The sequence below is a fragment of the Oncorhynchus mykiss genome, chromosome 4, assembly GCF_057628025.1.
Source record: "Oncorhynchus mykiss isolate SJ-2025 chromosome 4, ASM5762802v1, whole genome shotgun sequence".
In the NCBI taxonomy this organism is placed as follows: Eukaryota; Metazoa; Chordata; class Actinopteri; order Salmoniformes; family Salmonidae; genus Oncorhynchus; species Oncorhynchus mykiss.
The window spans coordinates 32,737,583-32,881,761 of record NC_143025.1 but is presented as its reverse complement, the minus strand read 5'-3'; the positions used below and the strand labels follow the sequence as shown (position 1 = coordinate 32,881,761).

At 42.4% G+C, this 144,179-nt stretch overlaps 2 protein-coding genes and 1 long non-coding RNA gene across 7 annotated transcripts; 1 reads left to right on the top strand and 2 right to left on the bottom strand.

Moving 5' to 3' along the window:
• Nucleotides 1–81,925: 81,925 nt before the first annotated feature.
• Nucleotides 81,926–98,315, bottom strand: LOC110521708 (volume-regulated anion channel subunit LRRC8D-like). The gene is made up of 2 exons (XM_021599500.3): nucleotides 98,089–98,315; nucleotides 81,926–91,752 (listed from the first exon to the last, which is right to left on the bottom strand). Exon 2 carries the CDS (start codon nucleotides 91,748–91,750, stop codon nucleotides 89,219–89,221), a length of 2,532 nt encoding a protein of 843 aa, XP_021455175.1. The 5' UTR covers nucleotides 91,751–91,752; nucleotides 98,089–98,315; the 3' UTR covers nucleotides 81,926–89,218.
• Nucleotides 98,316–107,085: 8,770 nt separating this feature from the next.
• On the bottom strand, nucleotides 107,086–142,952 carry LOC110521707 (volume-regulated anion channel subunit LRRC8C). 5 transcript variants are annotated; one of them, XM_021599497.3, is made up of 8 exons: nucleotides 142,554–142,791; nucleotides 133,167–133,245; nucleotides 128,005–128,150; nucleotides 113,041–113,430; nucleotides 112,297–112,901; nucleotides 111,822–112,143; nucleotides 111,056–111,418; nucleotides 107,086–110,839 (listed from the first exon to the last, which is right to left on the bottom strand). In XM_021599497.3, the coding sequence occupies exons 3-8, from the start codon at nucleotides 128,140–128,142 to the stop codon at nucleotides 110,273–110,275; spliced, it is 2,385 nt and encodes a 794-aa protein (XP_021455172.1). In that variant the 5' UTR covers nucleotides 128,143–128,150; nucleotides 133,167–133,245; nucleotides 142,554–142,791; the 3' UTR covers nucleotides 107,086–110,272. The 5 variants fall into 5 exon arrangements, with proteins under 5 accessions (XP_021455172.1, XP_021455169.1, XP_021455170.1 ...); XM_021599494.3 differs by having other exon boundaries at nucleotides 133,167–133,300; nucleotides 142,554–142,783; XM_021599495.3 differs by lacking the exon at nucleotides 133,167–133,245 and having other exon boundaries at nucleotides 128,005–128,147; nucleotides 142,554–142,952.
• LOC149983989 (uncharacterized) lies at nucleotides 114,259–114,828 on the top strand. The gene is made up of 2 exons (XR_016495212.1): nucleotides 114,259–114,397; nucleotides 114,766–114,828. It is a non-coding gene; the product is annotated as an uncharacterized LOC149983989 (long non-coding RNA).
• Nucleotides 142,953–144,179: the final 1,227 nt, after the last annotated feature.

The window sequence follows — 144,179 nt, the reverse complement described above, 5'->3', positions numbered from 1 at the left end:
TGTAATACATTTTTCACTAGCCACTTTAAACTATGCCACTGTATGTTTACATACCCTACATTACCCATCTCATATGTATATACTGTCCTCGATACCATCTACTGCATCTTGCCTATGCCATTCTGTACCATCACTCATTCATATATCTTTATTTACATATTCTTTATCCCTTTACACTTGTTTTGTAAGGTAGTAGTTGTGGAATTGTTAGGTTAGATTACTCGTTGGTTATTACTGCATTGTCGGAACTAGAAGCACAAGCATTTCGCTACACTCGCATTAACATCTGCTAACCATGTGTATGTGACAAATAAAATTTGATTTGATTTGCGCACATCCACAAGCGAGCCACTCGGGTCGAGAATGATGTGCGGAAGAGGGCGAGGAACGAGATGGGAGTAACAACAATTTGTTGCAAGTTGAGGAGGGGGGCTGATCGCTGAACAATAGACTATTCGACCTTTACTGAAGAATAGTCTAATAACCAAGCTAGGTGTGAACCCCCCCCCCCCTCCCCCTATCACAGACCAGATTTGCCCTAACGACCAAGGGGGAGTTAGAGTATTGATTATGCTTTTTGGTCCCAATGCACTACTGTGTCTCTAACTGCACTACTGTGTCTCTAACTGACAATGAAAGGGAAATATAAACCAAATAATGAACTGATAATTGTTCACGACTTTAAATGAAACAAGCAGGGAGCAGGTTTCAAACCCTTAACCTTCTTGCCCGAACATGCTCAAGCTGCAGAGTCAATAGAGAGCATCCTAGCGGTAGCTTGCTACTCAATGTAATAAAGTAATGACTTTTAAAATAAGTTACCTTACACGTTATGTTGGCTGACAATTTGCTAGCTAGACTGTCCACATAGCATATCATTACAGCAGTATGTACCGGTATGTTAGCTATCTACCTAACGTTAGTAGTTGTACATCAAACTTGACAATATATTAACTATAGGCTATCTAACTACCCAACGTTTATTGACTTGATTATTCCCGTCATTCTTAGCTTAGCTAAATGGTATAGTCATTGTGCGTTCTCAATGGACATTCGGGTGCTTTAGTAAATTTGCTCTGGCTATCAACTCCGATTTCAGAGCACTCTTGTCTGAGTGTACGAGAGCGCAGAACATTGAATTTACGAGTGCTCAACCCCCGTTGAATATAGCCGGTGTCAGGTAACCTCAGCAAAAAAAGCGTAATTAAATTGTTTCCAGCAGCACAGTTACTGTCAACAACGCTCTGGATAACACGAAAACAGCCTAACCAGCTCTGCTAGGGCGAGTAAAATGGTCAGAGTGGTCTCATTTGTGTCTGGGAGTAGGTAGCAAGCTAAACAATGTTAGCTTGGGTGCTTGACTGCCGTTATAAGGCCAGAACGCTTAAATCAACCTTACTCTTTGGACCGTACGTGCAGTGTGCGCTCCTGTTTGAATGTACAAACTGACAATGCTCTGAATTTATGAGCGGAGACACTCCAGATTTAATTTAACTAGGCAAGTCAGTTAAGAACAAATTCTTATTTACAAGGACAGCCTATTCCTTCCTCCCCGTCGGGGAATTGAACCCCGGTCTCCCGCGTGCCCTGCCCGCACGACACAGGGACTCTTTAGCTAAATAGCCCAGTACTGTACTGCCGACCGTCACGTTGTACAGCACCATATTTTCTGTTCCATCCTAACAGAAACCCAGAGCTTTTTTCATTTTTCATGGAAAGAAACACCATAATATCAATCAAATGAATTAAGCAATTACTAGTCAAAAGTTTGGACACACCTACACATTCCAGGATTTTTCTTTATTTTTACTATTTTCTACATTGTAGAATAATATTGAAGACATCACAACTATGAAATAACATACTGTATATGAAATCAGTTTAGAACAAATTCTTATTTATAAGGACAGCCTACTCCTTCCTCCACGTCGGGAAATTAAACGCCGGTCTCCCGCGTGCCTGCATTTAGTAGTACAGACATGGCCTGCTCTCCCTTACTTACAGAATTAGGCACTTTCACATGTTTACTTCAGACTGCACAGTATCCTAATAAACAAATGCAGGTGGCTTATATCTTCAAAATGCTTTAAATGCTTTATTATCCAAATGTAAAAGCATATACTGTACAGTGCTGTATTTCTTCATCAGCATCTTTATGCTTTCATTAATAAAATAATGATAAAAATACTCTTTCAAAATGCAGATGTTGATTTCGTTATGGATCCATAATGAATTACTCTGGGAAGAAATATCACTGATTTACCAAAATATTGGAACAAAGTGTCACGATCGTCGTAAGAAGCGGACCAAAATGCAGCGTGGTATATGTTCATGATGATATTTTAATTAAAGAAAGCACTGAACACTGAATACAAAACAAAAAACGAAAACCGACCGTGAAGCTATAAGAACTGTGCTGACACAAGCAACTAACATAGACATAGACAATCACCCACAACCAACAATGACAAAACAGGCTACCTAAATATGGTTCCCAATCAGAGACAACGACTAACACCTGCCTCTGATTGAGAACCATATCAGGCCAAACACAGAAACAGACAAACTAGACATCCAACATAGAATGCCCACTCAGATCACACCCTGACCAAACAAAACATATAAACGTACAAAGCAAACTATGGTCAGGGCGTGACAGTAAGGGTAGCTCAGGACTGGCTGACGGCTCTGGCAGCTCCTGGCTGGCTGGCGGCTCTGGCAGCTCCTGGCTGACTGACGGCTCTGGCTGTTTCTGGCTGACTGACAGCTCAGGACAGACTGGCGGCTCTAGCAGCTCAGGACAGACTGGCGGCTCTAGCAGCTCTGCACGGGCGGGAGACTCTAGCAGCTCTGGACGGGCGGGAGACTCTAGCAGCTCTGGACAGGCGGGAGACTCTAGCAGCTCTGGACGGGCGGGAGACTCTAGCAGCTCTGGACGGATGGGAGACTCTAGCAGCTCTGGATGGACGGGAGACTCTAGCAGCTCTGGACGGACGGGAGACTCTAGCAGCTCTGGACGGACGGGAGACTCTAGCAGCTCTGGACGGATGGGAGACTCTAGCAGCTCTGGACGGACGGGAGACTCTAGCAGCTCTGGACGAACGGGAGTCTCTGGCAGCGCTGGACAGGCGGGAGACCCTGTAGGCAGATGACGGAGAGACAGCCTGGTGCGGGGAGCTGCCACCGGTGGGCTGGTGCGTGGAGGTGGCACTGGATAGACCGGACCATGCAGGCGCACTGGAGCTCTTGAACACCGAGCCTGCCCAACCTTACCTGGTTGAATGCTCCCCGTAGCCTGACCAGTGCGGCGAGGTGGAATAGGCTGCACTGGGCTGTGCTGGCAAACCGGGAACACCATGCGTAAGGCTGGTGCCATGTACGCCGGCCCAAGGAGACGCACTGGAGACCAGATGCGTAGAGCCGGCTTCATGGCACTTGGCTCGATGCCCACTCTAGCCCGGCCGATATGAGGAGCTGGAATGTACCGCACCGGGCTATGCACACACACCGGGGACACTGTGCGCTCCACAGCATAACACAGTGCCTGCCCGGTCTCTTTCACTCTCCGGTAAGCACAGGAAGTTGTCGCAGGTCTCCTACCTGGCTTCACCACACTCCCTGCCTCTCGGGCTTCCTACCGCGCCGCCGTGCTGACTCCATTCGCCGGTATCCCTCCTCACACTGCTCCAGAGAATCCCAGGCGGGCTTCGGCACTCTCCCTTTGTCGACTGCCCACCTGTCTATCTCCTCCCAAGTAGTGACATAGTCCAGATCTCGCTCCCATGTCCAGAATTCCTGACATCGCTGCTGCTGCTGCTGCCCATTACCACGCCGCTTGGTCCTTTTGTTGTGGGTGATTTTGTCACGATCGTCGTAAGAAGCGAACCAAAATGCAGCGTGGTATGTGTTCATGATGATATTTTAATTAAAGAAAGCACTGAACACTGAATACAATGTAAAACATCATGCTGGAAACATCATGCTTTGGGGCTGTTTTTCTGCAAAGGGACCTGGACGACTGATCCGTGTAAAGGAAAGAATGAATGGGGCCATGTATCGTGAGATTTTGAGTGAAAACCTCCTTCCATCAGCAAAGGCATTGAAGATGAAACGTGGCTGGGTCTTTCAGCATGACAATGATCCCAAACACACCGCCCGGGCAACAAAGGAGTGGCTTCGTAAGAAGCATTTCAAGGTCCTGGAATGGCCTAGCCAGTCTCCAGATCTCAACCCCATAGAAAATCTTTGGAGGGAGTTGAAAGCCCGTGTTGCCCAGCAACAGCCCCTAAAATATCACTGCTCTAGAGGAGATCTGCATGGAGGAATGGGCCAAAATACCAGCAACAGTGTGTGAAAACCCTTGTGAAGACTTACAGAAAACGTTTGACCTCTGTCATTGCCAACAAAGGGTATAAAACAAAGTATTGAGATAAACTTTTGTTATTAACCAAATACTTATTTTCCACCATCATTTGCTAATAAATTCTATAATACATTTTTCTCATTTTGTCTGTCATAGTTGAAGTGTAAATGATGAAAATTACAGGCCTCTCTCACCTTTTTAAGTGGGAGAACTTGCACAATTGGTGGCTGACTAAATACTTTTTTGCCCCACTGTAGGTATGTAGGACCAAATCAGGACCAAATCAGGACCAAATCAGAAACATAGCTAGGATGCTTTGTAGTGCTTTTTAGGTTAGCAGTAAAACCTTGAATTCAGCCCTAGCCTTAACAGGAAGCCTGTGTAGAGAGGCTAGCACTGGAGTAATATGATCACATTTTTTGTTTCTAGTTGAGATTCTTGCAGCGTGTTTAGCACTAACTGAAGTTTCTTTAGTGCTTTATCCAGGTAGCTGGAAAGTAGTGCATTAGTCTAACCTAGAAGTGACAAAAACATGGATTCATTTTTCTGCATCATTTTTGGACATAAGGTTTCTGATTTTTACTATGTTACTAGATGGAAGAAGAAAGAGATTTCAGAGTCCAGAGTAACTCCGAGGTCCTTTACAGTTTTATTTGAGACGACTGTACAACCATCAAGATTAATTGTCAGATCCCAAAGAAGATGTCTTTTGCTTCTTGGGACCTGGAACTAGCAAGTCTGTTTTGTCAGAGTTTAAAAGTAAAACATTTGCCACCATCCACTTCCTTATGTCTGAAACACAGGCTTCCAGGGAGAGCAATTTCATGGAATTGTACAGCTGTGTATCGTCCGCATAGCAGTGAAAGATAACATTATTTTTCCTAATGACATCACCAAGAGGTCAAATATATAGTGAAAACAATAGAGGTCTTAAAACGGAACCTTGAGGAACACCGAAATTGACAGTTGATTTGTCAGAGGACAAATTATTCACAGGGACAAACTGATATCTTTCAGACAGATAAGATCTAAACCAGGCCAGAACTTGACCGTGTAGACCAATTTGGGTTTCCAATCTCTCCAAAAGAATGTGGTGATTGATGGTATCAAAAACAGCTCTAAGGTCTAGGAGCATGAGGACAGATCTTTGGTCTGGCGCCTTGGTCTGACGGCATTAAAAGGTCATTTACCACCTTCACGAGCAGTCTCAGTGCTATGATGAGGTCTAAAACCAGACTGAAGTGTTTCGTTTACATTGTTAGTATTCAGGAAGTCAGTGAGTTGCTGCGCAACAGCTTTTTCCAACATTTTTGAGAGGAACGGGAGATTTGATATAGGCTGATTGTTTTTTATATTTTCTGGGTCAAGGTTTGGCATTTTCAAGAAAGGCTTTATTACTGCCACTTTTAGTGAGTTTGGTACACATCCGGTGGGTATTTATTATATTCAACATAGGAGGGCCAAGCACAGGAAGCATCTCTTTCAGTAGCTTAGATGGAATAGGGTATGCAGCTTGAAGGTTTAGAGGCAATGACTAGCTTCATCAATATGTCAAGTATTAAAAAACAGTGTCTCCCTTGATCCTAGGTCCTGCCAGTTTTATGCAGACTCAGGACAACTGAGCTTTGGAGAAATACGCAGATTTAAAGATGAGTCCATCATTTGCTTTCTTATGATCATGATCTTTTTGTTAAAGAAGTTCATGAATTTATCACTGCTGAAGGGAAAGCCATCCTCTCTTGGGGAATGCTGCTTTTTAGTTAGGTTTGCGACCATATCAAAAATAAACATTTTCTTTTTTCTTTTTCTCCATAATTAAGTTGGAAAAATAGGACGATCGTGCAGCAGTGTGGGCTCATCGATACTGCAAGGTACTGTCTTTCCAAGCTAATTGGAAGACTTCCAGTTTGGTGTCGCGCCATTTCCATTCCAGTTTTCTGGAAGCTTGCTCGGGGCTCGGATATTTTCTGTATACCAGGGAGCTAGTTTCTTATGACAAATCTTTTTTTGTTTTTAGGGGTGCAACTGCATCTATGGTATTACGCAAGGTTAAATTACGTTCCTCAGTTAGGTGGTTAACTGATTGTTGTACTATGACATTCTTGGGTAGGTGGAGGGAGTCTGGAAGGGCATCGAAGAATCTTTGGGTTGTCCGAGAATTTATAGCACGGCCTTTGATGATCCTTGGTAGGGGTCTGAGCAGATTATTTGTTGCAATTGCAAACATAATAAAATGAGCGTTTACCTATTTGCTTATGGTGATATACTGCTCATTGAGGGCGGTCTTAGTGCCAGCATCAGTCTGCGGTGGTATGTAGACAGCTATGAAAAATACAGATGAGGTAGATAGGGTGGTCTACAGCTTATCATGAGATACTCTATCTCAGGCGAGCAAAACCTCGAGACTTCCTTAGATATCATGCACCAGCTGTTGTTTACAAAAATACTTTACATAGATCACCACCCCTTGTCTTACCAGAGGCTGCAGTTCTATCCTGCCGATAAAGTGTAAATCCTGCCAGCTGAATGTTGTTCATGACGTCGTTCAGCCAAGACTCAGTGAAACATAAGATATTACAGGTTTTAATGTCCTGTTGGTAGTTTAATCTTGCTTGTAGGTCATCGATTTTAGTTTCCAATGATTGCATGTTGGCCAATAGAACAGATGGCAGTCAGGGTTTACTAGCACACCTACTAATTCTCAGAAGGCAGCCCGACCTCCACCCCCTTTTTCTCCAGCTTCTCTTCACGCAAATGACAGGGATTTGGGCCTGTTCCTGGGAAAGCAGTATATCCTTCACGTCGGACTCGTTAAGAGGTTAAAGGAAAAAGCTTCTACCAGTTTGTTGTGAGTAATCACTGTCCAGAAGTTATTTTCGGTCATATGAGACGGTAGCAGCAACATTATGTACAAAATACGTTGCAAAATAAATGATAAACAATGTAAAAAAAACTAACAAAATTACACAGTTGGTTAGGAGCATGTAAAATGTCAGCCTTCCTCTCTGGCACCATTCTACATTCTGTATATCAGGCGCCAGACCAAAGATCTGGCACCAATCTACATTCAAATGTGAACTTTCGTGTGCTTTAATTACAAACTTGTATACCATCTGTAAATACAAATAAAATTGTTAAATTATTAGCCTAGTTGGTTTAGCAATGGAAAAAGTCAGCAACCTTACCACTAGCCATGATTGGCTGAGATAATGAGTGGGCTGGGCATGCCGAGAGATGAGCTCATATTGGTCTGCCATGTAGCACGCTTCTGTCTATAACACGAACTGGTCAGTATGTGTAGGCAATCCTTTCTAACACTGCTTTTTTTAAAAGATATCACGTTGTATAACTGCAAAGTGTTGCTCTCCACTTTCTGGAGGACCGAGTTTTGAAATCAGTTGAATTAGAGTATGTCTTATGGTTGACGAGGTTCAACCACTTCTAACCAGACCCGAGGGTAGCACGTACCTGATTTGAGGAGTTAGCAAGGTAACTTTAGTCAACTCTTGAGTTCAACTTGGGATAACTGGTCATACAAAGTGGTTCACTTTTTAGCCAGGTAAATGTGTATGGCAACAAATCCTTCAGAATGAACCTACTCAGGGGCAGGCTAATTTATGGCTAACTCTACTTACCCTGAATGAAATGACAGAGCCGTGAGATTGCGTCACCATCCCCTTCATTTGAGGAAGACAAACGATTAAAACACTCTCCTCCAGTCTCCATGCTTTCTTCCTGTTTTTGTTAATTTAATGCCATTTTCCATGCCAGCGAGGGAGAGACACACAAGGTGGTCTCCATATCTGTTTACATGACTATGACAAAATCTCACTGTTTACATCAGTATAGATGTAGAGCTAATGGTTGTTTTATTTTAACTTTGACTCTTATTGAACCGGTCAGGTGCAAAACTGCTCCTCTCTTGGATGGACCTCTACTTATAGTGAACATATAGAATATCTGCTATTATTTTATTCATTTGAAATGATGACTAATTATCTTAGTGCTTAAGACTGAGCATTGCATACCAGTTGGCGGACTGACGTGGTATGATGTAAACATATTTCACACCGCTTCAAGCTTTAAAGGGCAATTGCACTTCCTGATTTGGCCTCATTTTAGATTTGTTTCATTAAGAAATGTTACTGGTCATGACTGAATTCAAATGTGAGTTGGTTTCATGGTGTGGATTGTTCTGGGTGTCTCATATGTGTTCGCAGTTGGAAAGAGTTAGACAAATTATTTCGCCAATTAGCTTCAGCCGGCTGGTGTGCAACATTGGCAAAGTTGGTTTGACTTCAGTTAGCCTGTCTCTGGGGCTAGTTAGTGACCTTCAATACATTACACAATGTAAATGAGACAACATTTTCATGTTGCACACCTTTTAGTTTTCTCATTAAATGTGTTCAATATTTGAATATTAATTTATACAATTTACTGTTCTGCCCTCCCAAGCAAAAAGGCAGTTACTGCTCATATAGTGGAACTGAGACAAATGGCTTAAAAGTGTTTTAATTGTCCAGCCAAATGAATTATGGGTAGATCATTGGAGATGTAATGATCTGTTGCCTTACTATGAGTACATTTTTTATTCATGTTGACCCTGACCTCTGACTTGACCTTTGACCCTTACAGCAGTTACTGCCTTCTTCCTTGGCGTGATATGTTAGAAATTGCAGGGTAATACCAAAGCAAAGAACAGTATCTAACATTTTAATTTGTTAGTTTACTATACTTCTAATTTATGCTATTACAACAAGAGCAGTGTAATTAATGACAGTGCAAAAGAGTTGAAACTGCATCCTTTGTGTGTCTTCCACAAAGATACCAGTTGCATTTACATAGAGATGTAGGTTCTGTGTCAGTCACATTACATACTATGTTTGACAAGTAGCCCATGTCTTGTTATAAGAATAAAATATGAAAAGCAGGACTGCAATTGTTTGAATTACATGAAATGATTACCTGTCTTGTAATATGTAATGATGGAACATGATAGAAGTATGACGTAGGGTAATACAAATTATAAGAAAATGACCATGAGATTGCTAATAAATTATTTGTATTTTTTCAAATGACACTTTTGAATGAATGAATAAATAAATAACAGCTTTAAGAATACATTTTAAACATATTTATATGTTCATATTCATAAGAAGACCCAAATGACATTTAGCTACAATTGATAAAATGCTGAATAGTTACATTTAATTTTTAAGTAACATTTAATTTTTAAGTAAAACTTCTTCAGTGCTCTTCCATATCACTCCTCATCCTCAGCAAAGCTGTTCACAGCCAAGTCATTCCAGAACTGCCTTCGACTTGCAGGCATCAGAGGACACATCTTGGTGATTATGTCCATCTTCTTGGACTCTTCTATCCCTCTATCCTGGGTACGTAGTTTCGAGGGTGTTTCTAGAGTGACTTTCTTCATGATGAAGTCAAGCTCTGTGAAGTCCTTTTCTTCATGGGAAACATTGTAGAAGAGGCTCCTGGATCCACTCCTCAACTGGATCTCAGCCATCTCTTCCAGCTCTGGTGCTGCTGCCTTCTTCAGCTTCCTTTTTCATTTCGACCACCTCCACCTTGCCTGCATTGGAATTGGCGACCACACGGAGTAAGTTCCCGAAGTTGTACACCACACCTCCAGGTCGAGCTTTCATTTCCTGTGTGTCCTGGCTTGAAGAACTTGAGGGTGATGTCCTCCATCAAAGTTGAGTCAGCAATGACAACACTCACTGGTTAGGTTAGGGGGCACCAGTTTTTGTTTTGAGAAGTGCAGTTATCCAACCAATACACTGCATGCTTGACATCTCTCTCCCTCTCCAGTGCTGTTACGTAAGATGAAGTAATCTCCTCTGCCTTCTGACCAGCTGTTCCTTCATGCCATATCACTGAGATTGTTTTCTTCTTCTTTTGAGACTTCTTTCCAATGGTGGCGAATGTCTCGTGATAGGCAACGATTCTTCTTGTAAAACAATGCTGTTTTCACACCTGGCATGCGAGGGAGCATGATGACTTTTTGCATATCAACGCTCCTGACAGACCAGTCCTCAGGCCAATCTTTCTGCGCATCAGCCTGGTAATGGCTTCTGCTCTGCCCTGCAGACTTATTATGTTCCTCATATTTCCTACATTGCATGCGGTCGGGGTTGGTGATGTTGAATTCAGGTGCTGCATGGCTGTTGTCTTGGCAGACTTAGGTTTCCATGGCCTCATTCTCCCTGTGTTCCATCTTCAGATGATGACCCTGCACCAAACAGAGCTCGCACTCCTCCTCTCCGAGCTTCACAAAGCTGATGTTCCTTCCCTTTACCGCCTTGCGATAGGTTTTCGTAACCGCAGCTGGCATCTTTGTTCTTCTCCCTGTAGTCATTATGCATGAACCGAATATTGACGTCACTAGGGAGGTAGAGGCGATGTGGGGAATGCTCTCATCTGTAGTGGCTGATTTGGGGATGGAAGGACTCAATGTGTTGCAGGATTGGATTCATGTTCAATTTGCTCGCTGAAACTTTCTTTCCCCTCTGATCCTTTGGTGGAATCAGTTTGGTGGTGATTGACTTGCCCATCATCGTGACAATCAACCTGTCATTTTTGGGGTGGTAGCTCAATCTTGTCAGAAAAAAACACTTTGCACACCTGTTGTGCAGAAACGCTCTGGTTTGGAAGATGCTACAGAAATGACTGTCAGCGCCAACAGTGATCTTTTTCTTAGATTGCTGTGCCACACAATGTGGAAAATCCATGTCTTCCTCTCATACTTCATCTCCCAATACTTTTCCCATATTTCCTTTTGCCTACCCTCTGAAATATTCTGAGTACATTGCCCCTTGCATTTGGGACCTCATGGCTTACCCATTGGGGGATCTTGGATTTCTTGTTTGCTAGGTTGTCTGGAGTTGTTTCCACGGGCTCAGCTGCCACTTGTGCTGGAACATCTAACTCTGAAGGTGGATGATAATCTTCATCATCATCATCATCATTGGCAATTGATTTCTCATCTGATAGACTGATGTCTAAGTAGTTAGACACCACCCACTAGTTCTCTATTTCTTCAAATAGTATTGACACTGTGACTTCAGTTAAAGGGGGTAGATCAGGAATCTTTGTTGGAATGTGGCCCTCAAACTCAACTGAAATAAATAGAGCAACTAATCAGGGACATGTATCCTAATGATTCTATTCTGTCATGGATGACCACCTTTTGTGGTGTGCAAACAAATGACCATAATCCTTTTCAGTGTCATAACTCAGTTCATCTATTAATTTCAAACCTGCTCCCAAAAAGGCTCTTACATTTGTACCTTTATTTACAAATGCAACAACAATTGCATGGATGGACATTGACAGGAATTAAACCTAGTATTGACGTGGGTGTACAGTCCTAATACAGCCTCACATGGCAACTTTGATCCGCATAGATACTGATCATCTAGACCACAGGGATTGGTGGAAGTCATGCAAAACTGTTTTTCCCGCATTCATGTAATGATGGCACTGAAGCAGACACATTGAGCACACATTTGGCATGTCAAAGCGTGTTGTACTAATTACACATGCCACCAACAAAGGTGATGGATACAATTTGGGTTTTTAACTTTCCTGACCGGGACAGTCACGCAATACTGGAATATAAAAGAAAACCAGAAACCCTGAACATGTGAGTAGATATATTATGCTGTGTGTGTGCTCATCTGGAAAACGAGTGTGCGTGGCTTTTGACAATTCAGTATGGGGTGCACGTCCAACTGACCGTCAGCTGGCTAGAGATCGTGTGTGTGGTGTAATGTTACTGATTCAAATAACCCATGGAATGTCAGAATACAACTATTGGGATTATATTCATTCTAGGTATAATAGATTGACGCTAGTATAAACTGCTGATCGTCTCTTATGGGAGCATGTAGCACAAATCTATTGTTTCATGCTAATGCTAGCTAGGTAGGTTTTGACGTTTTGGTAGGGGCACGTCAGTTTTAGCTAGGTGGCTGTCACTGGCTAGAAATCGTGTGTATGGTGTACTGATTCAAAGAAACCATCAGATGAAATTTCAGAATATAATTCATTGTATGGCTAATAGATTGAAGTTAGAATCAATTGCAGATCTCCTCTTATGAGAGCAGGTAGCATTGTTAGTCTATGAAAAATGACATTAACTCATTTTCGACCAAATGAGCAGTTACTGCCTTTTTGCTTGGGAGGACAGTGTTGATTTGAGGGTTTTAAGTCATTGAAATTTGGAACAGTTGGAAATGTGTTGTCATTTACCAATGGTCCCTAAATAGCCCCATAGGGATATCCAAAGTCAACCCAAAGTGACCACGGTTATCACTATATTACTATATGCAGCTGCACTCCGAATTGATGATTACTTGTGTGTTGCCAACTGTGGATATGTGGGCAGGATTGAAACAAACCCAACCTTCATTTACATAGTGGTGCAGTCCACAAGTTTCCAAAACTCCGTTTTGGGTGAGACTGACTTTATTACAAAAATTATCCTATTTACACTTTGTAATCAATTTTGACAGCAGAATAAATGTCTCTGACTCATATCGATGCCACATGTTTTCTAAATGAGAGGTTGGTTTTTGGGTTGCTCTGTAACATGTTAAATGTTTGATAGTGAACAGTATGAATTCTATAAACTCAGATGTGGAGTTTTTGATTTGATATCCATGCTGGATTCAGAATAATGGAACCATACTGTATGTGAAGTGATAGATAGTGATTTACATAGAGGTATACAGGTGATATTGGCGCAAGGAAAATTGTTATTAAACACACACAGAAACACATGCATGCACGCATATGCGCACACACACACACCGTCCCATCTCCCTCCCCAAAAGAGCGCAGAGGGGTGTCCTACGAAGCAGGTTTGAAGAGTTGGCAAGGTAACTTTAGTCAACTCCAAGTTCAACAAGGGATAACCAGTCATACAAATGTAGATCACCTTTTAGTCAGGTACATTTCTAGGGCAACGAATCCTTCAGAACTAACCTGTTCTCGGTCAGGCTAACTCAGGAATAACTCCATTTAACCAGAATGAAGTTTCTGAACCGCAAGTTGAGGACCAATTAAATCAGATTCCCTCCCTCTCACAAAGATAATTTGAGAAGGAAGAATTATGAAATATTTTATTAATCTAATGTGTGGTAGTTGCCTGGCACCTATTGCCACACCCCGTTCAAAGGCACTTAAATATTTTGACTTGCCCATTCACTCTCTGAATGACACACATCTGTGTCTCAATTGTCTCAAGGCTCAAAGTCTCCTCCCTTCATCTACATTGATTGGAGTGGATTTATTAACAGGTGACATCAATAAGGGATCATAGCTTTCACCTGGAATTACCTGGTCAGTCTATGTCATGGAAGAGCAGGTGTTCTTAATGTTTTGTATACTCAGTGTATATTTTGGAAGAGGAATATGACTGTACAAGTCTCTGTGTGTGTTGACACTGTAGAGGAATATGGCAGTACAATAATCTGTGTTTTGGCTGACTTACAAATAGATCATCATGTATTATACATGTGTAGTCTGTCAGCTATGCATAAAAGCCAGATGCTCGCTTTATCAGTGGGGTCCTGTGTGGTAAACATGCTGGAACGAGATGCTGGGGAAAAAACTAACAACAACAAATGCTTTTTGTTGTTTTGTTATCAATATGAGCCATTTTGGAACAAACAACAAAATAATTGATTGAGTTTCTTAACAACATGAGCCCCAAAACTGGTGCTTCCTAGTTGTACTGTATTACTTGGCTCCAAAACAAACACACAAAAGACTGCTGTTGTGAGGTCTGTCTCTCTGTCTCGGTCTATCTCTCTGTCTGTCTGTCTGTCTGTCTGTCTGTCTGTCTGTCTGTCTGTCTGTCTGTCTGTCTGTCTGTCTGTCTGTCTGTCTGTCTGTCTGTCTGTCTGTGTGTGTGTGTCTCTCTCTCTCTCTCTCTCTCTCTCTGTCTCTGTCTCTGTCTCTCTCTCTCTTACTCTCTTACTAACTCCCTCACCCCCATTCTTATTCTCTCTCTCTCACTATTTTTGTGTTTATGTGAATGTGCTTTCCAGGTGTCTTTAGTAACAGAGATCTTTCAAACAAAGAGCTATGACTTATGGATTGGAGGTACCACCATGTCTCAGCCCATCTCACCATGTGTCACCCGGTCTCATCCCTACATAGTGGTGAGAGAGAGAAAATGTGCAGCCATGTAGACCAACCCCTGGCTTCCAGCACACACGACTCTGCTGTGCTCGGCTGCCACTCGAGAGTTAGAGAGAAACCTGATAAATAAATCAACTTAGAGGCCGGCCGGGCATAGAGTGAGAGAAGAATCCTTCACGCCTCTAAGCCCCAGTTAACATCAAGGACCAAAGACACCACAAAATTAAATATATTCACTTATCTGAGAGAGCTCAAGATCCTCATCATTTTCTTTAGCTGTCCAAGATAAGAGTCCCAGGACTTTCCCCCCATTGGCCTTCAATCTGCACCTATTTGAACCCTCATACTCAATGATTGGAAGGTCTTTTTTTGAACTGGCCCTTTTTATGTGGAGATGGACATCTGAAAACATCAGGGAGCTTAAAATTAGCCCATCTTTACAGACAGCCAGGCACAGTTATGAGGGCTTAATTGAACATGACTGACTTTCCTCCAACAGTCTTTTTAATCCACTCTGAAAAGTTATTTACATATTTTCTCAAATTTGGTCTGTTTTTCTTTTTCCATATAGCAACTTTCAAATGGAGGCTTTTGACAACAGGAAATTTAGCAACAAGCAAAGTACTGTACAGTGAAGTGCTGTTGTGTGTTGGGATTTAGAGACAGAGGTGAGGGGATGTAGCTGTGTGTTTACTTTAGAAAAACATTTCATCCCATTTTCCTATCACTTCTTCCTCATACCGTTTGTTGATCTCAGCATCTGGCTGTTAAGTTTGCAGCAGTTTGGCAAGACCGTGTTCCAGGTGGTGTCCATAATGGCACCCTTTACCCTGCATAATGCACTACTTTTGACAATAGTAGTGTACTGCATAGGGAATAGGGTGACAATTTGGGTCTCAAACCAGTCTAGTACATAACCTGGGTGGGAGTTGATGTGTCTTTAGGCACATTTTCCCTCCCTGACAGGGGCTGGTATACGGAGGTGACAGACTCTGCTGGGAACTCTTTCTTCCTTTGTGGTTTAGATAAGTAAGTGTTGAGAAACACCCTTGTGATTAGAATTTCCTTCAGATATTTCTATCAAGATTTCATAACAGAGCAGCAGGCAGACAGACAAGACAGGCAAATTCATCTTACCTGACTGAGAGATGAGATCCCTACTGTCCAAAGGAATAGAGAAGCAGGTTATTTAAAATATTTCAACCAAGCTGTTTGGCATTGTTTGTCATAGTGGTGTATTGTTTGGTGATTACATTTGCTGGCATAGTTTGCATCATTATACATTTGCAGGAGAAGGATTCTGCCAAACACTCAGCTACACATGTGTTTCTGTGTGTGTGTGTGTCTCTGTGTGTGTGTGTGTGTGTGTGTGTGTGTGGGTGTGTGTGTGTGTGTGTGTGTGTGTGTGTGTGTGTGTGTGTGTGTGTGTGTGTGTGTGTGTGTGTGTGTGTGTGTGTTTGTGTGTGTGTGTGTGTATATAGGCGACACTTCTGGTGTGAAACCACGGATGTCACTCTGAGGGAACGGAAGGAAGTGACACAGAAGGAACACCCCTGCTACGCTGTCATCGCCATCCATACCAGTGTATAATTTCACTGTGTCTGCATTACACTTCACAGGTAGATGACACACACAACTACAACAATAACCTGCATCGGCCTGTCATCTCCTAAGCATCTGTTAATGTTGTTTCTACCAAACAATTATCTATTCTGAAGATGGAAAGAAGAGCACGATTCTCCTTCCCCCCAATCCTCTAACTATTTCATATTTTCACCCATCTGCAACAAAATAATAATTTACATTTCCTTGGGCGGGGGGGGGGGGCTCTCTCCCTCCTTCCCCCTCCCTCTCTCTCTCCCTCCACCCCCCTCTCTCTCTACCAGAAGCTTATTTAACCAGAGGTTAGCTGACACCAGTGTGGTGGTTGGCTGGCCCTGTTCCAAAGCCCCATAATCACAGAGGTCAGCCACCTAATCTTGAGAAGCTACTCTTCTCTGCTCTTCATTAATGCTTTATTAACAAGCTACAGTATACTGCAGGGAGATGGCTCTACACTTAGGATAATTGGGATTAATAAAAAGGACCGGAGAGCTCTGTAGGAGGAGGTGAGGAGAGAAGGGGCAGGGGTTGAGAGGTAGGGGGGCAGGGGGCACCCCTCATCAACCCCGACATGGTGAACTAGTCTCCTCTTTAACAATTAGCTTATTTGCATATATGGAATGTTAAATGGTATAATTGAGGGACATGCTCAAGACCCCAGACTAGACTTTAATTGATCTGGATCTTTCTTAGATTATTGGAGTTAAAGAGAGTTACTGAATTTTAAAGATAATGTGAAAGTAATTTTATAACATATCATACTTTTTCTGTACTTAATAGTAAGGACAATACAGAATATTGTCTGAAAGTCCAGAAAATACATTATATTAGTATTATTCGTTCAACGATTCGGTCAAGCAGGAAGCAAATTCTCATGGACCTTTACTTTTGGTAATCATCTCTTCCAATTTACATTTTCATTCTCAGTAATTCCCATACAAGGTTGTTCCTATTTCCTCACACGACCTCTACTTAAGTATAGTGTCTGTTATATCCTCCCTCACGTACATGTGCTCTCTCTCACGCACTCTCTCTCTCTCTTTTTCTCACTCTCGTTCACGTTTACTCTTTCTCACTCTCATGTTTACTCTCTTTCCCTCACACTCTCTCTATCTTCCTCTCCCCCCCACTCTCTCTCTACTCTTTACACTCCTTCTCTTCTCTCTAATTGACTTCATGCCTGATCATGTTGAGGAACTGCCTGCCTGCCCCTCTCTCTCTCTCTCTCTCTCTCTCTCTCTCTCTCTCTCTCTCTAACACTGTATTCTCCTGTGTCCTCACTCTATTAACACAGAGTATATCCACATTCTGCTGTCTGTTACGAGACCAGCTCGGGGATGATGCTAGCCTGTTCCACCTCCAGGCAGGAAGAGATGATTCCACCCTCCTCTTTCCCGACCCAACGTTACAATTAAGAACAACATTACGAAAATCTTAGATCAACATCAAAGTTAGGTATAGGCTGTAACCTCTTTAACTACTTACAAAGTCAGCAAGCAAAACAAAGAAAGACTCAATAAAGACTATATTAATATGTGAATATTCCAAAAAGCCCAATTGCATCGTTCCACTTTGTGTTACTTCTGTAGGCCTACATACAACATTGACGGGTGGGTCCCATGTTGTACAGAGTGTTGTGTTGGAACGTTGGAGTGTTATGGTGGAACAGAAAATATTGGCAGCAGAAAAACCACTCCTTCCTGCTCCACATGAACCCTCCAATGGTGTAAGTACAGAGGATTTAAATCGTTACTTATTAACAAAGAAATTCTCAATTCTTTGATTCCATCTTTTCAAGTAGGTATCCCAATTATGCGGAATAATTCAGAGCCCTTTAAGCAATTAGTTCAGCTGACCTAGATAACTGTGGCTGGAATTCAGCTTTTTTCAAACAACTGCTTTCTTTCTTTTTTTTATCCACTTCAGAAAATGGAACAACCCCAACTTCCAGACATTTTTACCTGGCTTCAGGATAATCCACCGTATTATGCTATTCCCTAATGTGCTCTTCATTATACATTCAATGTTTTGTTGTGGGGGAGCATTTCATACAAAAAAAAGTTGTATATAGTTTGTCCATTTCTCTGCTCATGATAATAACCGTCACTGAAGTGCAGTGGTGTCACATTGAGGGTAAAAACAACAGGATGTTTACACTCAGAAAGAACATGACTGGACTTTGATTTCACCACAACCCAACGTTGTGTGTGTCCTAAATGGCAACTGATTATTATACAGTGCACTGCTTTTGACCAGGGCCCATAGGGATCTGGTCAAAACAATTGCACTATATGGAATAGGGTGCCATTTGGGATGCACTTTGGAGTGTAGCCTATGTGATGTAGACTAGCCTCAGTAGATAGCAGCCGTGGCAAAATCTACTCCAAGATCTTTCAAGGTATCACTCTGTTCCCTTTAAACCAGAGTTAAACATGTCATTTACCGAGCCCTCCTTGTGGAGCTTGTCTGTAGCTGTTGCTGTGAGCTTCCCTGAAGCAGATACACAGATCCTTAGCACAGGCACTTTAGCACTGTGGTTAATGGTGCACCCGTACCAGGATCACTCTCCTGCCCAAGCTCCCTGTGTAAGTGTACAGCTATTGAATAGTGTTACAGGACCATTTGTGTGCCTAAGTGCTCTGGCTGCAGTTACCCACAGCTTTGGTGTGTTACCCTCAGACATAACGATGATCTTAATGATGCCACTGTCAATTAATAATTAACCATGATGTAGCCACTGAAGTAACTTTTATCCAGAGCTATCTGAGGTTACAGAGGGCTGCAGAGTTTACCACTGAGCAAGCTGGAATGTGTTCTCATTGTAAACGATGTTGCCCATTTACTTGATTATCAGCACTACCAGTAATATTCCAATGCACCAATTCTATATGGAGCATCACACACACAAAAACACACACACACACACACACACGCACGCAAACACACACACACACACGCACGCAAACACACACACACACACACACACACACACGTTTAATTTGTATTGATGGTCTCAGATGTTTCTTGGTTTGCTCATTTTCACCTCATTCTCACCTCATTCACACCTAGTGATGTATCTGCCTGCGATTAACACTAGGTCATAACCGTGCTCCATGGTTGACAACCGCAAGCAACTAGAAACACAGTACTGTACTGTATATCGAGCGGACAAACAGCCATACGACCTTACTGTCACCTTTAACAATGGATTTAGTCACTGTTCATTGTTTGGCTGGTGATTTCTGTATTCCTTTTCAAGGCATAGCAATTAGATCATGATAATCATCATCAAGCATTCATGCATGCTTACAGAATAATCATTTTTACATGACTGTCCTCAGAACATACATTGTTTTTGTAATTACAAATAGACTTCTTCAATTACATATTTTTTTGTCGGGAACCTTTGGGTAACACATGATACTTACTACACACGGGTGTATTCGGCAGGATGAGCTTTTCTTCTCTTTGACATTCAATCCCCCACATTACTCAAAAATCAATCAGTCTGATTTTTTTGGCCCTAATCTGTGACCTAAACATGTTACCTTCCATGTTTTCTCACGTGTCACCATGTTGTGCCCACATATCTTGCCAATGACAGGCCTGCTTTAGAATTCACCAGGAAGTGATGTATTGTATCCCTCTGTTTACAATGACACTCTTTAAATAAAGCACACATTTAACATTGGGCTCAGCTCAGTGCTTGTAATACTCAGAACGTCAGTTTGGCAGCAGCGACTGCCTGAATTCGTTGAAAGCTTTTAGTTGACTGGGTTAAGCAGCTGAGAGCAGCTCTTTCTCTTCCACCCATATTCTACAGCATTCCCCACAGGCCAAACTAACGTCCCCTGGTACTGTTAGCCCTCTTTATCCTGAGACTCCTCTGACAGAACAGACTTCAGCCTACTCAGCTACAGTGCTACTTCTCTATTGGCTGCATCCCAAATGGCACCTTATTCCTAAATAGTTCACTACTTTTGACCGGAGCCCATGGGGTTCTGGTAGTGCACTGGGTCGGCATTTGGGGCACACAATATGGCATCACCATTGAGTCAGCGGCGACATGAACACACAGGAAAGATGAGGGAGATCTGCACGTTCATCCATTATTTATGAATGTGTTTAGCAGCAAGGATATAAATGCTTCTTCCTTACTTGGCCTTTTGTACCCCGTCCTCAGACTGTGGGATCTGTTCAGAGATAGAGATGGAGATGATTCTGGGTATTTCTACTTGTGGTTATTCTTTATGTATCCAGTATGATATGGTGTTTGTATGGGCCTGGGGAACTGGTCCAATATGTAGTCTAAGATTGCAGTTATTTATGATTCAAATGATAATTTACATAATATGTATACAACTATGATTGTATATGCATGCCATGTGTTAAGAAAACATGCACAGCACAACCATTGACTTATAAGGTTAACTGTCTGAGGAACTGGTTCAACAGGGGTTAAGACCATACCACCAATGTATACAGTGCCTTGCGAAAGTGTTCGGCCCCCTTGAACTTTGCGACCTTTTGCCACATTTCAGGCTTCAAACATAAAGATATAAAACTGTATTTTTTTGTGAAGAATCAACAACAAGTAGGACACAATCATGAAGTGGAACGACATTTATTGGATATTTCAAACTTTTTTAACAAATCAAAAACTGAAAAATTGGGCGTGCAAAATTATTCAGCCCCTTTACTTTCAGTGCAGCAAACTCTCTCCAGAAGTTCAGTGAGGATCTCTGAATGATCCAATGTTGACCTAAATGACTAATGATGATAAATACAATCCACCTGTGTGTAATCAAGTCTCCGTATAAATGCACCTGCACTGTGATAGTCTCAGAGGTCCGTTAAAAGCGCCGAGAGCATCATGAAGAACAAGGAACACACCAGGCAGGTCCGAGATACTGTTGTGAAGAAGTTTAAAGACGGATTTGGATACAAAAAGATTTCCCAAGCTTTAAACATCCCAAGGAGCACTGTGCAAGCGATAATATTGAAATGGAAGGAGTATCAGACCACTGCAAATCTACCGAGACGTGGCCGTCCCTCTAAACTTTCAGCTCATACAAGGAGAAGACTGATCAGAGATGCAGCCAAGAGGCCCATGATCACTCTGGATGAACTGCAGAGATTCTACAGCTGAGGTGGGAGACTCTGTCCATAGGACAACAATCAGTTGTATATTGCACAAATCTGGCCTTTATGGAAGAGTGGCAAGAAGAAAGCCATTTCTTAAAGATATCCATAAAAAGTGTCGTTTAAAGTTTGCCACAAGCCACCTGGGAGACACACCAAACATGTGGAAGAAGGTGCTCTGGTCAGATGAAACCAAAATGGAACTTTTTGGCAACAATGCAAAATGTTATGTTTGGCGTAAAAGCAACACAGCTGAACACACCATCCCCACTGTCAAACATGGTGGTGGCAGCATCATGGTTTGGGCCTGCTTTTCTTCAGCAGGGACAGGGAAGATGGTTAAAATTGATGGGAAGATTGATGGAGCCAAATACAGGATCATTCTGGAAGAAAACCTGATGGAGTCTGCAAAAGACCTGAGACTGGGACGGAGATTTGTCTTCCAACAAGACAATGATCCAAAACATAAAGCAAAATCTACAATGGAATGGTTCAAAAATAAACATATCCAGGTGTTAGAATGGCCAAGTCAAAGTCCAGACCTGAATCCAATCGAGAATCTGTGGAAAGAACTGAAAACTGCTGTTCACAAATGCTCTCCATCCAACCTTACTGAGCTCGAGCTGTTTTGCAAGGAGGAATGGGAAAAAAATTCAGTCTCTCGATGTGCAAAACTTATAGAGACATACCCCAAGCGACTTACAGCTGTAATCGCAGCAAAAGGTGGCGCTACAAAGTATTAACTTAAGGGGGCTGAATAATTTTGCACGGCCAATTTTTCAGTTTTTGATTTGTTAAAAAAGTTTGAAATATCCAATAAATGTCGTTCCACTTCATGATTGTGTCCCACTTGTTGTTGATTCTTCACAAAAAAATACAGTTTTATATCTTTATGTTTGAAGCCTGAAATGTGGCAAAAGGTTGCAAAGTTCAAGGGGGCCGAATACTTTCGCAAGGCACTGTACATGCAGTCTTTGCAGACCATACAGTAACAACAAATTGCCTTACTTAACATGTAGCTCATGATCATGCCAGAGCCAGATGTGTTTCCAGTGACCACGGTTAAGAACAACCTGAACAGCAGAAAAAGAAGTGCAGTCCTCCAGCCTCTTGGGAAGAACCAAATCCATCTCCACACAAACTCCCCCTTAATAAGTTGGCCTGTGTGTTGTAATCAGAGAACCGCAGGTTTGGGTGTGAGTGGAGTTTGTGTGTATTTGTGTGTGTGTGTGTGAGTGCATGTGTGTGTGTGTGTTTGGAAGTTTGAGTGACAAGGTCTCGCTCTTGCCTTTTGTTTGAATTAAGAGAGGATAGACCGCAGAAGGTTTGGTATATTGAAACCACCATTTGCATATTTGCCGGCGTTATTAAAGGGATCAGTTTTAGCCATGCAAGCCACAACAAACAGAGTGGGAGTACAGAGGAGCAGCATGGTTTAATATTACAGATGACACCCAGGGAACGACCTCACCCACCCCCTGCCCCAGCTCAGAGACTGATTAGAAGCTACTTAATTAGGAAAGCTTCCCATCTCTCACACTTCCCAACTTTCACACATCCCTCCCGCCCTCCTCTCTCTCTCTCTCTCTCTCTCTCCATCCCAGCATCTCTCCACTAACTTCTCCCCTCTTCTCTCTATGTACGCCTGGAGTTTAGTCATAGATTCAATATTTACCCAGCGCTCATCCTGTAGTTTTACCAGGGGTTTCTACACAGAGGATCTGGTGTGTGTGTGTGTGTGTGTGTGGGGGGGGGGGGGGTATTAATCATAAAATCTGCTTGTGGCTTGAATGCAGGTGCAAACCAATAACCAACTGGCATTTAGAGGACTTTCATTAATATTTTGTCACAGATAAAATTGGATGTCTGTTGTGTTTAAACACCTGGACCATGATGAGGGTTTTACATCTCCCTCTGTTGACAGCTCATAATCTTTGTGTTCAGTGAAACAGAGGTACTATTGTATACTTTCCAAAAACTAAATGCCTGTTATAGTTTTCCATTGCAAAACATTTGAATAGTTTCACTACTATGTGCCCTAATGTACCTGATCCGCTAGGGTAAGACTTGACTTGAGGGCCTTTTTGTACCTGCTGTTAGTGTTAAAGGTCAGGGGTCAACTGTCAGGGTCTATCCTCTAGAGCAGTGGTTCCCAAACTTTTTATTGTCCCGTACCCCTTCAAACATTCAACCTACAGCTGCATACCCCCTCTAGCACCAGGGTCAGCTCACTCTCTAATGTTGTTTTTTGCCATCATTGTAAGCCTGGCACACACACACTATACAATAGATTTATTAAACATGAGAATTAGTGTGAGTTCTTGTCACAACCCGGCTCATGGGAAATGACAAAGAGCTCTTATAGGACCAGGGCACAAATAATAATCAATAATTTTGCTCTGTATTTAACGATCTTCTATATAAAACCTCATTTTATTTTATATTTATAAGTTGGAGACTTTTATCTCCCTCACCAACTTCAAACATCAGCTATCTGAGCAGCTAACCGATCGCTGCAGCTGTACATAGTCTATTGGTAAATAGCCCACCCATTTTCACCTACCTCATCCCCATACTGTTTTTATTTATTTACTTTTCTGCTCTTTTGCACACCAATATCTCTACCTGTATATGACCATCTGATCATTTATCACTCCAGTGTTAATCTGCAAAATTGTAATTATTCGCCTACCTCCTCATGCCTTTTGCACACATTGTATATAGACTCCCCCTTTGTTTTCTACTGTGTTATTGACTTGTTAATTGTTTACTCCATGTGTAACTCTGTGTTGTCTGCTCACACTGCTATGCTTTATCTTGGCCAGGTCGCAGTTGCAAATGAGAACTTGTTCTCAACTAGCCTACCTGGTTAAATAAAGGTGAAATAAATTATTTTTTAAATTTGTTAATCGAAAATGTTTGAATAATTCACCACAGCTTAATGAGAAGGGTGTGCTTGAAAGGATGCTCATAACTCTGCAATGTTGGGTTGTGTTGGAGAGAGTCTCAGTCTTAAATCAATTTCCACAAACAGTCTGTGCCTGTATTTAGTTTTCATGCTAGTGAGGTCCGAGAATCCATTCTCACATAGGTACGTGGTTGCAAAAGGCATCAGTGTCTTAACAGCGTGATTTGCCAAGGCAGGATACTCTGAGCACAGCCCAATCCAGTAATCTGGCATTGGATTCTGATTAAATTACATATTCACAGAACCGCTTGTTGCAATTTTGATGAGGCTCTCTTGTTCAGATATCAGTAAGTGGACTGGAGGCAGTGCATGAAAGGGATAACGAATCCATTGAATATAGTTGCGGAGAGTCCCTGTAATCCTAGATTCAGATCGTTCAGGCGAGACATCACCCAGATAGGCCAGTCTTGTGAGAAACTTGTCATCATGCAAGTGGTCAGACAAGTGAAAATGATGGTCAGTAAAGAAAACTTTAAGCTCGTCTCTCATTTTTTTTTAAACGTGTCAATACTTTGCCCCTTGATAACCAGTGCATTTCTGTGTGTTGTAAAAGCGTTACATGGTTGCTGCCCATATCATTGCATAGTGCAGAAAATACACAAGAGTTCAGGGGCCTTGCTTTAACAAAGTTAACCATTTTCACTGTAGTGTCCAAAACATCTTTCAAGTTATCACTCATTCACTTGGCAGCAAGAGCCTCTCGGTGGATGCTGCAGTGTACCCAAGTGGCTTCGAGAGCAACTACTTGCATGTCATCACTCCATGTCTCCCTGTCATGGCTTTTGTACCATCAGTACAGATACCAACACATCTTGACCACCAAAGTCCATTTGATGTCACAAAGCTGTCCAGTACTTTAAAAAGATCCTATCCTGTTGTTCTTGTTTCCAGTGGTTTGCAGAAGAGGATGTCTTTCTTAATTGACCCCCCATAATTGTAACAAACATATACCAGGAGCTGTGCCTGGCCCGCCACGTCTGTTAACTCCTGCTGTAACGCATGGAATTCACTGGCTTGAATGCAAAGCAGTAACTGTTTCAAAAAACCTCCTGCCATGTCACTAATGCGTTGTGAAACAGTGCTGTTTGATGGAGACGACGTCTGTATAGTTTTTTTGGCCTTTTCCCCCAGCATTGTCTCAGCCATGCCTGCGGCAGCAGGAAGAATTAAGTCCTCCACAATAGTATGGGGCTTGCCTGTCCTAGCCACTAGGTAACTCACCACATAAGACACTTCTAGCCCCTTCTTATTAATGGTCTCTGATGCTTTTATATATGTCTTACTACTCAAAATTCTTCTTAATTCTCGCTTAAAAGCTCCCGTGGCTTATTTTTCAAATTGGCATGTCTGTTGGTGTTTCCCGGGTAAGGGGGCAGTAGCACTTCGGCGGCATCAGATTCACAACTGTCATTGTCCATGCTAGCTGGGCTAACAACAAATGTAGAATTACTGATGCTAGTATTGGATGTGCTCGTGGAAGCAGAACAACTTGTGTCGTTGACAGGTGCAGGTGTAGTACTGCTGGTAGTAGCAGTACTACCAGTAGAGCTGATATGTGTCTCTATGGACATGGGCCTTACTAAATGGACTGTTTGAAAATGTGAATAATTTTTTTCATTTATTAAAAAAAAAAATAAAATATATATATATATATATATATATATATATATATATATATATATATATAAAGTTATATTTATATATATATATATATATATATATATATATATATATATATATATATATATATATATATATATAACTTTATATATATATTCTTCATGTGAATCACATTTATATTTGGTGTACCCCCGGGGGTACACGTACCCAAGTTTGGGAATACATGATCTAGAGTGATGATTCTAGAGACCGCTCTCCTCAGACACCAAGGCCAGGGTTTAGCAGGGTTTTACTGGGTTTCATAGGTCAGACCCCCCAGCTACCCCAGGGCTAGAACGCAATTACCTGTTTATAGGACACTGTTGTACCTACTGTAGCCGCATATGCTAATGCATTCCCCCTCAAGACTCCTTGTGGTCCTCTCAGTGCAGATGTTTATCAAGGAAGCTGGATAGTCTTAAAGTATATGTTTCACCCCTAAGACTTAAAACCTATGTTACCTTCCAGAATTAATGCTTATACTAAAAGGGGAAGTTTACCTAAAATCCCAAATTTCCCAAGCGATTCCATACATTGAAACTAGTTACCTGTAGGTGGAGTTTGCCTTCTCCCCCTCTCTCTCCCTGCAGTCTAGACCTGGAAAGCTGCAAAAATAGGTCACGTGACTCAGGACATTTGTTTGTGCACTACTAGCTCTGCTCCATTGTCAGTCAAAGAGAGATTGAGAAATCCGCGAATTCTGGACACTTTCTCTGTTTTATTGAAAGCTTATGGCCAAATGAACCATTTTTTATCAAAAGTATTATCGGTTTTGAGTCAGGAAATGTGTACTTTTCCAATTAAAACAATTGCGATTATTTTAAAACATTATTTTATGTGTGCGCTCTCACGGGGCAAACTCTGTGACATATTTGGAGCATGAAGTCACAGATGTGAGTTTTATGGGGGGGAAGAAGGAGCTGGTGTAAAAGGTGAAAGACATCACAGGTAGCCTAAAGTTAGTTCTGAAAAGTGGAAATCTGAAGCGATGGCGGCAGGTGCAAGCTGGTGTTCGGTCCTAAGCTGCACTTTGTATAAGAAATCTAGGGAAGAAGGTATAACATTTGACTGTATTCCGTTGAAGGATACAGACAGATGCAGAAGCTAGTAATGATAAAAAAAAAGGAAATACAATGTAAACACTCCTGCATCCAATCTTGCAAATCCACCCGTGTGTCGTAAGCCCTTCATCGATGATGACTACGAAAAAGTAATAATAGGAACAAAACACAGAAGAAAACTCAGACACGGCTGTTTTTTCTGTATTCCCATCGACTGGACATGGTGCCATGCCAAAATACAGAGGCCTTTTTTCAGAAGTGTCAAAGTGAGCGTACGGAGGTACTATGTAGTCTAATCATTGCAGTTAGTCAATGTTATTGTGTTGTAAGCATTGCACCATGTCAAGAACAGTAGACATAGCCTATTCAAAGTTCAGGAATAACAATGTCACATAATAAGTTGAATGGACTCACTCTGTGTGTAACAATAGTGTTTAACATATTTTTTTAATTACTACCTCATCTCTGTACCCCACACATAGAAAGATCTGCCAGGTCCGTAAATTGAGCATTGAATTTCAAACACAGGTTCAACCAAAAAGACCAGCGAGGTTTTCCAATGCTTTTTAAAGCAGACATTGAATATCCCGTTGAGCATGGGGAAGTACTTAATTACACTTTGGATGATATATAAATACACCCAGTCACTACAAAGATACAGGCATCCTTCCTAACTCAGTTGCCGGAGAGGAAGGAAACCACTCAAGGATTTCACCATGAGGCCAATGGTGACTTTATAACAGTAACAGAGTGGCTTTGATTGGAGAAAACTGAGGATGGATCGACAATATTGCAGTTATTTCATAATACTAACATAAATGACATAGCGAAAAGAAGGAAGCCTGTACAGAATAAAAATATTCAAAAACATGCATCCTGTTTGCAATATGGCGCTAAAGTAAAACTGCAAAAAAAATGTGTCAAAGAAATGTACTTTTTGTCCTGCATACAAAGTGTTATGTTTGGGGCAAATCCAACACAACACATTACTGAGTACCACTCTTCACATTTTCAAGTATGGTGGTGGTGTCACGATCAACGTGGTAGTCATATTCGGACCAAGGCGCAGCGTGCGTAGAGTTCCACATGTTTAATTAATAAAACTCACCAAAACAATACAGAACAAACTAAACGTAAAGTCAATGCAGTGCTCACAGGCACTACACAAAAACAAGATCCCACAACAAACAGGTGGAAAAAGTCTGCCTAAATATGATCCCCAATCAGAGACAATAATAGACAGCTGCCTCTGATTGGGAACCATACCAGGCCAACATAGAAATAACAAACCTAGAATGCCCACCCTAGTCACACCCTGACCTAACTCAAAATAGAGAATAAAGGATCTCTAAGGGTGTGACAGTACCCCCCCCCCCCACAAAAGGTGCGGACTCCGGGCGCAAAACCTGACTCTATAGGGGAGGGTCTGGGTGGGCATCTAGCCTCGGTGGCGGCTCCGGTGCGAGACGTAGACCCCGCTCCACTCGCGGATCCACCCGCTTGGGTGGCGACTCTGGTGCAGGGATTGTCACCTGAAGCTCCGGGCCATGGATCATCGCCAGGGGGATCCAGGCCGTGAATCATCGCCGGGGACTCCGGACCGTGGATCGCCGCCGGAGGAGCCGGGCCATGGATTGTCGCCGGAAGCTCCGCCAGTAGATCGGCACCGGAGGAACCGGGCCATGGATCATCGCTGGAAGGTCCGGCATGGGTACCCTAGCAGGAGGCTCCGGACTAGGAACCCTTGCAGGAGGCTCTGGACTAGGAACCCTCGCAGGAGGCTCTGGACCATGGATCATCACTGGAGGCTCTGGACTGGGAACCCTCACAGGAGGCTCTGGACTGGGAACCCTCGCAGGTGGCTCTGGACTGGGATACCTCGCTGGAGGCTCCGGACTAGGAACCCTCGCAGGAGGCTCTGGACCATGGATCATCACTGGAGGCTCTGGACTGGGAACCCTCACAGGAGGCTCTAGACTGGGAACCCTCGCAGGAGACTCTGGACTGGGAACCCTCGCAGAAGGCTCTGGACTAGGAACCCTCGCAGGAGGCTCTGGACCATGGCTCATCACTGGAGGCTCCGGGCCATGGATTATCACTGGAGGCTGTGGGCCATGGATCATCACTGGAGGCTCTGAGCCCTGGATCATCACTGGAGGCTCCAGACTGGGAACCGTCGCTGGAGGCTTCGGACTGCAGACCGTCGCAGGAGGCTCCGGACTGCAGACCGTCGCTGGAGGCTCTGGACTGCAGACCGTCGCTGGAGGCTCTGGACTGCAGACAGTCGCTGGAGGCCTGGTGCGTGGTGCTGGCACAGAGCGTACCAGGCTGGGGAGATGCACAGGAGGCCTGGAGCGTGGAGCTGGCGCAGGGTGTACAGGGCTGGGGAGACGCACTGGAGGCCGTGTGTGTGGAGCCGGCACAGGACGAACCGGGCTGGGGAGACGCACAGGAGGCCTGGGGCGTGGAGCCGGCACAGGACGTACCGGGCTGGGGAGACGCACTGGAAACACGGTGCGTAGAACCGGCACACATTGTACCGGAACGATAACACGCTCCTCAAAGCGAGTGCAGAGAGCTGGCACAGGACGCACTGGGCTGTGGAGGTGCACTGGAGACCTGGTGCGTGGAGCGGACAGATGACACGCTCCTCAGGGCGAATACGGGGAGCTGACACAGGTGGCATCGGACGGCTAACACGCTCCTCAGTGTGACTGTCTTGCCTCTCCAGCCAAACCAACAGCTCTTCCGCTTCACTCTCTTCTCATTTCGCCAGCCACTCATCGAAGGTCTCTATCTCACCCCTCCATTCCATCTCTCTCAATCTCTCCATCGTTTCCTCCATGGTCTCTGACTCACCCCTCAGCGTCGCCGACCACCCCATGTGCCCCCTCCCCAAAAAATTTTGAGGCTGCTTCTTGGGCCTACGTCGTGGCCGCGAACCCCGTTGTCGTCTCTGTCCCTCCTTCGCTGCTTCCACCTGCTTCCATGGCAGGCTTTTGTCTCCTGCCATTATTTCGTCCCAAGTCCAGGATGTCCTCCACTCCTGGCTTTCCTCCCAGGCCCAGGATCTCTGCTCCTCCTGGGCACACTGCTTGGTCCGTGGGTTGTGGGATCTTCTGTCACGATCGACGTGGTAGTCATACTCGGACCAAGGTACAGCGTGCGTAGAGTTCCACATGTTTAATTAATGAAACTCACCAAAACAATACAGAACAAACGAAACGTGAAGTCAGTGCAGTGCTCACAGGCATTACACAAAAACAAGATCCGACAACAAACAAGTGGGAAAAGGCTGCCTAAATATGATCCCCAATCAGAGACAATGACAGACAGCTGCCTCTGATCGGGAACCATACCAGGCCAACATAGAAATAACAAAACTAGAATGCCCTCCCTAGTCACACTAGTTCCTGAGTGGTCTAGTTACCGTTTTAACTTAAATTGGCTTGAAAATCTATGGCAACACCTGAAAATGGCTGTCCAGCAATGATCAACAACCAACTTGACATGTTTTCACCTTGTCATTATGGGATATTGTTTGTAGATGGGTGAGAATAAAAATATATTTAATCAATTTTGAATTGAGTCTGTAACACAGCAAATTGTGTAATACGTCCGGGGTATGAATATTTTCAGAATGTATTGTTCCTGTTACTTTGACTATTCACAAGTTCTCGCAGTATTCCACTTCCTGAAAATCAGTGTAAACCCCACAAGGCAATGGATATTTTGCACGGATGGCATTTACCACGTAGCATGGGAGAGGAATCCGGATTCCTGGGCCCAGTGTCTCATCACGGAAGTCCACCTCCAAAACGATGCGGTATTAGACCAGTCTGAACGTTCTGTAATGATAAACATAGATCAAAATGAAAAGTGGATTTGAGAATCTGTAGCAGCAGTCATCTACTTTTGAAAACAGTTTCTTATTTTCTGTTCTTAGATTTTGCGGTTCAATGTGTAGGCCTATATTTCCTATATCCTACTCAAATAAAAGATGCCAAAAACATTGTTATAGTGTGAAAACATATCTGGACAGTGTTTAGGCTCATATGAAAACATCAACCCACTAACTATCCAGCTCATAGAGGTTTATGAGTTTTGCTACTAACTCGTTGGATAACGGTCCATTTGGCCCAGCTGGAATGGGGTTCTGTCTCCAATTTCTTTTTGGGATACAGATTTTTTTTCCAGGACACCAGAGTTGATGTGGACAGCAAAATCCCTGTGGTCATGAAAGCAAACTAACTGCTCCTCATCATCGATAAGTTTCTCCATATGTAATCAAATTGTCTGCAGCATAAGCGGTCTTCATGAGTCGGCATTGGAGCACAGTTACCATAACTGAACCACTAATCTGCGTTGATCCTGGGGTTGGGCCGGGGCTGTGGCCCTGCTATTGCTGCAGCCTCGGTGGCTAGAGTGGTGATGGTCATCTGAAGCTCAATTTACCTCAATTATTCATCAGAATAGTCAGGCTCAAATAAATACGGTTTGACGACACCATCCAGTAGTTTTCTTCATCACTCATGAGAATTTTGTCATCAGACATGTTTATACTGTAGGTTGTTGTTGCATCTGGTTGTGAATAAGGGCCTGATGTAGTTTTACGTAAAGGGATTCCCACAAGAGAGCGCATAAAATCATTGCAATCGATTTAGGTGGAGAAGTACACATTTCCTGACGCAATGCCGATAATACTTTTGATTTTTTTTAAATGCTAATTCGGCTGTACGCTTTCAATAAAATAAAGAATTTGTCCACAATTAGTAGATTTCTCAATTGCTCTTTGACTGACAATGGAGAAGAGCTAGCAGTGCACAAAGACAGGTCACGAGCCACGTGACCCATTTTAGCAGCTTTCCAGTTCGAGACTGCAGGGAGAGAGAGGTGAACTCAATCTCCACCTAACTACTTTTACTATATCTATTGTGTTATATTCTCCTACATTCCTTTCACATTTCCATAAACTTCAAAGTGTTTCCTTTCAAATGATACCAAGAATATGCATATCCTTGCTTCAGGACCTGAGCTAAAGGCAGTTAGATTTGGGTATTTAATTTGAGGTGCAAAGTAAACCCTGGTTCAAAACCCTGTCAGTCCCATGTGCATAGACTTTGAACACTGTGGCTAAAGGGCAGTGACCTATACAGTCTATGAACCAAGTGCACTGACTCTTTATAGAACATATTTGAATTGCCATAATATATAGTTGATAAAGGACATCCTTGTCTTAAACCCTTAGATAATGTAATATTCTGTCAACAACACAACTATGCATCCAGGGACATATTAAAGTAGTTGCATTTAGAGTAGACTGCTCTCATCTGCATGTTGATCAGCCTGTGTTTGTAAAGCATACATTAAACGGATGCTGGGAGATTTAGATTAACTCATAGATATGTTTTTTGTCTCTGCGTGAAGTTTGAAGAAAATCAATGCTAGCTAATTGCAATTGCTGGAAGTCTCCGGGTACAGTAGCCAGCTCCTCTCAAAAGCAGGGAAATAGACCTAACTACTCCAAAGTTATGTGGTTGGTCATTTATAGTCTTAGAAAGCTGTACATAGTAATCAATATTTTATAAATTATCACAGCACACTCACAAATCATATTGGACAAGTCATAGACAGCTAGTACTATCTAGCTCAAAACTGAAGCGCTGTCACATTGTCGGAGCTGGCCAGCAGTGTTGACATGAGACGTCGAGCACAATCTATTCTTGTGCCTATGGCAAATTAATGAAATGCGTAGCTTGGAGAAAATAGTTCCAAACAAAATTGCAATTGAAATATTATAGTGTAATATACAATGCATTCGGTAAGTATTCAAACCCCTTGACTTTTTCAACATTTTCTTTCGTTACGGTCTTATTCTAAAATAGATTTTCTCATCAATCTACACACAATACCACATAATGACAGAGCAAAAACAGGTTTTCAAAGATTTTGGCAAATGCATTAAAAATATAAAAACTGAAATATCACATCGTATTCAGACCCATTACCCAATACTTTGTTGAAGTACCTTTGGCAGCAATTACAGCCTTAAGTCTTCTTGGGAATGACTCTACTCCCATTCTTCTCTGCAGATCCTCAAGCTATTTCAGGTCTCTCCAGAGATGTTAGATCTGGTTCAAGTCCGGGCTCTGGCTGGGTCACTGAAGGACATGCAGAGACTTGCCCTGAAGCCATTTAGGGTCTTTGTCATGTTGGAAGGTGAACCGTTGCCTCAGTCTGAGGTCCTGAGTGCTCTGGAGCAGGATTTCATCAAGGATCTTCTTGTACTTTGCTATGTTCATCTTTCCTTGCCGCTGAAAAACATCCCCACAGGATGAATCTACCACCACCATGCTTCACCGTAGGGATGATGCCAGGTTTTCTCCAGATGTGACACTTGGCATACAAGCCAAATCTTGGTTTCAGCAGACCAGAGAATCTTGTTTGGCAAACTCCAAGCTGGCTGTCATGTGCCTATTACTGAGGAGTGGCTTCCATCTGGCTACTCTACCATAAAGGCCTGATTGGTGGAGTGCTGCAGAGATGGTTGTCCTTCTGGAAGGCTCTCCCATCTCTACAGAGAATCTCTGGAGCTCTGTCAGAGTGACCATTGAGTTATTGGTCAACTCCCTGACTAAGGCCCTTCTCCTCCTATTGCTCAGTTTGGCCAGGCAGCCAGCTGGAGAAAGAGTCTTGGTGGTTGCAAACTTTTTACATTTAAGAAAGATCGAGGCCACTGTGGTCTTGGGGACCTTCAATGCTGCATACATTTTTTTGTATCCTTCCCCAGACCTGTGCCCGTCTCGGAGCTGTACGGACAATTCCTTCGACCTAATGGCTTGGCTTTTGTTCTGACATGCACTGTCAACTATGGGAACTTTATATAGACAGGTTTGTGCCATTCCAAATTATCAGGTATCAAGTTAAGACCCAAGTGCAGACTGTGTGAAGTAACAATGTTTAATGTAACAGGGGCAGGCAAACAGGTCAAGGCAGGCAGGGGTTGATAATCCAAAGTAGGAGCAAAGGTATAGGACGGCAGGCAGGCTCAGGGTCAGGCAGGTGGGCTCGGAGTCAGGACAGGCAAGGGTCAAAACCAGGAGGGCGAGAAAAGAGAAACTGGAAAAGGCAAGAGCTGAGACAAAACGCTGGTCGGCTTGAACAAACAAGACAAACTGGCGCAGACAGACAGAAAACACAGGTATAAATACCCAGAGGATAAGTGGGGAAGATGGGCAACACCTGGAGGGGGTGGAGACAAGCACAAAGACAGGTGAAACAGATCAGGGCGTGACACAAATCATGTTGTTACGTAAGGCTCTTGGTGGAGGGAATGCAACACCCTGCTACAACTCAACTCCCAGTGGAGTGAAAAAGGTATGTGTTCGTAGGTGCGGGAGAAGGACGAGAGGCTGAGAAAAGTTACCGTTTACAGGGAATTTATTTCCTTCACACGGTAAACTGAGAAAAGGGGGGTGGACGGAACCAAAGCAAAGAAATTAAAAGTTAAAGAGCCCCCTCTCCTACCTTACCTACCTACACACTACTTCTTACCTAGTGTGCATAGACAGAGTAAATACTACTGGTTATGTATGCCCACAGGCCTCTTGCCTAAACACTCTCAAGGTGCCTTCCCCTTCCCCCCCTTGGAACAAATGAAACAGAATAATTCACCAAACTTAGTGAACAATTTAAATAAACCAAAAAACACTCAATCCTACGGCATACACATACCTCTGCAGGAGAGGCTACAAAATACTTTACAACAACACTTTCTGACCAACAACCAACACAGCACATACAAATAAGCTCCCTCCTAACAAAGGAACACTGGCTTTTCAAGCTACGGAAGGAGTCAGTAATTGACGACCCAGCTGTTTCCCTGTCACGGTTTTCTTGATGAGAAGGAGAGTCGGACCAAAATGCAGCGTGTAGATTGCGATCCATGTTTTAATGAACAAACGTAAAACACGAATCAATGCAAACACTACAAAATAAAGAACGTGATGAACGTAACGAAAACCTAAAACAGCCTATCTGGTGAAAAACACATAGACAGGAACAATCACCCACAAACACACAGTGAAACCCAGGCTACCTAAATATGGTTCCCAATCAGAGACAATGACGAACACCTGCCTCTGACTGAGAACCATATCAGGCTGAACATAGAAATAGACAAACAAGACATGAAACATAGAATACCCACTCAGATCACACCCTGACCAATCAAAACATAGAAAATACAAAGTAAACTATGGTCAGGGCGTGACAGTACCCCCCCCCCCCAAGGTGCGGACTCCGGCCGCAAAACCTGAACCTATAGGGGAGGGTCTGGGTGGGCATCTGTCCGCGGTGGCGGCTCTGGCACTGGACGTGGACCCCACTCCATGACAGTTTTAACCCCCCTCCTAAACGTCCCTAAATAGGTTACCCACCACAATGATAACATGGGACAGAGGGACAGCTCGGGACAGAGGTAACTCGGGACAGATGGGTAGCTCAGCACTGAGAGGAAGCTCAGCACTGAGAAGAAGCTCAGCACTGAGAAGAAGCCCAGGCAGGTAGTAGAAACTACCAGAACCTGGCTGGCTGGCGGTTTCAGCAGATCCTGGTCGACTAGCAGATCTGGGAGAATCTGGTCGACTGGCGGATCTGGGAGAATCTGGTCGACTGGCGGATCTGGGAGAATCTGGTCGACTGGCGGATCTGGGAGAATCTGGTCGACTGGCGGATCTGGGAGAATCTGGTCGACTGGCGGATCTGGGAGAATCTGGTCGACTGGCGGATCTGGGAGAATCTGGTCGACTGGCGGATCTGGGAGAATCTGGTCGACTGGCGGATCTGGGAGAGTCTGGTCGACTGGCGGATCTGGGAGAGTCTGGTCGACTGGCGGATCTGGGAGAGTCTGGTCGACTGGCGGATCTGGGAGAGTCTGGACGACTGGCGGATCTGAGAGAGTCTGGACGACTGGCAGATCTGGAAGAGTCTGGTCGACTGGCAGATCTGGAAGAGTCTGGTCGACTGGCAGATCTGGAAAAGTCTGGTCGACTGGCAGATCTGGAAGAGTCTGGTCGACTGGCAGATCTGGAAGAGTCTGGACGAGTGGCAGATCTGGAAGAGTCTGGACGACTGGCAGATCTGGAAGAGTCTGGACGACTGTCAGATCTGGAAGAGTCTGGACGACTGTCAGATCTGGAAGAGTCTGGAGGACTGTCAGATCTGGAAGAGTCTGGACGACTGTCAGATCTGGAAGAGTCTGGACGACTGTCAGATCTGGAAGAGTCTGGACGACTGTCAGATCTGGAAGAGTCTGGACGACTGTCAGATCTGGAAGAGTCTGGACGACGGGCAGATCTGGAAGAGTCTGGACGACGGGCAGATCTGGAAGAGTCTGGACGACGGGCAGATCTGGAAGAGTCTGGACGACGGGCAGATCTGGAAGAGTCTGGACGACGGGCAGATCTGGAAGAGTCTGGACGACGGGCAGATCTGGAAGAGTCTGGTCGACTGGCAGATCTGGAAGAGTCTGGTCGACTGGCAGATCTGGAAGAGTCTGAACGACTGGCAGATCTGGAAGAGTCTGGACGACGGGCAGATCTGGAAGAGTCTGGTCGACCGGCAGCTCTGGAAGAGTCTGGTCGACCGGCAGATCTGGGAGAGTCTGGTCGACCGGCAGATCTGGGAGAGTCTGGTCGACCGGCAGATCTGGGAGAGTCTGGTCGACCGGCAGATCTGGGAGAGTCTGGTCGACCGGCAGATCTGGCTGCTCCATGCTGACTGGCTGCTCAATACTGACTGGCAGCTCTGGCTGCTCCATGCTGACTGGCAGCTCCATGCCGACTGGCAGCTCTGGCTGCTCCATGCTGACTGGCTGCTCCATGCTGACTGGCGGCTCTGGCTGCTCCATACTGACTGGCAGCTCCATGCCGACTGGCAGCTCCAGCTGCTCCATGCTGACTGGCTGCTCAATGCTGACTGGCGGCCCTGGCTGCTCCATGCTAACTGGCAGCTCTGGCGGCTCCTTGCAGACTGGCAGCTCTGGCAGCTCCTTGCAGGCTGGCAGCTCCTTGCAGGCTGGCAGCTCCTTGCAGGCTGGCAGCTTTAGCGGCATCCTGCAGACAGGCAGCTCTGGCGGCTCCTTGCAGACTGGCAGCTCCTTGCAGACTGGCAGCTCCTTGCAGACTGGCAGCTCCTTGCAGACTGGCAGCTCCTTGCAGACTGGCAGCTCCTTGCAGACTGGCAGCTCTGGCTGCTTCATGTAGACAGACAGTTCTGGCTGCTCCTTGCAAACTGACAGCTCAGGCTGCTCCATGCAGACGGACAGCTCAGGCTGCTCCATGCAGACTGACAGCTCAGGCTGCTCCATGCAGACTGACAGCTCCTTGCAGACTGGCAGCTCATTGCAGACTGGCAGCTCGGGCTGCTTCATGCAGACTGGCAGTTCTGGCTGCGCTGAACAGGCGGGATACTCCGACAGCGCAGGAGAGGAGAGAGGCTCCGGCTGCGCTGAACAGGCTGGAGATTCCGGCAGCGCAGGAGAGCAGAAAGGCTCTGGCTGCGCTGAACAGGCGGGAGACTCCGGCAGCGCAGGAGAGTAGAAAGGCTCTGGCTGCGCTGAACAGTCGGGAGACTCCGATAGCGCAGTAGAGAAGAGAGGCTCTGGCTGCGCTGAACAGGCGGGAGACTCCGGCAGCGCAGGAGAGGAGAGAGGCTCTAGCTGCGCTGAACAAGCGGAAGACTCCGATAGCGCATGAGATGAGAGAGGCTCTGGCTGCGCTGAACAGGCGAGGCGCACTGTAGGCCTGATGCATAGTGCTGGCACAGGACGTGCAAGGCTAGGGATGGGCACAGGAGGCCTGATGCGTGAGACTGGAACCAACTTCACCAGCCGACTAAAACGGACCTCAGGACGAGTATGGAGCGCTAACCCAGGTGCCATCAAATCCCTGACACGTTCCGTCAGGCGAATTCTATGCAAAATGCACCAACACAGCAACTCCCTCATTTCTCTCTCCTCCAATTTCCCCATTAACTCCTTCACAGTCTCTGTTTCACTCACCTCCAACACCGGCTCTGGTTCTGCTCTCCTTGGCTCCTCACGATAAACAGGGAGAGTTGGCTCAGGTCTGGCTCCTGACTCTGCCACACTCTCCCTGAGCCCCCCCCCAAGAAATTTTTTGGGCTGACTATGGGGCCTCCGTCCGCGCCGCCTTGCTTGCTTCGCAAACTCCATTCTCCTATATCCTTCCGCGCACTGCTCCATCGAATCCCAGGCGGGCTCCGGCACTCTCCCTGGGTCGGCCGCCCACCTGTCGATCTCCTCCCAAGTCGTATACTCCATACTGCACTCCTCTTTGGGCTGCTCCTGTTGTTTCTTCTCCCGCTGCACCTTTGGGCGGCTACACTCCCCTGGTTTAGCCCAGGGTCCTCTCCCGTCGAGGATTTCCTCCCATGTCCAGAAATCCTTATTACGCATCTCCTCGCGCTGCTCCTGCCTGTTGACACGCTGCTTGGTCCTTTTGTGGTGGGTGATTCTGTCACGGTTTTCTTGATGAGAAGGAGAGTCGGACCAAAATGCAGCGTGTAGATTGCGATCCATGTTTTAATGAACAAACGTAAAACACGAATCAATGCAAACACTACAAAATAAAGAACGTGATGAACGTAACGAAAACCTAAAACAGCCTATCTGGTGAAAAACACATAGACAGGAACAATCACCCACAAACACACAGTGAAACCCAGGCTACCTAAATATGGTTCCCAATCAGAGACAATGACGAACACCTGCCTCTGACTGAGAACCATATCAGGCTGAACATAGAAATAGACAAACAAGACATGAAACATAGAATACCCACTCAGATCACACCCTGACCAATCAAAACATAGAAAATACAAAGTAAACTATGGTCAGGGCGTGACATTCCCCTGACGAGAGGGCGGGGTCAGAGCTCTAATCTGCAATGGGGCCGACCAATCGGCTGCTAGGAATCCAAGACGTCATCCGGAAATACACACATACAAACCCACAACAACACAGAAACTGGGGAAGGTAACACATGTCCAATCAATTCAATTTACCACAGGTGGACTCCAATCAAGTTGTAGAGACATCTCAAGGATGATCAAAGGAAACAGGATGCATTTGAGCTCAATTTCAAGTCTCATGGTAAAGGGTCTGAATACATGGGGTATGAATACATGTAAAATAAGGTACTTCTGTTTTTAGTTTACAAATTTGCAAACATTTCTAAAAAAACATTTTTTGCTTTGTCGTTATGGGGTATTGTGTTTAGATTGGTGAGGAATAAAATGTATTTAATATATTTTAAAATGAGGATGTAATGTAACAAAATGTGGAAAAACTCAAAGCGTTGGAAATGTACTGTATGCTTAGAATACAGTAAATAGAGTACAAGGTCCTAACCACCAAAGTTTATTTCCCTGCTTTTGAGAGGAGACTTCCAGCTATTGAGCTAAGCTAAGAATAAGCGTATGTCAATTATCTTCAAACTGCATGCAAAGACATCAAAATTATATCTGTTAGTTAATTTGACTCTGGGTAAGTAAAAAAAAAAAAAGGCCAAATCCCAAAATCTTGCAGCATCCCTTTAAGGACTGATTGGGAAGCCACTCATAACTAAATTGTGTTTGCTCAATCCACATACAGTCCAAAAAAACTAATAGCAAAGATAAATGTGTATGGGTTGTAAGAGAGTATAATTATGTGTGTCTCAGGCAAATTATTGGTAATGAGTCAAGAGACTGCACTCGTTCACATACATTAAATCAGCTATCATTAAATACATTAAAAACCATCATTACCAAATTAGGGCTTTGATTAATCCCGTTAATGACACGGTGGAGCTCGTGGGAAAAGACACGGCCTCAGATGTCTGTTCGCCTCGCTGTGATGAAACATTGCCTGCATAAGATCTCTTTTTTCTCTCTCTCTCTCTCCTTGCTCTCTTCTGCGCTCTCTCCCATCTCTGTTTCTCCCCCTGTATTTCCTCTCTGTACCTTTCTCTCTCCCCTCTGTTTATCTCTCTTTCTCTCTTTCACCTCGGTCTCTCTTTCACTCTCCCCCCACTCTCTCTCTCTCTCCCTCCCTCTTTCCCCTTATGGTAAAACAGGGTTGCTCTTGCACAGCACTGCCACTTGAAATGCAAACGAGGAGAATGCATGCAGCCGACTGCTAATGAGAACAGATCCCCATGATAAGGAGAGGGAGAGAGAGAAGGGTAAGGGGTGAGAGAGAGAGAGAGAGAGAGAGAGAGAGAGAGAGAGAGAGAGAGAGAGAAGGGGGGGGGTTGAGAGAGGGGGTTGAGAGAGAGAGGGGGAGATGGACAGAGAGAAAGAGACAGATCGGGGAAAAGCAAGAGAGTGAGCAATAGAGAGAAAGCGAGGGATCGGGCGAGAAAAGGAAAGCGAAAGAGGGAGAGACGGTTAATAAATGGGTGAATACATTAAAAAGGTGAGGGAGAGAGGAGATCTGAACAGAGGATAAGAAGCGACAGAAGGAACTGTGATGTCCCCAATTAGGAGTGGTGTCACCCCCTGTCTGGGCCTCAGTAATAAAGCCCTCACTCTGTATTCTCCCTCACATGGGTCCCTCCCTTACACTCTGTTAACATTCTAATGTCCTGGCCGTGGAGCCCCACATTAATTACCTGGCCGTTTCGATGAACCCCTCAATCTCCTTCATGTTTGCCTTAAAATGGAAATCTGAGCTCTGGATTAGGACCGTTACATTAAAAACATAATAAGTACTATTTACCCAACTAGCAAGCATCTGTAGCCTATTAATACCGTGCGATGCAGCTGGTGCTGTCTTTCCTTCTTTCCTTATTGACTGTTTGGATATAGCCCCAAAAAAGGTTACTATGATGTAATCCCTGTGATATTCCATATGTTGTCTCTTTCTGGCCCTCTAATAGACAGCCTACTGTTTGAGAGAGGTCGTGCTATGTTTCACTTTTTTTACAGGTGTTTTAAATGTACGCACATCCCCTCCAATCAATTCTTAACAGGCAGATCCAGTGATTTAAGGCAATATCCCAAAACAATTTCTGTATGGTCACTTATAATAAGAATAATAACCGTATCGAAAGGCATGTCTGTGTATGAAAAGTATATATTTCTTGGCTTTTACTTCTGTCTCTCTATTTGTCTCTTTCTGGCATTTCTCTGTGGAGAACAATCGTCTTGTTCTGTGGTCTCTTTATGTATCATAGTAGATAGGAAATTGCAGCGGAATGGACATTCTTCAGATACACTGACTCCAAATTGACAACTTTCATCTGGTAGAAACCACGGTTGCTGTATTGTTTTCAGAATGTAGTGAACCCAAAAAAGAAAGGGTAACCCATTTTGGTGTGTGCATGTGTGTGTATGTGGCTGTGTGTGTTCATTCGTTCGTGCACGAGCGTGTGTCACCAGAGACGTGTTCTTTGGGTGGTAATATACAAGAGAAGACCCTAGATAAAGGGGAAATATTACATTTGTCCCCCTGTGCAGCGGTGCAGAGCTGCCTGTGAGAGGAGGCTGAGAGAGGAGAGAGTCAGAGAGAATGTAATGGTTGTATTACTGCATTCCACCATGCATTATTAATGTTAACGTGATCAGGACAGGTGGACAAACCCAGGAGAGATATCACTGCTTAATGAAAAGACCTCATTCTTTTTCTCTCTTTCTTTCTCTCTCGGTCTCTTTTTCTTTCGCTCCCCTGCTCTCTCTCTCTCTTTCTCTCTGTATATCTCTTGTCATATCTCTCACTTTATATCTCCCTCTCTCTCTTGCTCCCCCCTCTCTCCCTCTGGAACAGGCCGTAGCAGCTGTTATTGTTGCATTGAGAGGTGTTAGCTCCTGTGCCACAGTGGGTAAGGTAGCCCCTCTATTTAATTTACAAATAACATAGCCTCTCCTAATTGACTCTGTTCATAGACCAGCGCTGTGGTCGCGCCTGTCTACATTTTAAATGAGGAGGCAAATAGGTTTTAGTGCTACATGGATAATTTGTGTTTCCAGTCAGTCGGAGCATATCAAAATTGTCAGTCGATAAATTACCCCGATAACTGTTTTTGTACAAATCCTTTCCAGGAATTAAAGGATGCCGGCATAGACATATATTAAAACATCATGTTGACACACAAGCCCCCCCCCCCCCACACACACACACACACACACAAAAAAAAGTACAATACAGTCACTTAAAATGGAATGATTTGGTTGAATGTCAGATTGGGAAAATGTGTCTCTTTGGGAAAGCGTAGGGCCTAGCAAAACAGTATTAAACACATGGCCAGCAGAATGCTCTCCGACTATTAGAGCTGCATTTTATAATGCAGTGTATAACATTATGCATTTTGTATAGAGTGTACACTAAGAAGTTATCGCTGCTCACATTCCGGTAGACTGAGACCTGAGTTTTCCTCCATCTCGGCAACAACTGGCTAGATGAGGAAACTTTGAGCTGCTCTTTCATAAATATAAAATCTAATCAGAGATGATTTGTTTTAGTTGCACTATTTTCACCAATATAATGTACCAAATGTACACTATTCAGAACATGCACAATTCAGACACATCAAACTATGTCCAAATGTACACTATTCATACACATCGAACTCAATCCAAACACACAATATTCAAATGACTTAAACTATAAAAAATAAAACATCCTTTTCACCCACGCAAAGGCCCTATCTATGCTCTTTTTGAACCGATTCTATGTTGAGCTGAGGTAGCATACAGTCTTTTCAGTCTAACACACCCTACACTCTACAGTGCATCTGTTATATTTTCTGGTGTTTTAGAGGAGAGCCAAATATACAAGGTAACACACTAAAAACCTACTTGACTTCTTTATGAATCAGTGTAAACAATGATTTTACTTAGGAGAACATTGAGTCAGTCTGGTGTCCTTCTTCATGTCTAGAACGTTTCTGAGGCCTTCCAAGTCCACTATAATATGCTATAATATGTTTTAAGTCCTTTACTGCCCCCTGCTGTGTTGTGGTGGTATTACAGGGATACATCAGAGCAGCTGACAGTGGTTGTATGGCAGGCAGGTGGCTCCTGTGGGAAATGCACACCTCAGTGAATACAGATCCATTGTAGCTCTAAGAGCACTGATCTAAAGAAGGAATGAAATATATGCTTGTCGGTAATCAAAAAGCAATTTTACTGGCTTAGAGATGGACACAGATGGGTTTTGTCAGTTTCCATTATTTCATTGAAAGCATAAAGCATAGGTATGATTGTGCTACACAACAGTTCTTCTGTCCCTGCATGCACACCCATGTGAATTATTTGAGGGAGTAGGCCTTTACACAAATGTGTTAGTTTAGGTACCAGTAAAATATTTGACAAAATAATTGAGAACACTAACATGCACACTGACATGCGCACGTACACACACACGTACACACATACACGCACGCACACACACACACACACACACACACACACACACACACACACACACACACACACACACACACACACACACACACACACACACACACACACACACACACACACACACACTATATATACAGTTGAAGCTGGAAGTTTACATACACCTTAGCCAAGTACATTTAAACTCAGTTTTTCACAATTCCTGACATTTGATCCTAGTAAAAATTCCCTGTCTTAGGTCAGATAGGATCCCCACTTTAGTTTTATTATTTATTTCAGCTTAAACTAAACTTAAAAGCTATTTCAGCTTTTATTTCTTTCATCACATTCCCAGTGGGTCAGAAGTTTACATACAGTTAATTAGTATTTGGTAGCATTGCCTTTAAATTGTTTACCTTGGGTGAAAAGTTTCGGGTAGCCTTCCATAAGCTTCCCACAATAAGTTGGGTGAATTTTGGCCCTTTGCTCCTGACAGAGCTGGTGTAACTGAGTCAGGTTTGTAGGCCTCCTTGCTCGCACACGCTTTTTCAGTTCTGCCCACAAATGTTCTATGGGATTGGGGTCAGGGCTTTGTGATGGCCACTCCAATACCTTGACTTTGTTGTCCTTAAGCCATTTTGCCACAACTTCGGAAGTGTGCTTGGGGTCATTGTCCATTTGGAAGACCCATTTGCGACCAAGCTTTAACTTCCTGACTGATGTCTTGAGATGTTGCTTCAATATATCCACATAAATTTCCTTCCTCGTGAATCCATATATTATGTGAAGTGCACCAGTCCCTCCTACAGCAAAGCAACCCCACAACATGATGCTGCCACCCCCGTATTTCACGGTTGGGATGGTGTTCTCCGGCTTGCAAGCCTCCCCTTTTTTCCTCCAAACATAACGATGGTCATTATGGCCAAACAGTTCTATCTTTGTTTCATCAGACCAGAGGACATTTCTCCAAAAAGTACGATCTTTGTCCCCATGTGCAGTTGTAAACTGTAGCCCGTGTTGGAGCAGGGGCTTCTTCCTTGCTGAGCGGCCTTTCAGGTTATGTCGATATAGTACATGTTTTACTGTCGATATAGGTACTTTTGTACCTGTTTCCTCCAGCATCTTCACGATACTTTGCTGTTGTTCTGGGATTGATTTGCACTTTTCGCACCAAAGTACGTTCATCTCTAGGAGACAGAACGCGTCTCCTTCCTGAGTGGTATGATGGCATTGTGGTCCCATGGTGTTTATACTTGCGCACTATTGTTTGTACAGATGAACGTGGTACCTTCAGGCGTTTGGAAATTGCTCCCAAGGATGAATCAGACTTGTGGAGGTCTAAGATTTCTTTTCTGAGGTCTTGGCTGATTTCTTTTGATTTTCCCATGATGTCAAGCAAAGAGGCACTGATTTTGAAGGTAGGCCTTGAAATACATCCACAGGTACACCTCCAATTGACTCAAATTATGTCGTTTAGCCTATCAGAAGCTTCTGAAGCCATGAAATATTTTCTGGATTTTTTCCAAGCCGTTTAAAGGCACAGTCAACTTAGTGTATGTACATTTCTGACCCACTGAATTGTGATACAGTGAATTCTAAGTGAAATAATCTGTCTGTAAACAATTGTTGGAAAAATTACTTGAGTCATGCACAAATTAGATGTCCTAAACAACTTGCCAAAACGATAGTTTGTTAACAAGAAATTCATGGAGTGGTTGAAAAACAAGTTTTAATGACTCCAACCCACGTGTATGTAAACTTCTGACTTCAACTGTATATATGTATATAATATATATATATACATACAGTGCCTTGCGAAAGTATTCGGCCCCCTTGAACTTTGCGACCTTTTGCCACATTTCAGGCTTCAAACATAAAGATATAAAACTGTATTTTTTTGTGAAGAATCAACAACAAGTGGGACACAATCATGAAGTGGAACGACATTTATTGGATATTTCAAACTTTTTTAACAAATCAAAAACTGAAAAATTGGGCGTGCAAAATTATTCAGCCCCTTTACTTTCCGTGCAGCAAACTCTCCAGAAGTTCAGTGAGGATCTCTGAATGATCCAATGTTGACCTAAATGACTAATGATAATAAATACAATCCACCTGTGCGTAATCAAGTCTCCGTATAAATGCACCTGCACTGTGATAGTCTCAGAGGTCCGTTAAAAGCGCAGAAAGCATCATGAAGAACAAGAAACACACCAAGCAGGTCCGAGATACTGTTGTGAAGAAGTTTAAAGCCGGATTTGGATACAAAAGATTTCCCAAGCTTTAAACATCCCAAGGAGCACTGTGCAAGCGATAATATTGAAATGGAAGGAGTATCAGACCACTGCAAATCTACCAAGACCTGGCCGTCCCTCTAAACTTTCAGCTCATACAAGGAGAAGACTGATCAGAGATGCAGCCAAGAGGCCCATGATCACTCTGGATGAACTGCAGAGATCTACAGCTGAGGTGGGAGACTCTGTCCATAGGACAACAATCAGTCGTATATTGCACAAATCTGGCCTTTATGGAAGAGTGGCAAGAAGAAAGCCATTTCTTAAAGATATCCATAAAAAGTGTTGTTTAAAGTTTGCCACAAGCCACCTGGGAGACACACCAAACATGTGGAAGAAGGTGCTCTGGTCAGATGAAACCAAAATAGAACTTTTTGGCAACAATGCAAAACGTTATGTTTGGCGTAAAAGCAACACAGCTCATCACCCTGAACACACCATCTCCATTGTCAAACATGGTGGTGGCAGCATCATGGTTTGGGCCTGCTTTTCTTCAGCAGGGACAGGGAAGATGGTTAAAATTGATGGGAAGATGGATGGAGCCAAATACAGGACCATTCTGGAAGAAAACCTGATGGAGTCTGCAAAAGACCTGAGACTGGGACGGAGATTTGTCTTCCAACAAGACAATGATCCAAAACATAAAGCAAAATCTACAATGGAATGGTTCAAAAATAAACATATCCAGGTGTTAGAATGGCCAAGTCAAAGTCCAGACCTGAATCCAATCGAGAATCTGTGGAAAGAACTGAAAACTGCTGTTCACAAATGCTCTCCATCCAACCTCACTGAGCTCGAGCTGTTTTGCTAGGAGGAATGGGAAAAAATGTCAGTCTCTCGATGTGCAAAACTGATAGAGACATACCCCAAGCGACTTACAGCTGTAATCGCAGCAAAAGGTGACGCTACAAAGTATTAACTTAAGGGGGCTGAATAATTTTGCACGCCCAATTTTTCAGTTTTTGATTTGTTAAAAAAGTTTGAAATATCGTTCCACTTCATGATTGTGTCCCACTTGTTGTTAATTCTTCACAAAAAAATACAGTTTTATATCTTTATGTTTGAAGCCTGAAATGTGGCAAAAGGTCGCAAAGTTCAAGGGGGCCGAATACTTTCGCAAGGCACTGTATATACACTGAGTGTACAAAACATTAGGAACACAATCCTAATATTGAGTTGCACCCCCTTTTGCTCTCAGAACAGCCTCAATTCGCCAGGGAATGGTTTTGAAGCGTTTCTCAGGAATGCTGGCCCATGTTGATTCCAATACTTCCCACAATTGTGTTAACTTGGCTGGATGTCCTTTGGGTGGTGGAATATTCTTGATACACACAGGAAACTGTAGAGCATAAAAAAAATCCAGCAGTGTTGCGGTTCTTGACACACTCAAACCGGTGCGCCTGCCACCTACTACCATATCCTGTTCAAAGGCACTTAAATATTTTGTCTTGCCCATTCACCCTCTGAATGGCACACACACACCATCCATGTCTCAATTGTCTCAAAGCTTAAAAATCCTTATTTAACCTGTCTCCACCCCTTCATCTAAACTGATTGAAATGGATTTAACAGGTGACATAAACAAGGGATCACAGCTTTTACCTAGATTCCCCTGGTTCGTCTTTGTCATGGTATGCTGTGCCTTCAGAGTGTACTCACACCCCTTGACTTTTTCCACCATTTGTTGTGTTAGAGCCTGATTTTCAAATGGATTAAATTGAGATGTGGTGTCACTGGTCTACATACAATACCCCATAATTTCAAAATGGGAATATGTTTTAAGAAATGTTTACTAATTTATTAAACATGAAAGGTGAAATGTCTTGAGTCAATAAGTATTCAACCACTTTGTTATGGCAAGCTTTAATAAGTTCAGGAGTGAAGATGTCCATGAGCTGCATAGTGCAATAATAACATTTAAGATGATATTTAATGACTACCTCATCTCTGTACCCCACACATACAATTATCTGTAAGGTCCCTCAGTCAAGCAGTGAATTTCAAACACAGATTCAACTACAAAGACAAGGAACGTCTTCCAAAGTCTCGCAAAGAAGGGCACCTATTGGTAGACGGGTAAAAAAATAAAAAAGCAGACATTGAATATCCCTTAAAGCATGGTGACGTTATTAATTACACTTTGGATGGTGTATCAATACACCCAGTCACTACAAAGATAGAGGCATCCTTTCTAACTCAGCTGCCGGAGAGGAAGGAAACCGTTCAGGGATTTCACCATGAGGCCAATGGTGACTTTAAAACAGTTACAGAGTTTAATGGCTGTGATAGGAGAAAACTGAGGATGGATCAACAACATTGTAGTTACTCCACAATACTAACCTAAATGACAGAGTGAAAAGAAGAAAGCCTGTACAGAATACAAATATTCCAAAACATTCATCCTGTGTCAGACCCTAATCTGTTTCAACTGTCTTTGTGATTGTCTCCACCCCCCTCCAGGTGTCGCCCATCTTCCCCATTAACACCTTCACATTTGTACCTGTGTTCTCTGTTGCCAGTTCAACTTGTCTCGTCAAGTCTACCAGCTTGTTCTTCGTACTCCTGTTTTCTTGAGCCGGTTTTCTAGTTATTTCCGGTTTTTGATCATTCTGCCTGTACTGATCCTGAGCCTGCCTGCCGATCTGTACTTTTTGACACTGCCCTGTATTACTGACCTCTGGCTGCCCTGACCCTGAGACTGCCTTCCGCTCTGTACATTATGGACTCTGCCTGGACTACTGCCTCTGCCTGCCCTTGACCTGTCATTTGCCTGCCCCCTGTTTTCATAAATAAACATCTGTTATTCAAACTGTCTGCATCTGGGTCTTATCTTGAGCTGTGATATCCTGTTTCCATTAAGGTACTAATGTAAAACTGCAAAAAATGTGGCTAAGTAATGAACTTTACATCCTGAATAGAAAGCATTATGTTTGGGGCAAATCCAGCAAAACACTGAGTACCCCTCTTCATATTTTCATGCATGGTGGTGGCTGCTCCATGTTATGGTTTTGATTTGAATTGGCCAAGACTAGGGACATTTTTGGGATAGAAATACATGGTTAGAGGCAAATTCCTAGAGGAAAACCTAGTTCAGACTGCTTTCCAACAGACAATGGGAGACAAATTCACCTTTCAGCAGGACAATAACCTAAAACACAAGGCACAATATACACTGGAGTTGCTTATCAAGATAACATTGATTTGTGCCTGAGTGCACTAGTTACAGTTACTTAAATCAGCTTGAAAAGGGCTGTCTAGCAATGATCAATAACCAACTTCACAGATCTTGAATAATATTTTAAAGAATAATGTGCAAATATTGTACAATCCAGGTGTGAAAAGCTCTGAGACTTACCCAGAAAGATTCTAAGCTGTAATAGCTGCCAGTGTGATTCTAACATGTATTGACTCAGGGGTGTGAATACTTATGTAAGGGATGGATTGACATTTAAAGAGTGGTTACCTGGAGGGAAATGGCAGAAGGTCATGCTTTTTCAATTTCCGTCAAGGGGAGGTTTAAGTAAAAATAAAAAACTATATAGTCCAGGGGTGGGTCATGTAATTTCTAATTGAAATGTTTCAAAATTCAATTTTCAATATTTCACAGTGTTTTAGAATGAGTTGCTTATTAGGCTATATATCGACGTGTGCCCAAAGGCATCTCTCATCTCTGATTCTCTGCTGTGCTCCCAATATCAAGTGGGCATAAGCTATTTAGTGTGGTTTCAATCAAATGATCCATAGCCTATATTCTACTGTATATGGCATGCGATGTGCATGCTCGAAGAATCACAGACCAAAGTTATATGTCTAACATAGCTGCTGGGATGTTCTAAATATAGGCTGCATTACACACTGCAATGGCTGTTCCAACCCTGAACCTTGGCCTGCTCTGCTCTTGCTGGTCAAACACATTTTGTGTGCTGCATAACCAATGGCTGTGCTGTGTTGGCCTACGGTGGCAGTTCAGAAGGAAAGTCAAAGGCTTCTTCTGGATATTTTTATTTAAAAAAAAAAAATGCATTCAAAATATTGCGCATGGACTAGCCTATAGACTATAGCCTATGTTCTGTTCAGTTTGAGAAGGAGAGCGCGAAGATGAGGAGGACCGGAGGTCAACTTTGATAGCTTGCTACTACAATAATTGATGCAATTAAAAACAATATGTTTCTTGACCATGATGTATTTATCAGAGTTATTGACCTCACAATAAGCCAGATTCGAGTGACTTACATTGTGGTGCTAAAACTTCAAGCAGCAGCCAAGGCATGTACAATTGGAAATGGACAGCTTATGGTGCTGAAAGTAGGCACATTTAATTAGACTTTACTAACAACAAGAGGGCTTTGTGTTGGAGCCTATTTCTTCCTATTTAAATTAAGAGGTAGGCCTACCTGTTTGACAACCCAAATAAGGCTATAGGCTGCTATATCCATAGATGTGTCGGACAATTCCTCCATCCACCATGTACTATTTAAAAAGCCCACCTCCATGTCAGTGAAGAGCTGTTAAGACCAATACTTGAATATGAGATGGTCTGAAATAGGTCTACCATTTATCAAAGCAAATGACAAAAAGCAAAGGCCATGTTAGCTTAAGATTTTGAGGAAAATAAAACGTGTCCATTTATGTAAAGTGATATACGGTATGACAACATTTTGGTCCTCTATGCTTTATGCTAGATATGAGCTGTGTTTTTGTGAATATGTGTGTGAATATCATTGTTACGTTTCTTTGACAATCTGAAATACGACCTTCTATAGCCGAGTAGACAAAACATAGACTGTGCTTGGAAAGTAATTTAATTCTGTCACTATCAATTCATTAAGCTATTCACGGTCTGTACAATAGAATATGTTTAAACCCAGGCAGCTTTTAGGGAAACACCTTCTCTTCCTGGGTTAAGCCACGGAAGAAGAGTAGCCAACAGTTAAACTTACATTTTTCTGTGTCGTCAGGGGTGGAAAGGTAGGCCTAACTTTTGAAAGTACCATGCTCAGATTCCTAATGACGTCTCATATTTAATTACTTGCAAACAGGGACAGTTTCGTTGAAAACAAGACACACTGATTTGGCATTGGAGAAATATGAACACATAGGCCTATCTCTTTGTCCTTTCTTAGCTTGTAATTTAGGTAATTTGTGTTGTATTAAAAAAAGATTCTGCTAATATGTAAAATTATATAGAAGGCTTTTCTTTTCTCGGACCTGCAAATACAATAATGGATTCAAGCAATGCTTTTACTATAAAGGCAATATTTCCACCTCTACTCTTGTCCCCGGTGGTCTGCGAACCCACAACCTTCTGGCCCGCAGCCTTGTGCACTATCAAAATGAATACAATACCATACTATGGTTTTATAATGAAGAACAGTATGTATAACTGCATATCTAAGGTTTGTTCTGGTCTGTCCAAGAAGTGAGGGTGAAAGGTAGACATGTTCTCTGCTATCCACTTTGATTTAATCATTATTTTGGGTATAGGGGAGGGTCACATGTTTGTTTTTTTCAAGCGTTCAGGGAGGGTTCAGTGAAAATATATTTGCTGAAGGGAGGGCCTTCCATTTTAATTTCAGAGAGGTCTGATTTCTCCATGTAACCCTTATTATAAATAATGTTCACTCCCTATATGAGATATCTGTATTTCTTATTCAATAAATTTGCCAAAAAAATCCAAAAAGATGATTTGCCTTTTACATTATGGAATAATGTGTGTGGGTGGGAGAATTTTTTTGTTTTAGTACATTTTGAAATCAGGCTTTAATACAAAAGCATGTGCAATATGTGAAAAGGTATGACTACTTTCTGAAAGCACTGTTTGCAAATTGGTTGAAAATGAAATACAGAAATAATTCAATACATGTTACATTCACTTCTAGCAGCTATTACAGCTGTGATTATTTCTGGGTAAGTCTAAGAGCTTAGCACACCTTGATTGTACAATATTTGCACATTATTATTTTTTAAATTCTTCAAGCTCTGTCAAGTTGGTTGTTGATCATTTCTAGATAGCCATTTTCAATTGAAGTCAAACCTGTAACTAGGCCACTCTAGAACAGTCAATGTTATCTTGGTAAGCAACTTCAGTGTATATTTGGCCTTGTGTTTTAGCTTATTGTCCTGCTGAAAGGTGAATTTGTCTCCCAGTGTCTGTTGGAATACAGACTGATATTACTGAACAACGTCTATTTGTGCCCCTACTGGATGGAAATTACAAGTGTAATGGCTGTGCTCAATGCAATGGCACTTATAAATGTAGAACCTTCAAACACCCACAAACAGGGAAATTGATCCCAATCAAAGGTGTTATTACGTGCTCCACTAAGGCAGTTATTTATCTTATAACTTGTCCTTGTGGTAAAAATGATGTGGGTAAAACAAAGCGCAAATTAAAAGTACGTATCTCAGAGCATCGTAGCACCATTAGGTGTAAAAACTTTGCTTACCCAGTTGCAGCCCACTTCTTGGAGGCAGGCCACTCGATTTCGTCTCTGCGTTATATTGGCATCAAACACGTCACCCTCCCTAGGAGAGGGGGTGACCTTGATAATTTATTGTTAAAACAAGAGGCTGGCTGGATCTTTAACTTAAAGACCCTTGCTCTCTTCGGTCTCAACGTAGACTTTGATCTGAAGCCATTCTTGTGATTATTGTGACTTTGCCATTGCAATTGTTTGTAAGCTTGTGTAGTCAAAAATGAATTTATGATCGTATACTATGCATTTGTTGTTTGTATGTTGTTCTTTGTATGCCATTTTAATAGTTGAGAATTAACCAATGATATTAGGCCACTCTTGGCCATGATTACAGACACCTGTGTCTTTTGACACTATATAAACGAGTCATCCCGCAGTGTTTGTGATTATACCCTGATGAAGACAGCTTGGCTGTCGAAACATTGGTAATCACATTTTTGCATCTGAGCTCCTAGAGTGTGCTTTTTATTTTATTTTCAAGGAATGCAGACTGAACCACCTTTTCCTCTAGGACGTTGCCTCTGCTTAGCTCTATTCTGTTTATTTTTTATCCTAAAAAACTCCTTAGTCCTTGCCGATGACAGGCATACCCCATTTCCCTAAGTGGCGCAGCGGTCTAAGGCACTGCATCTCAGTGCTAGAGGTGTCACTACAGACACTGCTTCGATTCCAGGCTGATTGGGCGGCACACAACTGACCAAGCGTCGTCTGGGTTAGGGTTTGGCTGGGGTAGTCGGCAGGGTAGCCTAGTTTGGCTGGGGTAGGGAGGCAGGGTAGCCTAGTGGTTAGAGAGTTGGACTAGTAACCAAAAGGTTGCAAGTTCAAATCCCTGAGCTGACAAGGTACAAATCTGTCGTTCTGCCCCTGAACAGGCAGTTAACCCAGGCCGTCATTGAAAATAAGAATTTGTTCTTAACTGACTTGCCTAGTTAATTAAAGGTAAAAAATAATTTGTTCTTAACTGACTTGCCTTGAAGGTTAAATAAACACAAAAAAAAATATTAAGAGTGGTACTCAGTAATGTGTTGGATTTGCCACAAACATAATGCTTTGTACTCAGGACATAAAGTTAATTTATTTGCCACTTCTTTTTTTCATTTTTACTTTAGTGCCTTATTGCAAACAGAATGCATGTTTTATAATATTTTATTCTGTACAAGCTTTCTTCTTTTCACTCTGTCAATTAGGTTAGTATTGTGGAGTAACTACAATGTTGTTGATCCATCCTCAGTTTTCTCCTATCACAGCCATTAAACTTAGTAACTGTTTTAAAGTCACCATTGGCTTCATGGTGAAATCCCTGAATGGTTTCCCTCCTTTGCGGCAACTGAGTTAGGAAGGACGCCTGTATCTTTGTAGTGACTGGGTGTATTGATACACCATCCAAAGTGTAATTAATAACTTTACCATGCTCATAGGGATATTCAATGTCTGCATTTTTTTTGTTCACCCATCCACCAATGGGTGCCCTTCTTTGAGAAGCATTGGAAAATCTCTCTGGTCCTTGTGGTTGAATCTGTGTTTAAAATCCTCTGCTCGACTGAGTGACCTTACAGATAACTGTATGTGTGGGGTACCGAGATGTGGTTATCATTCAAAAATTATGTTAAACACTATTATTGCTCACAGAGTGAGTCCATGCAACTTATTATGTGACTTGTTAAGCACATTTGTACTCCCAAACTTATTTAGGCTTGCAATAACAAAGGGGTTGAATACTAATTGACAATTTAGCTTTTCATTTTGTATAATATGTAAAAGTATTCTATGGCGTTTAGGCCAGTGACATGACATCTCAATTTAATCATTTTAAATCGACTGTAACACAACTAAATGTGGGAAAAGTTATAGGGGTGTGAGAACTTTCAGAATGCTCTGTATACATTAACCCTAACATATTAAATGAATTATTATGTTCTGTTATGTTCTGTTACCTGTCAGTATTTCTCTGGTTGATAGTAAAGATATAAACATGAACACAGATTAAACCAATGTATCTCAATTATATAATATTGCTAAATTGTTGCCAATAAATTAGGAATAGAATGTTAGTGAGCAGCCCAATAGTAATACTTCCTCTAAATAGGCGAGGGATGCCCCCGTGCATGTCCTGCCTGTTTGGTTGGGGAGGAGGACAGGTTTGCCTGTGTAGAAGGGTCCAGGGTAGACTGGGCCAGGGGAGGAAAATGCAGAGGGGGTGAAGTGCAGACACCCAGCCACCCAACACTTTGACAGGCAGCGCAGGCTTTGTTTACCAGCAGTATCCCCATCCATGCTGATGAGGACGGAAGATGACACAAATAATGCATAAGGAAGGCTACACACACACACACACACACACACACACTTAGCTTTGCACACACACAGCTCCTCAGACAGGTATGACTGGGGTTAATGTAATACTTATGGAGGTGTTTTGGGAGGGATGGGTACATATGGGGGGAGGATTTGGGGGTGTGTGGAGGGAGGGATGGTGAATAGAGGGGAAGGATTTGGGTCTGGGCTGCCGCCTCCTGCCTAGCGAGGTCCCTGCTAACCGACTGAGCGCAGCTCCTCATCAGCCTGGATTAGCTGCATGTCAGGATGGAGGAGACATGAGAGTGGCACTGGGTTGATAAGACACTGCACCACCACTGGCAGCCAGACACATACACACACTCACCTCCTATATATCCTCCTCCTCCTCTTCCTCCTCTTCCACCATCACCTCCTCCTCCTCTCCCTGTTACGGGCATTAGTCATGGGACTGCGTTAGGGGATTCCAGGAACGAGGAGACGCTAGGAAAAATAATGATGGGATTAGATATCCTGGATGAGCTGTTGGAAGCCGTCATGTTATGAATGTGAATGATGTGATGTTACTGTCTGTGTCCCGAATGTTCCCATATTCCCTATAGTGTACTACTTTCAACCGGAGCCTTATTGTCCATGGTCAAAAGTAGTGCACTTAATAGGGAATCGGTTTTAACCTGGGACAAAGCCTATGTGTGTGTTAATATCATGTCACCTTTGACGAAGAGCAGGTTATGTTGTAGCCGCTGGGTCACACTTATCCATTGTCCATTATGTACAAATCCTTATCTTGGATATCAAATTAGGAGAATTGTATTTCCATGTGGCAACAAGCCAGGTTTGTTTTGCTGGGTACTGTAGGTTGTTAGTAACACGTATGAGAGGTCTACAGTAAGAGCACTGAGAGTTAGGCCAGGATATCCTCTCTGAACAACTTGGTCCAGTGAAAGCTGTCATTATTTTTCAATAGAGGAAAAAAATAAAAAAAATAAACACAATAGTAAAACCTAGAATTTATTGTGGCTTTTGGTAGCTAGAACATTGTAGCTACGCCCGAGGCTAAAGCTTACCTGTGCTTTTATACATACTTTATTCTTACCTGTTCTCTTGCTATGCCTTGGACCCTGTATGATAGCTTTCTGCTTCAATTCCCCAGCCACAGCAAGCTGTTTGAATTCACAAGGTTGTGAATAAAACAAGCCTGGCCTGTTTCTTCTGCCCGAGTAGCTTAGTGTATAATTCAGGATCTTGCCATTGGTTATAAATTGACAATGCCCACATAGAGAGCAACAATATCCCACCTCTCAGGTCTGGTATGATGGCTAAAACAACACAAACAACAGACAACTAACTATCCATCAGGCAAACAGATCATGGAAACAGAATGAAAGAAAAGATAGGAAAAGTGGTAGTTATCCAATAAAGTGGAAGCATTCGGTGTGGTGATAACCAGAAAATGAAGGTTGGTGTGAATGGTGGTGTGGGTGAGTTTGGAGTGGACTGCCACCATGGCACAGCTTAGCAATAGTCAATGGTTTGTGGTGCTAAGGAGAGGTCTGAGGAAGCTTGATGTGGACAGCAGTATGCAGCTAGCTGGCTTTCTGTAGCGAACAAAGGTTAGTGTGTATGGTGGTGTGGGTGTGTTGGGAGTGAACACCACACCGCAGTTTGTCAGTAATCGGTGGTTCGTAGTTAAAAGAAGCACTGAGGACTCCTAGCATGGACAGCAGTATGCAGATAGACTAGCTGTGTCTCACCACAGCGAGCTATCTAGCTGCGTACTGTTGTCCACACCGCGCATCCTCTCTACCAATACCACAACTACTCACAAACCCCTGATTATTGCCAAGGTGTGCTGTTATGGAGAATGTAGCATGGACAGCAGCAAACAGTAAAGCTACCCTTCCCATAGCGAGATAGAGCTGAGAGAGCAGCCTGGCTAACAAAGCCACCGCCACCAGCCTGGTCTGAGGGAAACATGGAGCCTGAATATTTTATGACCCCTCCGAGCACAGAGAGGCTACAGAACTGGACTGGCTATGATTGGAGAGGTGTTGCTCAGTGCTCACCAAAGGTCAAGACAAGAACCAACATAGAGAAACAGAAGCAAAAGACTTGTTTGAGGAACACCAAAACAATACATCTTCCTGAAAAGTACTGTATGCAATGCTGTAAAGCGCCACATATGTAGTTTTTCTATACATCACTATTGCTCTATCTCTGTTACAACCAAACACATACCGGTAACTGCCAAAATAAAGGGAACACTCGATTAAACGAGGGAGACATAGTATATTGAAAGCAGGTGCTTCCACACAGGTGTGGTTCCTGAGTTAATTAAGCTGCGTACTGTTGTCCACACCGCGCATCCTCTCTACCAATATCACAACTACTCACAAACCCCTGATTATTGCCAAGGTGTGCTGTTATGGAGAATGTAGCATGGACAGCAGCAAACAGTAAATCTACCCTTCCCATAGCGAGATAGAGCTGAGAGAGCAGCCTGGCTAACAAAGCCACCGCCACCAGCATGCTGTCCATTAACAATCCAGCATGCTGAGAAACGTGCATTACAATGGGACGGCTGGAAATGTAATTTGAATATTGAAACAATGTTGCAAATGTCAGAGAGACAGACAGCAAGGTTTATACAGATCTCCGATGTTGAAAACTAAATGTTAGTCTAAAAGAAATGTGAGATAATGACTAAATGTTTTTTATAGTGGAGATCATGTTTATAAATTGCGTGGTTGGGCTGATGAGACAGTGGATTGTGCAGTCAGATTGAATAGAGTAAATAGGCATTTTAACGTCATAGATTTTGCCAGTGGTAGCTTGTGGAATAGACACCGGCTGGAAAGCGGTCTTAACCAATCAGCATTCAGGATTAGACCTACCCGTTGTATAATTGTTCGATATGTAATGACATGCTCTGACTATGAGTATATGTTCTTGATATGCTTAGACTTTGTGTCCCAAAAGAGCAATGTGAATGCAATGGCATTCCTCAGTGAGACCTCTTGCAATGTGAGCAGAAGGATATCGAGTTCTTTTCCAAATCAGTTCTCTAAAAGTGGACTAAATGTACACCAACCTGCATCCATTACAGTCCGTCTCACAATTCTTCCTGCTCCGTATAGTTTAGAATAGATGGAGAAGACTATGGAGCTCCTGCAGAAATTTGATTTATTTTGTCGTAATCCCATCCAGTAAAACCACAGGATTGATGGAGATTTGGTCAGTTTTGCACACTCAAAGAAACCACTAGCCACAGACCCATGCCAGACAATTAGCTAGACTACTCCTCTCAAACCCATGCCCGGCTACCAGTTTGCCTGTATGCTATCCAGCAGTGTTTCAGAGCAGCCTGCTGCCTATATGTCTGGCTGCCGACTGAGACTTGGTACTGGTCCAGTCCTGACCAGATGTAAGCCTGAGGGGAGATCTGTCCATGGTCATGCTATAGGTCAGGGTTAATGGTTGTTCTGAGGATCCATGTTAAGCACTGTTGAAGTCCAGCCTCTACAGTATGTTACCCTGCGAGAGCCCTGCCAGGTCCTAGTTCCCATCCCCGGGAGAGGTCAGAGGGCAGAGGGACCATTAGTCTCAGTCCTGCACTTCATTAGCCCTGGTTAAATACAGGTTTCCTCTACAGGGATGGCAGCAGCGTAATGGCTGAAACCTGCATTGGCTCTGTCTAGCTTTTCTCTAATGCCATGGTCTGTCTCTGTGCTGTATGTGACCGTAATAACTGCCATATGTTCCATGTGGCCTGAGTGTCTCTCCTGTGAGAGGAGGCTATATCAGGTCATATACGGTAGCTTTGAAAGTGGCCGAGTTTTGTCAAGTCAACATATCCACAGTTACTTATAGATCCAGTGACGTACGTATGCAGCTTTCCTATCAAACCCTGGATGCACGTCCGTGTATGAACTTTCCCCCCTGATATGTTTGTCAGTTATAGACTGACATGGAGGCCTAGAGTGTTACACATCGACAGGCCCTATTTTTCTGCTTTGAGAAAACACTCTATGGGTCTTTTACACTGTCATCGATGGAACAGTGGCCTGCCACTGTCCTTTTGGCCTTTCTCTCCACTGGAGAAGAGCATCTCTCCAAAGTGCTACCAACCACTGATGGGCGACGCTGGCCGCTACCTGCTGGGCTAGCTGTCTGCTAGGTGTCAGAGCTGTGATTGCTTTCTGACCTAGGCTGCCTCTATTATGTCCATAATAAAACCTCCTCTTCCTCTGCAGCTGAACTTTAAGTGGGAGAAGCCGCCTGCCTCGCCGCACGCCTTTCCCTTTGATTTCACACGGCCGCTGGCATTTGATCCATAACGTGTGTCTTCTTCTGCGACCATGCGTCGTGATACCTCCGGGACCCCCGGGGAACTGCCATCATGGTACAGCAGCCTTGCTTGAAGGCTTTGGTCTCACCAACACTCATCCCTGGCCTTTACTACAACTCTTTGATGAAGGGCCTTTTGACCAGATACAGGAGGCCATCTTAAGGACCTTTAAGGAGAATCTCATCTCTCTTGACAGAAGAACATGACCTTGATGATGGAAAACTAGCCTAACTACCGTTCAAAGTTCCCGTTCCGTTTCACGAGGAGCGACAAGGTATTTGATATGACAAAAATGTCAGATGGCAAAAATGTCAGATGACAAAAATGTCAGTTTATCAAAGTAATTACCAGAAGTTAGAGAGAAACAAATCCCTGTCTTCAAATGGACATAACGTCCCTGGTGGAGGAATATTCCTGTGGATGGGCAGTCTTCTGTACCACTGTTATCTCCTTATTGTTTTGACGGTCTTTGATCCTGATGTTAGCTCAGCAGCACGTCCATCAGAAAATGCAGCTGGCTGGTGCAGTGCTGTAGGAGACGAACTAGACGGCAGGCCGATATCTCTCTTTACTGGGGGTATGGATTTGTCATCTAATGCTTTTGGAGGTGGAAGAAAGAGAAAAAGAGAAAGGGATGGTCACAGTGAGAGATGGGGGGAGTCGTGGGGGAGGAGAAGTGGAGAGGGGTGAGAAAGGAGAGTTGGGGGGGGGGGGTCTTTTTGAAGAGCATGGATGCATCATCCTATAACTTGGCGAGTTGGCTGCACAGGCCTGTCTGTCTGAAAGGACCCATTGATCAGCCCTGAGTCTCGTGTTCAACTCTAACCACCATCCTTCATCCCGACTGTCACTAAGCCATCAACATCAAATCTAGCCGCTTTCACATTCATTCGGCAGGCCTAAGAGCAGAGCAGAGCAGAGCGGAGCTAGCTTTCTCTCAGATTCTCCTACAACCCGAATAGGCATGGGAGCGATAGAAAAAGAGCCCACTAGACTAGAAACACCCTGAACTGCTGCCTGCTGCCACGTCTCTGGCAGCCATTACTGCCTTTCTTGTGATTTTGTGACAGTTTTGGATATGTCACCTTCTGATCTGATGCGGTCGAGGGCTCGAGGGTGTGGGCTGGAGTAGAGAAGACGGAGTAGAAAGCGAGCACTTTGCATTCAATTACTCCCTTTTTGGTCGTTGTTCCTCTGCCATGTGAAGAACAAAGACACACAAACAGACATCCAGAGGTGCTTTCTCCCATTTTTCATCCCTGTTGTCAAATTAATTTGGGTCTGTACAGTGTTTTCCTGGTTACTGGATGGATGGCATGTGATTTATTGATTTATTTTTTCCTCTCTTCCATCTCTCCCTCCTTCCATTTGGAGGCTTGATGGAACAACAGGGAGGGTTTGTGTCCCAGAGGAGGGCTGTGTAGTGTACAACTCTGTACACGCCACTTTACACCAGCAGTCACTGTCGGGAACATACAGGAGAATTCAATTTACACTGCTTTTAGACAAATGTAAACATACCGCATGCAGCTGCAAATCTCCAGAGCACAGGGTCGTCAACCCCTAGCACACTGGAATGTGATTTTGTGAATATGATTCCACAAAGGAAGTGTAAATTAGACCAGGTATATATTATATGAAAAATCTTGCATTATCTCTCCAAAGCCCCTTTGCTGTGAAAACACTTTATTTCAATGGTCGCCTTTAAAGTTCAAATTATTCCCGCGGAAAGTAATGTCAAACTCCTTTTGAAAACCCAACCTAATTAAACAGATATATAACTGAAGAGAAAAGAAACGGTCACACATTCTGGGTTTGAAAATGCATGGATGTAAGGATGTTTCCGGTCCTACTGATGTTACTGATATTTCCGTGGCTGATGGTGTCTTCAATTAAAACACTAGTTGTTTGAATTAATTTCTCTTCCCATGGAGAGAGACACAGAGGGAGGCTGGGGGGGGGGGGGGGTTGTCAGACTGCGGCAGGCAGACAGACTCAAGGTTTCTGGAGGAAAGTGATGTCTTGAAGAGGAGTGATCCCTGGCGCAGAGCAGTGTCAGAAAACCTCCCTGACGCCACTAATCCAGCTCACGGACGGGAAAAATAGTAGAAGCCTCTCCTGTGATTAGCTTCCTAATGAACATGCCCAAAATGGAGGGAGAGCAGGAAATAGGTCAGAGGAACCGCTCGTTAGCCAGTCTGAATGTGTATCCTAAATGGCACCCTATTCCCTATATAGTTCACTACTTTTCACCATGGCCCATTGGGCTCTGGTCAAAATTAGTGCACTATATATGGAATAGGCTGTCATTCGGGATGCAAACCACTTTGGTCCTCTAATGTTATGCAGATTATAAATTCTTTGGCAAGCAACTCCCCGAAGAAGATTAGGCCCAATAAAACAACATGGCCACCCAGCCCTAACTGGTGTAATAATCACTCCAATGTGTATCTCTGCCTTTTTTTTACAGGCTTGACAACACTTCAGTGTGCTTTAGATTGCTTAATTAACAGATTAATACATCTCAACAGGACATCAGAAGAGAGGGGTGGAAGCTTCCCTATGTCAACACAGACATAGACAACATTATCATTTCTTCATGGGAATTTGCAGAACCCACGGATACAAAATATATATACCGAAGTATGTGGACACCCCTTCAAGTTAGTGGATTTGGCTGTTTCAGCCACATCCGTTGCTGACAGGTGTATAAAATCGAGCACACGCCCATGCATCCCCATAGACAAACATTGGCAGTAAAATGGCCTTACTGAAGAGCTCAGTGACTTTCAATGTGGGACCATCATAAGATGCCACTTTTCTAAGTCAGTTAGAAATTTCTGCCTTGCTAGAGATGTCCCGGCCAACTCCAAGTGCTGTTATTGTGAAGTGGAAATGTCTAGGAGCAACAACGACACAGCCACGAAGTGGTAGGCCACACAAGCTCACAGAACGGGACCGCCGGCTGGAGTGGTGTAAAGCTCATTACCATTGGACTCTGGAGCAGTGGAAACACGTTATCTGGAGTGATGAATCATGCTTCACCATCTGGCAGTCCGACGGACTAATCTGGGTTTAGCGGATGCCAAGAGAACGCTACCTAACCGAATGCATAGTGCCAATTGTGAAGTTTGGTGGAGGAGGAATAATGGTCTGGGGATGTTTTTCATGGTTCGGCCTAGGCCCCTTACTTCTAGTGAAGAGAAATCTTAACACTACAGCATACAATTACATTCTAGACGATTCTGTTCTTCCAACTTTGTGGCAATAGTTTAGGGAAGGCCCTTTCCTGTTTCAGCATGACAATGCCCCCGTGCACAAAGCGACGTCCTTACAGATATTATTTGTCGAGATCGTGTGGAATAACTTGACTGGCCTGCACAGAGCCCTAACCTCAAACCCATCGAACACCTTTGGGATGAATTGGAACACTGACCTCACTATTTAAAATGCCCGACCTCACTAATGCTCTTGTGGCTGAATGGAAGCAAGTCCCCACAGCAATGTTCCAACATCTAGTGGAAAGCCTTCCCAGAAGAGTGGAGGCTGTTCTAGCAGCAAAGAGGGGAGCAATTTCATATCAATGACCATGATTTTGGAATGAGATAATCGACGAGCGGGTGTCCTCATACTTTCGGTCATGTAGTGTATGTGATTTTGTTGTTTTTAATGTGCACATCATTTAATGGAAACATATTTTATACAAATAATATTTATTGGCTTATATAGATTTTTGCTCATCTTTGTGTTGCTTAAGTTGTTTGTATCAACAGACTTTCCCAATTGAAGCTCAATTGCGGTTAAGACACATTTTTGTCTGGTTGCTTTTCTTAATCCTTTTCCACAGTGCTTTCCCCACAGCCTTATTCCTCTTGTCTACCAAGCTCTGTGTTTGCTGACAATTGGCAGATCTGTTTTTATACTCTGTGTCATCAATTGAAAATGAAACAGTGTTGCTCTTGATGTGAACAACTTAAACCATCAAAGATATTAATTGTTGCTAAAAACGCTTTCAGATCTTTGCTATTCCCTTTGTTGAGACTGGCTTCCATCTGTCTCCCAAACACTGCACCAGGAAAGGAATATGGTGCACACACACACACACACACACACACACACACACACACACACACAGGCAAGGGGGTTTGAACATACTCTCAGATTGACTCAATGATGAAAAAACAGACAAGCAGTATTCAGTTGTGAGTTATAGAAACAGAGGAATGAGAGGACTTCTGTGTATCTGTGAGGGTCATGCTGTTACTGATTGGCTAATTGAAGATGTATCTACTCTTTGCCTACAGCCTGGATATGTGAATAGTTTACCTTACCCTAAAAAGTCTGTAGTAGCAGAGGGAGGCGAAAAGTGAGCTTCCCATGAGGTGTCAGGCTCTCCACTATCTCTCTCTCTCTCTCTCTCTCTCTCTCTGCTACTACTACCACCCCTTCTACCTCCTTCTAAAATGAAAGTCAAAGTAGGATTTAAAATGGCAAAAGTTGCAGGTTAGAAATACCACAACTTCTCTTCTTCTCTTCTCTGTGTCAGTAGTCTCTCTCTTTCGCTCTCTCTCTGCCCCAGTCAGCCTTGGCCCCGGCCTCAACCTCACAGCTTTTATATTTCCTTTGTTGGAGTGGCTGCACTGAGACAGTGGTTCTCCTACCCTCCATCCACCCTCCATCCACAATCCTCACCCCTCCTTAACCATTCTTTACCCCTCCTCCTTTGTGGCTCTGAAAAAGATGACTGCCTATTAACAACCTGCCTCCCCCCTTCACCACCTCACCCTTTCCTTCCTTCCTCCCTCCATGCCTCCCTCTCTTTCTCTTTTTCTATCAGTCTTTCTCTCATACCCTGGCTTTATGCTTAGCAAACATCAAAGGGACCTATCATACCCCGATGTTTTAAATCATTTAACAGGGAATAACAGCCAAAGAACATCCAGATCCCTGGCGTCCCACAGCCATGTCACTGTGTCGTCTTCCACCTACTCCCCCTGCTTCCCCCGCCACAACGCCCCCATCTCCAGGGGAGGGCCTCCCACTCCCACCGACCAGGTGGAGATCTCTTCTCTCTCTAGTTGGTGCATGTATCTCTACTCCAGCTCTGCAGGACCGTGAGGGGCCCAGGCTCTCTATGTGCTTCACTGTGATCAGTGGCTAGGCCAAATTCTGTTTGAAATGAGAATGGGCTAATTTTGATCAGCCTCCCTACTTGTCCTCCGTGGCTCCGTGGCGGCTGGGGGAAGTCCCAGGTGTCTCAGCATGCCAAGGGTCATCATTAGAAAATGCATGACGCCTTCAAAGAAAATGAAGAGAACAAGAGTAAAGCAAAGCAGACAGGCAGGCGCACCGCCATTGCGTCTTGTGGCAATGTTTCTCTTTTATTTTTTTCCCTTCAACTCCTCTCTCTTTGTTAAATGTATAAAAATTAATGAAGAAAATTTACACAACCCACGCAGGCTCTTTCCTTTCTCCCATGTCTCTAATTTTCTCTTTCTGTATGTCATGTTTTTTTGTCTTTCCTTCTCTTCTTTCGGTTTAATTTCTCCCCCTTCTTCCTGGCTTCGGTTGGTGTGTATATAGTAAACAAACCAGAGAGTTGCAGAAAAGGAGGAGACGACCTAGCAGAGGTACTTTGAGGGGGCTCATTTCTGAATTTGGAATTCTGAAGGATATGCCTGATCAAAGGGGGCTCAATATCTTTCAGCTGTTCAAAAGGACTGGTATAAAACAAATGTGATGTGACCAAGAATAGAGGAGCTGTCATTAAGAGAACTGAAGCAGATAACGACAGGTAAGCAGAAGAAGACATAGCCACGTTCTAATTCTCTACCCTCACTGAACAGATGCACATTTCTTTGCTTTCGCCTAGCTGTCTTGTATGTCTTCCCATGTTTCTTATAGCGATTAGGGAGGGAATGTGTTATGTTGGAATCTCAGACAGAGACACCGCTATGCTATAGCCTGTCAGAGCCAACCGTTGAGTTGATTGTTATTCTGTGCGGTGCGGTGTAGTGTGTGAGCAGTACGGAAATGGGGAAGGAAGGATACTTCTGCACACAGGAGTCGCTAGGAGCTAAACGTCTCTTATGGGCTTGTTGAGTTTTACGTCATCTCCGTGTTGTTCTATAATGAGGATGACAGTATCCATGTGAACTTAACAATCTCTTATCCTGTGTGTGTGCATGTGTGTTTGTGTATGCTTATGCGTGTGTATATGTCATTATGTGTAGTCTAGGATATCACGATCCCAGAGCAGAAGAAGCTAACGTTATCAACGCCTCCATGAACCTTCACCCGGCCTTAGCCATGCAATCCCTTATACAGTACATAATAACAATACATAATTGACTGTGTGCATGGTTCAGTGGAGGCTGCTGAGGGGAGGACGGCTCATAATAATGTCTGGAATGGAGTTATGGGATTGGTATCAAACACATAGAAACCACGTCGTTGATACCATTCCATTGATTCCATTCTTGACATTATTATGAGCCGTCCTCCCCTCAGCAGCCTCCAGTGGCATGGTCACACTCTGAAGATAATCCAGCCCCATACTCACATGTAAAGCGTAATAAAAAGTCATCAGTATGGTGTATAAAAACACATGCTAGTCTGTGTATGGTCACACTCATAATCGCATGTAAAGCTTGAAAATATGCCAGTAATGTATAAAATCCATGGTAGTCTTTTGTGAGAAATTATTTGTATGATAAAGGACGCCTCTAGACTAACAGCAATTGTCCCACAGGGGAGAGCTGTATCTACTTCTGTATGTAAAATAATTAATTAATGTATTGTATAATGCAACCAGTGAAATTAATTAAGGGGTCCACAGCTGTTGTAGGTCAACGGAGGACATACATTTTCCAGTGCCACGAGTTCTCCCTGCTAAGATTTCCCGATAAATATTTCTGAAGGTCTTGGATGAATTTTTCATGTCTGAGTTGTGAAGATGAAAGGAGGGTGTTGGGTGGAGGGATTCAGGGGACGGGTAGAGCCCTTCCTCCGCTGCTCCACTCGGCTGCTTAGCCTGACACACACCACGAGAGCTGCCTAGCTACCAATCTTTATCAATGACATCAACGACATCCACCGCCACATTATTGCTTTAATTACCCAGTGCTTTTTTTGCATCCCAAATGGCACCCTATTCCCTACAGTATATCGTGCATTACTGTTGACCAGAGGAACTCTGGTCAAAAGTAGTGCACTATAGAGAATAGGGTGCCATTTGTAGGCACTCTTTGTCACGGGCCTCCACAGTGTCATTAGAGGCGGTGCAAGTAGGTAGCCTAGTGGTTTGAGCGTTGGGGCAAAAACCGAAAGGTTGCTAGATTGAATCCCTGAGCTGACAAGGTAAAACATCTGTTGTTCTTCCCCTGAACAAGTTCCTGCGCTGTCGTTGTAAATAAGAATTTGTTCTTAACTGACTTGCCTAGTTAAATAAAGGGACAATTTTTAAAAAGATAAGTATTCAACCCCAATACATGTTAGAATTACCTTTGGCAGCGATTACTATCTTTCTGGTTGAGTCTCTAAGAGCTGTGCACACCTGGATTGTACAATATTTGCACATTATTCTTTTTTAAATTCTTAAAACTGTGAAGTTGGTTGTTGATCATTGCTAGACAGCAATTTTCAAGTCTTGCCATAGATTTTCAAACCGATTTAAGTTAAAACTGTAACTAAGCCACTCAGGAATATTCAATGTTGTCTTGGTAAGCAACTCCAGAGTATATCATGTTAAACACTCCTGAACTTATTTAACAAAGGGGTTGAATACTTATTGACTCAAGACATTTCAGCTTTTCATTTTTCGTTAATTTGTAAAAAATTCTCAAAACATATTTCCACATTGACATCATGGTGTATTCGGTGTAATTTAACCCGTTTAACCCATTTAAAATTCAGACTGTAACACAACAAAATGTGGAAAAAGTCAATAGGTCTGAATACTTTCTGAAGGCATTGTACATTCGGACTTTTCCAGACCGCCTTTCAAACACCTTGGTACATACAATTTACAGTGTAACAGCACATTTATTTTCTTCTCTAACTGTGATCCATCAACTAGATTTATAGTGATCGATGGTCAAAACTGATCTATGTCAACATTATGATACCACCATCTTTTATCTGCTCACAGATTGCACTCTAATTCTGTATCAGGAAATATTGTTCCCTCCCCCACCCCATCCAGGGAAGAAGCAAAGCTGGCTAATTCAGGAGAAAACATCTGGCACAAGGGCAAGATAACAACAATATCCCACCTGGGATACATACATCCACTGTACAATCTTTCTAGAGCTGTAACCATCTCAAACAGCTATTCACATGTCGAGGTTTGAAAACACCAACAATTAGCTTCACTTTGAATCATTTTTCTCTCTTCCCCTGTTATTTTCAGTGGCACAACTTTCATGTTCTTCTTATGAATCCACTCCACAAGGCCAAACACTCTTACTAATTGAGATCAATCTGTGTGTAAATTGCAGGGTGTCCCAGTGTCCCACTCCCAGCATCTACACACAGACTCCCTGGAGAAGCAACATATCAATTAACACCGAGTTCATGTTAATTGAATCCTCCTAAATAAGAAGTAGAACAATATTTGACCTGCTTAAATGGAAGTCTGGCCTCGAGAGAGAGAGAGAGAGAGAGAGAGAGAGAGAGAGAGAGAGAGAGAGAGAGAGAGAGAGAGAGAGAGAGAGAGAGAGAGAGAGAGAGAGAGAGAGAGAGAGAGAGAGAGAGAGAGAGAGAGAGAGAGAGAGAGAGAGAGAGAGAGAGAGAGAGAGAGAGAGAGAGAGAGAGAGAGAGAGAGAGAGAGAGAGAGAGAGAGAGAGAGAGAGAGAGAGAGAGAGAGAGAGAGAGAGAGAGAGAGAGAGAGAGAGTCACGTGTAGCCCCCCCTGTCACTTCAAGACAAACTAGGTTGAAACCAATTTGTTTCATCTTAATGGTGCTATTCTTCAAGGGTGTTCTGCCCTAAATTTGGGTGATGATTTGTAGGTTTATTTGCTTGATCGTTTGTTTTGTGTGTTGGTTCTTTGTGTTTGTGGTTTTTTTTTTAAACTTCCGTAGTCACATGGAAAAGCAGCTTAACTTCACCAATGGCTCCAAACACTCAACACTTTGTTGGACCAATTGCTTAATTCCTTTGTATTCTGGCTGATCAATGCATTCACTTCAAAGAGACGGGAAGCGTCTGCATCCACACTGGATTGATCAGTTCTAATACAAGTTATTAACATACAACTTGTTTAACAAGTCAGGCCTCTGTACTGTATCTGTGAATCAAGTGATGCATTGATGAAACCAGTCCAGGATTGTCAATGTTCTTAAACATTGAACAAACACTCCTTCTCTACTGCAGAATGGATGGGATTAACCACCATCCACCATACTATCGCTCTCTCGCTGGCTCTCTTCTTCCCTTTATATTCTATTCACTTCTCTCACTCTGACTCTCTCTCCCTCTCTCTCTCTCACTCTCTCCATAGCTCTGTGTCTCTTTCTCCCACCCCCACTCTCTCTTCATCACTAGTATACTTTACTGAGGGGAAAGGTATTAAACAACCTCATGAATAGCCGGGGGTTCCTACCAAGGCTGGATTTATTTTTCATCAACAAAAATAACTCTTCAGGTGCAGTAAAAGCATGCTTAGAAACTAAAAGGCCATTTTTACAGATGAGGCTAAACACACACGCAGGTGCACACAAATACACACGCTCATGCATGCACACACCCACACACCACACAAAACACACACACACAAAGAGCTGGCATGTGGAAGCAGTGCCAGGGAAACTAGACCAGGGCATAGATTGCTGTTATGCCTTGGTCTATGGACTGTTTACAGGGTAGGGAAACTAATATGTGATTCTGTAATTTACATGACCTATCCCTTTACACAGTGGACCGTGTCTTTTATACTGTTTACACTGTGTAATACACTGTGTAATACACTGTATTCTACATACAGCTAATTTTAATATATCTACTACTATACATTACATTTTAGTTTCACTGTTTATACACACCATATATTTATATACTGTATATACTGGATTCTGAAGAAGAAATCGTTTTTTAACATTTATTTAAGTAGGTAAGTCAGTTAAGAACAAATTCTTATTTACAATGACAGCCTAGGAACAGTGGGTTAACTGCCTTGTTCAGGGGCAGAACACAAGATTTTCACCTTGTCAGCTCGGTGATTCGATCTTGCAACCTTTCGGTTACCTGTCCAACGCTCTAACCACTAGGCCCACCTACCATGTGAGGCAAAACACAGATTTTTTTTAAACATCATTTGAAGCTCCAATTACAATTTTGAAAGACACCTTTGTGGAATTGTTATATAATTTTGTGTAAAAAAAAACATGGAATTTAAAAACAAAGAACAACATTTTAAGTGAGAAGAAGGGATTGGTCTGAAGCCCAAAAAAACAAAGGAAAGTCTCATGAGCTCCACAAAGCCTACTCCACAAAGCCTACTCCACAAAGCCTACTCCACAAAGCCTACTCCACCAAGCCTACTCCACCAAGCCTACTCCACAAAGCCTACTCCACAAAGCCTACTCCACCAAGCCTACTCCACCAAGCCTACTCCACCAAGCCTACTCCACAAAGCCTACTCCACAAAGCCTACTCCACAAAGCCTACTCCACAAAGCCTACTCCACAAAGCCTACTCCACCAAGCCTACTCCACAAAGCCTACTCCACAAAGCCTACTCCACAAAACCTACTCCACCAAGCCTACTCCACAAAGCCTACTCCACAAAGCCTACTCCACAAAGCCTACTCCACCAAGCCTACTCCACCAAGCCTACTCCACAAAGCCTACTCCACAAAGCCTACTCCACAAAGCCTACTCCACCAAGCCTACTCCACCAAGCCTACTCCACAAAGCCTACTCCACAAAGCCTGCTCCACCAAGCCTACTCCACCAAGCCTACTCCACAAAGCCTACTCCACAAAGCCTACTCCACAAAGCCTACTCCACCAAGCCTACTCCACAAAGCATACTCCACCAATGCTCTACCAAGGTTGTCCAGCACACACCTTTGACCTACACCTTTGACCTACTACAGTAGCTACTGTATGTTGGTATTGTACTTGGGTATGCAAACAATGGGTATGCAGCTTGCTTAGGATTCAAACCTTCTCAAACAGCCATATATCATATTTCCCAACATGCTTTATTGCAAGGTAATTTTCTAAATTGTTTTAATATCTGTGTTTTTGCATGTACATTAATTGGTTGATTATTTTATGCTACACACGGATAAACTAATCCAATCTGTTAATAGTCTGACTTATTGCACCCATTACTGAGATGGTTGTTCCAGTTAAGATGATTGAGGTTGTCTCAATATTACATTTTCCCTACCCTGGCAGTCATTCTGAATGCAGGTTGCGGGTGATTAAAAAAATGTTCCACTTGTTGGATATCTTAACTCTGTCTGGATTCCAATAGGAATTAAACATCACTTTTCAAGCCAGAATAATGTGAGTTGAAGGCCTGATGTGGCCTGTAAACCAGTAGATTCCTAACACCACTGTGTTAGGGTATAACTAGGCCCTCAAAGAAAGGCCTTATGGTATATGTCATGTATTGGGATAAATCATGTAATTTTAAAGGCTAATAAGGCTGGTGGAACCCCCCAAAGACAAAAGGGTTCTCAGTAGAATCCTTCATAGAGGGTCTACATAGAGGAATTCTAGGTAGAAGTATTTGCAGGGGGTTCTATTAAGAACCCTCCATAGAGGGTTCTAGGTAGAGCACTGCAAAGAGTTCTAAGCACCAAAAAGGGTTTCCCAATGGGTACAAACTGAAGAACAGTATATGGTTCTTCTTAGAACTTATCTTTCTAAGAGTGCAGTGTTATTTGGGTTGTTTAACTGGATTTGTTCTCACATTCGTGATTTCTAGTTTTTTCATTATTATTTGTGTACTTGTTTGACATTTTTACTGCATTGTCAGGAGCTAGTAACACAAACATTTCACTGCACCCGCTACAACATTTTCGAAAATGCGTACGCAACCAGTAAACTTTTTGAAAGCTAAATTAAGCCTTGGAAAAAAAAACAGGGCTCTATTTTAACAAACCTTACGCAATAGTAAATCTTAGAGTTGGCATTAGAGGTATAGGTTCAGGGGTGTGTCAGAAATATTTTTGATTCAACCAAAATGACGGGTGCAGTAGCTGGTGGTGGCGGGAAATGGCAGGGTTTTGATGAATATATAAGTTGTGGGTGTGTCGAGACTTGTCCCATCACTGGCCAATCAGAACGTGCTCCATGGCTAAATATGTGGTTGCTTCAAGTTGTGTATTTACAGTCTTTTATGTATTGCGTTGTCATCAACTCCAATTCAAATGTTAGCCCGTTATAGCCTAGTTCATTCAATATCCCGCTCCATATTTGCTAAATATGTTCCAAAACATGTTTGCAGTCCACAGTCTTCTAATTGCATTGCTTCAATATGGAAATACATTGTTAAACATAGCATATAGCAGAGAGGAAGAGGCGAAGCGAAAGGTTTTACTCCACCCAAAATCTATCCACGAAAATAATAATTTTTGTATGGAGGTCAATGAGTGTCGAATTCGGTCAACAACAAAAATTGTATTACTAATTTGCAACGTGAGGCTTATTTGTTCGAATGGAAGTTCCGTAATGGTTAGGAAGTTATAAATACACTGATATGAGTGGACGCATGTGGCGTTTTAGCAACTTTAAAAAACAACAACTTTATATCGAAGTTGTGCCTGTTGTCATGAAGATAGACAGAGGACTCATCATGGATTTAACCCGTTTTAACATGGACATTGCCATTGACGCCTCCGCCATTTTAAAGTAGTCAACTGGGTGGGATTCCTATGAGTTGGGGGCAATCATCCAATGAAGAATAAGAAAATGTACTACTTTAAAATGGAGATAGCCTCAATGGCGCTGCCCATGTTGTCACAGACGATATAATGGGACAGATACAAAGATGAGTCCTTTATCTATCTCTATTGCCACTTGTTCATGCGTGTATCTGCCCTCTCATTTGCTAGAAAGGTCCCACGTGATCTAGCCTCCTCCATAGCCACGGGAAGTAGTTTGGGGGTTGGGGTGCTGCAATTTGCAGGAAGAAAATTGCTCACTCTGAAGACATCTATATTGGTCCGCTACTTGAAATACTTTGCACACAAAAAGGGGTTGTTTACCGTGTTATTTGATCAATATTTTATTTTTATTTGATGTGGATGTTTTGTGTCTTTGTCCATAACGTTGCACCTTTTGATGTAAATGTTTGAAGACAGGGTTTGGTTCTTTCTGGATTCCATAAGAATGACTATGGCAGAGAAAGGGACAGGGCAACAACTCTTACAATTCCAACTATTGACTCCTGCAAGATAATTAAGAACAGTATCTAACTACCTTTATTGCCAAAGTTGAGATGCTAAAAAAAAGAAAAAGCCCCTCGTTACAGACATCTATATCGGTCCGCGAATACTAGTAAAGGCCCAGGGTACTGCTTTTGTGAAGAAGGAAAAAAAAATCATACAAATGTTTTGCCAGGGGGTGCTGCAGAATCATCAGCACCCCTACTTCCCGCTGCTATGGGTAAATTGACAAACCTTGTGTTAGGGCTGGAGAATGCCAGTGTGACCGTTTTTACACGACGAACTTGCAAACTAACATGCGTTTGACACTTATGCCTGCGCCTCCTTAGCACTAGACGGAAATAGAGCCCACAGTGTCTTAATTAATTCAGGCTTTAGTGGGTTTGAATAGCTTCTTTAGCGTAGAAATATGCAATCTCCTGATACAGGATCAGTCCCCAAGGGGTTTCCTCTCCCCTTTATGGCCTGGACTGGTGTACATTTCCCGTTACATCAACAACCTGGGTTGTTCTTTTAGATTCACATACAGTACCTGCTGCAATATTACATCAAACTGACCTGGGCATCGTTCATTTGCATAGTTTAGTACTTTGAAAAATATCTAAATTGTTCTGGCTAAAACTTCTGTGTACACTGCAAACTACAAATCAATCAAATCAGTGCAAAGTTTTGCAGCAAAGCAATTATTGCAGTTGACTAGCAGCTTTACTGGGGGTTTTAGACTAACACAGAGTGGTTAATATTTAAATATCTATGCACCCTACACACATTTATATTTCATTGGGTTTCCAATGCAGTTTATACTCAAAGCAAAGTGTTGGACTGCGTAATTATTTCAGTTTAGAACTTTTTCCAATCCATTACTTCCATAAATACAAGAATCTGTGTTATAGCTCCTCAGAGGGCTAATTTAAGAAAGGCATGTATTCATTAAAACAACCCTAGATGGAAAGCGGAGAAATCCCTAAATAAGCTGTTGGTTGAATAAGATGATTTCTCTCCTTCAAAAGAAACAGGGGACAATTATTGGAGGAAGCAGTGGTTATTTTTCTCCCTCTCGGCTGATTTAGTCTGCTACAAGCAGGTCTCTCTCTCTTTATTTCTCTCTGGACACCTCAAAAAAATAACGCTTCCATCAATCAGTGTGAACCCAGGCTGCCCATTCTCCTTGCTCAGAGCAGAGGGAGAGTAAGGAGACACACACATGCAGACATGCACACACACACGCACACAAACACACACACACTGGACAACTACACAGATGAGACCCCAATGTCATCTGTGGTCATTCGATGGAATTAATAGTAGTAATAGTCTATCAGATTAGATGAACAATATTAGATCAATAGAATGTTGTATGTAGATATTATAAAAGAGATTCATATTTGAATATTAATGTGTCTCTCTGTGTCTGTGTTATTAAATAATATGGTTTAAAAGATTTTCAGTTTGTCATTTTTTGTAGTGTTGTGTCAATTCTTTTGTTGTGTTGTGTGTGCCCATTGTTGATCTCTGAATCCAGAGTCTGGAATAACGAAATAAATATTGAGCTGTTTAATATTTTACAGCCAACTAGGAGTAAAGTGGTAGTGTTTTTCTGCCAGACCTTGTCCGCCCCCCCCTCCCCTCCTCCCTTCACAAATGCATTGTGTGCTGTGGCCAGGCTGATCCATCACTCTGTGTCTGGTGGGAAAAAAAGCACTTTCCCAGGGTGTGTTTTTTATTTCTGCCAGCGCTGCTGTTTCCGTGGCACCCATGAGACCACGCTGATGGACACTGGTCATCACAGGAGAGCTGGGGGACTCCTCACAACCTTCTATACACCCCTTTACCTCATCCCTATCCACACACACACACACACACACACACACACACACACACACACACACACACACACACACACACACACACACACGTAAGCAGGCACACACCCACACAAATACACACATTGATATACACACACATTCCACACCTTTCCACCCAAGCCTCCAACATCCCCCCTCCCTATCCCACCACTCACCTCATGTGTCCTGCCATCACCTTCTCCCATGTCCACCCTCTCCAGTCAAATCCAATCTTATTGGTTGCATACACATATTTAGCAGATGGTATTGTGGGTGTAATGAAATGATTGTGTTCCTAGCTCCAACGGTGCAGTAATATCCTACAATACACACAAATCTAAAAAGTTAAATAATTTAATTCTATATATATATGAGGATATATAGACAATATGGACAGTATATGGATAGAATATGTAGTATATCTGAAGAATAGTATATGTACAGGAATAGTTCAATAGGACACGCCTTGACAAGAATACAGTATATACAGGTACATTTGAAGTGGGTAAAACAGTATGTAAACATTATTTAAGTGACCAGTGTCCATAACTATGTAAATAGGGCAGTAGCCTCTAAGGTAGAGTAACCGGATAGTAGCCGGCTAGTGACAGTGACTAAAGTTCAGGGCAGGGTACTCGGCTAGTTGTGACTATTTAACAGTCTGATGGCTTTTCACCTTCTCTACTGCGGCCCCGTCGATGTGGATGGGGCCGTGCTCCCTCTGCTGTCTCTTGAAGTCCACGATCAGCTCCTTCGTTTGGTTGAAGTTGAGGGAGAGGTTATTTTCATGTCCTCTCTAGTCCTACCTAGTCCTCTCTTGTAGCTAACGTGACAAGGTCATCAGAGAAAGAGCATGTCATGATTTGCATGTCATCAAAGTGTGACAGTAAGGATCATAATTAACATGATTATTAACAGGCTGGAAGGTCACTGCAATTCCAGATAAAAGCAACAGTGAGGGTGAAATTGTATTGAGGTTAGTAGCTTGTCTAATCATAGACAAGCTACTAAGGTAATTGTTTTTTCCATTCTGCAGTTATTCACATATTGGTCTGATATGGAGGAGGTGCATTGCAGGAGACACTACAGAAATTCATACAGTGTTTCATTTACCAACTGTGATGCCTGGTTTGCATTGTCGTTGGAGAGAAAGCTAGGTAGCTAGGGGAGGAAGGGGGTTGTGTGTGTGTATATGTGCTTAGAACAATTATGTTGCAGTAAATATATTCAAATTGAAGTCTGCTCCAGTTTTACTCAGACAAACTGAGATTTGATTTCCAAAATGCTTGCTCGTCTCGTTCTACACAAAGAAGCCAGCGGGGAGAGAGGGAGAGAGAGCGAAGGAGAGAGAGAGAGAGGGCGAGAGAGAATGAGAAAGTGAGAGCGAGTGAAAGTGAAAGCGAGAGAGAGAGAGAGAGAGAGAGAGAGAGAGAGAGGGAGAGGGAGAGAAAGAGGGAGCAATCACTGGAGAGAAGTGAAGAGAGCTGGAAGGCAAATCTAGGTGATGTGTATGTTCTCTGAGCGCCCCTGGGTCTATCCTGGGTAGGTAGGATCTGACAAAGAGATCTGTACGGGGGGAGAAATCCTCCACTCTGCTAGAGCATGGGAAATTAAGCTCAGATAAAGATTCACTCTTAAACATATTCCCTTCTCTCTTTCTTTTTTCTTCCCATTCTTTTTTCTCTCCTCCGCAGTAGCAGGAGAAATGACTAATTGTACTATTTGATAAACCAAAACAGTCCTGGTTGATAAGACCTTGGCTGCATCCCAAATGGCACCCTATTCCCTTTATAGTGCAGTACTTTTGACCAGGTCCCCATAGGGCTCTGGTCAAAAGTAGTTATATATATAGGGAATAGGGTGCCATTTTGAACACATACGTGTAGTTGGTGTAGCAGTCCCAGCACTGGTTGTTAAGACCTCTAGGTGCTGGTTCAGTCCCAGTTTAGTCTCCCTGAGGTGTTTGTTCAAAGGGAACCTCTACTAAGCCTCCTGGGGATGTTTAACTCATTGCTATGTTAAGTATTTAGAGAGAAACTCCACAAGTTTGGTCCTGTCTGCCAGATCCACAACTCAATTGTCACATTAGGTCCCAAAGAATTCTGATTGGAAGGAATTACAATCTGACCAATCACATCATTTTGACAAACCCTGGCCACCACCAATGACAAGTGGGACAAGGGGCTACTGTTTTTTTTGGGCGCAGACATTTAATTAGAATATTAAACAACACGACACTAAGTGCATTAAATTAGATGATTAACTAAGATTATAGCAGCGATGGCTGTCTGTCTGGTTCCCTGTTTTGATATCAAACAGATTTAGGCAGAGCAAACAGTGTTTTTTTTGAGGGGTTGATTTATGAATAATTTAATAAAGTCAGTGGAGGATACATCAATAAACTGGTACCGAATTGTGTGGAATTTCTAATTCAGAAATTGACACTCAGCAAACATCTTAGCAGGTCTTGTGAGTAATAAGGCTCTCGGGTTCAAAATGCATGTTATTATTATTTTCCGGGGACAATAATAGCAGTGAAACCCTTCTGACTAAGTGTAATATATTGTGATGAATGTTACTATTTTTTTGGTAAAAGAACTCAATGCATACATTGCAGATATAGCAATGAGTGTTATCAAATATGATAAGAATATGACTTTGAATTATTGCAATGAAATGTCAAAATACTTTTGATTCAATCCACATTATATATTCACTACAAGCAATATAGAAGATACAATTTGATGAAGCTCAAGTTGACTGTAGGCTGTATGTTGATAGTTCACTCTAATGTTAAGGTTTGAGCGCCCTCTAGCTGTAGATTTAGAACATAACAAAAACACGGTTCACAGGTATTGTGAAAGGCCGGCTGACGGTTGACGGTGTACGAGGGAGTTGTGTACGTTGGTCGCATGAGGCTCAAATCAAATCAATGTATTTATATAGCCCTTCTTACAACAGCTGATATATCAAAGTGCTGTACAGAAACCCAGCCTAAAACCCCAAAACAGCAAGCAATGCAGGTGTAGAAGCACAGTGGCTAGGAAAAACTCCCAAGAAAGGCCAAAACCTAGGAAGAAACCTAGAGAGGAACCAGGCTATGAGGGGTGGCCAGTCCTCTTCTGGCTGTGCCGGGTAGAGATAACAGAACATGGCCAAGATGTTCAAATGTTCATAAATGACCAGCATGGTCAAATAATAGTAATCACAGGTTCCATGATTGGTGAAGCCTGTAGAGTTGAACCATAGTTCGGGGAATGGGAAATGGCGGAGAGCAGTGCGGACAAAATGGAGGAAAAGGAGAAAAAGTTGGTGAAGCAACAGCTGCGCTGGAATGCAAACAATACGGGTGTCAGTTATGATGGTATGGAGCGGGAGGATGAGCGTCAAGGACCAGAATGGTCAGTAGTGGAAAGACATAGGAAGAAGAGAGATCATGATATAGAAAGCAGTGGGGCGTCTAGTAACGAAACCATAAACAGGGCCAAGGTAGGAAGCAAGAGCAGTGATGTGTTGGATTGGAAAGTGGTGATACTGTTTGATGAGACCACAGGGCCTCACTTACACCCTATACAACTAACTAATGCCATAGAGAAAAAGGTAGGTGAAGTGAAATTAGCCTGGTTTATTGGAAATGGTAGATTGTTAATATTGTGTGGTAGCCAGGCCCAGCAAGAGAAGAGGTTGAATTCATTACGGTGAATGTGGAAGCAATGTGAAGGTGATGTGCTGTGATTGTGGGGGAGAACACAATGCAGCATTTGGTGGATGCCAGGTACAAAGAGAGGCTAGAGAGGCTCAGAGATATAGGATCAGTCATGATGCATTGTATGCAGAGGCCGTAAAACAGAAGTTAGGGATTTATTTGGTTTTGAATTGTATTTTCATGGTAATACAGAATTGGGCAGATCATGATTGATCGTACATTCCAGCACAGTAGGTGGCAGCATGCACTTAAACGATTGTTTGAAGACCGCCAGGATATCATAGAAGAAGAAGAAGAAGAAGAAGAAGATGCTGATTGTGAAAGGCCTGCTATCCACGCTAGAGAGCACCAGATTATTGTGATGATCTTAAGTAGGAAATTATTTCCTTTATTGTAAAATGTATGACTTAACTACCAAATATTTATCTCAGATTTAACACAGCAACAAGACAGATTGGACTATGGAAAGGTGTTCGAGCAACAAGATGACCAGATTTAATACCAGGCCCTATGACTCAATAACGCTGTGTGAATAATTCATTTTGAAAGTGTGAACGTTTAAGAAGCAGCAGAGCACGTTTCAAGTTATTTTTGAAAAATAAATAAGTGTCTACAGGTCGCTCTCTTTGGACTATTACTGTTTCTTGTTGTTCTCTCTGTTTCCCTCAGATGTTGCAGCTGATGTTGTGAGTGTCCATCCAGTCCTTTTTTGACCTTCTGTGAGGCAGCAGGCATGTGGATAAGCTAAAGTACATTTTCAAGAGCCATAGCTCAAATCAAAAACTCATTATAGATTTTACCTCCAAGGGAAGCCAGGTCTCACAAGGTCCTTGGCAATTTTACCTGTAGAGGAACCTAAAAGGGTTAGAGTCTCCGAGGATGGGTGAAGGGGGAGGGTGTGAAAAGAGGGAGGACAGGGGTGGGAGACATAGCCTAGCCCAGGACCCCAACCCTCATCTATCCTGTGCCAAGCAGGGGGGCAACACAGGTCCAAAATTGAGATTTATAAACGCTTCAACGTCAGTGATCCCCCGAACATTAGGGCCAGCACCACAGGGGAGAGAAGAGAGGAGAAAGCAGAGGAGAGGAGTGGAGAGGGGGATACATCTTCCAATCTAGGGGTATAGGTTGCATCACAAATGGCGTATATAGTGCACTACTTATGGGCCCTGTCCAATAGGGGATAGGGTGCCATTTGGAACATAGTGATAGAGATGAGGTGCTCTGAGTCTTTCACTATGTAAGGGGATCACCAGGGGAGTTATAGCTTCCTTCAACCCACCTTGCCACCCTGCCCTCCAAATAATATATTTAACAGTTATTAGAGAACCCTGGTCTCTCTGTGAGTCCCCACACCCTCCTAAACCATGAGTTCCCACACCCTCAGTAACCGTGTGTACTAACAAGAAAGACGGAGGCCAATGAGGCAGCCAGATCACATCAGGACATCTGTCACTTTACAGCCACGGTCTCCTTAATGAGGGACAAGGCTACCCATGCCCTGGGCACACGATCGGAAGAAGGGGAGGAGGAGAGGGTGGTTAGCAGTGGCTGGGGGCGTTAACGGGGCAACACAGCCGTCAAAGTCATCCGATGCCCTTTTTCTAAAACAAGTTGTTCCAATTATAGCAAATCAGGGTGATCTGCGGCACTGAACTATCAGGCCGCTGTGGCCAGTATGCGGCAGACTGCTGACATCAAAGCTGCCAACCAACCAACTGTGGGTGCCATGGTGGACTTCATAGAGCTTTCAATCAGTAGACTTCATAGGGGTAGTGTTCCAAATGCCACCCTATTCCCTTTTTAGTGCACAAAGTTGACTAGGGGCCATAGGGTTCTGGTAAAAAGTAGTGCACTACAAGCGGGGATAAAGTGCCATTTGGGATGCACATAGAGCGTGTCAACACCAAATGTTTTCAAAATACTCTGTCTTAATTTGTAAGAGAGAGGGGTGGATGCCCTACAGAAATCATTAAAACATAATTACAGCTCATCAGCTATGCAAGTGCTTACAAGAGGCCATCACCGGAGATCTGTTCCTTATACCTCCGGGCAGAGAGGGAGCATCAGGCCACACACTCATCCAAATTCCCCTTCAAAACCAAGCCATGTCTCCATCCCAAATGGCACCCTAGCTATTCCCTTTATAGGGCACAACTAATGGCTGCGGCCCATAGTACAATAAAATATCATATGGAGCTATTTGGGATGCATGCAGCACTGCAGTCATACTTCCACAATTCCTGTGAAAGGCCTAGTCGGAAAAAGCATGCTCAATGGAGATTTTCCATAGAAATCTCAAGCATTTTAGTCCAGGACTAAGTTCAGGCCTAGATTCAATCAGATCAAGCATTAACCAGCGATAACAGACACCCACATAGGTGGTGTTGGAGGTGGAATTGTGTTGCAGCTGCTCTTGCAATCATTGTCACACCCGCCCTACTCAAGTTAGAAGTTTAGTTATAAATAATTATGTTTATATTGGATTTGACAGCTCTAGCCCAGTTCTACCTTCAACACCGCCAAAACGGATCTGAGTGAATAGAGCCCTTAATCTAGGCCCGGGAAACTGTCCCCATATATTTCACATAAAACGCCTACATGTGGTATTGCTCAAGTTAGGGGCAAACAGGTGTGCAACCACAGACCCGGTCTTCCTATCCAATCACATCTAGAGCGAGTAGTCAGGGTTTTCTCCATGGTCAAAAGTAGTGCACTATAAACGGTTTAGGGTGCCATTTGGGACATAGGATAAATGCACTACTATACTACCACACAGTGGCGCCCCACTTGTGATTGGTCCCAAGGGGTTATAGAAATTCATGGCTTATGAATGAAATGCTCATAAAAGTACAGTAAATGCGTATATTTTCCTGTTGCAAAAATATATTGTTCATAACAAGCTGTTCAGATACTTACTACTCTGCCCCACAGTTACTGCCAGCAGAGGCAGCTCCGCCTCTGTGGGCGCATAGGCCTTGCGAACATTGCTTGGATTGTTTTGCCAGTTATTTGCTATGATGGGGAACTGCCCTAATGGAATTGCAGGATTTCATAGCATAAATTATAACAGCACAAGGTAAATGGACAGGCCTGAGGCTCTCAAATGTGCGTCAGAACTTCTGAGTCTCTCGCGCCAGAAGGCTTACTTCCGCACGTGAGACTAGATCTACTCTATCAGGTACAGATAGTACAGATAGGTACAAACAAAAAGACAATTGCAATTAACTCGCAAATAAATATTCATGGGATCCTGGGACCTGACAAACCAGACAACTACTTACAACAAGAGTTGAAGGACAGAGGGATACACTTGGTAAAACCTTCTCGTCGCAGATCTGGTAGGACAAGAGAGCATGGTCAATTTTATTGCTTAACCCCATGTCGTTCATCAGGTTCTACTGTAGGTGACAGGGTGGCATGTTGTGTGAACTAAAACAGCATAAAACTGGGTGTATCAAAAAGCATTATCAAATTAATTAGCCAGCTACAGTCAATTGGAGAAACATTGAGAAATACTATAGTTTGGTCAATTACATTTTTTTGGTAAATATTTTTCACTCATATTGTAAGTAATTATAGGTTATATTTCATAAAGATCTGGAAACACTGGACAGTTACTTGAACGTCCACTACTTTGACTGCATTATTTGCTAACTATATCTGGAATATGACTTATTATACCCGGAAAAAAGGTATCTAAATAATGGTTCGCAGTAGTGCCAGTGTGAAGTAAGATCCATTGAATTATTAGAAAGTAAGTGGTTTTGCTACGTATGCAGGCTTATCTATGAGGAAATAAGCTATAGTAACACTATCTTCCCACACAATGACACTCCAAGACCGTTCACCACTAGACCTACCATCTGGTCCTAAGGCTGTCGGGTGACATCACAGCCTCCAAAAGGATATTAATACGTTGCATCTCCATTCCCAAGAGAAAGCAGGGGGCACGTTCAGCAAGACTCAATGTTTTGGAACATTTAGATAGAAATATGTTATGTAGAACAAACATGGATCTCTTACATGTAGAATAAGGACTCACGTCAGCTCTATTTGTAGTATTTCTATCTGCAACATTTAAGAACATTTTGTGTACTGAACATGGCCCAGAAGAGCACATCTGAGAACCACATTTAAACAGATACTGAAATAATAAAAAGTCATGTTGGTAACTGTCAAAGATAAAACAGGTACAACATGGATATCATTGTTTTTATTGTTCATCAAAAAAAGATAACAGGTAACCGAGGAATTTGATCAGGAGTTGTTTGAAAGTGCTGCAGGGATCACTGGTATCAACCATCCTAATAGCATAAATCATTGTTAAGTAAACAGTGTGGTTTGTATAATAACAATAATCCACAATGTACAGTTGTCAACACAAATAGGATTTGTTAATGCATAACCTGGGATGGTCTGTCAGGAAGGAAGTACTGTGCCTATAGAAAGTCTACACCGCCTTGAACTTATCACATTTTGTTGTTACAAAGTGGGACTGAAATATATTTAATTGTACATTTTTGTCATTGATCTATACAAAATACTCCATAATGTCAAAGTGAAAAAGAAATTCTAAAATGTTTACAAAATAATAATTTATCAACTAAAATATAGTTGTTGCAAAAGTATTCATTACTTTTTTTAGGCAAGCCAAAATGAGTTCAGAAGTCAAATTTGGCTTAACAAATCACAAATTACATGAACTCACTGTGTGAAATGTTAGGGGTTGACAATTTTTAAATGACTACCCCTTCCTCTGTCTCCTATACATACAACATATGTAAGGTCCCTCAGTAAAGTATTGAATGTCAAGTGCAGATTAAACTGCAAAGACCAGGGAGCTTTTCTAAAGCCCCATAAAGAAGAGCGGTGATTGGTAGATGGGTATCAATAAACCATCTAATGTTGAGTACATCTTTAACCATGGTCAAGTTAATAAATATGCTGTGGATGATAAACCACCCAGACACATCAAAGATAGTCGTCCTTCTGAACTGAGCTGCAGGACAGGAAGGACACTGCTTAGGGATGTCACCATGAGGCCATTGTTGATTTAGAAAAACCTACAGAGTAAAATGGCTGTGATGGGAGAACTGAGGATGGATCAACAACATTGTAGTGACTCCTCAATAATGACCTAAATGACAGCGTGAAAAGAAGAATCCAAATATAAAGAATAACAATTATTCCAAAACATGCAAAAAGGCACTAAAGCCATACTGCAAAGAAAAAATTCAACAGAAAAGGAATACACTTTTCTGCCTAAATGCAAAGCCTTATGTTTGGGGCAATCCAACAACACATCACTGGGTAACTGCCTCCTTATATTCAAGTATGGTGGCTGGATCATGGTATGGGTATTCTTGACATCAGCAAAGACCTTTTCAGGATGAAAAGAAATAGGATGGAACAAAGCACAGGCAAAATCCTAAAGGAAAATCTGATTCAGTCTGCTTTACACCAGACACTGGGGGAGGAATTCACCTTCCAGTAGGACAATAACCTACAACACAAAGCCAGATCTACGCTGGAGTATTTAGTTCAATCTGCTTGAACACATAGGGAAGATTTGAAAATCGCTGTCTAGCCATGATAATAATAATAGAGAGAATAAATTGCACAATCCAGGTGTGCAAAGCTCTGATGAGACTTACCCAATAAGATTCATAGCTGTAATTGCGGCCAAAGGTGTTTCTAACATCTATTGACTCATTTATGTTTTATTTTTCATTCATCTTAAAAAATGTTACAATTTCTCTTCCACTTTGACATTAGAGTAGTTTGTGTAGATCGTAGACCAAAAAAATGACAATTAAATCCATTTTAATCCCACTTTATAACACAAAATGTCAAGAAATCCAAGGCTCTTTATTGCCTCTGTATGTACGACTCAAATTTAGCTTGTGTTAGTTTAGTAGATATAGAAGAGAAACATTAGAATATCAGATGGTTAAAATACAAAATATTCTATTGAAACGTTAAAAAGAATAACAAAAAAATATGAAAATCATGTTGTTCTTGTTATTTAGAAACTGTGGAAATACTACATTTTTTAAAAGTAACGTTATACCGTACTAAACAAAAACAAAAGGACAACGGCTTCATATGAGACCCCCTTATTATTTGTTGTTTACAAAACAAGGTCAATTTAATTTATATTGGAACTTACATAATAATTCCCTGCCACACACGCACACAAAGAGCATTATCAGTCAGAAATCATGCTTTGACTAGAAATGGTGGTGAGGGCACATTACTACAGTGAATCACACGCATCCCTCATAGTAATCTTTTGGTTAGACAGTCTTTCTACACACTATTCTCATGACTTTTACAATGCTAAAAACATGTTCTTCTAACATGCTAAAAACTAAATTATATAGAAATGAATATAAAATAAGAAACACAAATTTCTACCCCCCAAAAATCTAAACAATCATGGAGAGAAAATAGTCATCATTTGGAAATGGGAATAATTTAATCCATTTGTGATATATTAACACTCTTAACATGTATTGTAGTCTATCAATAATGCATCAAATATGTGCATGCTTTTATTTGATCATTCTAATATTTTGATGGTCCACATTGTCATAGTTTCTGAGACCAAAGTGATACACTTTAATTTTGGGGTTCAAATAATTAAAATCTATACCTTGCAAGCGCAATCTACAACTGATGATCCCATGAGCTTGTCATCAAATCCATGCAAGACGGGCAACAATTGGTTTACTGTGCAAGTCAACGCAACTCCTTTATTGAGTTACAATTGTCATACCTTAACATTCATAATCTTTTAACAAGTCGAGACTGAACACTGTAGCATTTCAGATGGTAGCATTTTTTCCCCCATTGGTTGAATGAAATGTCAACTTAAATAAAGTTTACCGCAAATCTAAGTTTGTCAGATAATTCCATGCAACAAAAAAGTGGTGTCAGGTTGAGGTGAAACCATATTCAACAGCAACTGCTGTGTAGATCAGCCTATAAGCATGAGGAGATATCTGCAGGTCTGAATCCTAAATGAATGGAAAAGATAGGCACTATATGACTAAATTAATTAGATGTGTGCCACCAATGGAAGGCAGGAATATGATACTTCTGACTGATTGAAAGGTGCAAAACAATTCAAACTGACCTGGCATGGCCTGCATCACATGCTCTGGTAGCCTACAACCATACCAGTGGAGTTGAAAATGCTTCAAACATATTGTGAAATTGCTAGACATAGGGGGAAATCAGATAACAGAGGAACCTCTGGTATATCTCATTCTGAATGCATCACAGTGGAACGGACATGTTGAAAATGTCTATTGAAAGAGTTAAATACTTTACTGACACATTTATGAGTAAAAGTATATGATAGTAAACATAGACATGCACAATGTCATTAAGTGAGTAGCCAAGACCATATTGTAGATGCACATCAATGATGCAGAGCGGATGTCACATCCAATAGTGTTCTTATAATTGTCCTTGTTGATAAAACTCTTCCTTGCTTTAGTCTGATTATAACATGTGGTTCTTACCACAGCAGATATAGTATGGGCATAGGCATGCTTGTTGACTGGGTTGTCACACTTGTCGGTAAGTTTGGAGGTTCCTTTCAAACAACCACAGGTATTTATAATCTAAATAATGACAACAAAATAATTAAGTAAAAATCATGAGAGGAATCCCTAAACTCCTACATCCTGGATTCAGGTAAAAAGTAGAGACATGTTGCTATAAAAAAAAAACAGTAAATAAAACAAAATAACAAAAGATGAGCTTTTATCAGTTCTTCAGTCCAGGGTTGGGCCCAATTCAGAATTTTCATTCAACTCATGAGTTGACATTTTAATTGAATTTAGCCACACTCCACGGGATGTAGAATTAGAGTTTGAGTGACAGGAAGTATAATTTAATTCAGTGCAATTCAAATGAATTCAACTCAGTCATAGAACATGAGTTTCATTGAAGTCACACTTCCAGATACACTACCGTTCAAAAGTTTGTGGTCACTTAGAAATGTCCTTGCTTTTTAAAGAAAAGCACATTTTTTGTCCATTAAAATAACATCAAATTGATCAGAAATACAGTGTCAACATTGTTAATGTTGTAAATGACTATTGTAGCTGAAAACTGCTGATTTTTAATGGAATATCTAAATAGGCGTACAGAGGCCCATTGTCAGCAACCATCACTCTTGTGTTCCAATGGCACGTTGTGTTAGCTAATCCAAGTTTATCATTTTAAAAGGCTACTTGATCATTAGAAAACCCTTTTGCAATTATGTTAGCACAGCTGAAAACTGTTGTTCTAATTAAAGAAGCGATACAACTGGCCTTCTTTAGACTAGTTGAGTATCTGGAGAATGAGGATTTGTGGGTTTGATTACAGGCTCAAAAGGGCCAGAAACAAAGACCTTTCTTCTGAAACTCGTCAGTCTATTCTTGTTCTGAGAAATGAAGGTTACTCCATGCAAGAAATTGCCAATAAACTGAAGATCTCATACAACGCTGTATACTCCCCTCACAGAACAGAGAAAACTGTCTCTAACCAGAATGGAAAGAGGAGTGGGAGGCCCCAGTGCACAACTGAGCAAGAGGACAAGTACATTAGAGTGTCTAGTTTGAGAAACAAACACCTCAAAAACACCTCAAAACTCAAATGACCAGTCTCAACGTCAACAGTGAAGAGGCGACTCCGGGATACCGGCCTTCTAGGCAGAGTTCCTCTGTCCAGTGCCTGTTCTTTTGCCCGTCTTAATCTTTTCTTTTTATTGGTCAGTCTGAGATATGTATTTTTCTTTGCAACTCTGCCTTTTGAATTTCTTTGAATTTCACTTAATTCAAATGTATTTCCTGTAATTCAAATTGCAATTCTTATCCTGTTTGCTGCTTAAATTCAAATTCAATTCAAGAATAGAAATGTATAAAGTATTCTCAATTAAATTCTGAATTGAGCCCAACACTGATTTACAGTCACCACCAAAATTGTTGACACCCTTAATAAAGATGAGCAAAAATGACAGTATCACATAAATAATACAAATACTGAACAATATTGTATGGCCTATTTGAAAAAATTGGAAAATTATATTTTATAATAATACAATTGCTCAGAGAAAAATATAATCATTTTGTTTAACAAGCTAAAATAATATATATATTAAGATACGTAAAAATGATTGCCACCCATTTCCAATCCACTGTGCACCCTTGCAAGGATAAAGGCACTTATCCTTTTTCTATAAGGTTTTATGAGATTTGAGAACACATTGGGAAGGATCTTAGACCATTCCTCCACACAGAACCTTTCCAGATCCTTGAAATCCTTTGGTCTGTGCTGGGGTTCAAGTCCAGGGCCTGAGATGGCCGTTTCAAAATGTGGATTTTGTTATCAATTAACCATTTCTTTGTGGATTTGTTTTTTCTTTGTGGCCAAGTTTCAGCCTCCTGGCAGAGACAACAAGGGTTCTGGCTAAATGTCCTGGTACTTGGTAGAGTTCATGATGCCGTTGACCTTAACAAGGGCCTCAGGACGAGTGGAAGCGAAACAGCCATATTAAAAAAGATCTACCACCATATTTTACAGCAGGTAAACTAAAAAAAAATTAAAGTCTCTTTTTCAGGACACTGTCTTTCAAAGATAATTCGTAAAAATCCAAATAACTTCACAGATATTCCTTGTAAAGGGTTTAAACACTGTTTCCCATGCTTGTTCAATGAACCATAAACAATTCATGAACATGCACCTGCGAAACGGTCGGTAAGACACTAACAGCTTACAGACGGTAGAAAATTAAGGTCACAGTTATGAAAACTTAGGACACTAAAGAGGCCTTTCTACTAACTCTGAAAAACACCAAAAGAAAGATGCCCAGGGTCCCTGCTCATCTGCGTGAACAAACCTTAGGCATGCTGCATGGAGGCATGAGGACTGTAGATGTGGCCAGGGCAATAAATTGCAATGTCCGTACTGTGATACGCCTAAGACAGCGCTACAGGGAGACAGGACGGACAGCTGATCATCCTCGCAATGGCAGACCATGTGCAACAACACCTGCACAGGATCGGCACATCCGAACATCACACCTGCGGGACAGGTACAGGATGGCAACAACTGCCCGAGTTACACCAGGAACGCACAATCCCTCCATCAGTGCTCAGACTGTCCACAATAGGCTAAGAGAGGCTGGACTGAGGGCTTGTAGGCAGGTCCTCACCAGACATCCCTGACAACAACGTCGCCTATGGGCACAAACCGTCGCTGGACCAGATAGGAATGGCAAAAAATTATCTTCACTGACGAGTCGCGGTTTTGTCTCACCAGGGGTGAAGGTCGGATTTACATTTATCGTCAAAGGAATGAGCGTTACATCGAGGCCTGTACTCTGGAACAGGATCGATTTGGAGGTGGAGGTTCCGTCATGGTCTGGGGCAGTGTGTCACAGCATCATCGGACTGAGCTTGTTGTCATTGCAGGCAATCTCAACACTGTGCGTTACAGGGAAGACATCCTCCTCCCTCCTGCAGACTCATCGTGACATAATAAATTCTTATTTACAATGACGGCCTACCTCGGCCCAAACCATAACCCGGATGATGCTGGGCCAATTGTTCCACCCTATGGGACTGCCAATCACAGCCGGTTGTGATACAGCTTGGACTCAAACCAGGGTCTGTAGTGATGCCTCTAGCCCTGAGCTGCAATGCCTTAGACCGCTGCGCCACTCGGGGGCCCGGTGATGGATGACAAATGGATTTTACATGTGTGTTATCTCATTTTTACACAGGAAGCCATGGAAGGCCACAATATAGTTCCTTAAACTGAGACTCACATTAAAAAGTAAAATAAGAATCTTTGGGGGTGCCAATAGTTGACACCTATAGTTTTGAGATTTGTTTTGTTTTACTTGTTAAACCAAATCTACTTCTCTGAGCGATTGTATTAGTATAAAATAAAAATAAAAATTGCATACAATACAGTTCAGAATTTGTATTCTTTATTTTATACATTCTTTTTTGCTCATCTTTATCAAGGGTGCCAATAATCTGAGGCTACTGTATCCCTGGTATCTATGAATTCTACACCACCATTCTGTTTCATTAAGAGGAGCATCCCTTTTCCTCAGAACATTGACTAATCATTTAGTGGTCTAACACAAACATTGCTGTCATTCTACAACTAACTCACTCTGGAACCAGCTCCTTATTCTGGAATCAGCCCATCACTATGGAACTAACCTATCATTCTGGATCTAGACCATCAATCTAGCATTTTCCACAGTACCTGGAATCAACTCACCTGACTAGTTAGCACAGTGCCATTTTCTATAAGTTTAAACATCATCTGTTCGACGAGTCAGCCCTGAGCAAAAACCTTTATTCCAGTTCACATGCTGTAATTAAAAGAGTTGACTAGCTGGCTGTGCATGGACAGTTATTGCCACATTTTTGTAATCTCCTTCCTGTATGGGTAAAGTGACTGTCCTCCCACACTCACACCCCATTAGCAAAGGGAACGTTGGCTTCCTGATTGATACTCTCCTTGACGTCTAGGGGGAGTGAGTCAAAGAGGTGGTCCTCCACCACCAGGCAGTTCCTGCGGAGGAGATGACACTGGCCAAGCTGGGCTGGCAGGCGGTCCAGACAGTTTCCCTTAAGCTCCAGGTTTGTTAGCTGCACCAGATTGCTTATCTTCTCTGGAAGGACAGAGATACAGTTGTGTCCCAGACATAGTGTCTTCAATTTGGTGCACTTGAACAGCTGCTTGGGTACCACCTCCACCTTGTTTCCTGTAATGGCAAAGTGCTGGAGGTTCTGCATGAAGCCGATCTCCAGAGGGATCACCACTATGGAGTTGTGGCTAACGTCCAGATACCTCAGCTTCAGCAGGTTAAACAAAGGTACGGGCAGAGATTCAAGTTTGTTGTGCGAAAGGTAGAGGGACTCAAGGTTTTTGACGTGGCTTATGGACAATGGAATGGTGATGATTTTATTGTGCCACAGTTTAAGGCAGATCAGCCTATTGAGGTGCTGGAAGCTGATGACCTCCTCAATGGTGCGAATGTTGTTGGATTTCAGGTCCAGCTCCTGCAGGTTGGTCAAACTAAAAATAGCATGGGGAATCCTCTCCAGTTCACAATTGTGAAGCTCCAGTTCAGCTAGGTTCATCATTTTTTTCAAACTGTTCAGTACCAGGAGTTTAGTACCGTCATTATGTACAACCAGCTTGATCAGGTGTGGAGAGAGATCTGTTATGTTGGTTGGGACCTTCGTCAAGTTGCTTTTTAGATGCAGAATCTTCAGATGTCTCAGGTCTCTGAGAGATTCTAAACCAATCATCTTGTTGTTTTCAGAATTCAGATTCCCGACCAAGTATAGCTCCCTCAGACTTTTCAACAGGTACACCCAGGTGGGGATCTCAGCTACGTCTGTAAACTTGACATGAAGGCACCGGAGGTGGTCACGAAGGAAACTGAACGCGGTCTGCTCAACTTTGGCAGGGCAGTGATAAAAGTGAAGCTCCTGAAGGTTGATCATCTGGGAGATTTTGGCTGTTATCCTGGCCTCTGGGATCAGCTCCAGCTTTAGGATCTCCAAATCCGTCAGATCGAAGACAGCATCTGGCAGACCTGACAGCATGAAGAGATGGAGCTCCAGTTTGTCCTGAGCGTTGCGGGTTACATGCTGTCTCAGTTTCTCAAAGGTCCACTCGTGATTCAAGCTGATCTCTCGCAGTTTATTCTCGCTGACTTCAGAGAGGAAGACGCCAAAACGCTTTGAGTACAGCTGGTCATACTGATCGACCATGTGCAAGAGAAACGCGAAGTCGTTCTTCACGTCAGGAATGTCACTGAAACTACTCTCCTCTCTGACTTTCTCGAAAGAGTACTCCTTGAGAGGTCGTCGAAACAGCCAGAAGAGAGTGTATATACAGATTAGACCATATATACAGACGAGGGAAATATAGCTGACAAGCAGCTTCCTTAACATGAATGCCATGTTATGTGTGCATTGGAATTTAGAGTATCCGGTTAAATGTTTTATGTCAGGCTCACACACATGGTCAAAGTCAATTGAAGCAACAAATGTCATTGTGTAACACAAGATCAAAATGAACTTCACGGTTTTGATCACAGTTTGAGCAACATAGAGCTTGTAGATCAAATCACTGTCTTCCACGTGGGCACGGAACTTCCTAACCTTTTCAAACAAGGCCTTGGCCTGCTCTCCATCTTTCTTGTCCAGTATGGTCATGCATGGCACTTCAATAACAGGCTTATCAGCAGTAAACTTGACCCCAGATTTAGCCAGCATCGGGGTGGACTGGTTAGGACTTCCCTCTTCACTGCTGGTTGAGAAATGTTTTGGCAGGGAATGGGCACCAGTGAGCCTTTGCTTATTCTCCTCCGAGTCCTCACATGCAGTCTCGGACAATGCCTTGGTCGTCCAAGGAGACTCAAAACACTTCCCCAGAATCCCCACAAAATGCTCTATTTTTGAACTAGTCTTTGGATATTTGAACCAAAAGTTACTGCTGACCATGAGGACGATGGTGTGTATGAGAGCAAGGTATGGGAAGTATTTTGAGTACCACGGCAGGGCAACGTGGTAGCACATCTGATTGACAAAAACATACTGCTGAAAGTCCAGGTTTGTCCTGACGCCTGTTGGCGGAGGCTGCTGTCCAACACCACCAAACTGTGTGAAGTGGATGACACTATCCGGTAGATCATTAATCATTAGGGGCGCTGCGGCTAGAGTCACCCTGCTTCCTCCGTTCCCTGACCCTGACCCAGACCCCTCCTCTGGCTGCGGTGTCGTGAAGCTGCTGGGGTCCTCTGGAGTTGGTTCCAGAACGGGAAGGCAAACCACCTGGTCTTTGGTTAATTGCATGGTTCCAGAAAATATGGCCAGCATCAGCATGACGACGCCCAGGTAGTCCATAAATACGTCCCACCATGGTTTCAGGATCCGATAGGTCGGCTGGATGTCATTCAGGGCGGCTACCTCTGTGAGAGTAAACATCACTGCAACATAAAACAGACATATGAATTAAACAGTGAATTGAAGATGGGGGGGGGGACAAACGGCAGTGTCTACCCCAGTACCTTTGTTATTGTTTTTGCTTTGTGGACGAAAGGTTAGGTTCATCAAGCAGCGTGGTAAAAAAAACAGCAGGATTCCAGCACTCCACTTACCAAGACCATTCCCGAATAAGGCACACTGTCACCTGCTTTTATCGTAAGCCCTGAGGTGGTACCACCCAGCACATCAAGAAGGGAGTGTATTTCATACCGAACCTCTCCCTTGAGATGACTACATCATGATTTCAATGGTAGAGTTGAACTGCTAGAGGCAAAAAAAGTTATATTTTGGTATTTTTGTAGTAAATCTATCACTTTGTGGTCAAAATGTACACCAGAATTTACATCTTTCACTATAACTAAGCCTTAAACATTTGATTTCAATGAGAAAAAATATGTTTAATTAAAGTTACTCTTAAAAGTTATGGCCCATGTTATACAAAGAAATTGGCATAGTAGGCAATGTAACCAATCACATCCCTCATTTCAGTTGTATTATAGCACATCCTACAAATTACCAGCAGAGGGCGACCATTTTGAATCCATTTCACATTCACTCAGTTGGTAATACTTACAAATTGGATCCTAACTCTAAAAGTAGCAGAGATCCCACTCTGGAACTTTAATATGATAATGGTTTACTTTGTTTTACCTATTTTCTATTGATATTGTTTTGTATATACAGTGCCTTCGGAAAGTATTCAGACCCCTTGACTTTTTCCACATTTTGTTACATTACAGCCTTGTTCCAAAATTGATTAAATAAAAAGATCCTGAGCAATGTACACACAAAGCATAAACCGTTTATTAGACATTTTTAGAAATGCATAAAAAAATAAAATCAGAAACACCTTATTTGCATAAATATTCAGACCCTTTGCTATGAGCCTCGAAATTGAACTCCGGTGCATCCTGTTTCCATTGATCATCCTTGAGATGTTTTCAAAACTTGATTGGAGTCCACCTGTGGTAAATTCTATTGATTTAACATTATTTGGAAAGGCACACACCTATCTATATAAGGTCCCACAGTTCAAAAACCAAGCCATGAGGACAAAGGAATTGGCCGTAGAGCTCAAGAAACAGGATTGTGTCGGGGCACAGATCTGTGGAAGTGTACCAAAATAATTCTGACCATTGAAGGTCTGCAAGAACACAGTGGCATATATATTTCTTAAATGGAAGAAGTTTGGAACCACCAAGACTCTTCCTAGAGCTGGCCGCCCGGCAATCGGGGGAGAATGGCCTTGGTCAAGGACGTGACCAAGAGCTCCAGAGATCCTCTGTGGAGATGAGAGAACCTTCCAGAAGAACAACCATCTCTGCAGCACTCCACCAATCAGGCCTTTAAGGTAGAGTGACCAGATGGAAGCCACTCTTCAGTGAAAGTCACAACAGCCAACTTGGAGTTTGTCAAAAGCAACCTAAACAATCTCAGACCATTTGAAACAAGATTCTCTAGTCTGATGAAACCAAGATTGAACTCTTTGGCCTGAATGCCAAGAGTCACGTCTGGAGGAATCCTGGCACCATCCCTACGGTGAAGCATGGTGGTGGCAGCAGCATCATGTTGTGGGGATGTTTTTCAGCGGCAGGGACTGGGTGACTAGCCAGGATCGAGGCAAAGATGAACGGAGCAAAGTACAAAGAGATCCTTGATGAAAACCTGCTCCAGATCGCTCAGGACCTCAGATTGGGTATGAAGGTTCATCTTCCAACAGGACAACACAGGAGTGGCTTCAGGACAAGTCTCTGAATGTCCTTGAGTGGGCCAGACAGAGCCCGGCCTTGAACCCGAATGAACATCTCTGGAGAGACCTGCAAATAGCTGTGCAGCAACGCTCCCCATCCAACCTGACAGAGCTTGAGAGGATCTGCAGAGAATGGGAGAAACTCCACAAATACAGATGAGCCAACTTTTAGCATCATACGCAAGAAGACTCGAGGATGTAATCGCTGCCAAATGTGCTTCAACAAAGTATTGAGTAAAGGGTCAGAATACTTGAATAAAAAAAATGAAATATCATTTTTAAATTAGCAAAAATGTCTAAAAACCTGTTTTTGCTTTGTCATTATGGTGTAGTGTGTAGATTGATGAGGGAAAATAATAATTTAAACAATAAAGCTGTAACCTAACAAAATGTGGAAAAAGTCAAAGGGTCTGAATACTTTCCGAAGGCACTGTTCCATTAAAATTATGCTGATTCATGACTTAGACAGGTTGATAAGAACTGCCTGCCTGTCTCATCCCGACACGTTCATTACTATGTGACAGCTGTTGATTAAATTTGATAATTGAAACAATAAGGTTTATACAAATCTCCGCTGTTGAAAACTAAATGTTAGTCGAAAAGAAAATGTCTAGATGCTTTTTAGAGTGGAGATCGAGTTCTTAAATTGCCTTGCTGGGCTGATGAGACAGTGGATTGCGCAGTCAGATGGACCAGAGTAAATAGGTATTTTTACATCATAAATTTAACTTGTGGAATAGACACCGGCTGGAATGAAGTTTTAACCAATCAGCATTCAAGAATAGACCCAACCGTTGTATAAAAAGGCAACTATTGCACAATCCAGGTGTGCAAAGCTCTTAGAGACTTACCCAAGAAGACTCAGCTGTAATTGCTGTCAAAGATAAATGTAAACTCAGCAAAAAAAGAAACACCTCTCACTGTCAACTGCGTTTATTTTCAGCAAACTTAACATGTGTAAATATTTTTATGAACATAACATTCAACAACTGAGACATAAACTGAACAAGTTCCACAGACATGTGACTAACAGAAATTGAATCATGTGTCCCTGAACAAAGGGGGGGGAGGTCAAAATCAAAAGCAACAGTCAGTATCTTGTGTGGCCACCAGCTGCATTAAGTACTGCAGTGCATCTCCTCCTCAGGGACTGCACCAGATTTGCCAGTTCTTGCTGTGAGATGTTACCCCACTCTTCCACCAAGGCACCTGCAAGTTCCCGGACATTTCTGGGGGGGAATGGCCCTAACCCTCATCCTCCGATTCAACAGATCCCAGATGTGCTCAATGAGATTGAAATCCGGGCTATTCACTGGCCATGGTAGAACATTGACATTACTGTCTTGCAGGAAATCACGCACAGAACAAGCAGTATGGTTGGTGGCATTGTCATGCTGGAGGGTCATGTCAGGACGAGCCTACAGGAAGGGTACCACATGAGGGAGGAGGATGTCTTCCATGTAACGCACAGCGTTGAGATTGCCTGCAGTGACAACAAGCTCAGTCCGATGATGCTGTGACACACCGCCTCAGACCATAACGGACCCTCCACCTCCAAATCGATCCCGCGCCAGAGTACAGGCCTCGGTGTAACACTCATTCCTTCGAAGATAAACGTGAATCCGACCTTCACCCCTGGTGAGACAAAACCGCGACTCGTCAGTGAAGAGCACTTTTTGCCAGTCCTATCTGGTCCAGCGACGGTGGGTTTGTGCCCATAGGCGACGTTGTTGCCGGTGATGTCTGGTGAGGACCTGCCTTTATAACAGGCCTACAAGCCCTCAGTTCAGCCTCTCTCAGCCTATTGCGGACAGTCTGAGCACTAATTGAGGGATTGTGCATCCCTGGTGTAACTCGCGCAGTTGTTGTTGCCATCCTGTACCCGTTATGCAGGTGTGATGTTCGGATGTACCGATCCTGTGCAGGTGTTGTTACACATGGTCTGCCACTGCGAGGACGATCAGCTGTCCGTCCTGTCTCCCTGTAGCGCTGTCTTAGGCGTCTCGCAGTATGGACATATGGCCACATCTGCAGTCCTCATGCCTCCTTGCAGCATGCCTAAGGTACGTTCACGCAGATGAGCAGGGACCCTGGGCATCTTTCTTTTAGTGTTTCTCCAGCACATTGTAACAACTTTTTACCATTTGTGGGTAGGCTATTTAGGAGACACCCTTTTCCATTAAAACAAATGAATGAGCTAGAACTGATATAAACGGTGACAAAGCATTGGAAAAGGACTTTAGGCACACTAGAGCTCTTTAGATCAAACCACCCCTGAGTGAATTTAAGTAAACAGCATTGAAATGTTGACTTTTCTTATGGATAACCGTATCAAGCGAAGGGTTTTACTCATACTCAGTTCTAGGGTCTGGAGCGCTGTGCAAGTGGAAATTTGAAATGGAAGTTAAGGAACTCCCTTGTGTGCTTCTCTTAAATGTGAAAAAGTCCCCAATTAAAATGTATTTAAAATGTGGAGAATGATAGGCTACATTTGCATTTGTTGGTCATCAAAGGCTATTCATTTATATGCCATTGTAAGCTACTGTTGCCTACCATATGATACAGTACAATAAATATGTTGAAATGTTGATATCGCTGGAGTCATTGCAAATCAATTTGTGCCACTCATGTTGCCTACCAGGAGCTGGCAAACAGATGTAATAAATAGCCTTTAACTCAGTTTTTAGTTGTAGTCTTGTGATATTATGTAATTGTTAATGGCCATGTTTAGTTAATTAAATTGGAAGTTATCAATTGTGATCATGGTCACAGCTCTATCGCAAATGTATCATTCTCCACATTTAATGTCAGTTTCATTGTAGACTTTTCCCTGAAATTAGATGTTGGCCTTTCAGGGGCTATAGCCTACCTGCATCTAGCTCAGCAAACCTTGGCAAAGTTGAATTGCAATTATAAACCCAGATTTTTGCCAATAGCCTATGCCTATTGTACTAACAATGACATTTCGTAAACAGGCCATTTATAACGGTTTGTAGTCTTAACATCTGCCGCACAATTGCCAGAAAATAGCCTAGCATTCGTTTTTTGAAGTTCGTCCAAGTGTTTCTTGCAGAGATTGAGATCCTCTGTCCAACTTTCATCATTCAAACTCTCCTGTCGGAATTATCTATAGTTATGCACATGCACAAACAGGATTTATTTACAATTATAAACTGGGTGGTTTGATCCCTGAATGCTAATTGGTTAAAAGCCATGGTATATGGTAACATGGGAATGACAAAAAAAACAACACTTTTACCCTTTTAATTACACTGTTAACCAGTTTATAATAGCAATAAGGCTCCTCATGTTTTTGTGGTATATTGGCCATATACCACACCTCCTAGGGCCTTATTGTTTAATCATAGCAGTCAAAACAAGTTAAATCGACATCCATTGATGGAAAATGATCTGGAATAGTTTAATAAGGGCAATTTATATTTTCTCTTGAAACATATTCTTAAACTTGCAATAATTATTATTTTGATGGAAAACCACATTTTTCTTCCTAGCCTTAATCGTTAAAAATGAAGTAGACATTCCTTAATTCGCTCGTTAAAGGTATGGAAAAAAGGTATACATGGATAAATATTGCAACTCTCTGCGCTGAAAACATTTTTTGGGACTGGTTTTCAGAGTCATTGGCTAGAGATTTTAGCTCGACCTGGCAACACTGCCCACAATCAAAATAAACCATGTTTGTGGTAGCTAGATGCCCTTGTAGGCTTCTGTATTCAAACTGATGGACCACATTCAAATGCTGTAGGCTCGTCAGAGATTAAAAATATACCTGGTTTACATTGTCATATCACAGTCAAGGCTAAAAACTGCGTAATCTACACATCAACTACGCTATAGTTTATATGGACCTTATATTATGAACAGTTTCGGCTACTACTGTGTTCCAAAAATGATTAAGTAGCCTACACGTCATATGAAATTGCATAGGCTACCCACCACCTCCTAGATTGAACATAGGCTAGTGTCATATTAAAAAGATGAGAACACAGCGTGATAAATAACTCCCTGTTTTATATAGTAGGTCAAACTGGATTTGCTATCCCACAACATCATCGGCTGCGCACTGGCACGGGATGCACATGAATGGGCTCTAAATATGACACAGCATTTCTGCTCGGAAAAGTCTCTACTGGATCCTCGAGACGTCTAACTCTGACGTCACCCAATTGACGTTGCAATTTAACACGGTAGGGGTTATGGTTAGGATATGAGTTCAGGCCTGGATTTAGTAGGCTATAAAAAATAAAATAAAATGTATAGGCTACAGTAGGCCTAGCCTACTCTTGATTTCTGGACAGCGTGTTAACGTTACATATTGAAATGTAACACGGCCTAGCCTTCTCTATAGCAGCCTTATTGTAGCCTCTTCCAGTACGAGTTCTTAATAAGTGGGTACACATTATTTTGTGACAACATATATACATATGGTGCCGCTATTTATACAGAAAGGCATTGCATAATATTCTTGGCGGCGGTTTCTGAGACGAGATAGGCTACGCATACGCACCTTCAATTAATTTATGGGTCCCGTTGCCTCGATACTTCAGCCGAAAAATGATAATTATTGGTACGTCCCATGATTCGATAAGGTAAACAAAGACGAAATGCTTAACATCTAGTCAACCGTACTGCTGAACAGACACTAAGCTGATTAGAAAATTGCTTTGGTTCTGCTTCCTCCATAGCGACATGCTGCGGCCATGAAGGTTGGTTGCAGCATGGGACACAGAGTGCACAGGAAATAAATATTTAATGTATCCTAAGCTAGTCCAATAGCTTTACCGAACCATCTTTGGTATTACTGTATCAACCAATCATGTCTCAAAAACAAGACAAGTCTCAACTCTGCTGCCTGGTGTGAAGTGTAAACTAAAGCCTGTAGGGCACACACACACACAATCTATACAATATCCTTATGCAAAACCACCCATTGACTGTAAACAAATTATAAAAGCTTGGTTGTATTACATTGTCATAACTAACATATCTATGATTTTAAAAAAATTACAGAAAAGCTATTGCTGCATTATTTATGTTTTGGTTTGATAGGAGATTTTGTTAACTATATATTTTAGTCCTATATAGGGAAAGTAGTTTACTCCACTGGATTATTTTGGTACACCACTCAAAATAAAAAAAAAGTAAATTTCTGGCACCCTCCACAGATCCACATATCCAGCAGCCTAATCAGCTACGATCAGTCCATGACAAGCAGTGACATTTCAAAGCATTTTTTCATGTTTTTCATGCAGTTTCATGTTATAATGAATGACGGTGACCTCTGAAACAGCTCTCTAAAAGTGGAAACAGAGAAATGGCATACATACTGTAACAGATCACAGCAGCTGTGCTTTACTTGCTGTGTAATCTCGTGTCCTCATGACAGACTAAACATTTGATTCCTGGAGCCAATACTGGCTGTATATTCTTAGGTACTGTCAGACATTGCACCATCAACACATCATGTTGGTGTCAATATTTAACTTGTCATTTTGAAAAAACATATTCAAAAGATGGCTTTGAAATTATTAAAATATATGTTAGGGGACTGGAATTCTGTGCTTCTCAAAATTTGCAAGGGGTGGTTCTTAAGAAGACATTTCCATTTCTTATAAAATTGATAAAGTACATTAGCTATCTATTCTGTGGATGATGATCCTAAATACTGTGTCTATGTGCCATTCAGAATGTCATTGTGTTCTCTGTAAAATGCCCTTCATAGAACAAGCCCTGTATTTGTGGGCCAAACAAATGCTACATAACACAAATATAGCCGTCGTCTTGGACTGGGCAGCTTGCCAGGAACATGGAACAGAGATGTTGGAGCACTTCTGTTGAATAAACAAAGGCCAAAGTTACAAATTATTTTATGTTGGATGATCATTAAAACTATTCAGTATAATGATGGTCCTATTTATTTCTGTTAGTTGCGGTAGCCATGTAGCCACTGCACCTCCGATCAGTTCTTTGTCTACTCCTTCATGCCCCTCTGACTTAAAATAGTCAGTCTTGTCAATGATATGTCTATGGTCTTGTCAGATGAGGCTGATCAAATAGCCCTAGATAGTGACTACACAGTAACACAGCGGTAGAAATAGAATCTAGTAATTCTATACTTATGACCACATCTCCTCCAGTGAATTACAGCCACGTCTTTCACCTGCCCTAACTAAGGTCACCTTGACTTATCTCCAGTATCAGGCACAAGGGCACACCAACATGCCTATCACCAAGGAGAGGAGGCATGAGAGATTGGGAAGATCTCAATTGCATACTCCTCGTGTCCTCACTCTTCTCAAAACCATTGAAGGAGAAGGTCAGAGGGGCGGGACCTCTGACTTTCTCATCCAATGAGTTTTGAGAAAGCAGCAAGGAGATAGGCTGTCTGGAGAATGCAATTGAGATCTTCCCATGGAGTGTGGGTGATAAACAGGTAACTGCCAAAATAGTGGAAACACTTGATTAAATCAGGGATACATAGTATATTGAAAGCAAGTGCTTCCACACAAGTGTGGTTCCTGAGTTAATTAAGCAATTTCCAATGTAAATCCCAACAAGTAGGCTACCATTGTCAGATCGTGCAATGCGCGTTCAAATGCATTTTTACCTGGCCAAATGATTAGATCACCTGCAAAAAATATGTACAGTACCAGTCATAAGTTTGGACACACCTACTCATTCAAGGGCTTTTCTTATTTTTTTTACTATTTTCTACATTGTAGAATAATAGTGAAGACATCAAAACTTTTAAAAAAAATAACACATGGAGCCATGTAGCAACCAAAACAGTATTAAATCAAAATACATTGTATATTTGAGATTCTGCAAAGTAGCCACTCTTTGCCTTGATGACAGCTTTGCACCCTCTTGGCATTCTCTCAACCAGCTTCACCTGGAATGCTTTTCCAACAGTCTTGAAGTAGTTCCCACATATGCTGAGCACTTGTTGGCTGCTTTTCCATCACTCGGTCCAACTCATTCCAATTAAAAGTTGAGGTCGGGTGATTGTGGAGGCAAGGCCATCTGATGCAGCACTCCATCACTCTCCTTCTTGGTCAAATAGCCCTTACACAGCCTGGAGGTGGGTTTTGGATCATTGTCCTGTTGAAAATTAAATGATAGTGGGACTAAGCAGCGCAAACAAGATGGGATAGCATATCGCTGCAGAATGCTATTCTAGCCATGCTGGTTAAGTGTGCATTGAATTCTAAATAAATCAGTATCACCAGCAAAGCACCCCCACACCATCACACCTCCTTCATGCTTCACGGTGGGAACCACACATGCGGAGAACATCCATTCACCTACTCCATGTCTCACAAAGACACAGTGCTTGGAACCAAAAATCTCAAATTTGGACTCATCAGACCAAAGGACAGATTTCCACCGGTCTAATGTCCATTGCTCGTGTTTTTTGGCCCAAGCAAGTCTCTTCTTATCATTGGTGTCCTTTAGTGGTTACTTTGCAGCAATTTGACCATGAAGGCCTGATTCATGCAGTCTCCTTCGTACAGTTGATAGTGAGATGCGTCTGTTACTTGAACTCTGTGAAGCATTTATTTGGGCTGGTAACTAATGACCGTATCCTCTTGCAGCAGAGGTAACCCTGGGTCTTCCTTTCCTGTGGCGCTCCTCATGAGCCAGTTTTATCATAGCGCTTGATGGTTTTTGCGACTGCATTTGAAGAAACTTTAAAATTCTTGAAATGTTCCAGAGTGAATGACCTTCAGGTCTTAAAGTAATGATGGACTATCATTTCTCTTTGCTGATTTGAGCTGTTCTTGCCATAATATGGACTTGGTCTTTTACCAAATAGGGCCATCTTCTTTTTTATACCACCCCTACCTTGTCACAACACAACATTTGGCTCAAACACATTAAGGAAATAAATTCCACAAATTAACAAGGCACACCTGTTAATTTAAATGCATTCCAGGTAACTTCCTCATGAATCTGGTTGAGAGAATGGTAAGAGTGTCCAAAGCTGTCATCAAGGTAAAGGGTGGCTCGTTGAAGAATCATTGATCACATCATTGATGTACACAGAGAAGATAGTCAACCTGAGAATTGAACCCTGTGGCACCCCCATAGAGACTGCCAGAGGTCCGGACAACAGGCCCTCCGATTTGACATAATTTACTCTATCGGAGAAGTAGTTGGTGAACCAAGCGAGGCAATCATTTGAGAAACCAAGGCTGTTGAGTCTGCCAATAAGAATGTTGTGATTGACAGAGTCGAAAGCCTTAGGCAGGTCAATGAATACGGCTGCACAGTACTGTCTCTTATCGATGGCGGTTATGATATCGTTTAGGACCTTGAGCATGGCTGAGGTGCACCCATGACCAGCTCTACAACCAGATTGCATAGCGAAGAAGGTACGGTGAGATTCAAAATGGTCGGTAATCTGTTTGTTAACTTGGCTTTTAAAGACCTTAGAAAGGCAGGGTAGAATAGATATAAGTCTGTAGCAGTTTGGGCCTAGAGTGTCTCCCCCTTTGAAGAGGGGGATGACTGCGGCAGCTTTCCAATCTATGGAAATTTCAGATGATAAGAAAGAGAGGTTGAACAGGCTAGTAATAGGGGTTGCAATAATTTCGGCAGATATTTTTAGAAAGAGAGGGTCAAGATTGCATATGTGGGAGGTGGAACAACATTGTTGGTTAAGGCATATTGAGCAGGGCTATAGGCTCTACAGTGAAATAAGACTAATCACTAACCAGGACAGTAATGGACAAGGCATATTGATATTATGGAGAGGCATGCATAGCCAAGCGATTGTATGGGTCTAGTGAGTGGTTGGGCTGGCTGGGGACACAGCGATTCAGACAGTTAGCAGGCTAGCAAGCTATCAGTTAGCAGGCCGGGGCTAGCAAGCTATCAGTTAGCAGGCCGGGGCTAGCAAGCTAGCATAAGGGCCTTAGAGGGACGTCGCGATGGGGGAAAAGTCTGTTTTTGCCTTCTCGTGCGGTGACGTCAATAGACCAGTCATGGAATTAGTAATGTTCCAAGTAGCAGAGAGGTCCAAGTACAATTGGCAAAATGGGTATAGTGGTCCAAGAAACTGGCTGGTGGATCAGCTAACAGTCCAATATGCTATAGATACAGTAGCTAGCAGGCCGCGGTTAGCAGAATGGGCCTTCGGGGGACATTGTGCCTGAGGGGCCTGTTGGGACCCTCGGGCAGATTATGTCGGTATTCCAGTCGTGAAGGATTGGCGGGGTTCCGTGCCCCGTACCGGCAGTAGAAGGGCTCTGGATATTGTAGCCGAGGAGTGGGATTCAGGAGTAGCCCAGGAGCCCTAGCCGGGAGATGGGTCTAGCATGGGCTAGCCCCAGGCTAGTTGGTGCTTGCTCCGGGATGGAAACGTTAGCCAGGACTAGTCAACCCGGGTTGCTGTTAGCTAGCTGCCATGATCCAGATGAAAGGGTTCAGAGTCTGCGGTAGGAATCCGGGGATATGGAGAGAAAAATAGGTCCGGTATGCTCTGAATTGAAATGCGTTATATGAACTGGCGAGAGCTTTCCGAGCTAAAGGTTAGCTGACTGATAGCTGATAGCTAGTTAGGGAGCTTCAGTTTAGATATTCCAGTTCGGAGGTAAATAGAAATACTTTAGAAAAATAACTGATCCACACCACATTGGGTGAGGCAGGTTGCAGGAGAGTATTTTGAAGTTGAGGTTCAGGAAAAATATTAAAAAGAATGCTAAGAAAAATATATATACATGGGACGAGACAAGACGTCTGACTGCTACGCCATCTTGGATATAATCAATGCTTTGAGCTCAAAAAGCAATAGTAACCGTATGCAAATCAGGAAGCCAAATGAAGGACTCTTTCACCAATTAGATTCCCTACATTTGCCCCCAAAAAATCCATTCTAAAACAGCCTTTTTTTTTGCAAACGACCGTTAACTACAAAACACCAAATTATGGAATTTTTCTTGGAAAACTGTGTCACATCCCTCCAATGGAGTTCCAGACACATGTAAATCAAATAAAAATGTATTTGTCACATACACATGGTTAGCAGATGTTAATGCGAGTGTAGCGAAATGCTTGTGCTTCTAGTTCCGACAATGCAGTAATAACCAACGAGTAATCTAACCTAACAATTCCACTACTACCTTACAAAACAAGTGTAAAGGGATGAAGAATATGTACATAAAGATATATGAATGAGTGATGGTACAGAACGGCATAGGCAAGATGCAGTAGATGGTATCGAGAACAGTATATACATATGAGATGAGTAATGTAGGGTATGTAAACATAAAAGTGGCATTGTTTGAAGTGGCTAGTGATTTTTTTTTTTACATACATTTCCATTATTAAAGTGAGCTGGAGTTGAGTCAGTATGTTGGCAGCAGCCACTCAATGTTAGTGGTGGCTGTTTAACAGTCTGATGGTCTCTCGGTCCCTGCTTTGATGCACCTGTACTGACCTCGCCTTCTGGATGGTAGCGGGGTGAACAGGCAGTGGCTCGGGTGGTTGTTGTCCTTGATGATCTTCATGGCCTTCCTGTGACATCAGGTGGTGTAGGTGTCCTGGAGGGCAGGTAGTTTTCCCCCGGTGATGCGTTGTGCAGACCTCACTACCCTCTGAAGAGACTTACGGTTGTGGGTGGAGCAGTTGCCGTACCAGGCGGTGACACAACCCGACAGGATGCTCTTGATTGTGCATCTGTAGAAGTTTGTTAGTGCTTTTGGTGACAAGTCGAATTTCTTCAGCCTCTTGAGGTTGAAGGCTGCTGCGCCTTCTTCACAACGCTGTCTGTGTGAGTGGACAAATTCAGTTTGTCCGTGATGTGTACGCCGAGGGACTTAAAACTTACTACCCTCTCCACTACTGTCCCGTCGATGTGGATAGGGGGGGTGCTCCCTCTGCTGTTTCCTGAAGTCCACAATCATCTCCTTTGTTTTGTTGATGTTGAGTGAGGTTATTTTCCTGACACCACACTCAGAGGGCCCTCACCTCCTCCCTGTAGGCCGTCTCGTCGTTGTTGGTAATCAAGTCTACCACTGTAGTGTCGTCCGCAAACTTGATGATTGGGTGAACAGGGAGTACAGGAGAGGACTCAGAACGCACCCTTGTGGGACCCCAGTGTTGAGGATCAGCGGGGTGGAGATGTTACCTACCCTCACCACCTGGGGGCGGCCCGTCAGGAAGTCCAGTACCCAGTTGCACAGGGCGGGGTCGAGACCCATGGTCTCGAGCTTGATAACGAGTTGAGGGTACTATGGTGTTAAATGCTGAGCTGTAGTCGATGAACAGCATTCTCACATAGGTATTCCTCTTGTCCAGATGGGTTATGGCAGTGTGCAGTGTGGTTGCGATTGCGTCGTCTGTGGCCCTATTGGGGCGGTAAGCAAATTGGAGTGGGTCTAGGGTGTCAGGTAGGGTGGAGGTGATATGGTCCTTGACTAGTCTCTCAAAGAACTTCATGATGACGGAAGTGAGTGTTACGGGGCGGTAGTCGTTTAGCTCAGTTACCTTAGCATTCTTGGGAACAAAGCATGAAGCATGTGGGAATAGCAGACTGGGATAAGGAGTGATTGAATATGTCCGTAAACACACCAGCCAGCTGGTCTGCGCATGCTCTGAGGACGCGGCTGGGGATGGCATCTGGGCCTGCAGCCTTGCGAGGGTTAACACGTTTAAATGTTTTACTCACATCGGCTGCAGTGAAGGAGAGACCGCAAGTTCAGGTTTTGGTAGCGGGCCGTGTCAGTGGCACTGTATTGTCCTCAAAGCGAGCAAAGAAGTTATTTCGTTTGTCTTGGAGCAAGACATCCTGGTCCGCGACGGGGGCTGTTTTTCTTCATGTAATCCGTGATTGACTGTAGACCCTGCCACATACCTCTTGTGTCTGAGCCATTGAATTGCAACTTTACTTTGTCTCTATACTGACGCTTAGCTTGTTTGATTGCCTTGCGGAGGGAATAGCTACACTGTTTGCATTCGGTCATGTTTCCGGTCACCTTGCCCTGGTTAAAAGCAGTGGTTCACGCTTTCAGTTTTGCGCGAATGGTGCCATCAATCCACAGTTTCTGGTTTGGGAATGTTGTAAATCGTTGCTCTGGGTACGACATCGCCGATGAACTTTCTAATGAACTCGCTCACCGAATCAGCGTATTCGCCAATGTTTTTGTTGGACGCAATGCGGAACCTATCCCAATCCACGTGATCGAAGCAGTCTTGAAGCGTGGAATCAGATTGGTCGGACCAGCATTGAACAGACCTGAGCGCGGGAGCTTCTTGTTTTAGTTTCTGTCTGTAGGCCCGGGGGAGGGCCTTATATGCGTCGCGGAAGTTAGAACAACAATGATCCAGGGTTTAACAATTTATGATACAATTTAGGGAGTCTTGTTTTCAGATTATCCTTGTTAAAATCCCCATCTACAATGAATGCAGCCTCAGGATATGTGGTTTCCAGTTTACATAGTCAAATTAAGTTCGTTAAGGACCATCGATGTGTCTGCTTGGGGGGGAATATATACGGCTGTGATTATAATCTAAGAGAAAACCCTTGGTAGATAATGCGGTCGACATTTGATTGTGAGGAATTCAGGTGAACAGAAGGACTTGAGTTCCTGTATGTTGTTATGATCACACCACGTCTCGTTAATCATAAGGCATACCCCCCGCCCCTCTTCTTACCAGAGCCTGACCAGAAGACCGCTTCATTTGCCCCTTTTACGGCGACGTTGTTTAGGTTTGCCGGCTGGGATCTGATCCATTGTCCTGGGTGGAAGGCAAAACACAGGACCCGCCTCGGGAAAGTCGTATTCCTGGTCGTAATGATGGTGAGTTGACGTTGCTCTTATATTCAGTAGTTCCTTCCGACTGTATGTAATGAAACCTAAGATTACCTGGGGTACCAATGTAATAAATAACACGTAAAAAAATACAAAATAGAATATATGCCAAGGTGCATTGAAGCAGTTCTGGTTCAAGGTGGCCCAACTCCCTATAAAGACACTGTTGGTGTTTATTTGGCCAGTTACCTGTATATGGTTAGCATCCCAAATGGAACACTATTCCCTACATAGTGCTCTGGTCAAAAATAGTGCACTATGGGCCCAGGTAAAACTAGTGCACAATATAGGAAATTTGCGACACACAGTGGTTCATGACAGACAGCTCAATTCAAGGTGAGGAGAACGTATACCCTGACAGACAGGTTGCTGAGAAGTGAGAGACATTGACTGTACAGTATTAGCCTCTGTCACAAGCTTTAACCTCAAAGCAAAGCTTGGGCATCCAAGGCTAGTAAACATAGACCAAAGTCTGCCCCGTTGATCTAAACAAGTAGGATAGACTATAGTTTCCATCTATCACTTGAACATGGCTTTATTCAAAGCACATCACTGCCACCTAGGGTAAAACTTTGATTCCACATACCATAACAGTTTATTTTATTTTCTCTGAGGTAAACAGAACTGCAACTGTACATGAAATGGGATGCAACACACTGTACAGGTATAGGATAAGACAGACTACAAAATGTCTCTTAAAGCAGCTGGTTGTTTTTATTCATCAAGAACCAAACACAGCAAATACGATCTGTTAAAAGAACTGTTAAAAAATAACTGTTAAAAAATAACAATATATATATATACACCTTTTAATTATCTTTCCTCACCAGATGTATTCATTTGGGGGGGAGGGGGGGGGGGTACTATTTCGCATTAGACTATAAAGCCCTACATAAATGTAGATACGGTACTGTTTTTATACATTAAGATAGCAGCTGACCCTGGCACCTTTGCAGTGATCTACAGCTCTGATAGACATTGCAGTGTAAGGCGTGGACTTTTTTTTACCTCTCTGAGGACCAAAAAGTTTAAATCTGTCTATAAGGCATGTGCAAAGTGTTTTGTGAATTGTAATAAAGATACATTACTTACAACTTGGCTGGTATTTTTTTTAGCTTGTGTAAGCTGTTGACTAACTGAAACAAGCTAGCCTTCCTGATAAATATAGTATTGCCACAGGCTATTGACAGAACAGCTACAGCTGAGTGAGTCCACACTGTTCTATAAATAACTTTCAACATGATATATAGACTACCTGAGTAGAGAACAGTGGATCAGATTCAATATTTATTTTTTTGTGTTTCTATAATGTAAAAAGGTAACAGTCATGGGTTGAAATGGTTAAACATGACCTGATCAAATGTTGTTTGAGCTTAAAAGGAGCAATCTGCAGTTCAAACCAAGTGGCCAGCCGCCACTGATTTGATAAACAGCAGAGGGATGGAGAATGCAAACACTCAAACTCAAGGACCGAGGATTAGCCCATTCAAATAAATAGTAAATGTTAAACATTATACTGTCTTTCACAAAGCTGTCTGCCACTTGAGGGGATTTTTGCCCAAATGCTCCGTCTAAACGCAAATACACCTCGCACACGATACCATTTTGAAAACATTTGTAAGTTAACGCTCATATAAGCGAGAAATGATTTTTCAAATACAAAAAAACAACACGTACTGTACGCAGTTTAGGAAAGCTGCACCCGGCTGTATTTTGAGAAACAGGAAATGTGGAATGGAATGGAAATGGAAATGAAAGCAAAAGGTGAGAGGATGTGTCGTACCCAAGGCGACATGTGAAAACAGCCAGGTGTAACTTTGCCAAACTGCTCACACTAAGATCTTTTGAGAATAGAATAGAGATGTAGGACTGGTGAATGGATAATGGTCAACTACTGTGGGGCTGTGGTGAAGGAGCAGACAGAGGCAGAGATAAAGTCTATGTGTATTCAGATGAAGATGGTACATGGCATGGAACAGGTTCAGATTAGTTGAATTACAGCACATGGTTGAGTTAGGTGAACAGTTGTTGTGCCAGTCTCAACAATTATTGGTACACTACATGACCAAAAGTGTGTGGACACCTGCTTGTCAAACAACTCGTTCCAAAATCATGCGCATTAATATGGAGTTGGTCCCACATTTGCTACAACAGCCTCCATTCTTCTGGGAATGCTTTCCACTAGATGTTGGAACATTGCTGTGGGGAATTGCTTCCATTCAGCCACAAGAGCATTAGTGATGTTGGCACTGATGTTGGGCGATTAGGCCTGGCTCAGTCGGCGTTCCAATTCAACCCAAAGGTGTTCGATGGGGTTGAGGTCAGGGCTCTACGCAGGTCAGTCAAGTTCTTCCACACCGATCTCAACAAACCATTTCTGTAAGGACCTCGCTCTGTGCACGGGCGCATTGTCATGTTTAAAGAGGAAAGGGCCTTCCCTAAACTGTTGCCACAAATGTAGAAGCACAGAATCCTCTAGAATGTCATTGTATGCTGTAGCGTTTAGATTTCCCTTCACTAGAACTAAGGGGCATAGTCCGGACCATTAAGAACATCGGAAGACAATTATTCCTCCTCCACCAAAAACTTTACAGTTGTCACTATGCGGAGCCGTTGCTGCTCCTAGACGTTTCCACTTCACAATAACAGCACTTACAATTGACCGGGGTAGCCCTAGCAGGGCAGAAATTTGACTGAATTGTTGGAAAGCTCTTCATTAAGGCCACCTGCCAATGTTGTTTGTCTATGGAGATTGCATGGCTGTGTGCTCAATTTTATACACCTGTCAGCAACAGATATGGTTGAAATAGCTGAATCCACTAATTTGAAGGGGTGTCCACATACATACAGTATATACATATATACATACAGTATATACATACATATACATACAGTATATACATATAGATACAGTATATACATATATATATAAAAGCTGTGTATGTATGCATACATAGTTTATCTACAAAGGAGACAAAGGTACAAATAAGAACAGGTAATAATGTGCATAACTCATTGATGTAATTTGTATGAATTTCAAATGACAATATACAAATGCAATGTAAATTAGTAAAGCTTGTACATAAATATAGCAGCAATTCAACAAATCGAATGGAAAAGAGGGTGCAATAGCATGTGGCACAGAAGGCCAAAGCTAGAGCAGGCTAGGCTAGCAGGGGCTACATAGCATAGCACAGCACATGGCAGGCAAACAATATAAAAATAAAATTAAAAATGAAATGAAAAGTATTCAAGCAGCAATGCAATAGCCATAAAAAGCAGGCCTTAATTAGCATAACATAAGCAAAATGCAGAAAAGGTGCAACGAGTGATTAACATATGTCAACTAGCAACTACATGTAACAGAAGAAAACAGATATGTTTGTGCTATCCTTCCATTCCTTGCCACGCCATGTCATGCCAAACATTGTGTGGCATATGACAGAGAATAAGGAGTCAAATATTAGCCTGGGTACAAGTACACCTTGCCTGTGACTAACCCTATTGTTAAGAACCATTTAATTACAACACAATGCCATGTTCCCTTCTGTCATGAAGTAAGACTTCGACATAATACTAAAAACATTCACCCATGATTATCACATCTGCCCCCTATAAACAAACTTAGGGTACAGTGCTTAGATTTTGATCGCGATGTGTAATACAGTAAAATCGACCATTTTGGTTGACTAGGATTGCCAGACAAACTGGCTTTTTCTTTTTGAACAGTCAAGTAAGTTGGCTTGTCCGAGCCAGAATAACCCATTGGCTCCTGTCCTATCACTTTTTTATATAGTTTAATGCAGCTTGAAGTATACCCCCTGGGCGGGACGCTAGTCTATCGCAGGGCCTTTTGCACAGATACTGTAAGACATTTCACTCAGTCTTCAATTTGTCTCGGATTTCCGATGGCAAGGTTTCAAACAGAGCGTCTTCCACCATTAGGCCACCCCGCTTCAATGCCCGGCAGAACCCAAGCTCTGGAGGCAGGAGTTCAAAATGGTTGCCCTTCAGTTCCAGGTGTGTCAATAGAACCAGGTATGAGATCTTTGGTGAGAGCAATGACAGCGTATTCTTGCCCAGCTTGAGGGTTGTGAGCTTCTTGCAAAAGAACAGCTCGTCTGGGAGGTTCTCAATCTTGTTGCATGTGACGGAGAAGTACTGAAGACTCTGTAGGACACCAATCTCCGGCGGAATAAACCGGATGTCGTTGTTGGACAGGTCCAGGTAACGAAGCTTGTTGCATAAGAACAGGTGCGAGGGCAAGATCTCGATCTTGTTGTGACTGAAGTAGAGGCGCTCTAAGCTGCCCAGCTTCTTGATGTGTTCTGGGATGTAGCAGATACTGTTGTGCCAGAGTTTCAGGCACGTCAGCTTGCGGAGGTGCTGGCAGCTGACTATCTCCTCGATGGAGTGCAGGTTGTTTTCTTTCAGGTCCAACTCCTGTGGAGTTAGAACATTTTGTTTTAAGTATAACGCCACAATATTACAGGAATTGGCATTTGAGGTCAAGAAAACCACCCAGAACAGGGGTCGCTGGAATTTCACCATTGAAGCCCTTTTCTCCACTAGGAGCTGACAGGAATAACTCCTTACATATTTAAAAACCACATTGTAGATCACTCAGATAGCAGGCAGTCAAAGTAATGCATATCATACCTGTAGGTTCGTGAGGCTGAAGACAGCATGTGGGATGCGTTCCAGGTCACAGTGCACCAGCTCCAGTTCAGTCAGGTTCACCATCTTCTTCAGATTGTTGAGCATCACCAGCTTAGTGCCGTCGTTGTAGACATACAGCCTCTGCAGGTGGCTGGACACGTCCACAATGGACTGGGGGATCTTTGTAAAGTTACTTTTGAGTGACAGGGTCTTCAGATTCTTCAGCTCCCTCAGGGACTCCAGAACCACATTTTTAGAAGCGTCAGGACTCAGTGAGCCAATGAGGTAGAGCTCCTCTAGATTCCGCAGGTGGTACAGCCAATGAGGCAGCTCTCTGCTGTCATCAAACTTCACCCTGAGCACCTTAGATAAACAAAAATATAAAATGCAACAATTTCAAATATTTTACTTAGTTACAGTTCATAGAAGGAAATCAGTCAATTTAAATAAATTGGCCCTAATTTATGGATTTCACATGACTGGGCAAGGGCCAGCCATGAGTGGGCCTGGGAGGTCAATTTACTTTGTCTCCACCCACTGGGGAGCCAGGCCCAGCCAATCAAAATTTGTTTTCCCACAAAAGGGTTTTATTACATACAGAACTACTCCACCTATTAATCCCATAGGAGGAAATGTAATGTCAATAACAAATACGTACAAAATACACATACTGTACGAGACAAAAACCCAATACAACGCCAGGAGGAATAAAAATATATATCCTATACAAAAAGACTACGAGAATAGCACATGGTAGAAAACTTACCTTGAGGTTCTCTTTGAGGAAGGAGGTGGCTGTGGCGTGGATCTTTAAATAACACTGATACAGAGAAAGCTCCTGAAGGTCTTCAAGCTGGGCGATGGAAGCTGGGATGGTTACGTTGTTGATGATTTCAAGCTTCAGGGACTGGAGCTCTGTCACCTCAAAGATGGTGTCTGGAAGCCCAGACAGCATGAAGAGCTGCAGCTCCAGTCTGTTGTTGTGGTTGGTCATCAGTCTCTGACGCAGCTTCTCTGGCGTCCACTCATGGTTCAGGTTCAGCTGTTTCAGTTTGTTTTCACTGACCTCTGATAGGAACACTGCGAATCTGAGAACAAGAGAGCGAAAGAGAGAAGAAGAAGTCAAAGATTACTTTATTGTCCAAGGATGGTCAAAGGAAACTTTTACAATTGGAGGCATTGCATACTTATCAATAGCAATGAAGAGCTAAATGACTTGTACAATTACAAAGACAACGCACCTCTTGGAGTATAGTGGGTCATACTGGTCGATCATGTGCAGCATGAAGGCAAAGTCATTCTTCACGTCTGGGATGTCATCGATTCCCGTTTCCTGTCGTACGTATTCAAAGGAGTATTCCTTCAGCGAGCGGTAGAAGAGCCAGTAGGAAGTGTAGAGGCAGGTGAATCCATACACAGCCACAAAGCATAGGTAACAGTATGACAGCTTGGAGAACAGGTGGGCCATGGTGTGATTACAGGAGAAATGCTTATATCCCGTCATGTCCTGCATGTCCACATTGCACTTCACTGTGATCTGCACCTCCGAGACTAACGCACTGTTATACGCGATGATGAGGAGGAACTTCATCACTTTGAGAACAGTTTGGCGAACATACATAATATAGAGGATGTCCCCCTCCTCAACATGCAGGCGGAACTTCTTCACCTTCTCAAACAGAGCTTTGGCTTGCTCTCCTTCCTTCTTTTCCAGGGCACTAGCCGTGGGCTTGTCCACGACGATCTTCTCTGGGATGGATTTGAGGGACTGGGTCTTCTCCAGGTCGTCCAGGTTCCCCTCTACAGACACGTTGAGGATCGCTCTGCTGGCACTGCACTTCTTATCCTTGAATGAATGAATGCACTTTATTTGACATATTAAAATGTATACAGTTCGATATAGGTTAGGTTTCTCGGACAAAGATTGAGCTTAGTCCTGGACAAAAATTATTTTAGGCATGTACACACACATATACAAACAATACCTTTTCCTCTGGGTTCTCTCCAGACACTTCAGACAGAGCTCTGGTAGTCCAGGGGGAGTCAAAGCACTTTCCCAAGATGGAGATGAAATGCTCTATCTTAGAGCTGGAGCCTGGGAACTTGAACCAGAAGTTGCTACACACCATGAAGATCAGGGTGTGTATGAGGACCAGGTAAGGGAAGTACTTGGCGTACCAGTGCAGAGCCTTCTCGTAGCACATCTGGTTGATGAAGCTGTACTGCTGGAGGTCCAGGTTGGTTTTCAGGCCCATCATCTCGTGCATGTCCTGTGGCACAGCGGGTGAGACCAGCTCGGTTTTATTTGGTAAGAGTATTGTTTGGTTCGGCATGGACATTCTTTGGGGAAGGCAGATGATTTTGTCCTGCATCACCTGAAATAAAATAAGGAACAAATAAGCAAGCAAGCAAGCAAGCAAGCACGCACGCACGCACGCAAGATCAAAACTAGTCTGTTACAGTGATAATAGAAAGAGGGGAATATCTGTCTCATTTCCTGCACTGACTTCCCTGGTAGAGATGCGACTCAGAAAGGAAATAACCAGTTAATGTTTTAACTACCGCAAACTGAAGAGGGAGACAGACTTCCTAATGCAATACTTAACCTGTTAGAGCTCTAGGGGCGCTATTTCATTTTTGGATAAAAAACGTTCCCGTTTTAAGCGCGATATTTTGTCACGAAAAGATGCTCGACTAAGCATATTCTTGACAGTTTTGGAAAGAAAACACTGAAGTTTCAGAATCTGCAAAGATTTTGTCTGTAAGTGCCCCAGAACTCATTCTACAGGCGAAACCAAGATGATGCATCACCCAGGAATTAGCAGAATTTCTGAAGCTCTGTTTTCCATTCTCTCCTTATATGGCTGTGCTTGCGCAACGAATGAGCCTACACTTTCTGTCGTTCGCCCAAGGTCTTAGCAGCATTGTGACGTATTTGTAGGCATATCATTGGAAGATTGACCATAAGAGACTACATTTTCCAAGTGTCCGCCTGGTGTCCTGCGTCGAATTCGGTGCGCAATTGCCAGCTGCTTCTACTTTACCATTTGATTCAGGGGAGAAAGCATGTGTCCAAGAACGATGTATCAATGAAGAGATATGTGAAAAACACCTTGATGATTGATTCTAAACAACGTTTGCCATGTTTTCAGTCGATATTATGGAGTTAATTTGGAAAAAAGTTCGCGTTTTGAGGACTGAATTTTCGGATTTTTTTTGGTAGCCAAATGTGATGTATAAAACGGAGCTATTTCTAATACACAAGGAATCTTTTTGGAAAAACTGAGCATCTGCTATCTAACTGAGAGTATCCTCATTGAAAACATCAGAAGTTCTTCAAAGGTAAATGATTTTATTTGAAGGCTTTTATGTTTTTGTTAATGTTGCGTGCTGGATGCTAACGCTAATGCTAACGCTAAATGCTAACGCGAAATGCTAACGCTAGCTAGCTACTTTTACACAAATGATTGTTTTCCTATGGTTGAGAAGCATATTTTGAAAATCTGAGATGACAGTGTTGTTTACAAAAGGCTAAGCTTGAGAGATGGCATATTTATTTCATTTCATTTGCGATTTTCATAAATAGTTAACGTTGTGTTATGCTAATGAGCTTGCTGATAGATTTACACAATCCTGGATACAGGGGTTTTTTCATAGCTAAACGTGACGCAGAAAACGGAGCGATTTGTCCTAAACAAATAATCTTTCAGGAAAAACTGAACATTTGCTATCTGAGAGTCTCCTCATTGAAAACATCTGAAGTTCTTCAAAGGTAAATGATTTTATTTGAATGCTTTTCTGTTTTTTTGTGTAAATGTTGCCAGCTGAATGCTAATGCTAAATGCTACGTTAGCCATCAATACTGTTACACAAATGCTTGTTTTGCAATGGTTGAGAAGCATATTTTGAAAATCTGAGATGACAGTGTTGTTAACAAAAGGCTAAGCTTGAGAGCTAGCATATTTATTTCATTTCATTTGCGATTTTCATGAATAGTTAACGTTGCGTTATGGTAATGAGCTTGAGTCTGTATTCACGATCCCGGATCCGGGATGGGGAGATCAGAAAGGTTAACCACCAAATTATTTGTTATGCTTTAACTCACTATTGCACCTCGTTAAACAATATTTGTTTTACTATTCATATAGTACTTACAACATTACAAGTATTTTACTTTATTGAAAACATAGATGAATCATGGATCCAAACAAAAATGATTATTTTTCCTTCAGCTTCGTAAAGATGTACTTGTCTTGCTATGATGCAGACTAGTGACTTAGCCTAAATATCATGTGGTTTATGGGCCATAGGAAATTACTCTTGGGGTTGTGCAGCAGCAGTACGGGGCAGAACAGATATGCAAAGTCAAACCTGCTAAGGGAGAGATACCATAGTACCCTCAAAGCTCATTACCAAGCTAAGGATCCTGGGACTAAACACCTCCCTCTGCAACTGGATCCTGGACTTCCTGACAGGCCGCCCCCAGGTGGTGAGGGTAGGTAGCAACACATCTGCCATGCTGATCCTCAACACCGGAGCTCCCCAGGGGTGCGTGCTCAGTCCCCTCCTGTACTCCATGTTCACCCACAACTGCATGGCCAGGCACGACTCCAACACCATCATTAAGTTTGCTGACGACACAACAGTCCTGATCACCGACAACGACGAGACAGCCAATAGGGGAGGTCAGAGACATGGCTGGATGGTGCCAGAATAACAACCTATCCCTCAACGTAACCAAGACTAAGGAGATGATTGTGGACTACAGGAAAAGGAGCACCGAGCACGTCCCCATTCTCATCGACGGGGCTGTAGTGGAACAGGTTGAGAGCTTAAAATTCCTTGGTGTCCACATCAACAACAAAGAATGGTCCAAACACACCAAGTCAGTCGTGAAGAGGGCACGACAAAGCCTAATCCCCCTCAGGAACCTAAAAAAATTTGGCATGGGTCCTGAGATCCTCAAAAGGTTCTACAGCTGCAACATCGAGAGCATCCTGACCGGTTGCATCACTGCCTGGTACGGCAATTACTCGGCCTCCGACTGCAAGGCACTTCAGAGGGTAGTGCGTACGGCCCAGTACATCACTGGGGCAAAGCTGCCTGCCATCCAGGACCTCGACAACAGGCGGCGTCAGAGGAAGGCCCTAAAAATTGTCAAAGACCCCAGCCATAGACTGTTCTCTCTACTTCCGCATGGCAAGCGGTACCGGAGTGCCAAGTCTAGGACAAAAAGACTTCAACAGTTTTTACCCCCAAGCCATAAGACTCCTGAACCAACCCCTATTTTTACGTGTCTGCTACTCTGTCTACTCTCTGTCCATCATATATGCAGTTACTTTAACCATCCCTACATGTACATACTAACTCAATAAGCCTGACTAACAGATATCTGTATATAGCCTTGCTACTCTTTTTTCAAATGTCTTTTTACTGTTTTATTTCTTTACTTACACACACACACACTTTCCGCACCATTGGATAGAGCCTGTAAGTAAGCATTTCACTGTAAGGTACCTGTTGTATTCGACGCACGTGACAAATAAACTTTGATTTGATTGAAATTTACAGAATGGTTACCTGGAGATAAATGGGAGTGTCATATTTCAGTTTAGACTTAGTTGCTTATTTGTAGACCCGCATGGTATCCACGCACGCAGAATTCTGCCGAAAAGACGTGGAATTCCGAATAGAATGCATATGATTCTAAAAGGTAAAAATAAGCTGCCAGCTGAAAGCAAAGTTAAATAAAATTGACTTGAATAACATTGTTTTTCACTGATGTATTTCAATCACCGAAAAACGTAGCCATAGGTGTAGCCCACTCTCGCCACTGTAGCCCTTCCCCTGTGTGAGTGAGAAGTGCAGGATGCAGACAGCTCCATGAATGAATGACAGCTGTCCGAGGAGAGAAATATTTAACAAAAAATGCCCAGATTTACAGCAGAGGAGCTGAGGAGTAAAACAAGTGATGACCAGAATAACAGCCAGGGACAGGGAGTTCCCAGCTGAACTGTACGAGGATGCAGACTTTTCTGCAAAGTCTGTCAGCATTCAATGGACTAAATACGCATCAAACTGCGGTGGAGCGCTAGCGGTCACAACGACACAAAAATAGGAGGGTTAGTGTGCCAGGTAAACATTGATGCTTTAGCAAGCTACAGATAGCTAGTTAATAAGAGGTTTGTTCTAATTAGCTAATATCTGTTCTTGACCATTACATTTGTCTGTATCTTCAATGGCAAGTTAGCTAGCTAGTTAACGTTAGCCTGGCAAGCTTCCCAAGTTACTCCAGCTACATCACTTTATTTAGGCTAGCTAGCTCCACCACATCACTTTGGCTATCAAAAACAAGAGAAGTTAGAGAGGGGGGAAAAAAACTACCTTTACTCCACACACAGAGACACATAAAAAAAGCTCCCCCCCTCCCATTTGGCAAATCTGACCATAGTTCTATCCTCCAGATTCCTGCTTAAAAGCAAAAACTAAAGCAGGAAGTACCAATGACTCAGTCAATAAAAGTAGTCAGAAGATGCAGATGCTGCAGGACTGTTTTGCTAGCACAGACTGGAATATATGTTCCAGGATTCATCCAATGGCAGAGGAGTATACCACCTCAGTCACCGGGTTCATCAATAAGTGCATCAATGATGTCATCCCCACATTGACCATGTGTACAATTCCCAACCAGAAGCCAAGGATTACAGGCAACATCTGCACGGGAATAAAGCTGCCGCTTTCAAGGAGCGGACGCTTTTTAGAAATCCCACTATGCCCTCTATAATCCTACTACACCGGCTCTGGCGCTCGTCAGATATGGCAGGGCTTGCAAACGATTACGGACTACTAAGGGAAATCCCGCCACGAGCTGCCAGTAATGCGAGCCTACCAGGCGAGCTAAATGCCTTTTATGCTCGCTTCAAGGGGGCCGAACAGGCCCCTCGTTTAAATCGACTGGGATGTTGTGGAGTGGGTCGAGAGTTTCAAATTCCTTGGTGTCCACAACACCAACAAACTATGGTCCAAACACACCAAGACAGTCATGAAGAGGGCAGGACAACACGTATAATGCTATGTACTACTCCCTTCACAGAACAGAGCAAACTGGCTGTAACCAGAATAGAAAGAGGAGTGGAAGGCCCTGGGGCACAACTGAGCATGGAAAATAGGGACTTTGCAATTAATCTCTTCATAACATTCTGGAGTATATGCAAATTGCCATCATACAAACTGAGGCAGCAGACTTTGTGAAAATTAATATGTGTCATTCTCAACTTTTGGCCACTGACTGTAGACACTAATGTACTTGTCCCTTTGCTCAGTTGTGCTGCGGAGTCTCCCACTCCTTTGTATTCTGGTTAGAGCCAGTTTGCTCTGTTCTGTGAAGGGAGTAGTACACAGCGTTGTATGAGATCTTCAGTTTCTCGCATGGAATAGCCTTAATTTCTCAGCCTCTGTACGCCTACGTAGATATTCTTTTTTTTTTTTAAGTCAGACATTTCCAGCTACAATAGTAATTTTCAACATTAATAATGTCTACACTATGTGATCAATGATATTATTTTAATGGACGAAAAAAAGTGCTTTTCTTTCAAAAACAAGGACATTTCTAAGTGACCCCAAACTTTTGAATGGTAGTGTATATAGTTCCAGTCAAAAGTTGACACTCATTCCAGGGTTTTCCTTAATGTTTTACTATTTTCTAAATTGTAGAACAATAGTAGGCATCAAAACTATGAAAACACATCTGGAATCGTGTATTAACCCAAAAAATATATCAAAATATGTTTTATAATTTAAGATTCGTCAAAGTAGCCACCCTTTGCCTTGATGACAGCTTTGCACTCTTGGCATTCTCTCAATGAGCTTCATGAGGTGGAATGCATTTCAGTTAACATGTGTGCCTTGTTAAAAGTTAATTTGTGGAATTTCTTACCTTCTTAATGCTTTTGAGCCAATCAGTTGTGTTGTGACAAGGTAGGTGTGGTATACAGAAAACAACTTTACTTCGTAAAAGACCAAGTCCATATTATGGCAAGAACAGCTCAAATAAGAAAAGAGAAATGACAGTCCATCATTACATTAAGACATGAAGGTCAGTCAATCCGGAAAATGTTGAGAACTTTAAATGTTTCTTCAAGTTCAGTCACAAAAACAATCAAGCTTTATGATGAAACTGGCTCTCATGAGGATGGCCACAGGAAAGTAAGACCCAGAGTTAACTTGCTGCAGTGGATTAATTCTTTCGAGTTGCCAGCCTCAGACATTGGACCTCAAATAAATGCTTCAGAGTTCAAGTAACAAACACAACATCAACTGTTCAGAGGAGACTGCATGATTCAGGCCTTCATGGTCTAATTGCTGCAAAGAAACCACTAGTAAAAGGACACCAATAATAAGTGACTCCCTCGGCCAAGTAACATGAGCAATGTTTGGACTGATGAATCCAAATTTAGATGTTTTTATTCCAACCGCTGTCTCTTTGTGAGACGCAGAGCAGGTGAATTTATGACCTCCGCAAGTGTGGATCCCACCGTGAAGCATGGAGGAGGAAGTGTGATGGTGTGGGGATGCTTTGCTGGTGACACTGTCTGATTTATTTAGAATTCAATGCACACTTAACCAGCATGACTACCACAGCATTACGCAGTGATACACAATCCCATCTGGTTCGCGCTAATTTGTTTTTCAACATGACAATGACCTAAAACACACCTCCCACCTTGGCCTATTTGACCAAGAGAGTGATGAGTGCTGTATCAGATGACCTGGCCTCCACAATCACCCGACCTCAACCGCAATGCTTTACGCTAGAAACAAGCTGTAAAATACCCGGGAAAGACATGACTCCGATGCATATGGGGGATATCATGGTTTCATTTCTTTGACGTACAGAGGCCGTCTTTGCTTGGGAAGTAATCTAATTCTGTCACTATCAATTGATTAAGCTAGTCAGTTTCTGTAGGCCTACAATAGAAGATGTTTAAACCCAGACAACCTTTTAAGGAAACACTGCTCTCATTTGGTTAAACCACGGAAGACGACTAGCCAGCAGTGAAAACATGTTTCTATGTCGGTAAGCCTACTCTGTCTGGGGTGGAAAGGTTGTGTGGTATTAAAAAAAAATTCATGCAAAGCTTTAGCTATAAAGGAGATCTTTATACCCTTACTTTTGTCAGACCACGGTGCTCTGCGAGCCTTCTGGCCCGTAGCCATGTGCATCAAAATTCCTTTGTCGTCATCTAATGCTTACAGGATGAAGAACAGTTTCTAAAACTGCATATATAAGGCTCTGGTCTGTCCAAGTAGTGAGGGTAAACATGTTCTGCTATCCACTTTGTTTTAATAATTTTGGGTATAGGGGAGGGTCACTTGTTTTTTTTTTTGCGTTAAGGGAGAATTTAGGTCAAAAATACTTTGCTGAAGGGAGGGCCATCCGTTTACATTTCAGAGAGGTCAAATTTTCTCCGTGAATCCCTTATTATAAATAACGTTCACTCCCTAAGTACAGTCTCTAGAGAGGATTAGGAGAATTCTACACCCTCCTTTCTGTCCCCCTCTTACTCCCTCATGTACTCTGTTTCACACTCCTCCCTTTCTCTGTGCCCCTCAGCTCTCTTTCTCTTCCGCTTCGCTTGTCTTGTTCGCCCTCGCTCTCCCTCTATATATCCCCCCTTCAGCTTTCTCCCTTTCCCTATATGTGGTAGCTGGTATGTAGAGCTATACATGAGCTACTCTCGGTTTAAAAAAAAATGTTTCCCCTTTGGCAGGGCCAGTGTTTCCCCCACGATTCTAAACTGAGACAGGAAATGTATTAATTAGGGCTAGTAAAAAATAAATAAATAAAAAAACAGTCTGCTGTGACAAGGCTGCAGTTCTCGGAAGTCATCGGATGGGTGGTGTTTTGTCAACCTTGTCTCAGGGAAATTCTTAGCATTTGGTAAGTAAATATGTTCCCTCCATTTAGTATGATAGATTACATTATGAATGGAATAGTGATCGTACAATGTCATATATAATACTATACGTCCTGTAATTTGTATCTTAGCCGGTCATACAATAGCATCCAAATTGGATGACTTAACTGATCATATGTTATTTGTCACAAATACAGTACCAGTAAAAAGTTTGGACACCTACTCATTCAAGGGTTTTTCTTTCATTTTTACTAGTTTCTACATTGTAGAATAATAGTGAAGACATAACTATGAAATTGCTACATGATTCCATTTGTGTTATCAAAAAAAGTGTTAAATTCAAATATATTTGAATTTGAGATTCTAAGTAGCCACCCTTTACCTTGATGACAGCTTTGCACACTCTTGGCATTCTCTCAACCAGCTTCATGAGGTAGTCACCTGGAATGCATTTCAATTAACAGGTGTTGTTAATATGTGGAATTTCTTTATCTTAATGCATTTGAGCCAATTAGTTGTGTTATGACAAGGCAGAGTTGGTATACAGAAGATGGTCTTTTACCAAATAGGGCTAAGTCCAAATAATGGCAAGAACAGCTCAAATAAGCAAAGAGAAACAATAGTTCATCATTACTTTAAGACGTGAAGGTCAGTCAACGCAGAACACTAAGAACTTTGAACGTTTCTTCAAGTGCAGTTACAAAAACCATCAAGCGCTATGATGAAACTGGCTCTCATGAGGACCACCACAGGAAAGGAAGAGCCAGAGGTACCTCTGCTGCAGAGGATAAGTTCATTAGAGTTACCAGCCTCAGAAATCATCAATTAACTGCACCTCAGATTGCAGCCCAAATAAATTATTCAGAGTTCAAGTAACAGACAACGTCAACTGTTCAGGACATCATGGTCAAATTGCTGCAAAGAAACCACTACTAAAGGACACCAATAAGAAGAAGACTTGTTGGACCAAGAAATATGAGCAATGGACATGACACTGGTGGAAATATGTCCTATGGTCTGATGAATCCAAATGTGATTTTTGGTTCCAACCACCAAGTCTTTGTGAGACTTAGAATAGGTGAACGGATGATCTCCGCATGTGTGTTTCCCACCATGAAGGAGGAGATATTATGGTGCTTTCCTGGTGACACTTAGTAATTTATTTAGAATTCAAATCACACTTAAACAGCATGGCTACCACAGCATTCTGCAGCGATAGTCCAAACCAGATGGGATGGCGTATCATTTGTTTTTCAAGAGAACAATGACCCAAAACACACCTCCAGGCTGTGAAGTAGCGTGATGAGTACTGCATCAGATGATCTGGCCTCCACAATCACCCGAACTCAACCCAATTGGGATGCAGAGTGTAAGAAAAGCAGCCAACCAGTACTCAGCATATGTGGGAACTCCTTCAAGGCTGTTGGAAAAGCATTCCTCATGAAGCTGGTTGAGAAAAAGCTTTACACACTCTTGGCAATCATCAAGACAAAGGGTTCCTACTTTGAAGAATCTAAAATATATTTTGATTTGTTTAACACTTTTTTGGTTACTATATGATTCCATGTGTTACTTAAGAGTTGATGTCTTCACTATTATTCTACAATGTAGAAAATAGTCAAAATAAAGAAAAACTTTTGAATGAGAAGGTGTCCAAACTTTTGACTACTACTGTACATATTTGGCAGATCACGGGTGTAGGGAAATGCTTATGTTCCTGGCTCCAACAGTGCAGTAATACCCAACAATAAAAAATTTAAAAATTGCAATTCCCCCAAAATAAAAGGAATTAAGTAATATAAGAATGAGATAATATGGCTTGGAGGACGTACAGTATTATACATCTTTCTCTGAGACCTGGTTGCTTGTTGCATCTTAACAACAAAAGGAGAGCTACGGAGAGAATTACATTAGTGGTTTGGAGAATTAATGACAAAGGTTAGGATAATTAACGTAAAAGGTTAGGATAACAAAAATGACCAAAGTTAGGATAATTTGCATAGCAGGTTAGCTGAATTCGGTTAAAGTTAGAATAAGGGTTAGATAAAAATCCTAGTGACTCCAACACGCAACCTTTGGTTTGCTAGACGGTCGTGGTATACGCCCACCCATGATCCCCGACCAACCTCCCTACTGTAGTTTGTCTAAAGTACAGTAGCTAGATCATTGGTAGATATCATACATCTTGGAGGTTCTCACTAATACACTATATAAACAAAAGTATGGTGGACACCCCTTTAAATGAGCAGATTCAGCTACTTCAGCCACATGCATGGTGACGGGTATATAAAACCAAGCACACTGCCATGCAATCTCCATAGACAAACATTGGCAGTAGAATGGACTTACTGAAAAGCTCCGTGACGTTCAACATGGCATCGTCATAGGATGCCACCTTTCCAACAAGTCAGTACGTTAGATTTCTGTCCTGATCCAGATGCCTGAGGCAGCTCTAAGTGCTGTTATTGTGATGTGAAAATGTCTAGGAGCAACAACGGATCAGCCGCAAAGTGGTAGACCACACAAGCTCACAGAATGGGACAGCCAAGTGCTGAAGAGCGTAGCGCACAAAAATAGTTTCACTACACCTGCTTCCAAACTGTCTTGCGAAGCAACGTAAGCACAATAACTATTCATCAGGAGATTCATGAAATGGGTTTCCATGGCCGAGCAGCGGCACACAAGCTTAAGATCACCATGCACAATGCCAAGCGTTGTCTGCAGTGGTTTAAAGCTAATTGCCCAACATCAGTTCCAACCTCAATAATGCTTGTGGCTGAATGGAAGCAAATCCCCGTAGCAATGTTCCAACATCTAGAGGAAAGCCTTCCCAGAAGAGTGGGGGCTGTTATAGAAACAAACGGGGACGAAGTCCATATTAATGCTCATGATTTTGGAATGAGATGTTCGACGAGCAGGTGTCCACATACTATACATACACTACATGACCAAAAGTATGTTTCGTATTTCTGAGGCCAGGCTGGTTTTTACCATTTGTGAAAGCAACCATTTCTAAACACTCATTCTGTCTTTCGTAGAGACCCCTCCCTCGGCTCAAGGGACAACAGGGGATATTCCCACCCTAATAAATAGTTCCTGTCAGTGGTGTTTGGGGTTTCAAAAAATGATTAGTCATAATCTACACAGGTTTATACAGAGATGTAGCCCCTATGGGCCCTGGTCCAAATTAGTGCACAATGTAGGGAATTGGGTTCCTTTGGAAAGCAGCCCAAGAATCAGCAAATCAAGCTCCACCCTCTCCAGCTGGTCTGAGTGATGAAGAACATTGAAGTGACAGGCCATGGGGCACATGAATCATGACTACATCTCAAATGGCATCCAAAATTCCCTATTTAGTGCACTATTTTTGATCAATGCACTATATGAAATAGGGTGCCATTTGGGACAAATCCCAAGTGTTTATAAAGAGCGGGTGGGGAAGGCAGGAGGACATTTTTGGCGTGGTGCAGTGTGTGTGTGTTATGCAGGAATTTATTTCCTTTCCGTTTGTATACTCCCGCCAGACTGCAACTTACTTGAACCCAACACCGGGCTGTTTGTCACTGCAGGACAGGACATAAAGTTCTAGAGCTTGGTGTCCCTAATGACTTACTGTATCTTATTTATTTGTAAACAGCTGGTGCACAATATCTAAGGAAGTCAAGGTTTTGCTCGCCTGAGCTAGAGTATCGCATGATAAGCTGTAGACCACACCACCTACCTAGAGAGTTTCTGTATTTTTGTAGCTGTCTACATGCCACCACAGACCGATACTGGCACAACGACCGCACTCAATGAGCTCTATTCCGCCTTAAGCAAACAGGAAACGCTCATCCAGAGGCGGCGCTCCTAGTGGCCAAGGACTTTAATGCAGGGAAACTTAAATCAGTCTTACCTAATTTCTATCAGCATGTTAAACCAGAGGGGGAAAAAAATCTAACATATATTAAAACATGTATTTATTTATTTTTTACTCTGGACCACCTTTACTCCACCCATAGATGCATACAATGCCCTCCATTTGGTAAATCTGACCATAATTATATTCTCCTGATTACAAGTAAAAATGAAAGCAGGAAGCACCAGTGACTCAGTCTATAAAAAAGTGGTCAGATGAAGCATATGCTAAACTACATGACTGCTTTGCTAGCACAGACTGGAAAATGTTCCGGGATTCTTCCGATGGCATTGCGGAGTACACCACATCAGTCACTGGTGCATAGATGACGTTGTTCCCACAGTGATTGTACGTACATACCCCAACCAGAAGCCATGGATTACAGGCAACATTCACACTGAGCTAAAAGGTAGAGCTGCCACTTTCAAGGAGCAGAACCCAGAGGCTTATAAGAAATCCCGCAATGCCTTCCGACGAACCATCAAACAGGCAAAGCGTCAATACAGGACTAAGATCAAATCATACTAAACCGGCTCTACAAGCCCTGCCAAACCCGTCGAGCATCAAACTATTACAGACGACAAAGGGAACCACAGCCGAGAGCTGCCTAGTGACACAAGCCTACCAGTGACATAAATAACTTATATGCTCGCTTTGAGGCAAGTAACACTGAAACATGCATGAGAGCATCAGCTGTTCCAGACGACTGATCACACTCTCCGCAGCCGATGTGAGTAAGACCTTTAAACAGGTCAACATTCACAAGGATCAGGGCTGGACGGATTACCAGGACGTGTACTCAGAGCATGTGCTGACCAACTGGCAAGTGTCTTCACTGACATTTTCAACCTCTCCCTGACTGACTCTGTAATACCAACATGTTTCAAGCACACCACCATAGTCCGTGCCCAAGAACATGAAGGTAACCTGCCTAAATGACTTCCGAAACGTAGCACTCACGTCTGTAACCATGAAATGCTCTGAAAGGCTGGTTATGGCTCACATCAACAACATTATCCCAGAAACCCTAGACCCACTCCAATTTGCATACCGCCCAAGAGATCCACAGATGCAATCTCTATTGCACTCCACACTGCCCTTTCACTCCTGGACAAAAAAGAACACCTATGTGGGAATACTATTCATTGACTACAGCTCAGTGCTCAACACCATAGTGCCCAAAAAAGAGCATCACTAAGCTAAGGACCCTGGAACTAAACACTTCCCTGGATCCTGGACTTCCTGACGGGCCGTACCCAGTTGGCAAGGGTAGGTAACAACACATCCACCACACTGACCCTAGACTTCTGTCTGCTTCCGCACGGCAAGTGGTACTGGAGCACCAAGTCTAGGTCCAAGAGGCTTCTAACCAGCTTCTACCCCCAAGCCATAAGACTCCTGAACAGCTAAACAAATGGCTACCCAGACTATTTGCATTGCCCCCCTGCTGCTAATCTGTTATCATCTATGCATAGTCACATTAATAACTCTACCTACATGTACATATTACCTTAATTGCCTCATTCCCCAACTCTGATGATTATTTCTTTTGGGGAGAAATGTTGCCAATAGTTTATAGAATAAAAACATATTTAAAAAAAATCTAATTCTACCCAAACACATAACTATAAATAGTAAAATCAGAGAAACTGATAATTTTGCAGTGGTCCCTTAATTTTTTCCAGAGCTGTATACATTTTTTATTATTATATTTCGTTTTTGGAATAGGACTACGATGAGCATTAAAGAACACGAGAATGCAAGAATATATGGGTCAGCGCCAGTACCTCATTCAATGTACAGGGGTACTGGAGTGGTTGAGGTGAGTTGATACATACAGTACCAGTCAAAAGTTAGGACACACCTACTCATTCCAGGGTTTCTTTACTTGGACTATTTTCTACATTGTAGAATAATAGTGATGGCATCAGAACTATGAAATAACACATATGGACGAAAAAAACAAAAATATATTTGATATATTTGAGATTCTTCAAAGTAGCCACCCTTTGCCTTGACGGCTTTGCACTTTCAACCAGCTTCATGAGGTAGTCACCTGGAATGCATTTCAATAACAGGTGTGCCTTGTTAAAAGTTCATTTGTGGAATTTCTTACCTTCTTAATGTGTTTTAGCCAATCAGTTGTGTTGTGACAAGGTAGGGGTGGTATACAGAAAATAGCCCTATTTGGTAAACAACCAAGTCCATATTATGGCAAGGACACCTCAAATAAGCAAAGAGAAACAACAGTCAATTATTACTTTAAGACATGAAGGTCAGTCAATCTGGAAAATTACATTTCTTCAAGTGCAGTTGCAAAAATCATCAATCTCTATGATGAAACTGGCTCTCATGAGGACTGCCACTGGGTCTTCCATTTCTGAGTTACCTCTGCTGCAGAGGAGAAGTTCACTAGAGTTACCAGCCTCAGAAATTGTAGCCCAAATAAATTCTTCATAGTTCAAGATTAGTAACAGACACATCTCAACATCGACTGTTCAGGTGAGACTGTATCAGGCCTTTATTGTACAATTGCTGCAAAGAAACCACTACTAAAGGACACCAATAGAAGAAGACACTTGCGTGGACCAAGAAACACAAGCAATGCACATTTGACTGATGGAAATCTGTCCTTTGGTCTTATGAATCCAAATTTGAGATTTTTGGTTCCAATCTGCAGCAATATGCCATCCCATCTGGTTTGCACTTAGTGGGACTATCATTTGTTTTTCAACAGGACAATGACCCAACACTGCCAGGCTGTGTAAGGGCTATTGACCAAGAAGGAGCGTGATGGAGTGCTGCAGATGTGTTATTAATGTGATCTTCACTATTATTCTACAATGTAGAAAATAGTACAAATAAAAACCCTTGAATGAGTAGGCGTGTCCAAACTTTTGACTGGTATTATAGTTTAAAAGAAACAAAATATAAAATAAAATATGACTGTTCTGTACACAGAACAGAAGGCAGACTGAACTACAATAGTAAAACTTACTCAGTTTTGCCCCCTGGGTATAGGCTTATGCTTTAAAATGTTTAGAACATGTATGCACCCCTTAGGAACAATAGTTTGTTCATAGATAGTCAGGCTTTTTATGGAAGAGCTTTTGAAGCTGTTGGATGTTACTGACCTGTAAGGTGCATCCAAACACTCCGATCATTAGCATGACCACAGAGAGGTAGTCTGTGAACACATCCCACCAGGGCTTCAGAACCCGGAACTGTGGCTGCTGTTCCGAAAACTGTCGGAACTCCGTCACAGGAATCATGGCTCCTGCTGGGACAGAGATTAAATGTAGGGGTTGTTTATAAACAATGTATAGCTTCAAAATATGTTTAGTCCTTATATGTGCCAGTTATTACAAACATAACTGCATTTATGAATTTGTGGTGACATTTCTCCATCCCCTTCCCTTAGCTTTAGAGCAAGTGGCAGGCCTGCCTTTTGATTGAAAAACAGGCCTTAAGCCTCCATTTAAATCCCCTTGTCACATTCCTGGAGGATGCCCACCATATAGGTTCAATATGTCCAGCTTCCAGACTAGTTGACAATGCAGGGGGAAATCCTTCACAAGACAACACTAGGATCGAAGTTGACGTTAAGCATTGCCTTCCGTACAACCACTCTATTGTTTGTCAAACAAACCAGCCCTGCCAAAATACAGCAGGCCCCAATATGGCCATGTTTGTTTTACATTCAATTAGGATCATACGACAGGCCTTTCACTGGAACTGTGAATCAAATTTTCCTTTCAGTGTGAGGTTTGATGGATTTCAACTGCTTCCTATCGTGCTGTCAAACATGACAAAAAAAACTATTGTAACTAATGGTGTATAATTCCCTTTGTGATACGGTTAAAGATTTGAATGTACAACAACAAAAAAACTCACTGGTTTGATGTACCAATACACAGAGGAAAGCCTCACTTTTGGCAGTTGGTTAAGATCAATTTCGTGGCTGGCATAGACAAAACAATCTGTCTGTTAGGATGGATAACTGAATCAGTCTAAAGCAGCATAATATATGGAGTAATCTCAGTTAACCCAGATTTAAGTCTCACATGATTGGTCTCCTGCTTGATTAAGTTCTGGATCCATACGTGAGAGAAGAGATGACGAGATGCTAGAACGAGGAGCGGAACCGGCACGAGGAGCTCCATCCACCCTCTCTATTTGCAAGTTAATGGCCGAAATGTACCCTCCCCTTCCGAAATTTGAAAGACGCTAACACCTGTAATATCGTGATTTCTCCAAATAACCATTGACGAAAAACCCAACACAATTACTGCTGCTTGTTATCCCACAGTACCAATTATGTTAATGGTGATCTGGCCACGAGAGAATGTAAAATGGAGCAATGCTTTAGCATCATCAAGGCCTTATAAACATATGTCTATCATGTCTACAATGACTTTACTATCCCGGATTGAAAAAAAGCACCACCAACTGGTGGTGGTCTCTGAAAGAGGTGCCAGTTAAATATAGGTAGAATCGTACTGGCGCCTCTTAGGTGTGGCAATGACTAATAGGAGACGGATGTATAGAAAACTCTTTATTGCAAACACTTAAAGATGCACTATGCAGAAAATCGCTCCACCACTTCCTGGTTGCTAAAATTCTAATAGCCTCATTTCAGTTTGTGTGACTAAAGCAAGAAGTGTCTAAACCGCAGTGATATTTATTTTCCATAATCAAAAATAAAGTATTTTCAGCTGTTTGATGCAAAACTTAAGAACAGAAATAACTCACATAGAACTATTAGAATATTAGCTACATCTTCTTAGACTTGCTTTCAATGAGAATGACATATCTATAACTCAAATTTCTATGTGAATTTGGTCACCCAACATCTTGTTAGGTCACCCAACATCTTACATATTGCCGCTTTAAGACACACCAACATAGCAAGAGGGGACTAGTAGAAGTGATAGTGGTTTCTCTAATAAAACAAACAGAGAGTATGTAGAATAGGCTAAACATAGCACTCAATATAAACATAGCAGTGGGCTAGCACGCTATAGGCTAGGCCAGGGTTTTGTAGGCAAGGCACAATACAAGGCATTCAGGTAAACTATAATTTGCAAGGCTAACAGTGATGGCCAGCAGGGCAATGTACAGTGACCAAAAGGGCTTCCACTGCACACAGTAAACAATAATAAGGCCATGGGAACAGGCACAGATCAGGCACTACCTTTGTAGACTGGAAGGGGCATGTGCTCTGCAAAATGCCCTGATAGTACAATTTCCCCAAAAATGTTTTTTGTATACAATTGTCATTGTCATTCTGAACCCGCTGCCAGCAAGTAGTCATTAAATTCTCATCTATACTTCAGAACCAAATACTTGCACATCTTGATTGTTAACCAATGACCAATCAGCATTGGCAAGCAAAGGCGGACCAGATTACAATCCAGATTACTGACCAAAAATAACTGGGGTTTTTCCCCCTCCAGTTTTGCCTGGCAAAAACAGAGTAGGCCTACATTTATCATCCATACAAAATAAAGTTTAGCATTTACTACTGACTCATCTTTGCCAAAACAATTTGAGTGAACATTTTCATTTTTTTCAGATTGTCCTTTAACATAACTAAAATAGTAATTGCATTAGTATTCAGCTCCCTGACTCAATACATGTTAGAAACACCATTGCCATTGATTACAGTTGTGGGTCTTCTTGGGTAAGACTATAAGAGCTTTGCAAATCTGGATGGTACAATATTTGTCCATTATTCTTTTGAAAATTCTTCAATATGTTGGAACATGGCTAGACAGACATTTAAGTCTTGCCATATATTTTCAAGCAGACTTAAGTCAACATGTTTACTTGGGCACTCAGGAACATACACACTGTCTTCTTGGTAAGCAACTCCAGTGTAGATCTGACCTTGTTGTAGGTTATTGTCCTGCCGAAAGGTGAATTCCTCTCCCAGTCTCTGGTGTAAAGTGGAATGAAGCAGGCTTTCTTCCAAGATTTTGCCTGTGCTTAGCGCCATAATTTTTTTTTTATCCTAAAAAACTCCAGTATTTACAGATGTCAAGCATACCCTAACCATGATGCAGAATCCACCATGCTTGAAAATGAGGCAGTTACTTAAATATCTGTTGGATTTGCCCCCAAAATGCATGTTATGGAATATTTGTATGTATATTTGTATTCTTTTCGCTCTGTCATTTAGGTCATTATTGTGGAGTCACCACAATGTTGTTGAGCCATCCTCAGTTCTCCCATTACGGCCAATAAACTCTGTAGCCATTTTTAGATCAGTGACCCCATAGTAACATCCCTGAGCAGTTTCCTTCCGGTCCTGCAGCTCAGTTCAGAACGACAACTATCTTTGATGTGTCTGTGTTGTTTAATACATTATCCACAGCATAATTATTATAATTGACCATGCTTAGAGATATTCAATGTCTGATTTGTTATTGTTACCCATCTACCAATCACTGCCCTTTTTTATGAGGTTTTCAAAAAGCTTCCTGGTCTTTGTACACTGAACAAAAATATAAACACAACATGTAGTGTTGGTCCCATGTTTCATGAGCTGAAATAAAAGATCCCAGAAATGTTGAACCTGCACAAAAATATTCTCAAATTCCACATATTTACATTCTTTGTTAGTGAGCATTTCTCTTTTGCCAATCCATCCACCTGACAGGTGTGGCATATCAAGAGGCTGATTAAACAGCATGATCATTACACAAGTGCACCTTGTGCTGTGGACAATAAAAGGCCACTAAAATATGCAGTTGTGTCACAATGCCACAGATGTGCCAAGTTGCGGGAGCATAAAATTGGCATGCTGACTGCAGGAATGCCCACCAAAGCTGTTTCCAGAAAATTGAATGTTCATTTCTCTACCACAAGTCGCCTCCAAAGTAATTTGAAAGAATTTGGCAGTATATCGAACCGGCCTCACAACCGCCGACTACATGCTTGGCGTTGTGTGGGCGAGTGGTTTGCTGAAACATTGTGAAGAGACTCCCCCATGCTGGCTGTGGGGTTATGGTATGGGCAGCTTTAAGCTACAGACAATGAACACAGTTGCATTTTATCAAATGCAATTTGAATGCCCAAAAATACAGTGATGAGACCATAAGGTCCATTGTGAGCCCTATTTGTTTTGTGTGTGGGGGGGGGGGTCCTGTATTCCCAGTCATGTAAAATCCAGAGATTAGGGTCTAATTAATTTATTTCAATTGAGTGACTTCCTCATATGAACTGTAACTCAGCAAAATCAATGAAATTGTTCCATACTTGACTGAGAGACCTAAGAGATGTATGTAATTGGGGACAGCACAAGGGTTAGTCGTTCATAAAGTATGTCACAGAGTGAGTCCATGTAACTTATTGTGATTTGTTAAGCCAAATGACAGGCTACATTTGCACAGCAATTGTGCGTGCACATGCAAGTGTGCGCACGCACGAACATGCACGCACAATCACTGTGCAAATGTAGCCTGTCATCACAGCCATAAACAGTGATGCATTTTCAAAATGCAAAATAGGCTACATAAATAAACTGCATTTTACACCTGCATTTGGAGCTGGCATTCATTCATGTTAGCAGCCAATATCAGCTAGCGATATACAGTGCCTTGCAAAAGTACTCAGACCCCTTGGATTTCTTCACATATTGTTACAAGGTGAGATTAAAATGTATTTTCTCAACAATCTACACAAAATAAAAGTTGAAGATTTATTGTTGTTTTTGTTGATCAATAAAATTCCATAACTAAAATATAGTAATTGTTTAGGTATTCAGCCCCTTTGTTTAGGCAAGCCATTAGGTCATGAGTAACATTTGGCTTAACAAATCACAATAAGTTACATGGACTCACTCTGTGGGGGGGGTCACATGTTTTGTACCACTCCTTTTTGGGGGTCATCCACTGGTAAACATGATGGTAGTAACAAATGGAGTTGGGTTGGATATAGTAATGGTAGGCTGCAGTATTTATTTAACTGGAGTTGTGTTGTCATTGTTAATAAGTGCAGCATTTATTCTAGTTGAAAATAATTTGCTAAATACTTTACTCAGATTGTGCTGCTTTACCCTCCTGTAATAATTGCCCAATGAGTCTTAACGTGGTTGCGGGTGTACTTTTTTTGTTTCGGCACATTTCTCCCAAAATGTCTGTGCACAGCCCTGCACAGGAGCAGCCATCTTAGGTTACATAACAACACAGTGGCCATCTTGAGGCATATAGTAGCAATGACCGAGCCTGTACTGGCTGGTCTAAACATAAACAAGCAGGTTTCTATACACCCAAACCCAGTGAAGTCTACTTACTATATCATGGATCCACTAACACTAGCGTGTGTTGTCAGAGTCCAGGGCTTCAAGAGAAAGGTCCATTCGTTGTGGCCCGCTGTTGGTGTGCAGGGCAGAAGTTATCAGAGAGTTCCTTACTCTGCCACTGCTTTCTGAAGATGAAAGAGGCAGGAATTGGGTATCTGTGATCCCAGATGACTGCCTGTGATTGGCTGACCCCATGGTCTGATAAGGCAACCCTAGCAACCTGGCCTAGCAACAGAGGTGTGAAGTGCAAGTTTATGGCCCTTTAGGCTCCAGCGGGGATTGGGCGCCTACTTGGTGCAGTTGGACACATCTTGGGGATTTCTCAGGGCCAGAGAGAGGGTTTTCTCCACTAATGTTGCACGTCTCAGTCTTTCCGTCTCTCTCCCTCTGGTCAGCTTTAGCAATCTGCGTACTACGGGATTCACTCTGAATTCTATACAAATGATGAAATATAACAGCAATGCTTTTGTAAACACAAATAGGCCTACTATATAATGTGTCATTTACTGTATACAGCCCATTACGTCAGAGTGTACTAAGTTTCAGCTTAACTGCGGGAAATGCCATATACACAACTGACTGATGTTCTAGACAGGATAACATAGAAATAGAATCACTATTTCTGATCACTATTGTGATTCTATTTCTCTTACAGTATGAGCATGATTCTATTCTGTCTGCACTTTTGTGCAAATGTCAACAAAAAAAAAATACAACTTAGAATGGTAACCCAGATACCAAAAACCTTTCCCACGCTTGATATTTCCCGCTGTCGCTATGCCCATGGCTATAAATTCCTACCGCCAGCGAGCGAGTGGAGTTTGCCGCTCAAGACATGATTTACATCTCCGGCTGGTAGTCTCCATTCAGAAGACCGCTAAGCCGGCGGCAGGTCACTTTTGAATCACTGGCGTTTAACATCCACTCTGAGGACAGCTATACGCCCTAGGCAAACCATCTAGCCATGAAGTAATTCAAAAGACAATAGCCAGGAATTCCTCGACTCTCAAATTAGGCCTGCCAACATCCAGCTAACCACAGCCAGCCAGAGGCTACAAACTGTTTTTGTTGTGATCTATAAACCTTCCCCTACAACGTGATTTAAAGTTGATTTGCCAATTTAAAATAAACAGACAGCGCATTGAAAATAATTGAGGATGACAAAAGTGATACAACTAATAATTTACAGTTTATAGCCATTAATAGCATTAATTTTATGTAGTAAGCTATATTTAAAGGCAATACCAACTGTTCCAGTTGCTTTGTTAGAGATGCCACTCCCTAAACCACTTCACACAGTATCGATCACTATCATTAAGGGTGAAGTTGTATATAGTCATGCAGCCAATTCAAGTCTATTGTATTGAGGCCATTAACACAGCCTACATTCCGGTGTCAGAGGAAGGCCCTAAAAATGGTCAAAGACCCCCCAGTCATAGACTGTTCTCTCTACTACCGCATGGCAAGCAGTACCGGAGTGCCACGTCTAGGACAAAAAAAAAACGCTTCTCAACGGTTTTTACCCCCAAGCCATAAGACTCCTGAACAGGTAATCAAATGGCTACCCGGACTATTTGCATTGTGTGCCCTCCCAACCCTCTTTTTTTCGCTGCTGCTACTCTGTTTATCATATATGCATAGTCACTTTATCTATACATTCATGTACATACTACCTCAATTGAGCCGACCAACCAGTGCTCCCGCACATTGGCTAACCGGGCTATCTGCATTGTGTCCCACCACCCAGCGACCCCTCTTTTACGCTACTGCTACTCTCTGTTCATCATATATGGATAGTCACTTTAACCATATCTACATGTACATAGTACCTCAATCAGCCTGACTAACCGGTGTCTGTATGTAGCCTCGCTACTTTTATAGCCTCGCTACTGTATATAGCCTGTCTATTTACAGTTCTTTTATTTCTTTACTTACATATTGTTCACCTAATACCTTTTTTGCACTATTGGTTAGCCTGTAAATAAGCATTTCACTGTAAGGTTTACCGCTGTTGTATTCGGGGCACGTGACAAATAAACTTGGCATTTAATTCGATTACCTGTTTATTGCTTCAAACTATGTTCAAATCGAAGCCAGAGTCAATGTTGCAACTTGCAATGTAAATTTAAATGAATAGCCTGCATTGTTAAACTTTAGGAACCCATAGCCTTTTGTTCTGTGACCACAGATCGTGGATGGTAAACTCAAACTACTCCCTTTTTACCCTCCTTTGCCAAGTAAATGTTACTTGCATTAGATATCCATAAGCTGCTACAGTCTAAGACACGAGGAGGTGTGGTATTTGGCCAATATACCATAGCTAAGGGCAGTTCCTATTCACGACACAACAGAATTATTAGAGCAGTAAAAATAAGTGTTGTCATACCCGCGGTATACGGTCTGATATACCACGGCTGTCAGTCAATCAACATTCAATGCTCGAACCACCCAGTTTGTAATCTCCTACAACCTTACCAAAAGAGAAATGCACACTACTTACAGTAGGTGGCAGCACCTCTTAAACCCTCAAAGAAGAAGCTGGAAAGCCCAATGTCATCCCTGTTGTAGTAGCTATAGAAAAATGGCAATGGTAGGCTTTTGCAAATAAAGAACAGATGAATTGTTTGTATTTCTCACCACCGAACGTTTTGAAATACCGAATGAATACTAGTGGCATCATGTTCGCGGGCCTGGATTTTGAGTCATTGAGAGCAATTCATGTTGTCTTTGTAAAAACTTGCTGGAGATATATCTATATTTTTATCTTTCTGTATAATTGTTTGGTACATTTTTTATTTTTTTACCATCCAGAGCATTAGAAAATGTTTATAGTTTACTAATTTGTTCATGCACCAGATTGGAACGCAAAGCCTTTAAAATCGTTTTGTTGTGTTAAATTGGCTGGCTTACCATCTGCTTGTGACCATGCTAGCTGAGTTACTTACCTAGGTAGGTTGCTAATGTTAGATGCTAGCTAACAACATATTTCTTCTTCTTAGAACTAGTTGTCTCCCTATAACAGAGACGCCACTTCAAGGGGCAAAGAGTCTGAATAAAAGAGAAGCATTATTATTTTCAGATGTGCTCGGTCCTGCTAAATACTGATGGAATTTCAGAAGAGAAACAAGACCTTTTATTCATGTATTCTGTCTATCAAAAAGGGCACTGGACACCCACAGTATAATATTCACGACAGCAGCATATGGATGACAGCAATGAGGTATGTAGTACATTCACTTAGCCTAAATGACACTATGATTATCTGTCCAGTTTTGAACAATATGTTATTGGATTGAAAGTAAACTAATTTTCCACGAGGGTAACTTTTAAACCTTGGTTTTATTTTTCAGGGCAGAAATCCAAGGACTGCATTTCTGCCCTGTTTTTCTGCCAAAGACTCCAGCAAGTTATTAAGGTGCTAAGGAGTGAGCAAGCACGTGAGAACAAAACTTGCACATCTATTTTTGGTGTATAATTGTTTTCAGGAGTGTGACAGTGATTAACTGTCGTCACACACATTTATTTATTTGTACTATTTTCTACATTATAGAATAACAGGGAAGACATCAAAACCATGAGATCATGTAGTAACCCAAAAAATGTATTTAAAAAAGTTAAACAAATCAAAATATATTTTATATTTGAGAATCTTCAAAGTAGTCACCCTTTGCATTGATGACAGCTTTGCACACTCTTGGAATTCTCCCAACCAGCTTCATGAGGCAGTCAGTCACCTGTAATGCATTTCAATTAACAGGCGTGCCTTGTTAATTTGTGAAATGTATTTCCTTCTTAATGCGTTTGAGCCAATCAGTTGTGTTGTGACAAGGAGAGGTGGTATACAGAAGATAGCCCTATTTGGTAAAAGACCAGGTCCATATTATGGCAAGAACAGCTGCATAAGATAAGTTCATTAGAGTTACCAGCCTCATGAAATTGCAGCCCAAATAAATGCTGCAGAGTTCAAGTAACAAACTAATCTCAAAATCAACTGTTCAGAGGAGACTGCATGATTCAGGCCTTCATGGTCTAATTGCTGCAAAGGAACCCAATAATAAGAGACTTGCTTGGGCCAAGAAACACGAGCAATGGACATTAGACCAGTGGAAATTGGTCCTTTGGTCTGATAAATCTAAAATTTAGATTTTCGGTTTCCAACGGTCGTGACTTTGTGAGACGCAGAGTAGGTGAACGGATGATCTCCACCTGTGTGGATCCCACCATGAAGCATGAACGAGGTGGTGTGATGGTGAGGGGGTGCATTGCTGGTGACACTGTCGGTGATTTCATTAGTATTCAAGGCATACTTGACCAGCATGGCTACCACAGCGATACGCCATCCCATCTTGTTTGCGCGGGAATATAATTTGTTTTTCAACAGGACAATGACCCAAAACACACCTCCAGGCTGTGTAAGGGCTATTTGACCAAGAAGGAGAGTGATTGAGTGCTGCATCAGATGACCTGGCATCTACAATCACTTGACCTCAACCCAATTGAGATGGTTTGGGATGAGTTGGACCGCAGGGTGAAGGAAAAGCAGCCAGCAAGTGCTCAGCATACGTGGGAACTCCTTCAAGACTGTTGGAAAAGCATTCCTCAGGAAGCTGGTGGAGAGAATGCCAAGAGTGTGCAAAGCTGTCAAGGCAACGGGTGGTTACTTTGAAAAATCTAAAATGTATTTTGATTTGTTAAACACTTTAAGGGTTTCCTAATTCATTATTTCATAGTGTTGATGTCTTCACTATTATTCTATTATTACTACTATGTAGAAAATAGTACAAATAAAGAAAAACCCTTGAATGAGTAGGCATGTCAAAACTTTTGACTGGTACGGGTGGTATTGGACGGGTGGTATTGGACGCTTGAGATGGATAACCTTGTTAGCCTATCAACAACAGGCCAATGGAGACCAGGCTGAACCAGGACACCGAGCTCCAGGAGAGACTTGTGAGTGTGCTCAGAATTGTATATAGCCATTGTTTTGTCCCGGGAAGAAGCAAGAGACGTTGAACTTTGACGTTGTTGTTGCGAGCATAATAAACTGATGTGACGGCAGCATTTTCTAAATTCCTCCACTCAGAATTATAACACAAGGCATTTATATTACATTTAAATAAACTTAGCAAACAAAAGAAACATCCCTTTTTCAGGACCCTGTCTTTCAAAGATAATTCGCAAAAATCCAAATAACTTCACATGCTTGTTCAATGAACCATAAACAATTAATGAACATGCACCCATGGAATGGTTGTTAAGACAAACAGCTTACAGACGGTAGTAAATTAAGGTCACAGTTAAGGTCACATTAAGGTCACAGTTATGAAAACAGTTATGACACTAAAAAGGCCTTTCTACTGACTCTGAAAAACACCAAAAGAAAAATGCCCAGGGTCCCTGCTCATCTGAGTGAGCATGCCTTAGGCATGCTGCAAGGAGGCATGAGGACTGCAGATGTGGCCAGGGCAATAAATTGCAATGGCCGTGCTGTGAGACGCCTAAGACAGAGCTACAGGGAAACAGGACGGACAGCTGATCATCCTCGCAGTGGCAGACCATGTGTAACAACACCTGCACAGGATCGGTACATACGAACATCACACCTGAGGGACAGGTACAGGATGGCAGAAACAACTGCCCGAGTTACACCAGGAATGCACAATCCCTCAATCAGTGCTCAGACTGTCCGCAATAGGCTGAGAGAGGCTGGACTGAGGGCTTGTAAGCCTGTTGTAAGGCAGGTCCTCGCCGGCAACAACGTCACCTATGGGCACAAACCCTCCGTCGCTGGACCAGACAGGACTGGCAAAAAGTGCTCTTAACTGACGAGTTGCGGGTTTGTCTCACCAGGAGTGATGCGGGTGGCCCGTGAGTGAGGCGATGGTCAAAAAACCTGTGGCATGTCACGCGACCACTGTGGAGGGTTGCCAGCCTCCCAATTGCTCAATGTTAACTGGGAACCCAATGGGCACAAACTGGTTGAATCAATGTCCTTTCGACAATAGAATGCAATGTGATGATGTTGAACTAATGTGGGAAAATGATTGGATTAGCAAAAAGCCAGCAATGTAAAGGCATTTCGTGATCGTCTTTTTTTCTACCCTAAATCTAATGAGATGGTTAACATATAGTCAGGTCCGTAATTATTGGCACCCTAGATAAAGATGAGTAAAAAAAAAAAATCTGTATAAAAAAATACAAATACTAAGCTATTGTATAAAGAAAAAAAATGGGAAATTATATTTTATATTAATACAATTGCTCAGAGAAAGAGACTTTGTTTAACAAGTAATAAAAATATAATTTTGAGCTATGGCCACCGCTGTTTTCAATACTCTATAGCACCCTCCCCTTGAGAGGATAATGACACAGCCTTTTTCCTAAAATATTTTATGAGATTAGAAAACATGTTGGGAGGGATCTTAGACCATTCCTCAATACAGAATCTTTGCAGATCCTTGATATCCTTTGTCTGCTCTTATTGCTCTTATCTTCAATTCAAACCACAGGTTTTCAATGGGGTTCATGTCCAGAGACTGAGATGGCCAATGCAAAATGTAGATTGTGGTCAATTAACCATTTCTTTACGGATTGAGTTATTTTGTTGATGGAAGGTTCACTTTCGGCAAAGTGTCAGCCTCTTAGCAGAGGCAACCAGGCTTTTGGCTAAAATGTCCACATACTTGGTAAAGTTCATTATTCTGTTGACAAGGGCCCCAGGATCAGTGGAAGCAAAATAGCCCCATAACATCAAAGATCCACCACAGGTATGAGGTACTTTTCTGCATATGCTTCTGTTTTCCAACACCAAACCGACCACATGTATGCATGGCCAAAGAGCTCAATTTTCATGTCATCTGACCATAGCACTGGTTCCAATCCAAGTGCCAATGCCATTTATCAATGGTCAGATGACATGAGAATGGAGCTCTTCATATAACACACATTTTTGCTTTGTAGCACCTACATATGAAACATCATGGAGTCTTAAAGGAGGCATGGGTAAGGTCAAAATGTCTTAAATATGCCAACTTTTATTAATTATTTCTCAATTATTCTTTTAGATACAGATGTTTGTACGGAATCACTTAATTAATGTGTATACACAGTCTCCAGCACTAAACAACCTCTATCAAAACATGTCTCAAGGGAGCTACAGCTAAATATTTTTGTACTTACAATAACACAGCTGCACTGTTTTACGTCACTGGGGCCAAGCGTCCTGCCATCCAGGACCTCTATACCAGGCGGAGTCAGACGAAGGCTCAAAAAATTGTCAAGGATTCCAGCCACCAAACTCCTAGACTGTTCTCTCTTCTACCACACGGCAAGTGGTACCGGAGCGACAAGTCTTAGGTCCAAAAGGCTCCTTAACAGATTCTACCTACAAGCCATTAGACTACTAAACAGTTAATCAAATGGCTACCCGGACTATTTGGACTGACCCCCTTTTTTACACTGCTGCTACTAGCTGTTTATCATCTACGCAGTCACTTTAACTCTACCTACAGGTACATACTACCTCAACAAACCTGTACCCCTGCACATTGACTCGGTACCAGTACCCTCTGTATATAGTCACGTTATTGTTATTTTAGTGTGTTACTTTTTTCTTACTTGAGTAAATTGTATTTTTCTTTAGCAAATGTTTTCTTACTTGAAAAAAAATGTCAACATTGGGCTTGTTAGTAAGCATTTCACGGTAAGTCTACACCTGTTGTATTCAGTGCACTTGACAAATACAATTAGATTTTTACTTTTTGATTTAATCTTAAATTAGACCGTGCCAGTAACAAACAGCCATCTTTAACCAGGGTCAGCATACAACGTTGTCTGAAAGTCAGACAGATTCTCATAATTTCACTGTGGAGACTATACAGTACTACTAACATCTCTAATTGTCAATCACAACATTGTTTCCTTGAGGAGTTCCTGAGTCTCATGGAAATATTGAATGTACCTCTGCAAGAAGGATGGAAGACGTAAACATTCACCTATTGAACCTGAAGTGTCGATATTACTCATAACTTCAACTCTACATGAAGTCTCAAAGGGTGGTTAATTCATGCAACTGTACCAAACAGTACCGAACTCTATCAAAGAAAATAACTGTATGAGGGTTTAACTTAACTACGGGCGGGGCTTTAGATCATTTTTAGAAAATGGTTCCTCCCTTGCCTAGATTAGTTGTTCGCCTTGTCACCACAGTGAGCTGGCCTGGCTGTCCGGGCAGCCCGGGTCTTATCCTATGTCTGGCTCTTCCTGACAGGAAACTCTGCAGATCTAACACACACTGGAGTCACTTGGACTGCCCAAAACAGACTACGATTGCATTCAAAATGGAACCGAATACCTTACATATAGCACTACTTTTGAGCAGAGCCCTGTTGTGCCCTGGTGAAGAAAATAAATAGTACAATATATAGGGAATAGGGTGCCATTTGGGAGACATGCATGTCTGGATAGTTCACACCCAGTCCCCAGGATAACACATCCTGTCCAAGATGGGTTCATTAGTTATCCATAAGGACCACAGAAATACACTGCAAAAAATATTAGACTCCAGGGTCACTTTGAGAGTATCAGGGGGTTAACTTGTAACAATAGGTCTTAAAATGTTAACAAAAACACAATAACGTCAGAAATCTTTTAACAATAACTTGTACAATGAAAATCCCAAATCTTTTAGGCTACTACTAGTACTACTACTAAACTGCATAATGCAAACTGCTGAGCCTATTGGCTGACCTTAGAGCCGAATTTTCTCCTTGTTCAACTTCAAACCACATAATAGGTTACAAAACTTTCCCCCAAAACAGACAAACTCAAAGCCATTAGTAAATTCGGCTATACAGTATAAATCGAATCTATGGTGTAAATTCTCGCCTTACATTAATAGGCCCTCATAGGCTACTTGCTAACCAATTATTCATATGGCCTGTGAAGCCATGGTGTGGAGAAGAATATTTTACAACTCCTTTTCTATAATTTTCTTTTTGGGAAGACGGGGAAGAGGTGGGGGTATATGTGATATCATTATCCAAACTCGAGAAATCGCCACGACTTCTCCTATTTCTAGCCTTTAAACAAAATAATAAAACATAGGCTGTGTGTGTGTAAAAAAAAACGAATTGAGATATGTGGCGTATGCTAAAACTCAATATTAGCACCCTTCAGTAACGGTGCCAGTGATGCAGGAGGCTCGGGTTACATGGGCTATATACAGGCGAAAGTTATCTGTATCGCTTACCGGCAACAATGTGTGAGCTAATTTACAGTAAAACCCAAATACAGTCCCTGACAATGTAACGAAATGCATATAGTAAACAACATGGACCGTTACAACCAATCATACATGTATACAATAACAACATTTACCTTACGCCTAGTGATGTCCGTCCGAAAGCCTAGGTTCTATAGAAGACGTCGATGGGTGTTTTTTAGGAGAGCGGCGATCATGTCCTTGTGGATCTGTGCACTGTGTTCAGTAGGCCTACGAAAAAACAGTGTGGAACGTTAAACTAAACTGTGTTGTTCTGAACGATCAGTTAAAAAAACGTGAGGAGTGGGAGAACGCTATAAGCATGGCAGCTGTCTTTGAATACGTCACATTCCTTCAAGCCACACCCCGCCACACCCACCAAACGGTTAGCGCTATCCTTTGGCCGTCCCTATCCTAAACCTAACCTTAATCCCTATCCTATCCTAACCCTAATCATAAATTTTACCTAACCATAATCATTGTACATTTCGACTTCAATTGGGTAGAGGTGCCCCAAGGATCCCAAATAGCAAGGACCCCCACCAAATGGAGAAAACGTACGTAAAAAGCATGTTCAAGAACGTTGAAGAACGTTTTGGGGAAACGTGTCAGTGCAAAACGTAACTCAACGTAGCAAATGTTTAATGGACCTGAACACACCCCTAGTGTGGTCCACCGCTTTCCATTATTTCTGACTGCGAGTTGCTGTAGTTAGTTCAAGGTTACTGTTTGTGATGCACGAAGACTACTGACTGACGCGGTTTGGCTGAAACTGAGTTATTCCGCTGCTCTATCGTTCGCTACGTACTTCAGTCAGACTGCCATCATTGAAGTCGTTGGTGGTGATGTAAAAATAAGGGATGTTGTACAAAACAAAGACCTGGATTTTGTGGATATGAATAATAGCTTTAAGATTAAGTAGTTGAACAAATGCATATAATCTTCTGAATCGTTATGGTTCTTTATTCCTAATTTTAAGGACATTTGGGGTTTACAATTATCAACATTTTATCAGCAAGCACTTATGGCATGGAAATTGTGTTTTGTGCTTGACTTTTCACCTCATAAAGCTATTCTGTGGGGAAAAAATTATATTACTGTTAAAAACAAAAATCGTTTTTATGCAACATTGGATAAAGAAAAATAGAATATTTGTAAGTGTCATCTTCAATAGAGGTGGCCAAATGTTAAGTTATGAGGTTTTCTCAAGAGTCAAAGCCTTTCCTGTTCAATACAAAGAATATTGCTCTGGTTAATGCTATTCCCTCAGATATTTCCCAACTGATGAGTAGAGTAGAACCTAGTCTGTGTATTAATGGTATTGATATCAAAAGTCACAAGTGTACAAATAAACATATGAGATAATATTTTTATAGCAAAAGAAAGATATCACCAAGAGGGAAATCCTTTCGTAATTCACAGCTACCAGACATTCAATGGCGAATGGCTTAGCTTTGTCCCTTTACATTTTGTATTTCTAATAAGATAAGAGAGGTGCACCCAAAGATTTTGCACAATATGTACTCCTCCAACACAATGGTGCGAAGATTTACAGACATTGATGACAAGTGTAGCTTATCCTGAAAGACACATTTTCTTTTCTCAGTTGTTTGTACACTATAAGATTTTTTGAGAGATATGGCAGCCAAACCTCACATTCAATTTGTGCATTATGGATATGGAGGAATACATACTGAGTAAAAATAAAATTGTTTGAAATTTTTAAATAACGTCATGATTTT

Coding starts and splice junctions, on each gene's coding strand:
- LOC110521708 (XM_021599500.3), bottom strand. CDS start 91,750: ATGTTTACTCTCACAGAGGTAGCCGCCCTGAATGACATCCAGCCGACC.
- LOC110521707 (XM_021599495.3), bottom strand. CDS start 128,142: ATGATTCCTGTGACGGAGTTCCGACAGTTTTCGGAACAGCAGCCACAG. Junction 112,902..113,040: donor GAGAGAACCCAGAGGAAAAG/GTATTGTTTGTA, acceptor CATTCATTCAAG/GATAAGAAGTGCAGTGCCAG. Junction 111,419..111,821: donor TCCTCAAAGAGAACCTCAAG/GTAAGTTTTCTA, acceptor TGTTTATCTAAG/GTGCTCAGGGTGAAGTTTGA.